Genomic DNA, 144,179 nt, shown 5'->3' on the forward strand with positions numbered 1-144,179 from the left:
CTTAATATAGAATTTATTTGCAATTCCCACCACCTCATCATTCAATATTTTGATAAATGGGAGCTTCTTCTCTTCAAATATGCTTGATGCATCCAATGTTGTGGCAATTGCCCAAGCCATCAGGGAAAATTTTAAATCAAAAAGGGCCTTTTGATTAATATTCACTATTGATAAGATTGGTACATGCACCAATAGGACACTACCATGTGTGGTCCAATGTAACATTTGACTTTTACTAATTTGGGCAATTCTCATCAATATTTAGCAAAAAGTTAAATAGAAGCTTCTAAACTTATTCTCACAAGCCAATTCTAGCCAAAACGTCTGTCATTGAGATAATGACATTTTCGGCCATTTTACTTTCAACACCATGATATGACTTTTTAAAAAGTGGGATCTTTAAAGTCGCCTCAAATTAAAAAATCCAAAATGTTTTATCTTGATTTAAGAGATAGTTAGAAAGTTTTTATAGTTTCTTTTGAGTGCATTCCTCTCATTGCTCTCATTGTTTTGGCATCTTTACTCATCCAAACTCCTTTTTGCACATTACCTCTACTTTTTAACCTCATTTCTTTTCAACATCTCGACCTTCTTCCATGGCTTATTCTACGCGACCATCTAACTTCAAAATGCTTGCATATGCTAATAGAAGAGAGGATGATATGTGGTATCCAACAACCTACAAGCTCCATGATTGAATAACAATGCTTTATTTTTGTAAAGGTCCTCATAGAATCAACAAACAAAAAAGAGAAAATGTGAGCTTTCATTGGAAAGGATGAATTTTGGGGTTTAGGTTAGGAGATTAAAAATGATACCCAAACATCCAACACGTATACTATACAAAGGATCTTCACCCAACACCTTTTATATAACAACAATTTTCACCTTATCGTAAGTCAATGAAATTTAAAAATTTCAAGGAAGTTTCACAATAAGTATGCATTATCAAATTAGTTTCTACTTTTCCATTGAGATTGTAAAATAACTTTGAGGACTTTGTGTAGATGTTTTTTCATCAACAAGTGTGGCATGGTAGCCAACAAAGTCATTCACAAGTACATTACATCATGCATACTGAATTTCACAATCTTGTCTACCTTGATTGTCCTTCATCATTTTCCATTGAAAAGAATTTATTGTTTTACTTTGTAGCTTACATTATTCCCTCAAATGCACAAGCATTTGGAAGGTTGGAAGAGCTTCCTTCACCTAATCTCAATTCATTGACAAAGGGGGATACTTTGAATACCCAAACCATCTAGGGCTTTAAGTTGAATGCCATTGAAGATATCCCAAAGTCTATGAAATTTGGGAGAATATCAAGAAGAGTCACTTTAGCCTGGTTTATTTCAAGGAATAGGTTTGTAAACAACAAAAACCATGTGGTTGCATAGAAAAATGGCATCCACCACATTGGTTAAATATTTGGATTAAATTTGAAGTCAACGGATAAAGTGCACATGGGCGATTATTTCTATGAAAATGTTCAAAGAACCTCATCACCTTGTCACATAACATTCCAAGACTGACACTACATCTAGCTTTCTAATACAAGAGATGGATGAGAACTAAGGGTGCATGGAAACTTAGACTTAAAGGAAAATGATAATCACTTTACTATGATTATCTATTTGGAGAATGAGGATCCAAAGTATCTATCAGTTATTAACAAGAAATGTATAAATGTTGAACTAATTAGCAAAAGTGCAAAAAACCTTATGCATGTGATGAGTTGCCCTAGCAAGGGGCATTGTAAGATTTGCAAAGCCTTGAACCATTGTTGTCAATTGTCATGTGCCTTACTAACAATTATTGTCAATTTTGCGAGATACATGACATTCTCATTGCATAACCTAAAATATTTAGTAAGCCTTTTGGGGAAATGAGAGGTGACTTGCCTTATAGAATAGACACAAATAAGACTCGAGACTAGCAATTCACAATAGAATGAGAGAACAAATGAAGCAATTAACAAAAATAATTGATCTTATATTGATTTTTGTCAATTACATCATGTAATGTACATATAGGGATATGTTTTACATGTTTGTTTCAAACATCCCCAAGTAGGGCCTATTTGGGTGTCATAGAAGTAGCCCTAGTCTCTACCTCCTTCATTGGTGTCCTCATCAAAAATCCTTCTAGGGGTCACCTACGGTTCTCTCTCCTATTGGGAGTTCTCCTTTGAGGCATTTTGAGGAGTCCTTTTGGGGCTTTCTTTGGTGTCATTTTTGGGCCCTTTTGTGTTGTCTTCCTTGGGCTTTGTGTTTGGATTGCCCTCATTGGAGTTTCCTACCTTTCTTCTGTCCTCCTTGGGCTCTTTGTTTGGGCTATCCTGGTTGAGTTTCATGGCCTTCTTAATTCCTTGCTTGACCCTTATCTTTTGCAACCTTTTCTTTGTCTTGTTTCTACTTCTTACAATATGTTTTTTTATTTGTACCTTCCCCATTTGTAGTAGGCCTCTCCACTTACTTTTTTTCGAGGCTTCCTTAGTTATGGCAAAAACTAGCTTCTTAGTAGTAGTAGTCTTCGTTGGCACTAGCAAGCTTCTTTGAAGTTGCTAGCTTCTTGGTTTGCATCCATCTTCTTAAATGCAATTTCCTTCTTTGCAACAAACACCGAGCAACTCAAAATGCTTGTCAAGGATAATTTTGATTACTTGTGCAATGACCCACTAGACATACTCCTCATTGTGCAATCTTTAGTAAGATACAAGAAAAAATGCATGAATGATATTAGAAATATTAAAAGGAATTCTTTTCCTATGAGAAAAATAAGTGAATTTACCATTTACAATTATTCTCTTGTTAGCAAGCATGAATTTTGCCTGGCAAAACCTCTAGTTATTGGCAATTACCCTCCAGTCTGCAAAAACCTCCAGCTATTTTGTCAATTACCCTCCATCCACAAGGGGAGGTGTCTAGCTAGTGAATAATATACATGAAGATCTCTTTATCCATTTTTTGGGATGGATACATATGCTTCAAAGCAGTAAACACTCTTTTTGGAAACTCCTTAAGGAAACTTTTAGATAAAACCACTTACATGCTTCAAAAATTTCAAAAGCTTAAAATTTTTATACTTACAATTTCACATCTCCATGAAAACCATGGAGGGAATTCATCAAGCAGATTTTCTAGAATCATAAGTTTAGGATGACAAGACTCTAGTGTGATTTGTATGCAAACATAATGTATGGTAAGTTTGGTTTTCCATTATGACAAATTATCCAAAGATCGTGGAAATATGTTATTTACCCTTCATGATAGGGATTAATAACATACTGAAGATCATCAGGGCTTATCTAATGCAAGAAAAAGTTTATGCTTTAATTATTTATCTTTGTAGACATCAAGGGATCTGCAACATGGACCTTTTTTGTCTAGCTGTCTGGTAGCAATGAAATCATAAGACATGCAAAAGATTTGACACAAGCTTTTGATTTCCATTTTATCTTTTGATCTATTCCATCCTATTAGAGGGAGCTTCCATTCTATTAGGGTGAGCTTGGTCATTATCCTTTAGGATCATAAAATTATTATTAATTTATCTTTCTCAAATAGTGATTAGAAACATCAAATACAGACCTGAATCCTATGTCATGAAAAAATGCCTTCCGACAGTAATTGTGTAACGAGTGAGACGTATGGGAATTAAGGGTTACATACCTAGTCACATTGATTGGGATATAAAAGGTGTAAGAGACCCATCTTAGGGCATCCAAGCATAATCAAGAACTGACTCTTCACCTTCCTCCTAGCTTCCTTGGCTTCCTCCCTTTCTTTCTCCCCTTTCCTATCTTTCTCTCTCCTCTCCTAGCCTTTCTCTCTCTTCTTCTTCCTCTCTTTCTCTCTCTTTTACTCATTCTTTCTTCCCTCTCAATCTCTTTCATTACAATTGGTATCAGAACATCAAGCTTTGGTCCTTTCTCCCTTTTCCCTTTCCCAATCTAGCTCTCTTTTTCAAAACAGAAAAACCTAGTTACTCAAACAATAGGAGTGGTACAACAAGGAGTACAACAGTTAGTTGTAGCTTTCTTGAATATAAGTAGGAGTTATGGCTAAATTTCTTGACATGCTTGGAGATAAAATGGTTAAATTAGCAAGTCGTCACCCTATCTTATACAAAATTTAGGAGTTCTACAACAAATTTGAAGCCCCAAGAGTTAGAGGAGCAAAACGCCAATTACTTTTTGCTTCATCCATTCTTTCTCTTTCTATGCAGCTTGTCGTGGCCACTCAAAAGAGACAACCCCATTTCTTCTCAAGAGAAGCCCTCAATGTCACTCAATGAGCTCATAGGAGCCTCCCTCTCTTCCCCAGGACCAAGCAAAGCACCATTGTTAAGTTTTGTAGACCAAGGAGTCACCCAACAGTGGATTTTGCACTAGTCTCTTTCTACTTCTTACTACTCCTCCCCCATTTGTTGAATCACAAACCTTGCTTCCTCATCCCAAATGGCACCTCCTAGACTTGCTCTGACCTCCCTACTCCCCATCCTTGGCATTCCTTCTCATGCTTTAAGAGTCCTGCTATGGATAACAAAAGAGGTAGCAATAGCCACTCATTCCAAACTCTCATACCCTCCATAATCTCTAAAATCTCGGCCTCAAGAGCTTCTGCAACAACCATTCTTTACCACATTGATCCGGATTAAAGACATGGAGCTTGTCATGCAAGATTTCTCATGAGGTAGCCATGAAAGCTCCACACAAAGCTTTCAACTCTTGAAGAACAAGCACAAGATCAAGCACAGGAGCCTTCACCATTAGAGCAAGCATCAATTACTTAAAGATTACAACCCATTGAATGTGTTTTGCTTCCTTGGGTTAAACTAATGGAGGATTTGGGGTTCATTTATTCATGAAGTCTCATTCATCTACTCCAACTATTAACAATATATGCTGACTAGATCTTAATCTCTCATTTAATCCATTTTCTAAGCTTAATCCTCTTGTTGGAGAGATTGAAGGTTGCATGTTGCCTTATACTTCGAATCCTTGATTGAATTCATGTTGTACCATTAAATGAATAACTTGTGTTCCTTCCACACTACATAAGAAATATAATTAGTCATGAAACTTTACTCATGTGGTTAATGCTTACCTTAACACTTCACTTGTGGTGTGTATACTAATTTGATCTTAAAGAGAGTAATAAGCCATTGGAAAAGGGCAAGTTGGCATCCAATGAATCACTCAACTACCAAGGTAAGCCCCTTCCACCCAAGCTCTTGTCCATTTCTTGCATTTCATGAAAAGGACCAATGTTTATTTTCCCACATGCATTTCATGATGGTTGAGTAATTAAAAATATATATGTAAACTCCATCCGAGGAAAAAACCTGATGCCAAGAGAGGTGGTAAGCCAAAAGAGAGGTGACCCTCCCTTATCGCTTAAGACCCTGAAAGGGTGTACCACCCACGACCCAAGGGGAACTTTGCCCACCTCTCGGTGATTTGTAGCCCGATACTTGTATGCAAGTGTAGGTACACTCCGTGATCACTCCATTTCTAATGGTACATACACTGACATGAGGTACATTCATTGATCGAGACACCCATGTATGGCACTTGACATGTATGTAGTCAATGTGAGATGTATGGCACCAAGGCCTCCATATGTAGTGTTGGCAAAGTAAATTGATGCTTAAATGTACTTGGGATCATGCTCAATATGCTATGTATGATGGTTAGTATGATACTTAGGCTTCTCAGCCCTTGAGCTACTCATACAATGTGAAGCTAGGCTAGGACATGCATTGTTTTAGTTGCATGAATTCAGGGATAGTCATAGAAAGATTGCTATAATAAATTTTGTACTCAATCTGGGAGGAAACCCCATATCTCATCTGGAAGAGTCATTGTCCCCTTTTGATTTAAATCAAAAATCTCCCTAATCAAAATTATAGTCTAAGAGATATGGCTATTTTTGTGCACTAGAGTCACTATGGGTAGGGTGCTAACTGCTCCATGACACTCATATAGATTCAATTGTATAATTATCTTATCAAATTTTTTCACAAAGCTTAATGGCTCACCTTAAAGAGTCTTTGTCCCCTTCAATTTGAATTAAAAAATACCCAATCTGAATTCCCTTCTAGAAGTTACGCTCATTTTACTGACAAGGGGTCGTGTGGACTGCACTTAAATGGTAGGGCAAAAAGGCAAGGTAAGCCCCATGATGAGGTCCACCCTAGGCAACTAGATCAAAAAGTGCACACACATGCATTTCGACACTTCTGGAATTCCTATGTACATGTACTTTGTTTAGGTACTAAGGGAATGCAATGTAGCCAAAGCAAGCTCAATCAACTTTATGACACATATATGTCAAGTTAGAAGGTCTTCTGCAAGCTTTAGGACATGCAAACTACTACAATGAAGGGCTATGAGAACATGCAAGATATGGTGACAAAGGGTTGTGATGAGAACATGTGAGAATGAAACAAAAAAGGATTGAAGGGCTCGAATATATATTCACCCTCCTTGCATGTGTGGAGATATGTTAACATGACACGATGTGGCACCAATTGATTCTCCTAAGTTGATGTGTCATATTCTCATTGTGCCATGTGTTCATAGACCCAATTTCCTTGCAAGATTATTTGCCATGTGGCACTCATTCTATAGATTGTGGGCACCCATTTGTCATTGATTGTTTGCCACATGGCATTTATGCTATAAAATTTGGGCACCCATTTCCACTTGGATTGATTAGACACATGTCATGTACTTGAGGTGTTATGTGTGCATGGATCCTCATGCAGATGATGTCATGAATGATCATACACCCACTTAAATACGCACATACATTGTTGTTGATTTTTTTTAAAGATCTCCAAATTTGACATTCAAGCCACAATGTAAAAGGTTTTGTTGTCTAGTAAGCAATCTTTCTCCCCAAATAGCTTGGACTTTGAATAAATGTTTACATTTGTTGTTGTTATTCTCATCCATACCCTTAGATGCAAAGGAAGCCCCTCCAACAATGTCCAATTTTGTGTTACCACATCATAGGGTTTGGGCAATGTAATGCACTTTTTTTAACTTCATATTTTCAACTCTATCATGTTTTCTAGTTTAAGAACCCTTTCCTCATCTTGGCAAACTTTCATTTGCTTATGTTGATGTAAGATCCAAGTGAAGCTCCACTTTTATATTTAGTGATTTGTTTTTAGTAGTTGGGACCAAATGGCATTAAAAGTAATGGTAATGTGGAGTACTTTACATCAACCTAATAGGGTAAATATCCTTGTTTCTAATTTGCTTCTAAGCAAACACTTATGTCAATCTTTGAGAGCTTCTCATCTCCATGTATTGTGTAAAAGTTGCAAGAAAATAAGCTAACTTATAGCCAAGGTATATGAAGCCTCCCTTCCCAACATAGTTCTAGACCTGGACCCTAAGATGTGCAAAAGGGCATTTCGATGCCTTCGAATGCCTTTAGAGTGCCATTTCACATATTGTAGGGTCGAGGTAGGTTTTGAGATTCCTGAGGGGTGTGTGTGTGTGTGTCCCTCTCTCTCAATGCAAATGGAGGGCAAACAAGAGAGCATATATGTTGATCTAGAATTTAAAGATATTGACATTGGTGAGAAGATAGAAGTTGATTCTAAAGTTCAAATTTCATGAAAGGAGGAACCCAATGTAACGATTGTAGAGAAAAAGGAGACCATAGAAGTGTTGCAAAGGAAAAGGAGAGCATGTAAATTCAAAAAATCTAGACGTTGAGGACACCTACATTAGAGAAGAAGCATTTGCAATAGACGAGTCCTGAGCTAAATTGCTTTTCACTTTTCTCTTTAAATTTGGGTATAGCTGATGCTTCGATAATGCCAAATATATTTTCAATGATCCATTCAATATAAAGGAGGTCACTTTGTCAAACATGTGATATATTGAGGATGAGCTCAATACCTTCAAAGTCCTGGTGGAGTCAAATATAGTTATTGATGATTCAAATAACTTGATCCGTTATCCTTTCCAAGGGAAGATGTACAAACAAAGGAGAATTATAAATAAAAAGTTGGAATAACTTCTTGAAGATTGCAAGAAGACATTGGATTGCCCATTCCACAAGAAAGTTGTGAGCTTTATGAATTTTACTCTAGGTTTGTTAGTTTTTTAATGTATGAAGAAGAGCTTGTAGACCCAATAAAGCTTAATCAAAATGTTTCTACCTACAAAAGAATCACAAATGTTGAGAATTCTGATATGGACATGGAGGAGGTCCGGAGGATGCAATGTAAAGGGAGCTTGACATAGAAAGCTTGAAAGTGGGTAATTGGCTAGAATAGGAGGAGAAAAAATACATCCCAATGGCTATTGAGTCCCTCACTTGGGAAAATTTCCCCTCCATCCCCATTCTAGGGAAGGAATTCCTAGTACTTATTTATATTCAGAAGTTGAGAGGGCTTAGGGAGGACTTTTGCATTGGAGTCATTGTAGGGTGTTGTCAGGGTGAGGACATAGTGGATGATACAAATGAGGAATTCTCCATCCTTGAAACCAATGCCACTAGTTTTTGTGGATGACAAGGAAGCTCCTGGACTTTGCCTATAGAAAGCTCTAGAGTACACATGGAACTTCCTATTGAAGAGGAGTTTTTGGAGACACAAAGAAGATTGGATATTGAGTTTGTAGGAAAGCAAGTGGAGAAAATGTCACTATGTAGGGACCTTAACAAGGTGATTGATCTAGGATTAAATAAAAAGTTGAAGAAGAAGAGGATCCTAGAAATTAGTTTGGTTTTTATTTGTTTTCCACTATTTCTTCAAGTGCTTAAATAGTCCAATTTAGTTGGATGTATCTTTCCTTCTCTCTCCCCCCTCTCTCACTCCCTATATCTCCTTATTATAAATCTATTTTTTTCTCTCTAACAATGTTTTTACACACAAGCTCTCTCTTTTTCTTTCTCATTACCTTTTTTAGCTTCTTTTTATAATGACCCACATGCATATTTAGCCTCTTTTTGTTATGAGACAAGTGTACTTGTACACACACACACACACACACACACACACACACAGAGTATGTGTGCACATGCATTTGCTTACACAAACACATCTCTTCACATATAAGTAAACACACTTCATTTAAACTCACAATACATGCATATCACATAATCAAACACATATGCTTGCACACACACATATCACACAAACTAACAACACACACACACACACATCATCATCATCATTGTCATCATCATCATCATCATCCATGGTGTAATAACAAGTTAGCATTTGTGATCATGGAGATGAAGATGGTATGGCTATTCTTAGTCACGACTACCCTTGCTACATCATCTTCTTTTATTTCATCGCTCCAACTTGCAATCATATTCGGAAAAGATCGAGGCCTCAATGTATATAATGATGTAAGCTCTCCTATGAATATTATTCCATCTTGCATCCATATTTAGGAAAATGGATAACTCAATGTTTGCAATGTGGCAAGCCACTTGATGAGAAGATCATGCCAAGACCATTTACCACCACCTTTCTTTATTGTTCCTGCTACCATTGGCTAGGCTTTCCACAACGGGTAATCTCTGGTACTAGTCAAGATGGACAACTTGCTAAAAGGTCCTATCTTTCACACCCATGCTGTCCACAATATGCTCTTACATTCAAGAAGATGGACTCCTCATTATTCGTTATGCTACATGCTTTCCTATGACTACTATACTAGGCCCGAATTCCTCCCTCTAACTTTGATGCTCCTACTAACATTTGCTATGCTATACATAATGGTATGAACTTTAGGTCTATCTTAATAACTCAAGCTCATTGCAATTGGTCTATCACAATAGACAACCCTTATTTCACCACCAATTCCTCCTACATGACTTCATAGTTCAAGTCTTGCTCAAATCCTTGAGCAATAGCTGGCGCCACATTTCTCACTTTTTCAACTTCCAAGTGAGTCTCTTGGGGAGTGCATCCTTTTTTGGTGAACTCCCTTATGAGACAAAACCCCAAGAGTATCTTATGCATTGAGTGGATGATTTTGAGAGTATTTCAATGAGCAAGGTTCCATTCTTTGCATAGGGTTACTTGTTCCAATGAGAACAAGAGGTAATCCTTGATTGTCTACTAGTCTTGGTTATTGTTTTAAACAAGCATTGGAGCAATTATAAAGTGATTTATATCTTGGGTATTTAGTCTTCTCATGGGCTACATGCACCTTAGATGTGAAGCATTGTGTTAGAAAATAGCAATTAAATTGTGAACTTTTTTAAGTGGGCTAACTCCTAACTTGGGCAATATTAGTTCATGGTATGGTTGTTATTTTATGCTGTTTAGACTAAGTTGTCCCTAGCTAAGTAAAACTAGCTCATTAGCATTTATTTTCCATTAGTTTAAACATGTGCTTTAATGTTATGCTTATTTCTTGTAAGTTGTATACACAATTTTTTATTAATTACTTATGTAAATTATAATATAAGTATGTGTACACAATATGTATGCATATGTCTATACATGTTCATGTGATATAAAAGCTATCAACATTTAGAGTATTATTGCATGTTCACTTATGCCTATGCATATCCTTAAGGTATAAAAGCTATCGATTAATAGCTCATTATTGCATATTTACATATGTTTTCATAATTCTTTCATATAATTTATTACTAAAAAATTATCACAAAAATGAGTAGTGTATGTATATAGTTATCAAAACAATGTAATAATAGCATTCACCTGTGATTGTATGTTTTTTATTTCTAATTGCACTTAATTTGTATATTTAATCTTGAGGGTTTAAACAATTGATTGTTCCATGGATTGTTGTATTGTTCATTTTTCTATTTATTTGTTTCTTTGTTTCATGAATTGTTTCGTGTATTGCTTGTTCATTTGTTTTGTTCTATTACGAGCATTTGTTGTAACTCGTAGCTAGTAACATTATAGATTAGTGAGATCAATGATCACTTACTTGTTATCTCCATGTGCCATGCAATATCTGAGAATATGAGGGCACCAATTCACCAACTTTCAAGGACAATCAATGCTTCTTCCCTCTAACTAACATACTACAAAATCAAGTCCTAGTTGTAAAAAGAAGTCGCTAGGGATAGAGTGGCAGTTTTGCCAAAAACATATTAGGTGGATATATGCATTGGGAGTGTAATTTTTATCATATTGTGAATTTTGGTGGTGAACCTTGCATTAGGGACCATTTCCTTGGTAGTGTGAAGAACTTCATGCGTGTGTATCAATACCTAGCACTAAACAAGCAACCAAAGCCATTCAACAACATTATGAAAGTAAGAGGGCTTTTGTTGCAAGTGTCTCATGTGCTGAACTTGATGTTTGACTCACACCGTGACATTGTCAATTAGTCAAATATCTCTTGATCTTAGACATCATGTGCTTTTAACTAGAGACTTCCAAGTATGACACAATGGGTGAAGCTGTCAATCCAATAACAAAGCAAGTGTTTGTTACACCTCTCTCCATGAGAGTTTTCATGTGACACAATAAGGAAAAGGGTAGATGGCCTTGGCTAAGGATAAATATTTTTTTTTAGGCATGTGGATAACGATCCCTGGATACATGTATGCAAGAAAACTGGGGAATTTGGTGCTAGCTTTTCCCCATTGTCTTGTCACTCAATAAGTGCCACTTAGAGGTGAAGTGGCAAGTTGAAAGGATCATTTTACAAAACTTAGACTTGGCTGAATGTACTATTGTATTGGATGGTCAATGATAGCCATTAATAAACATCCTGTCGGTTTCATCAAGGGAGAGACATTCTTAAAAACCATAAATAACACATGAAAAATTAGATCAAGAGAGCATATTTTAGAGATTTTGTGCAAACAATTGAAGAGGTAGGGTATCATCATGCGGTGCAAGTTGTTATGGATAATGTAAAGAATTGTAAAAGTGAAACTAGACTTGTAAAATAACGATATCCAAATATTACCTTTAGTGGTTGCAACACTCGCTCACTTAATTTAATATTGAAAGATTGGTATGACAAGGAGCATACAACTTGGTTTGCTAGCATTATTGATGATTACAAGAGAGTTGTCGAGTTTTCTCTTAAGAGCAATCACTCAAGTACTCAACTTTAACCAAGTTTAGATGCCATGCATGTTAAAGCTTCCTATAAAGACATGATTTTTACCCACTTTAATACTTTAGAGTCCATACTTTGAAATAAGAGTGTTTTGAAGATCGAGACATTCTCATACATGAACATGTATGATTGGGAGACTAAGCAAAGTGTGTGAGTGAGGGACAAGGACAAGTGGTGGTAATCTATGGTTAATGTGTATCATGTAATGATGCTTGTCATGTATGCCATACACAACATGGATGAAGGGGTGGCAAACATGTGAAAAGCATGGTGACATGGTGGAAAGTGCAATAGAGAGAGTTTCTTGAAGAGATTAAAAACTTCTATTGCAAAGCTCTGGCAAAAACCATTTAAGGTATCTCAGAGAAAGGTGTTGTTAATATATATTTAAAGGCTATGGGTTGCAACCCATGCACCACTGCATTGTATTGCATACAAGTCAGATCCCAAATATCGGGGCGAGATTTATGGAGTCAAGGAGGTGCCTAGATCTAAGCTAAGAAAAGGCTCATTTTGTAATCCTTTTGTGTGGGAGACACTAGACAAGCAATCGATTGGGATAATTGTCTCCATTTGAGATCTCTTGTAGTGTTTGTACCAATGCAATGCACTAGCAACTCTAACTCTAAGTGAAATTGGAGCACATACAAATATGTGCATAGCACTATTCAAAATAGAGTGTTAGTAGATAGGGCTGAGAAGTTGGTATACATGTATTACAACAATAGGATCTTACGAATTCTTAAGAGCAATGACTATGAGGATAATATATCTTTGTGGATGTACAATTGTGTGTGACATTGGGACTAAGGCATTAATTTTTTGGGATTGAGCTTAGAATTCAAGAAACTTATCAATCTTGGTATCATGATTAAGTAGGTAATGCTATTCTTTATGCCCTTAATTCCATTAGACATTTTTTCATAGCTATTAGAGTTGAAGGAAACATGATTAGCATTCATCTCTTCAACTTGATTAACATCTTGCCTTATGACCATTTACCTCTTGTACTCTTTGCCCATTAGTAGCACTCATCTCTCCTTCTTCAAGATCATGATAAAGATCTTCTTGAGTAGTGTCAAATTCATTTTTGTATGTCGTTAATTTTTTTTTGTAATGTTTCCAAGATCGGATCTTTCTTTTTATTTTTAGCCATGGTACTTGTGTTGTTTTAGTGAGCAAAAGTCACAAAATTTGCAATAACTTTTCATTGCAATGCCCAAACTAAATGATTTTTGGCTTGAAACCTTGATAGCCCGACCCTCTATCCATCTCCGGTCACTATGCCCCATTAGAATTATGTTTGCCCATTTTGAGAACCAATTTCAGTAGCTAGTCCAAAACTGTGTAGGGCCATATTTAAACCTTGTTCACACGTGTAAAGCAACCTATAAGTGATTTTTTCCTTGCCAAACCCTATGGAACAATACAATTCACTTGTAGGTAGCTTGTACCACTTATAGTAAGTCACCAAAAGTGATAAGAGTACCTACAAGTACTTGTGTCAACCTATAATGCCCTATAAACTGTTTGAAAACACCCTCTTTGACCCTATTAGGCTGAATTTAATCAGTTAGACCTGTGATAATGCTAAGGGTAAACTGAATTTAGGGATGAAAAATAGGGCATTGATCACAACAATGTTAACATCTCAACTCCTCCACAATTTAGGGCAACAATGTTAACATCTCAATGTTAGACCTGTGATAATGCTAAGGGTAAACTGAATTTAGGGATGAAAAATAGGGCATTGATCACAACAATGTTAACATCTCAACTCCTCCACAATTCTATACATGCATGAGGGATAAATGGTAGGACATGCATCTACATTGGCTCTTGAACTTGAGAGGTGTGCAAAGTTCCTCCTCAAGCCACATTGTGCACCCCTTTAGAATCTTTGATGTGAGGGATGGTCGCTTCTCTTTTGTCTCACATCTCACCTGACATCCTCTTTCCCTAGTAGGAATCACAGACATGGCAAGTACATGCTAGTCTAATCAAATAGTTATGAAGCGGATAAGAGTTTACCCTTTAGTAGTGACTCACTACTTTATAAAATTTTCCTTACCATCATAGGATTATACACAACAATCAACCCAACAATTCAAGATCAATGTTAGATATTAAATGGATAGAAATGATCCATTCAAGCACCAATAAACCCCTCTTGAATGATAAGAATGAGTGTTGATGGAGACCCGATTCAATCAATACACCATCAATAATTGATCCATACTCTTCATTGCTAGCCAAAATACTATTCCTGTGCAATGATTAATCCATGCTCTTGATTAAATCCTCAATGCTTCATGTGTGTTTGAGTGGTGCTTGCTCTAACATGTTGTACACAATGATAATACCTTCCCAATCATGGAGAGAGAGTCCAATTTCAATGCTAAGATTGCCTTTAGGCCTTAAACATAATCCTTGAATCCATGAAATGTTAAAAGCCCCTTCAAATCAATTGAGATGAAGAAGAATTTAAGCCTTGTTGTTGTCCAAGGTCTTCAAGAGAGCAAAATTCCACCCAATCTTGAAAGATTGCAACAACTATGGTCCAATAATGCTTGGACATATTAAAGATAGGCTCCTTGATGCTTTTAAATGAAAAGCTCCTTCAAATGAACACCAATACCTATGGATTCATCCAAGAAACCATGGCTACCCTATTTATCGTAGAAATAAAGAAGAATAATGCTTCAATGCTACAAGAGAGAAGTATGGCCTTAAGGGAGGCTCAAGTAAGCTTCAATTTCAAATAATAAAGCCTTAGATGCTTGAAATGGGTTCAAATTGTGAGTGACCTACTAATGTCCTATGGATTTTAGCCATGGGAGAAAGAAATCTTCATGACTAAGCTCAAATTCATGAAGGAAGTAAGAAACCTTGATAAAGCTTCATTCAATGACGCTTATGAATCACTTATAAATAGGAGATGCTAGCTAGAATAGTCTAGGCTAGCCCTATGCATTTTAGCATAGTCTACACATGTGGATATGTTGGCTATAAAGTAGGCAATGTGGTGCTCTTTGTGTTTCTTAAGATGCAAGGGATCAAGCTTTTGCACACTATGATGATGAGTGATCAAGCCACAAAGAGCATTGAGAGTGAAATTTCTATTTGGTCATATCATTCATAGGAAGCAATATGGTTTTATTAATGGGCTTAAGTTTCATGATGTAGTCTTGAATTTGATTTTTTCAATTGATCATGTCATGTCTTTGGAAAAGGATTTTGTCCTCATTAACATGGATTGGGACAAAGCCTACGATAGAGTAAACTGGAGCTTTATCTTAAGTGTCCTTGCTACTATGAGATTTGGGCCCATCTTTATTAATCTTGTTCGTTCCTTATTGAATGAGGCGACTGCTTTGATAAGCCTTAATGGCACAGTAACATCCCCCTTTGCATTGCATAGATTGGTCAGGCAGGGGTGCCCCAATGGCACCACTCTTATTTGCTCTAATAATTGGCCCACTTCTGAGGAGGGTGGATAAAGCATTGCAAGAAGGCTCAATTAGAGGGTTTCCCTTGCCCAATGGCTCTCAAGCTATTGTACAATTCTTTGTTGATGACAATGCTTCTCTAGTAGAGGCATAAAAGGAATCTGTGACTAAGCTTTTGGAGATCTACAATGAATACTTAGAGCTCATGGCATCCAAAATCAATCAAAAGAAGATGGAAATCCTTTTTCTCTCCTAGAAAGAGCCTAACCCTTGGATTTCTCAATTGGTCTTCAAGATAGTTTCACCACCCAGGCAGATTGTAAGGTATCTTGGTGTCCCCATTGGGGTGGGCATTACACTTAGTCAAATGTTTACCTAGTTTAATGAGAAGTTTCAAGAGAAAATCAATGGCAAATTGCAGCTATCACTCTCCTTGGCTGGTAAGATAATAATAATTAAAATTGTTTTATCATCGACAATTGTCTATATTGGTTCTGTCTTGCCTTTTTCATAGGCAGCTTCGTCCAAGGTGGAGAGATCTTTGAGGAAATTCCTATGGTCCAAACATGAGGGAGAAGGGTTCCATCTAATTAGTTGGGATATCCTAACAAAGTATAGGAACTTGGGAGGAGCCGGTTTGGACTCAATGGTCCTAAAAGCACAGTTTCTCTTCTTGTCCCTACCAAGAAGGATGGATGGAACACAACCTTGGATGGTCCTCATGGTCCACAGGATTGTAGATGTGAAGATTAAAGGCAAGAATTATACACTGCTCATGCCATTGCAATGGGGGTCTAGAAACTGGGCAACTTGCATCCTTACGCAAAATGAGAGTTCTTGAAGTGGACAAAGTGCAGGGTTCTTATAGAGCCTACCCCTCCAAGAGTGTTGGCTATAAAGTCATTGCCTTCAACGGAGCTAGCACCACTTATACAGTTGCCAACCTCGGCTGATGAGGGTGATGAGCACAATGAAATGCCATTAAAGAATATGAAATTGTCCCCTTCCATGCCACGTATTAGCGAGGAATGAATGCATGCTCATATGCTCCTTGAGCTCCATCTCTCGCCTTGTCTCTCCTTGGAGATTAGCCATTATAAAAAAATTTCATTTGCACATGAGTTATTGTATGCTTCTTATCTCTTTTCTTTCAATCTTTTTAATGCAATAGAATATATGAGTTTTGGGATGTCCGTTTTGCTTCTTCTAGCATTGTTCTATGCCAAATTAATCTATAAAAACCACTCGAAAACTTCCAATAGGCTATTCGTCTTTTGTGCACCACCATCATGTCTTATATGCCTAAAGTATCTAGTCCTTGCTTGGTAATGAGGCTTCTCCATTCCTTGGGTGGACCAAATTGACAAACTCCTTTACTACCTCACAAACCAAGGGCCATGGCTACTATAAACAATGTGATGTGCATTAGAAATGAGATGGAATTAGTTAAGTGCTAAGTAGTAAGTTCTAGGGAGGATCAGTACCAAAGTGAAAACAGAACCACTCTCAGAGAGGAACAACCCCATATCGCTTGGTAGTGACCACTTTTGTAGGTGCCATTGAGGCCTCATATTTGCTTTCCCTTTCTTCCGAAAGTTTTTAAATGGAGCCCATTGGTGTTGGGGTAAAAGACCCTTGGGCTTGCCTGTGTACAGCGACCGTCCATATTCTTTATTCATATATATGAGATAGTGCAATAAGGCTGTCATATCATTTCTCGACAGCACCTACATCGTGTGTGCTCTTCTCTCCCGCATCTTCCTCTTCTCCTTCTCCACTGCCATTGCATCCCCTTCAACTAGTATCAAAGCTTTGGATTAGAGCTTGGTTGTGGAGCTTGGCCTGGCATAACTTCAGCCCGGGTTGAAGACCTAGATCTTGGAGCTTCAATGCCAACCATGGCTTCTTCCCCCTGAGGTAAGATTTCATCTCCCGCCTCTCCTCGGCCCTCATAAGCTCTTTGCAGGTGTTCCTTAGCTTCATTGGGCACCTTGTATACCCCAATTTGCCCCCTTATCCTCAAGATAACCAGCAGGCCCCACAGTAGTAGCTCACGTTTTTTTTGTACCTATTTCAAAGTCTGGCTCAAAAGTCCCATTTTTTTTTCATAACTCAGGCATCCGGACCCGATTTAGGCAAGGTAAGAGTTTAACTTGGGGTTTTGGTACGCTCCGGACACAATGGCAATGTCAAATCTGCCAAATTCTAATCAAGAATGTTCTGCAACAGATCTGAGTTTGATTTACAATAAGAAAATGGCATGCTCTTAGCTTATGTGATGCTCTCAAGGCTTGGTATTTGATGCCCAAATGCTTTGGGGATGTTTACCCAATGTTTTGAGATGCTTTGGGACTTGGTTTGAGCTTCCATAGCTCAATGTATGCAGGGATTTACTGTTGTACATTGTTTGGGCAGCAAGGTTTTATCAAGGACGGCTTATGCATAATGCTCTTTGTTGACATTTAGGTGTCCTGTTGGATGTATTGATGCTTGGTCATCATGGTTTATGCCCGAATATGCTATTTGAGGGCTATTGAGCCTTGATTTGGATGCATACACTTCATTGTTAGTTGGGATTTATGCTACCTTGGTTGACATGTTATTTTTCCTCCAGTTTGGTTATGCCTATGGTCTACGGGTGCTTTTGACTACTCGAGATGATATGTAGATGTATTTGGATGATGCCACTTTGATGTTTATGCTCCCGGATGCTTCTTGAGCAAAGAGTAGAGCTCAATTCTTGGTTCACTGTCATTTTCTTTGCATCTAGTATTTCACTTGACAAGGTTTATGCCCCGTGCTGCCCATTATGGGACTGATGTCTGATGTGGATGTTTTTGGGTTTGGCTGCAGTATGGCAGATGTTTGGGCTTGAATCGACTTGCATTTGAGAATTTTGTGGAGCAGTTTGCATTTGGTTGGCTTATCACTTATGCAGCTTGGATGCTATTTGGCCCTTAATGCCTCGATTATGGATCTTGGATTTACTTGGATGCAGTTACATGTTTGAGTAGTGCTTGCTCCATTGTCTTGGCAGCAGTTGGTTATTGAGCTTTCATTGCTCATTGATGCTTGGTTCTTTGCAGGTTACTCCTTGATCAATGGACTAGTTGACAGTGCTTGGGTTTAGCAATTATAGCTTTGTTGCTTCTGTGTTGCCTAACTTCTATGCTAGTTGGGTTGCTTTTGCCCATACAGGTTAGAGAGCAGTTGCTCTTGATGCTTACTCGGCTATGCACTTTGTCTTATGTCATGTACTTTACAGAGCCACTTATTTGGATGTTGTTGTACATATACTTGGGCTTCTCCTGGAGCTTGACCATAGCAAGATCTTATGCCACTTACCAGTCTTACATTAACTTGGATGCTACTATGTGGTCTGATGTACTGCAGAGTCATGTTTGCCATTATGGTTATGGGCTAATTTCATGATTGAATACCGTATGCTCCTTTGGCAGATGTATTAGCTTTTACACTTTTGTGGTTGGTTATGTCATGCACTTAGCTAAGAGTCTATTTCATGTGGGAGCTTTTGCATCCCTGGTTGATGCTTCTATGCTTCCCTCTCTAGTGAGGATGGAAGAGTACTTGCAACATCATGCTTCTATAACTTGTGCTTCTACTGACACTTGTCTTGACGAGCAGCTTCCCTATATTGGGACAACCCTAGACTCTTTGAGTTCCTTGGATGTGGATAGCCCTATTCATGATGACTTGGATTCCTTGTCGTCTTCTACAGGTTCTTCTACTTCATATGTTGTTTGCTTCCATTGTGGGAAGCTTGGGCATGTTCAAAGAAAATGCTTTAGATGGATTAGAGAGTAGCAGAGACAGAGACAGACTCGACATGAGCAAAGAGTCGGAGATCCAACATATACAGTAGGTGTTACCACTCTTACTAGTGGTGAGGTACATGCAAATTCCCATGATGATGCAATTGAGCATATACTCCTGCCATCTTGTTTCCTTACAACTTACTCGCTCAATGATCAGGCCTATGCGTTTGATTGGATTTTGGACTCTATGGCATCTTGTCATGTTACCCCTCATAGAGCATAGTTCTCTTCTTACATAGAGGTTGACGGATGCATTGATTTGGGCCTTGAGCAGTCTTATGTTATTGTTGGTACAGGGGATATACACCTAGCTTTGCATGATGGGACTTTTCTTATGCTCAGGGATGTTACATGTTCCCATGCTCAGTAAGAGCTTGATTTTTGTCAGTTAGTTGCATAATGCAAGATATATTGTTTCTCTTCAGGATAGGTCATGGAAGATTTGTTGTGGTTGCTTGGTTTTGGCTAGAGGTTCTAGAGTTGGTTCTCATTACCCAGTGCATGTCTCTCATATGGGAGATTCTATGGTTGCGGTTATTCGGATACGACATGCATTGTTATGGCATTATCGCATAGGCCATATGCACCACAAAGAGATGGAGATCTTGTCTTGTTCAGACTTATTGATGTCTCCTTTGTCACATGCAAATCTTGATGCTTGCCCTGATTGTACTTATGGTCCTTTGCAAAACCCCTTTGGCTCATGGTGATCGTGAGAGGCATGATTCTCTAGATCTTGTCCACTATGCAATATATGGACCTATGCCTTCCCAATCACTTGGTGGAGTGTCATATTTTGTGACCTTTGTGGATCATGCTACCTATCGTGTTTAGGATTTTCCCTTGGTACAGATTGAGGATGCCGCAGTTATGCTTTACAGGTTTATGGATTGTGATGGTTGCAGGCCTAAGTGCTTGCAGATGGATTATGAGAGTCGTGCTATCTCTCCTAGCTTTTAGTCCTATTGTGAGCAGTCTGGCATTGATTTCTTATGCCCACGGTATTATGGGATTGCTCATGGCATGTGCTTGACTTTACAGGCAAAGGTTGCTTCTATGCTTACCACAGTTGGGTTATCTTATGGCTTTTGGGTTGAGGCCCTTATGATGACAGTCTACTTGCTTAATAGGATGCCACATTTGACTTTGGACGGTATTACACCACACGAGGCATGGAGTGGCATGAGACCCTCCTATGATTACTTGAGGATGTTTGGCTACCAGGCATTTGTATGTATGCCAGATATGTTTATGTCACACAGATGTATCCTCCTTGGTTATGGAGATGGTGACTTTTAGGTTTACAGGTTATGGGATTTGGATGCCCAACAGGTTATACACAGCTGTCATGCTGTCTTTTATGGGACGGAGACATCTCTCAAGCCTCTTGATCCGCGTTCACTGTGCTTTATGGTTGATGCTACAACCGTATGTCAGTCTTTCGCTTTGCTGAGGCCGCATACTATCTTGAGACCCCGTGATCCTTCTTCTATGATTGACTTTGGAGAGTCTATATGCTCTCAGCTGTCTCCTATGCGCCACATATGACCTTGCACTCATGAGTTGCGCTTGCTTCATGAGAAGAATTCTTGGATTGCTCCACTATATGGAGCTGCGGGATCTCTTGTCTCCTGGATGTCATGGACTCGAGGATGCTTGACTCTTCTTTCACAAAGGTTCTTGCTTATTGCACAGCTTGCTTTTCGATTGGGCGTTGGGTGAGATGTCATGATTCCTCACCTAGTCTCTTTTCCTTTTTTCTTTATTTTTTCACTCCTTGGCCCGTTGGCCTTTTAGTGGGAGGTTGTTGGGGTAAAAGACCCTTAGACCTGCCCGTGTACAGTGACCACCCATATTCTTTATTCATACATATGAGATAGTGCAATAAAGCTGTCGTATCATTTCTTGACAGCACCTACATTGTGTGTGCTCCCGCATCTTCCTCTTCTCCTTCTCCACTGCCATTGCATCCCCTTCAATTGGTAGGATGTATTAGCATGCCCGCATCTAACAATTAAGATCCTTGCCTCTATAGTTGTATAGGGCATAGTGCACCAATGGCAATGAGTGCTCTACAATGTGTCCTTGGAGACTAGGAGGGCTACAAAGGGCAATTCCTCCTTAGGATGGAATATATGGATTCCACTGGGCCTTTGACCCCCCATATGCCTGATTTACAAATATCCAAGACTTGTTGGATTGTTGTTCAGTAAGGGGGTTAGAAAGTGGGAAGATGTTCAGGGCCCACTTAATAACTCTTTTCTGCAAGGTACAGGTGTTACAGAGGAGATTTGGCCTTAGTGAATAGGAGAGTGATTGTCTGAGGGTAGTCATGTAATCTTGCAGGGAAGATGGGCTGACTTTTGCGATTAAAAGCGACGATGCCATGAAGGACTTAGTTAGCCTTGCTGGCAAAGTCCTAAGGCTATGTAAACATAAGAAGGAAGCCTCTCTAGTGATTGCTATGATGCTTCACCACAAATGGAGAAGAGTGTGTCCTTTGGCCAAGGTGCATTCATGGAAGAGGAGAGCCTTTAGTGTGTGGAAGGCCTTCCCCTCCTTTAGAGTAAATGTTCTCCGATGGAGACTTATGCTCAAGAAATTACCACCAAGGGTCAGACTCAATAAGTGGTTTTGAGTCTCGCCTCTATGTCCCTTTTGTGGGAAGGTAGAGGAAACTGAGAAACATGCCTTTTGGGATTATGTGAATGTCATGCCGGTGTGAGCTACAATAAAAAAATGGTTGAAGGAGGCTAATCTCTGAAAGTGACTTCGGAATGACAAACGCATTCTTTGCTGATCATGCAGGTCTAGATGATAGCACATGGGGATTGGTAAGTATGGTTTCAAGGGTGGCTTTGAAATTCATATGGAGTAAAAGAAGTAGCATGGTATCTAGAAGGAATCCTAATGAGATGCCTGACAGATGCTTAAATTAGCTTAAAATTGATGTACCATTGTTGCTGGGTTGCTGTAAAACAAAATAATGGAGTGCTAGGCTTTTTTGGAAGAAGATTAGTGTGTTGGCTTGAGCCACAAACTGCATTTTAGCGATATTGTAAGTACTTTCACCTCTTGATATAATAAAGAGCGCATTATAAAACAACCTTGAAATTTTAGGCTTGATGAGAATTTCTTATATCATGCCCTTAAGATAACAATAATAATTGGCTAGCACAAAGGTAGTAATAGAAAGGCAATACTCCAACCCGTTCGTGCAGCATCAGTGGAGAGAGCGAGCGAGAGGGAGGGGGCTCACCATGGAAGACATCGAGGATCTGGTTATGGACAACAACCGGCTACCTTCGGGACTGAAGCTGCCTTCAGTGCTTCCCACCAGCAGACGGCCTCGCAGCGGCGGGGACAGCTTTAAGGAGAATTGCCCGCCCCCTGGCAACGTGCCCGGAGTCCAGGTACGGGAATCGTCTGGCTGTTCTTCTTTGGTTCTTCCTTTTTCCGTGGTTCTCTCACCCGAGCTTCTTTTCCTGCAGACAATTTTTCTCAAAACTTTTGGTTGCGCGCACAATCAGGTGAGACTTCCTTCGTAGTAACCAGCTCCAGGTTATCTGGAAAATGTCCCCTTCACAGTGTTAAGTCATTGTGACTGCTGGCCTTTTGTTGAAACTCTTATAATTGTTCTTTGCCTGTGCCATGATTTGGTTAGGGTCGACGTTTAAAGATATTGAAAATACTGGATGATATTGGAAATATTGGAAAGCTATTACAGTGAATAAAATTTGTGCTATAATGGACTGTTAGCAGTCATGCTTTTCATGCACTCTTATCTTCTGCTTGTGAGCCTCAGTCTGAGTTAGACGGGGACATTAGGAGCATATGACATGTTTGTCATGCGCTTTGACGGAGAGGCAGCTCATTCTAGAGTTGGCACTTCTTCTTTCAGTTGGTGTTTGGCACCTGTGCACCCCAGATCACCGTTGACTGCCACATCAGCATTTATTATGCAGTCCTAGCATTTGTTATTGCCATGTCAGTAGTTGCCATCAGTTTTGATGCCACATCAGCTTTTTTTTTCAGGTCAGACAGCATTTATGGCCCTTTTTATTACTGGTCAGTCGGTTTCCAGCATTTTAGACTATTTATAGCTGTGCCCACTAGTTGGCAGATTCATTCACTCCTTTGCTTCGTAGATGCTCCATTAGGTGGCTGCAGTCTTCTCCATCTCCGGTATTGACAGCAGGCTGGATATTCTCCGTCTCTGTCACCATCACCATCATCATCTGTGTTGTTATCATCATTTTAGTCTGATCCAGTGCCCCCACTAATGCCTCGGGCAGCATGTAGGGACTGATCGGTCCTCTCCTTTGTATTCAGCATTCTTTTCAGTCAGTGCATTTTTCTTTCTTTCTTCTCCTGCTCTCTCTCTCTCTCTCTCTCTCTCTCTCTCTCCATGTTCGTGATTCTCTTCCGTTGCGCACTCTCACATGATATCATCTCCAAAGTGAGTACACAGAGTTACCCCTTCGAGAGGAGACCCCCTAGGCTGAAAAGACAAATTTTCAAGCATTTGCCCCTTGCTGAAAACACAGATTTTCTACATTCTATTGCTCTATACGACACACATGGACCATCTAGAGCCCTTCTATTGTAGAATGAAGCTGATTTCCACCATTTGGGACCATCTATAGCAAAACACAAATTTTTGTGGGTGTTTATAGATGTTGAAGATGTCTTATCACTAGTTCAATGGCTTTGATGATTCTGTTGAGATCTCTCATCATTCTTTTGAGAGGTGCATGATCATCGTGAAGATGGAGGTCCCAACCCTTTTTGAATGGGAACCCTCTCTCGACAGGTCACATAGATTAGAGCAACCATCTTCTCCTCCTCTCTCCATGTCTCCCATAGGGCCTTGTCAGAAGTGGTGCAAATGGAAGTATAGACAAGTGCTGAAATAAACTGTTGAACCCAAGACAAAAGAGAAAGAAAGATAGAACATTGCAAAGAAGAGAACTTAGAAGAATGCTCAGGAAATGAATCCATATACTGAACACAAGATGACACGTACAACAGTGAGTCTCCGGCTTCTAGGCACTAGCACTGGCTCCCTCCCTCCACGGAACCTATAGGTGGTGATGATTTGAATGAGGGAGCCAGATATATAAAGAGAAAAACAATGCCATAATAGAGGCAGGTCGGCCAGCATTTAATGTTAGTTGGTGAGCATAAAATGCCCCAAATAAGCATAAAATGACCATGATAAAATGCTCGAATAACCTAGCCATGCCCGATTTAGGTCATGTTAGCCTGCTCTCATTTAGTCTCAGTCTGTCATCTCCTGGTTGTGAGCTCCTGTCAGAGTCTGACAGGAGACAGAGGAGCTCTGTCAGTGTGTTTTCAGGCTGCTTTAGTCAGCATGTAGCCCTGGGCATTTTACAGCCCAGATCTGGGCTGTTTTTGGGGTGACTGCCCATTATTTTGGGCAGTCGGACCAGTTCTGGTCCGACTGACCAGAACTGGCCAGTCGGACCAGATCTGGCCAGTCGGACCAGATCTGGCCAGGTCGGCCAGTTTAGCTGGTCGGCCAGTTTTCTGGCTGGGGGCTATTTATAGCTGTCCCCCCAGTCAGTCCAGCATTCATCTCATTCATGCTCTGCAGGTTCAGCACTTCTCCCTCCGTCTCCGTCTCCGGCATTGGTGCTGCCTCTGCTTCCAGTCTGTCCTGGTTCCCTCACTGACGCTCCGGGCTGCGTGCAGGGACTGTTCTGTCCATTCCAGTGTATTCAGCATTCATCTCAGTCAGTGCAGATTTTCTTCCTTCATTCTCTGCTTCCTCTCTCCTCTCCTCTGTGTTCGTGTTCTTCTTTCGCTGCGCACTCTCACATGGTATCATCGCCTGATTGAGAGCACGGAGGACGCGAGAAATACCTTACTACTGCTGCCCACAGTTCCACAACAGCCAGGCGCTTCCCTCAGACAGCTGCCAACAGGTCTATTCCAGCCAGAAAACTGCATCAGAAGGCTGTACAGCCTGCGTTTGCTGTACACAGGGGCTGCCACGTCATCCAGTGACGCAGCAACCCTGCGTTTGCTGCCAGGTGACCTCTTCTGCTGCAGGGCGACCCTCCTCCAGCTTGCGTTTTGCTGTTTTGCAGGTCGCTTCTACCCCGGCTGCTCCTATCCTGCAGGCGACCTCTGTCTGGGCAAGTTTCCGGTGCTGGTGGTCTCGATTCTGGTGTTCTGCATCAGATCTATTTGCGTTTTGCAGATCTAGGTGGTTGTAGGCACTCTCTGCCTGCATCTTGGTGGTTGGTGACCACACTGTTGGTCCTATTTCGTCAGCGGCACAATTTTCTTGGTATTTTGCAGATTGGAAGATGTCTTACCAGTTCTCAGGCTTTGAAGACTCAGAGGATGAGCTTCTTTCTCATCATTCCTCTGAGCGGAGGCGGGACTATCGTGAAGTTCGTCATCGGGAAGACCCTCCTCGCACTCGTCCTTCTTCAGTCCATGTATCTCAGAAGGTTCCATCTACTGCGAAGGTTTCTTCAGTGAAGACTGCATCCACTGTGCGGATGCCTTCCTTGATCCCCTCTATACAGGTGCCGATTCTCCCTTCCTTTCCGAAGGAAGACAAGTTGGATGGTTCCAACTATTCCCTATGGTCATGCAAGGTGGCTTGCATTCTTGATACCTTTGATCTATGGGATCTTGTTTCTTCGCCCATCGACTGACCCCCCGTGGATTCGTCCGATGGCACCTCAATGGACCGTGCAGCCTTATGGGATAGGCTCAACTCACGAGCCCGTTCCTTTCTTTTTATGAGTCTCCATGATTCAGTTCTTGTACATGTTCACAGGTTAAAGACCGCGGCGGAAGTATGGACAAAGCTTGCGTCTTTGTATCAGCACAAGACATTTGCCCACAAAATTTCCCTGGAAAAGAAGTTGCGGATGCTCAGTCTTGATGGTTCTTCTTCCATGAAGGAGCACATCACGAAGATGGAGGATATGCGAGGCGAGCTAGCCTCTCTTGGTCGTCTGATATCGTCTGAGGATATGGCGATGATTCTGTTGACTCAGCTGCCATCACCCCGATATGATGTCTTCTACACCAGCCTCATCACTACGAGAACCCGCGAGACTCTCCTATGGGAGGAGCTTTCCCCGCTTGTCTTGGAGCATGACGAGCGACTCAAAGAGGTGGGAGCCAGTGGCTCCACCAAGGCATTTACGGCTGCCACAGGTGGTGGCAAGGAGAAGAAACAAAAGAAGGAGAAGTCCAAGGACAAGAAGGAGGAAGATAAGAAGGATGCGAAGGAGAAGAAGCCCAAGTGTCCCCATTGTGGGAAGGGCACTCATCCCGAGGAGAAGTGTTGGCAGAAGTATCCCCATTTGAAGCCTAAGGAGAAGGACTCGAAGGTGGCCCCAGCCACAACAGAATCTGCGTTTGTGCATCTCTTTGTTGAGGAAGACACTGCCCTAGCTTCTACCACACAGGAGAAGCCTTGGCTCGTCGACAGTGGAGCATCTTCACATATGACCTTCCGTCAGGATTGGCTTCAGGATCTTCGTTCCAGAGGGGGTACAGTCACCATTGGTGACAATTCTACAGTTCCTGTTCATGGAGTGGGGACTTTGCCTATGTTTTCTGACAGGCGGTCTTCCTCCGCCAAAGTGCTCTATGTGCCTGATTTGGGTTTTAACCTATTATCTGTGCATGGTCTTACTCAGTTAGGTACCCGAGTCATTTTTACTCAGGATGCAGTCACAGTGGAGGATGCTTCTACAGGTGATGCCCTTTGGACAGGTACACAGGAGGGTGGGCTTTATACGCTCACAGCCTTGGCTGCGCGGACCTCCCATGAGCTTGGGCTGCTCTGGCATGCTCGGTATGGTCATCTGAACCTTGATTCTCTTCGCCGGGCTTCTAGGAGGAAGATGGTGGAGGGACTTCCTGATTTCCCTCCTCTTCACACTTTGTGCCCTAGCTGCTTGAGGGGCAAGCAGCACAGGCAGCCTCACTCGCAGGTTGCTTCTCGAAGGGCTATTTCACCGCTTGAGTTGGTTCATATCGACCTTTGCGGACCTATGGGCACGGCCTCCCTTGGGAAGGCCAAGTATTTGATGCTGATTGTGGACGACTTTAGTCGTTATGTTTGGCCTTATTTCTTGGAGTACAAGAGCGAGGCGTACTCCCGTTTCTGTGAGTGGCAGGTGTTTGTGGAGACCCAAACAACTTCCAAAGTCCGTGGTGTTCGAGCTGATCACGGTGGAGAGTTCACTTCTCACCTTTTCTCTCAGTTTTGCAGGGATCATGGTATTCGGGTGGAGTATTCCCATCCGAACACACCATCAGAGAATGGTGTGGTGGAGCGTGCAAATCGGACCATGATTGAGATGGCCCGATCTATGCTGGAGCATAGGAGTCTTCCTCATTTCCTTTGGGGTGAGGCAGTGGCTACAGCGGTGCATATATGCAACCGCTCTCCGACTTCGGCATTACAGGACATGACTCCATATGAGGCTTTCTTTGGAAAGAAGCCTTCCGTGTCCCATTTTCGCATCTTTGGGTGCGATGCTTTTGTCCATGTGGACAAGAAGAAGAGGAAGACGAAGTTCGACTCTAAGTTGAGAAAGCTTATCTTCGTTGGTTATAGTACGACCACGAAGGGATATCGGCTCTACGACCCGACGACGCGGCAGGTTGAGGTGAGCAGGGATGTGATCTTTGATGAGGCTTCGGCCTCTGAGGATCCGATTGATGGTTCTATTTCCGATGTTTCTTCATCATCGACGGACCCCCCCCCACCTTCTCTCCCTTCACTTCCTTCCAGGATCACCCTTAGCACCCCCCCTATTCCTCCTCCTCCTTCGGCTTCCCTTTCCCCTTTGGTGGATGTGCCTTCGTCTTCTACGAGCTCTTCTACCGCCTCTTCGGGATCTTCACGGGATATACAGCCTTCTTCAGATGCGGAGGATTTACCTTTACTTGGTGAGGGGGAGTCCCTCTCCGAAATGGGTGCTTTACAGGTTCCGGAGACCCCCCGGTCTCCCTCACAGAAGGAGTCTCTCAGGATTCCTTTATGGTATCGCCGGCTCATGCAGGATTCAGGTGTTACTCACTTTCCTGCTTCTTCTACAGGTCCTCGTCGATCAGCCCGTTTACAGGCCCAGCGGGACAGTTCACTATGTGTGAACTATGCTCTTATGTCACAGATTCTTCAGGATTCCGAGCCTTCCACTGTGGAGGAGGCTCTTGCACAGGATATTTGGAGATAGGCTATGCAGGCCGAGCTCGACTCCATCGAGCGAAACCATACGTGGGAGCTTGTTCCGCGTCCCGCGAAACGGAAGGTGATTGGTGTGTAATGGGTCTTTAAGACCAAATATCTTGCAGATGGCTCCCTGGACAAGCATAAAGCTAGGCTTGTTGCCAAGGGTTTTGCCCAGTGTGCAGGATTGGATTACTTTGAGACTTTTGCTCCTACAGCTAGGATGTCCACCATCCGAGTGCTTTTGGCTCTTGCTGCTCATCACCGTTGGCCTGTCTATCAGATGGACGTCAAGTCTGCTTTTCTGAATGGCGTTCTTGAGGAGGAGATTTATGTTTCACAGCCTCCTGGTTTTCTTGTGCAGGGGAAGGAGGATCATGTCTACAGGCTGCGGAAGGCTCTTTATGGCCTAAAGCAGGCTCCTCGTACTTGGTACCAGCGGATTGACCGCTTCTTTCTACAGAGTGGCTTTGCGCGCTCCGCTTATGATCCCAACCTCTACTTACGGGTTGTGGATTCTCTTTCGGTGTTTCTCATCTTGTATGTGGACGATCTTATTATTACAGGGAGTGACACTCAGCAGGTGGAGCATTCTCGGTCCATTCTACAGCAGGAGTTTGACATGACGGATCTAGGGATCCTTCACTTCTTTCTAGGTCTGGAGATCTATCAGATGGCACAGGGCATTTTTATCTCGCAGCACAGGTACATCTCCGAGCTTCTTTCGGAGTTTGATATGGCTGAGTGTCGGCCTATCTCATGCCCTATGGACCCTGAGTCCAAGCTTTTGACAGCTGGAGTTCCTCTTACCGATCCCACCCGTTACAGGTGCCTTGTCGGCTCTCTTATCTGGCTGCTTCACACTCGGCCGGATATCTCCTTTGTGGTGGCTTTATTGTCTTCCTTTATGCAGACTCCTACCCAGGATCACTGGCAGGCGGCCTTGCGGGTTCTTCGCTATTTGCAGGGGACTCGATCCTTTGGGATCATGTATGGAGATGGGATTACCCTTTCTGGATGGAGTGATTCTGATTGGGCAGGTGATGTGGATTCGTGACGATCCACTACAGGTTATGCTTTCACCCTTGGATCTGGTGCTGTCTCTTGGAGCAGCAAGAAGCAGCCTACTGTGGCACTTTCTTCTACAGAGGCTGAGTATCGGGCCCTATGTTCGACCGCTATGGAGGCAGTTTGGCTCCGTCGCTTACTCGCGGAGATTGGCTTTACCCAGACCGGACCTACGGAGCTGCGCGTGGATAACCAGAGTGCTCTTGCTCTGGCCAAGAACCCGGTGTTTCATGCTCGTACGAAGCACATTGAGGTTCAGTATCACTATGTTCGAGAGCGGATCGTGGATTCGGAGCTGGTGGTGGTCTATTGTCCTACGGCGGCCAATGCAGCTGATCTCTTTACGAAGCCTTTGCCTCAGGCTTCTTTGCTTCATCACATGCGGTTCTTGGGTCTTCAGTCTCTCCCAGGAGTTGAGAGGGGGTGTTAGCCTGCTGTTATTTAGTCTCAGTCTGTCATCTCCTGGTTGTGAGCTCCTGTCAGAGTCTGACAGGAGACAGAGGAGCTCTGTCAGTGTGTTTTCAGGCTGCTTTAGTCAGCATGTAGCCCTGGGCATTTTACAGCCCAGATCTGGGCTGTTTTTGGGGTGACTGCCCATTATTTTGGGCAGTCGGACCAGTTCTGGTCAGTCGGACCAGAACTGGCCAGTCGGACCAGATCTGGCCAGGTCGGCCAGTTTAGCTGGTCGGCCAGTTTTCTGGCTGGGGGCTCTTTATAGCTGTCCCCCCAGTCAGTCCAGCATTCATCTCATTCATGCTCTGCAGGTTCAGCACTTCTCCCTCCGTCTCCGTCTCCGGCATTGGTGCTGCCTTTGCTTCCAGTCTGTCCTGGTTCCCTCACTGACGCTCCGGGCTGCGTGCAGGGACTTCTGTCCATTCCAGTGTATTCAGCATTCATCTCAGTCAGTGCAGATTTTCTTCCTTCATTCTCTGCTTCCTCTCTCCTCTCTTCTGTGTCCGTGTTCTTCTTTCGCTGCGCACTCTCACAGGTCAGACTCACATATGAGCTGTTTGGACTGTTAACACTCTCAAATCATGGGTGATTTGATACAATACAATGATATAATGATAAAGTTGAGTCATAGTCTATACAACAAAGAATTATTGGACTAGAACCATGGATACCCGTGAGGTTGCTAATTCCTTGCAGTCCTTTCGCAAATCTCTTCTTACCATACTGATAACACAGAGCAAGAACTGAGGGTGCAAACACTCTGACATATGTGCCTTGGGAAGGGTAGACTGTATGTGTTGAAGGTGGTCATGTACTTGTGTAACACAGAGCAAAAATGGCTGAATCGTATCCTTGGGCTCAAACTTCATCTGCTGAAGTTGGTTACAAAGGGTCGGTCACTGCACGCATGGTGGAAGGTGCCTTGTACAACATGTGCATCTGAAGCTTTGACCATATTTTTTGAGATGTCTTGTAGGAGATAACCACTGGTAGGACTTCTTTAGAAATACACCGAAGTAGTGCAGAATACGCATGTGCATGGTTTGAATCCCATGTAAGCACAGCTTCCTCATGGTTGTCCTCATTAAAATCGTCAGTAAGAGGAAAAGGACTCCAAGATTGAGGAATAGCTTCACTAACAATGTACCAAATCCGCTTTTGCACAAAGGAAGCTTTCATCACAGCACTCCATGTAAGATAGTTAGGTCCATGTAGCTTATCATTTGTAGAAGTGCATGGAGGAGCCATCTCGAGAGGATAAGAAGAGAAGATAGATAATAGAAGGTATATAGAGAGAGAATACAGCCAAACCAACAGCAAAGACGTCATAATATAAGAATTCACATGTACTTTAACCAAAAATCTGATTAGAAACAAAGGATAATTGTTGCAAAATGAAGAAAACCCAGTTAAAAACTGCCAAAAACAACAAAAAATGGCCAATACAAATATTCGTAGCCATGGTTAGGGGGAGAAATCCAAAAATAGGCTGTTGAGCATTTAATTTAGCAAATTTCATATCCATGTGTTGGAGGAGCCTTCGTCAGTGGTTGACCCGTCTTCAAAGAGCCTTGGCTCATTGACAATGGTGCTTTGAGTCATATGACTCCATGAGGTGATATGCGATAGGATCTTCGTCCATTTGAGGGTTTAGTCACTGTTGGTGACATTTGTTCGGTGCCTATTAGTGGTGTTGGCACTTTTGCCGTTATTGCTGTTAGACAGTCATTTCCTGGACAGTTGGCAGACAGCAGGTTCCACGTCAACAGGTTGGTGGACAGCAGGCTCCACATCAGCAGTACGGCAGTCCACGTCAGTAGTACGGCAGGGCACTGGTATAGTCATCCAGATTTGTTGGTACAGTCGGCCAGATTTAATGCAATCGGCTGCATTTAATGCAGCCGACCTACTCCAATTATTTCCTATTTCTTTGGCTATTTATAGCCTGTTTCGTGGCTCCCTCCAGCATTCATTATTCAGATTCTGATCTCGAGATCTGTTGGTTGAGACAGACTGTGCTCGGGCTGACGGAGATCGAGGTCATCAAGTCGGAGACATACGCATATATTTCCTCTGCCCCCTTGTGTATTTCTGCACTCTTATACAGCATACTACACTGCAGATTTTCTGCGTTTACACTGTCTCCTTTTCTCTCTCTCTCTCTTCTCTCTGTGTTCACTCTCTCTCAGTCTTTGTCCTACACTTCAGCATCGCTGCACTCTGACAATTGCTAGAGTGTTCCTCTAGCTTCATTTCGGAAATCCTACATGTTCTAGACTTGGGCTTTACACTTCTCTCTATTTATGGCTTGACTAGACTTGGTACCAGGGTTGTCTTCACCGAGCAGGCCATGTTTACTAAGGATTCTTCTTTAGGAGTTGTTTTAGCAACAGGTTCTACAAGCTCGATTCCCTTTCTCTTATGGAGGGTCATCCAAGGCAGTTGTCTATTGCTGCATGTGTTTCCGCTTGTGCACCATCGATTCCATCGGTTCTTTCCCATCCCCCACTCTCTTCTTCGGTGTTTCCCTTGTATCTCCCATCCCTTTGAGAGGGGGATGATCTCGGTGATGCGGTTGTGGATTCCCTAGCCCCTCGTGTTTTAGAGGGGGATCCCCAAGATTGTGAGGAGTTTCTTCATTAGCGGTCTACATTGATGGACTTCATCGGCATTGGCAGTCTTCTTGTTACCCTTGGATCCTCATCTTTATTGGCGTTCAACCACATCCATGATTTGAGAGGGGATGTTAGCAGTCATGTTTGTCATGCACTGTCATCTCTTGCCTGTGAGTCTTAGTCTGAGTTAGATGGGGACATTAGGAGCTTTGACATGTCTATCATGTGCTTTGACGCAGGAGGTAGCTCATTCTAGAGTTTGCATTTTTTATTTCAGTCGATGTTTGGCACCTGTGCACCCCCAAGTGGTTGTAGACTGCCACGTCAGCATTTATTATGGAGTCCCAACATTTATTACTCCCATGTCAGGTTGCTTGTAGTTTTGATGCCATGTTAGCATTTTTATTTAGATTGGACAGCATTTATGGCCCTATTTTTTGCTAATTGGCGAGTTTCCAGCATTTTAGGCTATTTATAGCTGTGCCCACTAGTTGGTAGATTCATTCACTTCTCTGCATCGTAGGTGCTCCATCATGTGGCTGCAGTCTTCTACATCTCCGATGTGGACAGCAAGCTAGATATTCTCCATCTCTATCACCATCATTGTCATCATTGGTGTTGCTTTCATCATTTCAGCCTGATTTGGTGCCCTTACTAACACCTCGGGTTGGTGCAGGGACTGATCAGTCCTCTCCTTTGTATTCAACATTCCTCTCACATGAACCAATATATATATGCATGGATTGTGTAGTTGAATTGCCTTGGAGAAATCGAGGTCATAGGTCTATGCGAAAAAACTTGCACTTACATAGTTTTGCAAACAACCTTTTTCACCTTAAGAGACATAAGATGATGTGCAAGTGGTGCGCATGTTCCTTTGATGACTTATCGTAAACAAGTATGTCATCAAGAAAGACAACTATCTGCTTTCCTTGGTATGGATGAAGCAAATCATTCATTGTTTGTTGCAAAGTTGCCAGCCCATCGATCCATGCAAAAGGTAGAATAAGAAATGGATATGTCCATACATTAGTGCAATTAAGGCAAAAGAATGGACTCTAGTATCAATTGTGTCCCACAAAATCAGCTTGATCTTGGGGCAAAACCTTGTCCATGGGTGTAAACCTCATTCGGCTAAGATGAGTTTCTTGAAGGCTATTAGAGGGTGAAACATAGTTAGAAGAACAACTGAAAAAGGAAGTTCTTTATGTAGTGATGCCATATCGTTGGTGAAGTGGAAGTAGACCCCCACATGCCGCGTACGTGGCGTAATGATCAGATTGCTTGTAAGGCAAAGGCACTCTGGTTGTTGTAGTAGACAACAGTGGGAGATTTGCATGGAAACTAAAGTGCCGCTAGTAAGCTTCTTAAATAGATAGTCTCCGTGGTACCATTAAAAAGAGCCCGATACTCGAGCTTGGCCGTGGAAGCCGCCATTGTCTCTTGCTTATGGCTGGCCCAAGAGATGGTTGCTGTGCCCAACATAAAGAGGTAGTCGCCATGGGAACGCCTGGTGTTAGGATCTCTTGCCCAATTAGAGTCAATGTACCCCAATTTTTATTTACCTTTTCTTGAGCTCAAAATGAAAAATATGTCCTCTTAAGGGCTTATGAACCAAAACTTGGTATGAAGAGTTTCTTCATCTTGAGCATCACCAATAACTTGTGGAAAAGAGGAAGTAAACTCAAAAGATTGAGAAGTAGTAGCATGTGTACCTAACATAGGAGTGAATGAAGGTGGAGAAGTGTGTGGAAAAGATGAAAGAGGTAAAGATGAAGATGATGGTGGTAGAGAGGAAAATGGTTTGTACTCCATGTAGTATCCACATTAGGATGGCCGGTCCATTGTGGAGCTTCCGTCCTCCCTGCAAAATCATTAGACCAGTGCATCGAATCTAAAGAGGAAAACTCAAATTTACCTTCAATCTGCTGTTGAGCTTAATACATGAGGATGAGATTGTATTCGGCTCATGAGATCTCATATGGTTTGTGGAATCCATGGTAGTTCGAAGACTCTCCGGCCATGTCGGATGGAGAAGCAAGCTGTGAAGCTCACCCCGTCTCGTGTCTCAATGTGCTAGGTTCAGGAGCATCATAATGATGCTGTGAAGATGTGTTTGAAGTCATCTTGCCCTCATGTTGTTCTTGCTTCTTGATAAAGGAATTGTTGAATGATTCTCTATTGAATTTTACATCTTGTACTCACATGTGATGTGGATGTTGCCTGAATTTTTTAGTTTAATGTGGCTGAATTAATCTTGCTGTATTGGTTGTTCCACAAAGCAATTCTATCTATTTTGTACATATACTGCTGAGTTTTGCTTCAGTTTTATTGCTTCACAATTGCTATTTGCAGAGTAAAGAGCTGAATATGTTGTAAACATGGTCATACATGTGTTGATGCAGAGTGATAGCGAATACATGGCAGGACAGCTTTTGTCATATGGATATATGCTTGCTGAGGATCCTGAGGTGGCTGATTTGTGGTTGATTAACACGTAAGCAATTATCTTACACCCATTTGTTCTTGATATGTGTTCTATAAAATTAAGCATTCTCAGGTTCATTCTTTTCTTCTGTAAAAATAAGCATTCTTGGGTTCATTCGTTTCTTTTGATCTCACGAACTGAAGTAGGTTTTGTTGGCCATCTTTAGGACAGGTGTACAGTTAAATCGCCAAGCCAATCAGCCATGGAAACTTTAATAAGGAAGGGCAAGTCTTGTAAAAAACCTGTAGTTGTAGCTGGGTGTGTGCCACAGGGTAGCAAGGACTTGAAGGATCTGGAGGGTGTGAGCATTATAGGTGTGCAACAGATTGATCGGGTGGTGGAAGTTGTAGAAGAAACGTTACGAGGACATGAAGTACGACTTCTTCGCAGAAGTTCTCTTCCTGCCCTGGACCTGCCTAAGGTACCAAATGACATTCTCTAAGTATCTCAAGGTTTTATTTGGCTTATTGTGTCTTGAAGGTTGTAGACTTTTAGGAGGTAACTGATGTGCATCCAGTAGGCTATCCTGATTGAATTAAGCACATGAAGTGGCAAAATGAAAAGACTTGACAAGCTTAACGGCATCATTTTGAGCTCTTGCACCAGTGATTATCTAATGCCTGGTTAGGTTTGACATTGTGGGTGGATACAGTATATGCAATAACTCTACTATATGGAGTGCAAAATAAGTGTCAGTCTACATGGAAACCGTGTGCTGTTGTACTAGTGAGGTGTGGCTTTTCAGCATACTCTTGGAGGCTGACACTGCTGTTCAACTGTCCAAACCTAACCCATTGCTGCATCCTTGGGCTAGGAATGTGGTTTGGAATTTGATTGTCGTCTTCTAAGTGGCCATTGCAAGGACCACCATTTGTTTGCTTTCTTGGATAGGAGGAGCCATTAGTGTAGTACATTGCATGGGTAAGTGGCCATTGCAAGGACCACCATTTGTTTGCTTTCTTGGATAGGAGGAGCCATTAGCGTAGTACATTGCATGGGTTATTCTCAGCCTGGCTGACCTGCATTTATGGCTGGCCAACTTATCATTATTTTCCTCCATTTATGCACTTGTGGTGGCATTTATGGCTGGCCAACCTGATTATTACTTTCCTCAATTTTTGCCTATTTATTGGTCACTTCTCCTCCATGTCATTATGATCTATATATGCGGACTGCATTTTGCTATAGAGAAGTAGTCTGGGAGCAGCCTGCTGGTTCCCCACAGCCCATGTGGTTGTGCACACTCTTATGCTTTGGTATATGTATTTGGTTTCTGAGTTCATATGTAGTTGTTCTCTTGTTCAGTTCTCTGTGTTTACAGCAGCTTCAACACTTTGCTTCTGTTGCAGTGCATTCCTTTGACATTTTATCAGAGCCCAATCGCCTTGGTTCTGGTGCTGTTTTCTGTTTTTGACTGCTGTTTCAGGTCTAGTCCAACCTCCTTGAGTGCTGCAACCTTGCGTTTTACTGCTGCTGTCATTCATATGGCCTGGGCACATCATATTTCAGCTTGGTGGCAATTTTCAGCTGGTGGGTTGCCCGTCTAACCTGCATTTTTTCTGCTGAATCCTGTGTTTTAATAGCTGCATGCAGTATTTCAGTCAGCCCAGCCATTGTTTTCACTCAGCTGCTCTGATTTTCTTAGTTTTGCACTCATTTTCACATTTTTTTTTGCACATATAAACTTTGATTGCCTGCATTCCCTCTTTTTTGCATTTTATTCAGCTCAAATTACACACCTAAGGGAAGGTTCACACATGTTGGTTGTTGTGAATATATTCACTACACTCATTTCACACTGGTTCCTCTCTGGTCTTTATTTTGAATTGTATCTCTTGCTTGAATGGTTGAACTTGTGCCATGTGGCTTATTAATCATAAGTGCCCAAGATATTCTCTCCAACACCCTTACCTTCTCTGCAGATCATCTATCAATGGCTCCTTCATGTTGTAATACTAATGATGAGCTTAAAGGCCCTGATTATCGAACTTGGAGTGTGGTGATGAAAGCATGGTTTATGCAGAAGCGTCTTTGTTACATTGTTTCAATTTATACATTGCATTCATGATGACCCACTCCTTGAGGTTCCATCCTATTGGGGTGAAGAGAATTGAGGAAGCAATCCTCGACCTAGACTCTAATGTTACCAATACATGCTTAGAGCTTCTTCGATGTATCTTGAATGAAACCTTATTGATGGTCACCTTCTGTGGGACATCTCCCATGGTGAGGAAGAAGCTGCAGCTTGCATATGAGGCTTTGTTAATCATGAGGGCTGTTACCCGCTATGGCTTGTCACAAAATATCTGGTTTGAGGTTGTTGATACGATTCAATCATTCATTGTTCGAGTGGTAGAGGCCCAAGATCAACTTCGCAACAAGTAGTCTGCTCTACTTGAAGCTCATTGGTAGGGGCTATTTTCTGCCTCGGGAGTTTGACCATGAGGGCTGTTAGCCTCTATGGCCAGTTGCAAAACATTTGGTTCAAGGCAATTGATATGATTCGGTCATTCATCCTTCGAGCGACATATATCTAGGACCACCTTCACAACATGCAGTCTGCTCTACCGAAGCTCATTTGTTAGGGACCACTCTCTTCAAATTGTCTCCAGAGTTTGATGGTGTGACAAATGAACATCTAATACTCTTGTCAATTTCCAACACTTGACATGGATGCTACTTGGGCACGAATTTGCCTTACAATTACATGTGAGGTTGCCATCTTGTTTTGGTGGCTCACTTAAGTGCCTTGGCTGCTTCAAGAGGGATGACAAGCAGAAGAAAGTTTAGAGCTCCTTCTATGGCAAGAAGGGGGGCATCTCTGCAAGGACTGCAAGAAGCTAGTGATGTTGCGGAAGGAGAAAGAGGAGAAGAAGAAGTGCAAGGACTCCTTTGACTCCTCATCATCCTCAGATTCCAACATAAATTCTGGTTGTGTGGCGAAGGCTGTGGTGACCACGAAATCATTCTTCTAGCCCTAGTGGTGCTTGCATCCCTCACAGCTCTCCAGCCCCTAAGAAAGAGTGGGAGCAGGTAGTGGTGGGGCATGCTAGTCTCATCCATATGCAAGTGTGGAGGACCTTGGGCATGGTTGAAATGGGGAATCCATGGCCATGTTCTGCTTTCAATGGACTTGGTTTGTGACTTGCATTGAGATTCAGCTGCTTCTACTTTTTATGGTGAGGGATTGGTATGATTTATATCAACATTAGTGTCTTCTTGAGACTTTGGTGGTGGTTTGATCACCCATTGCTTGGGTGTCCATGGTCCCATTTGATTGTCATTGTTGTGTAGTATGGTGTGTCTTTTATCATTGTATATTTTATTTTGCTTATCAGCCATGATTTGAGAGAGGGTATTAGCTTAGTACATTTCATTGGCTGTGTGGCCATTTCAATAGCCCAAAATTTGGGTGCTTTTATTTTGTATGGGCGACTTGTTTTCAGCCAGGCCAACCTGCATTTATGGCTGCCCAATGTGATCATTATTTTTCTCTGTTTGTGCCTATTTATAGGCCACCCCTTCTCCATGTCATTATGATCTGATACATGCACACTGCACTCTGCACTCTGCTGGTTGCTCCTCACTCGTGCATTGGTGAATGTATTCCATTTCCCAAGTTTATTATTTCTGAGTTCATGTTCTTACAATTGCTAGGATTAATGTTATTAATCACAAAGAAGGATCATGTTAAGGTTGGGAGGTCTTGCACTCAACACACTATTGTTTTCTCTTCAACACGGAAATATTAATTTTCTGATCAAACCAGCAAGCCTTTATCCCTCATCTATCATCCCATTAGGCATTGCACTTTGCCCCCTCTCCTTTTTCTTCTTGTGGTCTACTACTTTTAAAGATGTCAATAGAACTTTCATCTTTGGCTAAGCCCAACAATACATGCAAGATGCTTTGCACTGCATGCTTGATAAACTTCTTTGACAGCCACTGTAATTGTGAGGGTGCGCCAAGGGAGGGAAGGGAAGATGGAGAGAAGAGCAGAGTAGATGAAATGCAAAAGAAACATAGGGAAAACACTGATTTGAACATTGATACAAGGCTGCACACAATCAGCCCTTGCATTCATGGTAGAAGAGGAGAATTTGTTTGAGGGAAATGAGAGAGAATGATGGCTCCTTGGAATGATGTGATTTGGAGGCATGCAACTGAGAGCCTATATATAGGCAAAGGGCAATATACAAGCTGACCTAATGCTACGAGAAGATAGCACTAATGAAGCTACTCGTGAGAAGAGATGCTGCCCATGATGCCACATGGATAAAATGTGCAATGCACTCCACTATGTGCAGTGTGAATAGGCTAAGTGAAAAAGGGGATGAGATGATCAAGACCTAGAAACTCTATTCTTCACCTAATGTGCATGTAATAAAGGCATATAACATGCAAGACAAATTGATAGACTATGACATTAATAAAACTTCCAATGTTCTCATCGAACTCAAATTGAGGCTCACAAGTAGGAGATGTTCATGAAACAAGACATAGAGTAGCATGCTTACCAACAACAATAGCTTTAAAAGGTTGTAAACCATCCTCTTGTGGCTACGTAACAATAGATGGTGGTTATTCACTTTTTTCTATGGACAACTCTTGAGGAGAAGTTTAGTAATCCATTAAATTTTCACTTCTTGCCATGCTAAAATACTTTGCACATAACCAACATAGGCTCACCCCCTTGAGGGAATTGATGACAATCTTCACCTTTGTCTATGGATAACTCTTGAGGAGAAGTTCAGCAATCCATTAATTTTTCACTTCTTCCCATGCTGAAATACTCTGCACATAACCAACATAGGCTCACCCCCTTCAGGGAATTGGTGATGATCCCAACATTGGAACTAACCAAACCCGCCTTTAACACTAGCCTTGTGGCAAAAAAGCGGCTTTTGTGGCAATTTGGACCCTTTATAAAAAATTCCATTTCTCATCAACGAGAAAGATCAAGAAGAAACGGTTTTAGGGAAATGCAATTAACACAAGATAGTAATTGAAATAAAATAGAAAGGGTCAAAACAAGCTAGGAAGTGTATATTTTTATGTCAATCTTTTGGACCATTTTTGTAGAAAATCGAAAACTTTTTGTGTTTTTGATCTAAACCATCTCAAACATTTTTTTATTAGGCTAAAACTTTCATGAAAAATACTTTGATATGTATAGTAAGTATTTCCATTAAGAGATTTGGGATTAGATAGAAATTGTCAACTTTTTAAAGAGCTCCAAACAATGTTGCCAAGTGCTGTTTTGACCAATTTTCATGCACTTTTGAAAATCCAATTTTTGTAGAAAATGATTTTCCAATTGAAACTGGTTCCAAATCTTTTACTCTACTATCTTACAACATTGGTAAAGTTCCATCCAATTTTGGTATCATATGTATGTCAGAAGTGGAGCAGCGGTGGAAGCATAAACATGTGCTGAAATAAATTGCTGAAACACAAGACAAAAAGAGAAAAGAAAGAACACGATACAGATGAGAACTCAGATGTATGCACGGGAAATGGAATCCATATATCTGAACACGAGACAGTCGCATACAACAGTGAGTCACTGGCTGCGTGGGCACTGGCACTGGCTCCTCTCTCCACAGAGTCTGCAGATGGTGAAGATGATGTGATTGACTGAGGAGGAGCCACTGAGTATAAATAGGCTGAAAAAGTGGGGAGCAATAATGCTGGTCGGACAGCATTTAATGCTGGCCGACTGGTGCATAAAATGCCCCAATGGCATAAAATGCCACACCAGAAAAATACCTAAAATACCTAATAAAAATGCCCAGCCCAGATCAAGCTCAGACTCACACATGAGCTGACAAATACTCTGCTAACACCCTCTCTCAGATCATGGGTGATCTGATACAATACAATAGTACAATGAAAAGGGATCAGAAACTATACAACTTAGAACCACCAAGTAGAACCATGGATACCCAAGCAGTGGGTGATCAAGCCACCACCAAGATGCCTCGGAGAGAACCTGATGTCGATGTTGATCGTACCAAACACCTGAAAATAGAGAAGATCATAGCATGTCTCTGTGTCCATCACCAATGTCTCGCAGGAGCATACAAGACCATCCTGTCAAAAATGCCTTTGAACATAGGTGACCATGGATTCCCTGCCTTTGGCCAGACCGCCAAAGTGTCCCCTCATGTGAGCTCCAGACGAAAGCCTCCCGCTCTCTGTCAGATAACCAGCTCATCATGAACCTGGATGTCAATCCCAGCTCCAGGATTTGATTCCGCCAGACTGAAGTCGATGCGTCAGGGACGTCCCTCTCTGGAACCTGTGCACCTGTATAAAAGTATAGATGAGGCGCGGCTGCCCCATCTGAACACCCGCTCACACTCCCTCTCTGGCACAAGAGAGTCGTGAGGGATGACCTCATCACCACCACTAGAAAGCAGTCGAGGAAGGGGCCACCAAGCCCTTTCCGCGATCCGAAGAAGAGGATCCCTTCCGCGCCTTGGACTTCACCTTGGTCGGAGGATCGGAGTCGGAGTCTGATGAAGGAGAGGACTCATCGGTAGAGTCAGCATCCCGCTTCGTCTTCTGCTCCTTCTTCCTGGAAGCCGCTAACTTCTTGCAGTCCTTCCGCAAATGTCCCTTCTTGCCATAGTGGTAACACTGGGCCTTCGACTTCTTCTTCCCGTCACCCCTCTCTGAAGCTACATAAGCCTCACCTCCATAATGTGCCGGAAGCCACCCCTGTAATCTCAAGGATGCCTCATGGTTGTCCTCATCAAAGTCTGTAGGAAGAGGAAAAGGACGGAGAGGTCGAGCAAGAGCTCCACTGACGATGTACCATAGCCGCTTCTGCACAAACCAAGCTTTCATGACAGCACTCCATGTGAGATAATCAGGTCCATGTAACTTATCATCAGTGGAAGTGCACGGAGGAGCCATATGGAGAGGATAAGAAGAGAAGTAGAGAAGAGATGGAATTTAGAGAGGAAACACAGCCAAAACACAAGCACAGACTATAGAAAATGAGAGTTCACATGCAATAGAACCCAAAATCTGATCAATAGAAGACAAAATCTGCTGCAGAAAGTCAAAAAATCAGTCAAAAACTGCCAAAAACAGAGAAAACGGCCTGAAGTAACAGTCACCCAGCCACGAGAGATGCTGAATCAGCAAAACGCAGGCTGTAAACTGGAGAAAAACAGGTAGAAAACTGTCGCCAGCAGCTGCAGATGAAAAACGCAGGCAGCAGAGGGTGCGGAGGCAGCAGGCGATGACAAAACTGCAAAAAAAACGCAGGCTGAAAACAGCCCCAAAACAGGTCGCCTGGCTGCGACAGCAGTCGTCTGATCAGCAGGGGTACAAAACAGTCCTGAAATCAGCAAGAAAACACAGCAGAAACACGAATCCTGAAAACTGATACCATGTCAGAAGTGGAGCAGCGGTGGAAGCATAAACATGTGCTGAAATAAACTGCTGAAACACAAGACAAAAAGAGAAAAGAAAGAACACGATACAGATGAGAACTCAGATGTATGCACGGGAAATGGAATCCATATATCTGAACACGAGACAGTCGCATACAATAGTGAGTCACTGGCTGCGTGGGCACTGGCACTGGCTCCTCTCTCCACAGAGTCTGCAGATGGTGAAGATGATGTGACTGACTGAGGAGGAGCCACTGAGTATAAATAGGCTGAAAAAGTGGGGAGCAATAATGCTGGTCGGACAGCATTTAATGCTGGCCGACTGGTGCATAAAATGCCCCAATGGCATAAAATGCCACACCAGAAAAATACCTAAAATACCTAATAAAAATGCCCAGCCCAGATCAAGCTCAGACTCACACATGAGCTGACAAATACTCTGCTAACAATGTACATGTTCTTTCAAATATAGTGAAGTAGATGCTAGCACTATCGCTTTTAAAGCGATAGGTCCCAACACTAGATTGGTGCAAAGACCTTGCGCCCCTTATGGTATTTATGTGATTTATTATCAAGAGAATCAAATTCAATAGATTGTTAAGCCATTAAAATTTCCTTTCAAATTATCATATTTTTTTGGCTCTTAAAATAGCCCTAGCTACTTTTTTGCGTTTTAGATGCCACTTGATACTTTTCAATAGGACAATTGGCTGAAAATGTTCTATAAATAGAGACCCTATCTGCATTCCACTCTCAATCCCCATTCCCTCACATTGTACCAGCCCTCCATCACCTTCACCATCATCATCTACTTCATCTTTCTTCTCCACTAGTTGCTGCCTAGCTGGCTAGTGCTAGTGTTGCTGTGCGGACTGCCACTTCCTTTCTAGAGGATTGCCATGTGTCACAACCAGCTGCATCTCGTTCTTGCATGAGATGACATGCTAGACAGCTACTCAACTCCTTATCAAGTTACATTTTGATTTGCTATAGGTCTAAGCTATTGCTTTTTTTACCAGCTGCCTTCATAAAATTTTTTCATCGACATCAGTGGTTTGCTACAACAGGGATATGTTCTCAGAGGATGAAACTCTAGCACTCTCCCTTAGCCAACTTCAATGAGTTGTATCTCTTTCATTTGTCTTTTTCAAGAAGGCTTGAAATTTGAAAGATGCCTCAAGGATGTATCCAAGGTTTGAACTCGCAAACCCATGTACACACCCACATGCTCAAAGCACTTGGGCTCCAACCTTGTTGGCAATCTTTTTTCTTTAGCATTCTTGTTTGAGTTTAGTGTGTGTGTGAGTTGTGTTCGTACACTTCGTGTGTTCTCTACAAAACCTGGCATATCTTCACATAGATGACTGACTATACCTTTTGATCTCTATAGACAAGTAGTCAATGTCTGAGTAGGATGCCATGAAGAATGCCCAATAAGTCTTTCCCTTAAAAGTTAAGCTGAGAGATTCTGGGTTGCCACTTGCCACCTCAAATGATCCAAGGCTAGGGAAATTCTTTTGTAATAGCAGGATACACTTCCATGCACATGAGCAATCAATGATCCCTACACAACAACCATGGACTTGTATGCGACCCATACCTAGTAGTGTAGACGAGGACCTTGTGTATGTCCAAACAACAACATGCAACACCGGACCTCTTGCCACATGGCTACGTAGTAGCGTGCATGTAACCAATGCATAAATCATTGCAAATCTTTAGTAATTCTGTGCTTGCAACTACCTTGTAGATTGCCAGGCATACTAACACAAGGAACTGCTGTCTTGGGCCCTCGGAATGTGGAAACACTGTCCTGGATGGATTTGAAGGGGATGCCATAATTGGACAGGGGACATCCCTGGTCCCATCCCCAACAGCCGTTTTCTTTTTTTTTTTGGGGAGGGGGAGATGTGTGTTCTTTTGGGGGGTGGTTTTTTGGTGGGTTTTTTTTGTGGTTGAGTTTTTAAAACTTCTTCCAAGGACTTTCCCTTTTGTCACACTACACATACAAAATCAGCATACTCTTGTATGAAGTCATATCAAATTAGCCCACATTGCACATGCAGTTTTTCTACAATAGAAAATACATGTATGCATGCGTGCACATCCATATGTTCTTTGGTAGTATACATTCACCCACACATCCACCCACCGCATCACATGCATACATTTTAAAATGCTAGAAACCGTGATGAATGGGCAGCCAAAAGCCTTTGAAAGAGCCCAGTCAAGAAGGGGAATTGGTCTTCACATAATATGTGTATCCTATCAAACAAAATCTTGACTGAAATAGCAATTAATGGCTAATTTTTACTGCAGAGATCGGGAGGCACGAAGATCGAGACAGTCAGTGTTCATTATGCCTAGTGTGATAGAGCGAGATAGAGAGTGAGAGAGCAGAGTAGAGAGTGTGCACGATTAGTGGGTACAATGACGAGTGTATCTCTTTAGGTTTTTTTAGATAGATGTATATGTGTAAGTACAAGTGCTAAGGGTGTGTTCACACCCGAGCACATTAAAAGGCACGAGGGCCTTTATTCCCAACAACTTCCTGGATAAAGGCAATGTGTCTCAAGAGGAGAAAAGAATCAGCTAGGTCTAGGTATGTACAAAGCTGAAATACATATATCTATCCAACTCCCATCATCTGTCGGCAATGAGCAAACCGCTCTGTTGGAAGACCTTTCGTGAGAAGGTCTGTAGGATTATCATCTGTATGCACTTTGACAAGCTCAATGCTCTTACTGTCAAGTACATCTCTAATGAAGTGGTACTTCACCTGTACGTGCTTCGTCTTTGCATGAAAGACGTGATTCCATGCTAGTATGATAGCACTCTGATTGTCTCAATGGAGAACATGTAACTTTGTAATGCCAAGCTCTTCCACCAGATATGAAAGCCATAAAGCCTCCTTGCATGCCTCAGTGGCAGCCACATACTCTGCCTGTGTAGTAGACAATGCAACACACTTTTGTAGCTTGGAGATCCAAGAGACTGCTCCTCTTGTGAAAGTAAACACATACCCAGAAGTGGACTTTCTGCAATCCGCATGACCAGCATAGTCTACATCCGTAAAGCCAACAACAGATGCCTTCTGCTTTCCAAAGCAGATGCACAACTCCTTTGTGTCTTTAAGGTATCTCATAATATCTTTCATTGCTTCCCAATGCTTTTTGCCAGGGTTTGCTATGTATTTGCTAATCACTCCCATTGCAAAGGCAATGTCAGGACGTATAGCAACCATAGTATACATCAAACTGCGAGTAGCTGAAGCATATTGTATCTTGGCCATTTCAGCCTTCTCATCATCAGATGTAGGGTTGTCCTCTGCACTGAGTTTCACATATGGAGGCAATGGAATCCCAATTGTTTTCCCCCCCTCCATATTGAAACGCTGCAAAACCTTGGAGATATACTCCTGCTGAGGTAAATAGAGCAATCCTTTTGACCTATCTCTGAGTATTCACATGCCAAGAATGTGTTTTGCATCACCAAGATTCTTCATGTCAAAGCTGCCATGTTTACTTTGCTTTAGTGAGTCCAAGGCATGAGTATCCTTGCCAGCAAAATCAGCATGTCATCAAGATACAGAACCAAGATAATCAGGTTGCCATCTGCTGTCTTCTTAGTGTACAAGCAGTTATTCACTTGACTTCTATGGAAACCTTGGGATTGCATAAATGTATCAAATTTATGATACCATTCTCTTGGTGCTTGTTTCAGCCCATACAAACTCCTTTTGAGTTTACATACCATCTTTTCTGTCCCTTTTTCAACAAACCCTTCAGGCTGCTGCATATATATGTCTTCATGCAGATCACCATGTAAGAATGCAATTTTTACATCCATCTGTATGAGCTCCATATCTTCAGCTGCAACCAAGCCTAAAATGCTTCTCAAGGTAGTCATCTTGACTACAGGAGAGAAGATCTCATCAAAGTCAATTCCATGTTCTTGCTTGTACCCCTTCGCAACCAATCTTGCTTTGTACTTTGGTGAGGAACTAGAAGTGACCATCTTGTAAACCCATTTGCATGGAAGTGTTTTTTGCCCTTTAGGCAACTGTACCAAGTCCCAAGTGCCATTTTTCTCTAGAGATTCCATCTATGACAACATGGCTTTATATCACTTTTACAACCTCAAGCAATCATTGTAGATCCCTTACATATCTTCAATTTTCCATCACCAAAGGTGGTATGAAAACCATCATCATGTAGCTGCCCTGTGATAATCAAGCTCTTCTTGAGTTGAGGTACATGCCATATGCTAAAGTGTGAAGACAGAGCCATGCTGAAACTGCAACTACACATTGCCAATACCTGCAATGTCACATGCATAGCTGTCCCCAATATTGATAACACCATGTCGACCCCTTGTATAGGTAGAGAACCACTCACGATGAGGCATGGCATGAAAGGAAGCACCTGAATCGAGAATCCAGGTATGCATGTCATCATCTATATCTACAAGTAAAGCATGTGCACCAAAGCGTGAATAGACCAAAAGGACGTCATTTCTACTGTCACTGTCATGAGTGACTACATTCACCTCTTCAATTTTGACACTGCTCTTCTTGAGTTGACCCTCTTTCTTCTCTTCCTTGCTATCATCTATCTTCTTGGCCTTTCCTTTCTCTTTCTTCCATTTGTAGCAGTCATGTTTAAAGTAACCCTTCTTGCCACAATGATGGTATTCAACATCTTTGCCATGTGATTTACTGCGTCCCTTGCTATCAGATTTGCCTTTTTGTTGTGATCTGCCCCTAGTATGCAAAGCACTAGAAGACTTACTGGATGCACTATTTTGCCGATTCATTTCTTCCGTGAGTAGAGCACTCTCTACATCAACATACAAAAGAAGCGCATTAGAATTGCTCCTAGCAGTCTTGAATGTATCCCAACTCTTTGGAAGAGTGCAAAGCAAGAACGTAGCCTTAAATTCTTCATCAATCAAAAGCTTCAAGGCAACCAACTGGCTGAAAATGGAGTTAAACTCACTCGAGTGAGTAGACATTGTTGTACCCTCTTTCATACGCAAATCCATAAGCTTTTTTAGCCAATACACTTTGCTTGCAGCACTCTTCTATGCATAGAGTTCTTCCAGTTGAGTCCAAATAGCATACGTAGAATCCAAACCTTCAATGTTAAACAGCAAGGCATCAGAAATTGATAGCTCGATGGTAGAGCGTGCAAGCTCATTTAACTCATCCCAATCGTCCCGTCCTATGTCTGCAGGCTTTTCCCCTTTGGTTTTGTTGGTCTTTGCTTGCTTCTTTTGCAACAGGATATTGTAGCACGGTTTTTGCCAAACTGCAGGGTTATGTGCTCTTTCAAGCTTCTTTATGTGTATGAGATTACTGCTGTCACTGCTGCCAGCCATGATTTTCAGCCCAAATGTGACCAAAAAATTCAGCAAAATGCAGGCCTGAACTGTCACACAAGTGACCAAGGTACAAACAAGTACCAACCAACAATAAATGACCACGTAGAAGCAGAGATTTCAGATCTGTAATTAAATTTTCAGAAGCACCAAACCATGTGCTACAGCATTCCACAACTGATTACAGCTATTCCAAGGGCATATACATCACATTACATGAGAAATTCCAAATTTAAGCTGCAATTTCTGATGTACATGTACCCACGGGCATAAAATTTGACACACACGGTCAAAAGCCCCAAAATTTTTGTGCTCAAAGCATCAACCACACATCTGCATTTTCTCTATCATGCATAGAATAGGCCAATTTTGCCAAAATAGAGCAATTTCAGCAAAACCCTCGAATTTTTCCAAGTGTTGGATGCCCAAATTGCATGGAATTGAACCTACATGTACATAAAATGACCAAATGGTGCACAAATTTTGCCCAAACTGCAAAAGCCCCAAATTGCACGAGGTCCAATGTGCATCAATGTCGAGAAATTGGGTAAATTTCAGCCCTATTTTGCATGTACATGAAGAGTCCCAAATGTCAGAGACAATATGTCACAAATTCCTGCAATTTCTGAGACAAATTATCTTGTCCTGCATCATAATCGCCAAATCCGAGAAAAGCCCCAAATTTTTTGGCCAAGATTGCACAGATTTTAGTGAAATTGACTCATTCAAGAAAAAATATTACTTGTATTTGAGAATTCCCCAAAAAAAATTATGAGGCTTGTGCATTCAATGTCTACAATTTTTGGTCTAGAGAGCACTGCAATGTGTGTCAGGCACCAAATTTGGGAAAAACCCCAAATTTCAAGACACAGATTTGCACTTTGTGCTTGTAGGTGTGAATACCTTGTAAAGGGAAGGGGGCAAAGGAGTTTCAAGAAAGAAAAAATTGATTAAAAAAAATGTGTCGGGGTCTGTTGACCTACTCGACCGTGACGTGTCCGTCCTCAGCGCCGTGCAGCTCACCTCTAGTCCCGTCAGTTGTCCGTGCAGCCCGACGTCAATTGCAGTCACCGTCCGTCAGCAAAGGCTGCCTGCCCGCTGGTTGTCTGTCAGTTGTTGCACCAATCGACTGCCTCATGCTTGCAGTCGCCGTGGTCCACGTTGGACCCCTGACTAGTCGCCTGCCCCGTCACTTGTCATCACAGAGACCGTTTACTCGCCATGTGTCGCGTGCTCCTCAATAGTCCACAAGACTGTTACACGAGACTGTTATGCCTGTTGGTCTACCCTCAACAGCTTGCGTGAGCGATTGGCTCTGATACCAGTTTGTAGAGATCGGGAGGCACGAAGATCGAAACAGTCAGTATTCGTTACACATAGTGAGATAGAGAGTGAGAGAGAGTAGAGTAGAGAGTGTGCACGATTAGTGGGTACAATGACAAGTGTACCTCTTTAGGTTTTTTTAGATAGATATATATGTGTAAGTACAAGTGCTAAGGGTGTGTTCACACCCGAGCACATTAAAAGGCATGAGGGCCTTAATTCCTAACATTTTCCTGTAACCTCAGTTTGCATAAAAGTGTAATCTCAAGAACTGAATGAAGTGATTTTACAACTGGAGAGTGCAATAAATGGGCTGTCCTTTCTTAAAACCGGCTGGAATAGGTCCAAAAAAGCATAGAGATGGCTCCAAACGCATGGTAGCATTCACTAAATGGATGGAACATCAATAAAACAAGAAAGCAGACCTGAAATCAGCCTCTCAATATGTGCCTAACCGTTTCAAAACAGACAACCAGGTCCTAGACCAGCTCTAGAGCACTCAAAATAGGGCGCCCTGTCTTGGAACACATGAATGCTGCAAAAATTAGGCAAGCAGCTCCAAGAATGGTGTGAAAACTCAAAATGATCATGCCCAACCTTTCAAAAGCAGATAACCAGGTCCTAGGCCAGCTCTAGAAACCCTCCAAATAGGGCAGCCTGTCTTGGAACACATGCATGCTGCAAAAAATAGGTGACTAGATGCAAAATTGGCTTGAAAAGACCTGGAAGAGTGGTACCTATGCTGAGAAGTGTGTTGCCCAGCTGAGGAGAGCCTCCAATATATAGCAAAAGGGAGAGTGTATGAGGCAGGCAAAAACTAAGTTATTTTTGTCGTGATGAATTGATGATTCCTGTGATTAAATGCTTCTTGAGGGAGGGAGGTGCAAGGGAGCAAGGGGCAGCCTGCTTAGATACCAAATCTAGAAGGAAGCTAGAGAAGGAAGAAAGTGTGAGGGAAGTGAGTTGGATACAAGAGTGAGGGTGTTTTGAAAACCCTAAACCCTAAAAACGTAATCCAATCCTAACTAGGACACTCATACACTAACTCAACCACTAGTATGGTTTAAAACCTTTAATAAGGAGAAACAATATTCCCAACCTTATTTATGTTGGCCACTACCTTAAGACATTATCGGTTCCAACATAGGTTACTTGCGTATGCTTCATTATATAGAATTTATGTGCAAAATAAGGGAAACTTGTATAGTTTATGTGTGTTGTAACTTGTTATTAGGTCGCCATTATGTAATACAATCCTTGAAAAGCTTAAACCCGCTCATACCCACAATAAACAACCTCCTCTGCCTCTTCTTGTGATCATTTGTTTGCACCGCCATTGCATGCATATCTACATGGTCGGATGTTTGTAACTACTCAATCATCTTATTCAAGCCATTCATGGAAGAGCCTACAAAGATGATGACCAGGTGCTCTATCTAATATTCAATAGGTTTGTGCGTATTACCGCTGTAATTTTTAGTGCTATTATGGGCAACGTGTCATGCGTGATGTGCTTGTTGTAGGGTGATGCAGATGTGCTTGTTGTGCAGTGAGTATTGAACATAACATTTCTTGTATATTGTTATGATTCATTCATATTGTTTCACCCAAAACAAGAGAAAAAGGCGTGCTGTGGCTTGTGGGATAGTAATTTGTAGCTCTATTTTGGGTGGTACTATCTATTATTGTTACTATTTTTTTGGCTTAACATGGTACCTTTGTGTTAGCATCATGGCCATCTACATACTTTGTCCTTATATACCATTGGCACCTATCTAGTATCTGCTCTGTCCAGCTTGATTGCAATACCAAATCTTGTTTAAACAAATTTTATACTGATGAAGAGGCAAAATCTGAGGTTTTTGGTAAGGAACCAACCAATTCTGGTTAAAATTGTTCTCTATGGTTGGCGTTTTTAACACTCTGCTAATTTATTTCTTATGAGAAGAAAGTTTGCATCATTGTGCTTTTCATATTCAACCTAACATCTCATGTCATGTACTTTCCATTGGGGTTATTTCTTATCAGGTTAGGAAGAATAAGTTCGTGGAAATACTTCCCATAAATGTTGGCTGTTTGGGGGCCTGCACATACTGTAAAACCAAACATGCTCGTGGACACTTGGGTAGCTATCCTGTCCCTTCTTTGGTAAGCCCATTAACATTGCTCAGAGATATTTTGTTGCAAATCGATAAGTAGCTCAATAAAGACTGGTTTCTTTTTTGTACATTATATTTATAGTCCAAGTTGCTTTCATGCAGGTTGAACGGATAAGATCTGTGATTGAGGATGGAGTGAAGGAAGTATGGCTTAGTAGTGAAGATACAGGAGCTTATGGTTTGTCACCTACTTCATTTAGGATATCTTTCAATTGATAGTTATACATAAGGGTTTGAGGCAAAATGGATTTGAAATGATATGCTTGGGTCTATATGCTCATGTTGAGGGTGAGAGCTATTTTTCAGTACCAAGGGGAGATGCAAGTCATAATGCAAAATGACATGTATGAATGCAGCACTGCCACTTCAGCTGTACCTTCATAGAGGAATTCTTCATATACTCAAGTGCCCTTTTACAAGAATGATTATCCTGGAACAAATGGAAGATGATGCAAATACCTACCTACCTGGATCAAATCCTTGTAAGTACCAAGAGAAGAAACTGCTCCATCTCACTGCAGAAAGGTGGAATGAGAAGTAAGAATTTGTGAGCATGTGCAAAAGAAGAGAATCATGAACATGGAGAGAAAAGGGGAGGAGAAGAGAAAGCAGGAAGAGAAGAATGATCTGCACTGAACAAAGAAGAAAGATCAATACAATGAGGACTGGTTAGTCCTTGTACGCATCCCAAGGTGTCAGCGAGGGCATTGGATCAGGCTGAATAATGATGACAGCACTTCTGACGGTGATGAAGATGGCAAGGTGTCTGTGACAGAGATGGAGACGACTGCAGTCACTTGATGGAGCACCTGCTAGAAAGAGAGTGAAGTGTTCTGCCCAGCCAGCCTGACTGTTATAAGTAGCAGTAAAACTCAAAAACTGACCGACTGAATTAAATGCAGCCACAAATGCTGATGTGGCAAATCACAAGCAGTCTCGGGTAAATTGCAAGCAATCTGGGGCCGAATAGCATTTGGCAGGGCAGCACAGGCTGACAAACACTCGAAATGCATACTAAACTGAGAGGAAAACATAGTCACAGCTCCAAATGTCCCTATTAGACTCTGACTAGGGCTCACAACCAAAAAGTGACAAATTGACAAAAGGCAAGCTAACACCCCTCCTCAAATCCTTGGAGTGTTTGAAGACCCAACAATGCCATGTGATGAAGCATAGAAGCTTTGGGAAAAGGCTTCATGAAGAGATTTGTTGCATTGTCTGCTGTAGGATAGTAAATCATCGCTAACTTGGAATCCATGATCCGCTCCCATACATAATGATATTGAAGCTTGATGTGCTTCGTGTGAACATGAAACATGGGTTTCTTGGCCAGAGCGACGGCATTTTGGCTATACACGTGCAACTAAGTGGGAGTTGTTTTCAGAAAGCCAATTTTTGCCAACATCTAGTGGAGCCTAATTGCCTCGATAGCTATGGAACAAAGGGCATGGTACTCGGACTCTATAGAAGAAAGTGGCAAAGTAAGCTGCTTCTTATTGCTCCATGAGATAGCTTCTGATCCAACGAGGTAACATCATGTTGAACGTTTGTCTCAAAATCTCCCGAGTCCGATCAACCTCCCGTGAGTCACTTCTTGTGATAACCAAGTTATCCATATACAAGATGAGGAGCATACACCGGTCACCCATAAACTTATAATAAAGGTTGTGGTCGTGATTTGATCAATGGAAGCTACTCTATAAGAAGAATCGATTAATCCTCAGGTACCAAGCTTGAGGAACTTGCTTCAGGCCATAGAAGGCCTTCCGCAACTCTATAAGAAGATCCATATACAAGATGAGGAGCACACACTGGCCACCTGTAAACTTATAATAAAGGTTGTGGTCATGATTTGATCAATGGAAGCTATAAGAAGAATCGATCAATCCTCTGGTACCAAGCTCGAGGAGCTTGCTTTAAGCCATAGAAGGCCTTCCGCAACTTATAAACATGGTCCTCCTTTCCTTGCACAAAAAAATTAGGAGGCTATGAGACATAAGTCTTCTCCTCTAGGACACCATTTTAAAAAGGTAGACTTTATGTCCATTTGGAACATAGGCAAATGGTGATAAGCTTCAAGAGCCAAGATTAGCTCGAATAGTAGACATCTGAGTTGTAGGTGCGAAGGTCTCTGAGTAATCCAACCTTGCTCTCTAGGCAAATCCCTTGGCGACAAGCCGTGCCTTATGAAGATGAAAACGTAGAAGAAGAAGGAGCTATCAAAGGAGAAAGGGAAGCAAGTGGAGGAGGAGGAGGGGGAGGAGTCGCAAGACGGAGTGCAAATAGGTAACCTGGAAGGAAGGGAAGGGGTGGATGGTAGTGGGGAGGGGGGTTAGTTGATTATAAGAACCACTTGCATAAGAACCATTAATAGGATCATCAGAGGCTGAAGCCTCATCGAAGATTACGTTCTTGCTCACCTCAATCTTTCTTTTCTTCGGGTTGTAGACTTGATAGCCTTTTGTGGTTATGTTGTAGCCCACAAAGATAAGCTTCTTCAACTTGGGAGTCGAGTTTTCTCCCCCTCTTCTTCTTGTCCATATGGACAAAAGCATTGCATCTGAAGATGCAAAAATGGAAAATGGAAGGCTTTTTGCCAAAGAAAGCCTCATAAGGAGTCATACATTGTAACGTAGAGGTAGGAGACTAGTTGTGTAGTAGCCACCCTTGGATGGTTTGTTTGGATGGGAGCACTCCATCTTACACCTTGAAAGACATTTGCATTTCCACAAATACCTTCCAATTTAGAAGTTGGAGTACGCTGCGCTTTTGTATTCCTAAAAATAAAGCCACACATGATAATTGAAGTCATCAACGATCAACATCAAATACTTGGCCTTCTCAATGGAGGGTGTGCTTGTAGGACTGCATAGGATGAACCAACTCCAACAGTGTAGAAGCCCTGCGATGAGGCAACTTTGTGGATGGGGTTGTCTATATTCCTTGCCCCTCAAGTAGCTAGGGCAAAGAGTGTGAATGGGAGGGAAATCGAGAAGTCCCTCCACCAACTTCATTTGAGAACCCTGGTTGATAGCATCAAAGTTGATGTGCCTATATCGGGCATGCCAAAGTAGTCCTACTACATGGGAAGTGCTCATGGCAAGGGTTGTGAACGTATAAAGTCCTCCCTCCTGTGTACTTGTCCAAAGAACAACTCGCATAGAAGTATCCGCCATAGTCAATGTATCCTATGTTAACACAACACAGGTACATATTTGTGTAAGACCATGAATAGACATAAGGTTAAAACCCAAATCTGGTACATAAAGAACTTTGGCCAAAGAATGTTGCCGATTTGGCAATAGGACGAATAGACATGTAAGAATTGTTACCAATGGCAATAGATCCCCCTCTAGACTTGATGTTCAAAAGCCAATCTTGTTGATAGGTCATGTGGGAAGAAGCTCCACTGTTTATGAGCCAAGGCTTCTCTGTAGTCGAAGAAGCATGAGCGGTATCCTCCTCCTTGAATACATGTACAAAGACAGACTTGGTGGTAGCTAGGGTAGCCTTTGACTCCTTAGATCCCTCCTTGGGCTTCAAATAGGGGTACTTCTGCCAAAGCTTTTCCTCTGAATGAGGACCCTTTCCACAATGGGCGCTTGGGCTTCTTCTTAGTATCCTTCGTGTCCTCTTTTGTGTCATCCTATTTCTTTGCCTTCGGCTTTACCTTTTTCTTCCTCCTTTTGAACTTGCTGTGAAAGCCTTTGTAGAGCGATCCATTGGCCCATACCTCTTTGAGCTGCTCATTATGCTCCAAGACTAACAAGGCTAGCTCCTCCCAAAGAAGAGTTAAGATATAGTCCTCCCGAGGGATGTAAGTTGATCCCTCATGTCCTCTAGTTTGTTGATGTGATCCTTCATGGAAGGAGAGTCATCAACATTGAGCACCGGAAGTTTCTTCTCAAGAAAAATTCTGTGGGAAAATGTCTTTTGATGGTACAAATATGTAAGCATCTTCCACTCTTCTACCTTAGTCTTCAAACTGTGAACATGCACCAGGATAGAATTTTGTAAGCTCATGAAAAGGAGTGAGCTCGAGAGTTGCTGTTCAAAGGAGTGATATGAAACCTCTGAGTCATCAAAGCCTTGGAACCAAGGATCAGACATCATTGCATTTTGCTGTAGGAGAGTCCGAACAGACCGAAAATCAGCAACACGTGTAAAAGAAGAGCTGTGGATGTTCTGTCTTTGTTGAATGTCACCTATGAAACACAAAAACTTTGCATTTATAGCAGCAAATTGAAGGCTGGAATTTGACTTTTGAGCAACAGTGTGGTAGCCTGGCTGCTATAAATAGCAGTAACACTAAAAAATTGGTCGATTGCTGCTGGCTGACTGCATTTAATGCAGCCGCAAATGCTAATGTGGCAAATTGCAAGCAGGGCAGCATAGGTTGACAAACAATAGAAATGCACACTAAACTAAGAGGAACAGACAATTAGACCTCCAAATGTCCCTATTAAACTCTTACTAGGGCTCACAACCAGGAGGTGATAGACTGACAAAATAAGGCAGGCTAACAGAATTGCAGCTCAATCTATCATGTTGATGTTGAAGGAGAAAGGAGAAGCATTTGGTAAAGAAGAGTGAAGTATATTCTGGGAGGCAGGACAATATCCAACAGGGTGGCACATGCTGGGAAATGCAAAAAAAGCTCAAGAAACTCGAGAAATGCATGCTAAAATGTTAGAGCTCCCATGTCTTCGTTAGAGTCTGACAGGAGCTCACAATTGGGAGATGATAGACTGACAACTAAAAGTGACAGGCTTACACTCCCTCTCAGATTCTGGAAGTGTTTGAAGGCCCAACAATCTCATGTAATGAAACATGGAAGCCTTGGGCAAAGCCTTCATGAAGAGATCCACTACATTGTCCTCAATAGGACAGAAGGCCATTGCTAACTCGGAATCCACAATCTGCTCTTAAACATAGTGGTACTAAACCTTGATGTGGTTTGTGGGAGTATGAAACACCGGGTTCCTTTGCTAGAGCGAGGCCATTTTGATTGTCCACGTGCAACTCTATAGTTCCTATTTGTGGAAAGCCAATCTCTGCCAACAATTGACGGAGCCAAATTGCCTCCATAGCTATAGAACAGAGGGCACAATACTAAGCCGTTGTAGAGCAAAGGGCCATAATAGGTTGCTTCTTACTACTCCAAGAGACAGCTCCCGATCCAAGGGAGAATACATAACGTGTAGTGGATACTCACAAATCCACATCACCTATCCAATTGAAGTCACTTCATCCAAAAAGAGTGGCCTCCTCTCCATATATGATCTCGCAGGATTGAGTCCCCTGTAGATAGCGTAGTACCCGCAAAGTGGCACACAAGTGAGCTTTTTTTGCAAGTGAAATGTGGCTAAATATTTTACCTATAAGGCTGATTATAACAAAGTGCACATGCTCAACAGACTAGTTGGAGCTGATACAAGTCACAAATCCATAATGTATACAAGCCTCTCAAGGCGGTCTTGGGGGGATGGGGGAAAGAAGCCATGGAGGGGGGGTGTATTGCCATCTGGGACTGCCTGCTTGCATCATGAAAGCATGCCTTCTAGATGTGCCATCTTGTAAGACTTCCTATGATCTCCCATACCTTTGAGTGCTCTGCTGTGGGCTCCAATACTTGGCAGCTAGGTAAAGCCTCCAAGCCGACCATTCCGCAAGATCCAACCTCAATGATAAAAATCGTGTCTTGCATGCCGGCCTCATACAAAAGGTGACGGCTCTGGTTGACTACTTGCCAGCAAAAAGCCCCCCACGAGATACATCCAAGGATGGGTGCCACTTGGGCGGAGAATGCAAGGCTTCTCTCCACACGAGCTGTGCCGCCTCGCAAGACCAAAGGCAATGCTTTGGGTTTTCCAAGTGCTGCTGTGGGCAGTGCTTATAATCTCCATCTTGTTGTATTTGGGTCAACCAACTCCCAATAGCTAGATCCCCATGTGCCAAAAGCCAAAGGAAATACGATATCCTCCTTAGCCTCCAGCTGTCCCACATGCGGTGCCAGAAAGTCTGACGGAAGGTATCCGTGATGCTATGCTCCGCCCAGTATTTGCTATGTGAAGGCGCCCAGTTCATGTCCTTTTGCATCAGTACATGTCTACCAATCTTGGCTACGTACTCCAAGAACCTCAGTGGCTTCTTGGCGGTCGCAGTTGCCGGCCATAGCCACTCTCCAGGGTCCCACTCCAGCCCATCAAGTGGCCTGCTCTCCCATATTCAAAGGCGCCACTCTCGGAACTCCTCCTAGGGCACATATAAGGGTCTAGACACCAAGTCTTCCCCTAGAGACCAACCACATGAATCCTCCTCCAAGGAAGGACAATAGTCTCGTCATCTTGCTGCCCTCTGCCAAGGACCAAACGCCCCCCATCCTGCATGGTGAAGAAAATCTCGTAGGGGGCACCGCCCACTATACCTGCCACCTATAAGGGGATACCTGCCGGTGAGAATCTAGCAGCACACACCTCACCATGCTCCATCGTCTCTCGGATTGGGGGGTCAAGCTACTCCTGATGGATCGTTGAGTCAGTCTTCCTCCTCCTCATCTCAGCTCCTCGCTGACACCCTGATGCTCGCTGCAACACCTCTTGATCCACCATCCTGTACACCTCTCGCCATGTCTTGATAGTACGAGCAGGGCCAGCCCCCCATTCAATCCACTGGATGTGGGGGCGCTTGCCATTTGTATCCCGTCTTGATCTTTGACATGGGGGACTCCATACCATCGGCTGGTAGTCTATCTCCTCTTGAAATCCCAAGCTCTCCCTCAGACCGATGTCGGATGATGGTCACCCATGCTACCTTGGCCCGAGAATCCTTGGAACCGTCTGAGCCGGCCTAGAGGAAATTCCGCACTAGGCGGTGGAGCTAAACCACACAAGACAAGGAGAAGCATCAACAAGAGGCTATGTACCAAGGTGCCGCTAGGAGAACCTGGTGGATCACCAGGGCTCAGCCCGCTAAGGAAAGGCGAACAGTGCTTTAGTAGGTTAGGTTTTGCCTAATAGAGTCGAGAACTGGAAGAAATTGCTAGGTAGGAGTGATGTTGAGTCCCACTTGGAACTCTAGATATCGGACGGTCTGTCCCCTGCACACCCATCTGAAGCCCAAGTGGACGCCCCACTCCGTGCTAGAGTCTGGATTTGTAGGAAAACCAATCGACTTTCGCAAGTTGATTTTCGCTCCAGTTGCAGTATAAAATACCTCCAGAGCTGGTCTCACTCTCTCCAACGTCAGCTTATCATCCTCTACATAAAGGGCGGTATCATTTGCATACTCTGAGTCTAGCAGCTCCCTCTCCTCCCTCATCGGAAGTCGAAGGCCACGTAGCCCGCTCACATGTGAGTGGAGGAAGTAGGACATTGCCTCCACAAAGAGTAAGAACAGATACTGGCAAGAGGGCAGCCTTGCCGGATAGATCTCTCTAGCCGAAACTCTTCCCTCCTTCTACCACCTATGAGAACCCTGCTAGTGGCCGATCTGTAAAGTGCAGAAACCCCATAGATCCATGCTTGGAGGAAGCCCAACCTCGCCGTGGTGCCTTCTAAGAAGTCCCAGTAAAGCCTTCTCGAAATCCAGGAGGAGTATAGCCAATCCCTGACCACTGTGTTGAGCCTACTCGGTCGCCTCGAAGAAAGTGAAGACATTGTCTAGGATGCTCCTATCTTGGACAAAACCTGTTTGGGTGTCATGAATGATGTTTGGAAGCATGGGGCGGAGTTGACTATTGATCATCTTGGCCAATGCCTTATAGGCCACTGACAATAAGGTGATCGGTCTCCAAAGGGACAGCTCCAACCGGTTTCCCCCTTTGGGGAGGAGACTAACAAGACTTGCCGATAAACTCCCTGGCATCCGTCTTGAGCTGAAAATCTATTGAAAGGCGAGAAGTAAGGGGTCCTTCACCACCTCCTAGTAGGTAGTGAAGAAGGCCTTAGAAAGCCCATCTTGTGCATGGAAGGCCTCCACTAACTCCTTCTTTGTGAAGGGGTCTAGGAGGGAGCGTCCCATCTCCTTTGTGACGAGGGACGGGATGTAGTCCCAGACCTACTGTCTATAACGCTATACTCTGATTGAGATTGCCTCCCACTAAAAAAGTTGTATTTAGTAGACAGTGGCAATCTCCATTACCTCATTTGGGCTAGAGCAAATCATCCTGTACTGATCACGTAGGCTGTGAATCTGATCTCTTGAGGTGCGAGGCTGACACACCTGAAAAAACTCCCTGCACATCGTGTCCCCCTTTTGCGCCCAAAAGGTTGCTGAGGACGGAAGAAAAACTCAGAGTGCCTGTCCTCAAGACCGGCGAGGGCTGCCCGTGCGCACACCTCTTGCGTGTGGAGAGTGGGATCCCTTGGTGCCTCTTGGAGTAGTCTCTGAGTGGCTGCTAGGTCTCGCCGAAGTGCTCTCTTCTCCTCCCAACTCCATTGCTTGGCCTGTAGGGCTGCCTCTTGGCAGATCCTACTCGACCCGGCTAAGACCTCTGCAACCTCCTTTGCGATCCGGTCCCTCCTATCCCACTCTCGAGTCCAGAGCTACTCAATTTGCCTCCTCACCTCCTCCCTCTTGTAGATCGAGTCATGGATCCGATAGGATCGTGTGTCAAGGGCTGAAGTGAGAGCATCAAGTGTGAGGAGAACCGGGCAGTGATCAGATAAGGTGGTGCTAGCCAACTGCCCTACCTGGCCTTCTCGAAGGCACCCCCACTCTCCCACATAAAACTGGTCCAGCCATTCCAAAAGCGCTCCGCCCAGCCGCTTGTATCCCCAAGAGAAGTCCATTGATCTCTCTCTCTCTCTTGTGAAAAGCTGGGTCCCGCCAAGCATCACGTGCTCCTACTGCGAGAAGGAAGACTTTCCATGCCTCCTGCTCCTCCCTTGCCATACCCTGTTAGTCTTTGCCTTTGCCTTGTTGGCCTTCTAAGGCTTCCAGGTTGTTGAAGTCTCCTCCAACTATCCAATAGTCCACCTCTGGAAGTCCTATTGCAATCTCCAATCAGAACCTGCTGCATGCCCTAACCTCCGTAGGAGCATAGACATTGAGGGCTTCAAGGCATGAGTCCCCTAAATCCAGTCTGATCCATAGGACCCTTCCTGCCACAATTGTCCTGTTCTCTCCACAGGCAATAAGGCTTGGGCCAATAGAGGTGCATACTCCTCCACTCCTGCCGTGGGCATTGATGGAGTACTCCTTGTAGGTGTGTGAGCTGCTTGGAAGTACCTTCCCTACCCGATGGGCATGGGCGGGGGTGAGCTTGTGCTCCTAAAGAAGTAAGATGTTGATCCGTTCGGCAAGGGCAGCTCCCGTTGAACAATCATTTTTTTGGAACCACGTGCCCCACTGTAGTGGAGGTTATTCACATTCCAGGATGCTAGGTGTAAACTCATGGGGAAATCTGTGACTGACTGAATAGGCGCCTGTTCGGTGTGGAAGCTATTGATGAAGAAGAAGAGCTATGGGGCATGCGAATGTGCTTTGCCGCTGGCTTGGAGGGTGAACTCCATTCCCCCATGGTGGCTCTCGGGCGGACCATGGGGATAATAGATGCTCCAAGAGGTACCACTAGGGCATCTATCAGCCAGGCTGAGAGGTGTGACTCTGTGCATTGGTAGAAGTGGGCAGCCTGTGCGAGGGGCCACTTGATCACATCCATCGGTGAGCTCCACTGGGTAGGGGCTCGAAAAATCATGCTCGGATGTGGGACCTTGGCTCTAGCCCACTAGTTAATGTTCATCATACATCCTGGCCACTGCTGGGAAAATAGTGCTAGCCCTCCTTCACCCATCCACTGGGAGATGTGGTCTGCAACCTGTCCCCTCGCTTCCTCCTCTATATTTGTCATTGTCCAGTCTCGTGAATGAGAAGTTTGAAAGAAGAAAGCATAATTTGGTCCATCCAATGGTGTTAATAGATGGACCTTGCTGCTCCTTGACTTGTTGACCACAAAGATACCCATCTCCAAAGGTATTGGAAACTCTCCGCGCTTCGTAGCTCTCAAATAGGACCACGGACCAATGCGGAAAAACTCCTGTGGGAGCAATTGCGCCTGTCGAGGGAAATTGTAACGAGCGGTTGGGCCATATGAGCTAGTGGCTGTGTGGGGAAAGAGGGGGGGGGATTGGGCTGCTGGTGAGGAGAAGATATGGGTGTGTGAGGCTCGTCACCCCTCGTGGAAAGGGAGGGGAATGGGTGGGGGGGGTCACATGTACTGGGTGAGGATTAGGGGGGCTGATCGGCAAGGGAGATGGTGGGGAAGAGGAAGAGTGAGGGATAGTGGGGTGATTGGAAGTATGAGGCGGGTGTGAGGGGGGGTGAGTGGCCTCGGAAAGGGGAGGTTGTGGAATAGGGTCGAGGGGCAATCCATGAGGGGGTGGGCGTGGGGGCTAAGGGATCTTGGGTGGGGTAGCTTGAAACGCCTTAGTGGGTGGTGGGGGTGAAGGCATGTAATCCTGTTGGGTGGGACGAGTGGGGGGTGCTGCGGGGTGCTTTGACGGGGGACCCGTCGCCCGCCCTCCTGCTCTTTGCTGCCGTGGTTATGTCTAAGGGGTTGACTGAGGCCCCCCCTGCCGTCTCCCTCTCTGTCGTCGTTGGACCCGTGTAAAACCATCAGTATCCACCTGCGGGTCTGTCGGCTGAGTCGTCTTGGCTCTGAAACGCATGCAATCTGCTGCATGATGCCCAAAGTCATGGCATAGCAAGCACTGACCGGGCTGGCCTGTCACAATAACCTGTTGCCTGAAAGAGAGTGTGCTTGCCTCAATCTCAAGAAACTTAGGTATGTTCTTTGTATCTTTCACAGCCACCCGTACCTTTGGGACTCCTACGGCTGTCATTGCATTCACGAAGGAGGGAGGAAGAATTGTGCTGAAGAGCCGTCCAAAGTCCTTCACTAACTGGCGATATTCTATTGCCAGTCCGGGGAATAGGAGGGTGACCGAGTGTCTAGGAAATTTGTTGTGGAGCGCGAATTCCTCCACTGTGAAGCCACTATACCAGGGAACCATATAGATGACCCCCTTCGTGGAGGCATAAGGTGAGCTATCCACTAGCTCACGGGTTGCATCTGCGGAGGTGAGTTAAACCATGAAGATCCCTTAATCCATGAGAACTGCCTCTGTGATTTATGTTGTGCCAATGCGTAGCGTGGAGTGAAGCTAATCGCAAAGCTGGGCCTTGGATGGAGAGTGTCCTACGACTTGACCAAGGATTGATGTTTCTTTTAGTTCCAGCTCTGTGGCACAGATGGATAAGAGCTATTCCTCAGGAAGGATGATGTGCAAGGTGTTTGAGTGGGGGGGGCACTCGCAGAATGCACCAGTGTCTAACCAAAAGTTTCAATTGTGTGTCCTTGCCGAGGACCTATCGAGCTAGCTGCTGTGCTACCGGGGGGGGGGGGGGGGGGGAATGTTGCTGCAGACGGAGGGAGCAATAGGGGGATCAATTACTTTGGGCTGGCACTATTTCTAGGCGTTGGTGGCGGAGTAGGTGAGGTAGCAGACGTCGAAATGGAAGAATGGAGGCGACGTTTGTCACTAGATGTTTGTGGCGGCTCATTGGATGCTGGTGGCAGTCAACAAGAGGAAGGTTGAGGGGCAGTTTGGAGACGAGGAGAGGTCGAGTGACAGGGGAACGGTGGCGAGGAGGGAGAGGGCGTGCGGTTTCTTGGCGAGAAGGGGGGATGCAGCGCACCATGAGAGCGGGGGGAGAAATGGGGCAGCGCGGAGGCGCGACGGCGGCAACAGCAGCGACAACGGTGGAACTTGATCATGTGCATTAGTGAGCTTGAGTAGGAGTCTTTATGAAAAAGATAACAAAGCCACCATAAAAGAGATGTTGCTAAGTGTGGATCAGCTAGATCAAAGAGTCAACAAGGCATTAGTAATGGGTGGCATCACTAAGGGAATCTCCTGCTACCATAAGCTTGGACTCTAGGTCCATGGAGCATGAAATAGGCCGACACTAGGTCATATCAAACTCCGAGAGAAGCTCAGAGATGTACTTGTGTTGAGAAATAAATATGCCCTATGCCATCTGATAGATCTCCAATTGAAGGAAAAAATGTAGGATCTCAAGATTTGTCATGTTGAACTCTTGATGGTCCAATATTTGCCGAGTATGATTAACCTCTTGTGTGTCACTCCCTATGATAATGAGGTCATCAACGTACAAGATGACCAAGACGCACATGTCCTCCACAACTCTGTAATAAAGGTTGGGGTCATGATTTGAGCGATGGAAGCCACTATCTAAGAAGAATAGATCAATCCTTTGATACTAAGTCCTAGGACCTTGCTTTAGGCCATAGAGGGTCCTTCCCTTGCATAAGAAAACCAGGAGGCTGTGAGACATAAATATCCTCCTCCAAGACACTAGTTAGAAAGACCGACTTCATGTCCATCTGATAAACCGGCTAATGATGATGGGCAGCTAAAGCCAAGATAGCCTAAATAGTGGACATTTGAGCTATCAGTGTGAAAGTCTCAAAGTAATCCAAACCTGCCTGCTCAGAGAATCCCTTGGCTGCAAGCCGTGCTTTATGCGTTCAAATGGTTTGAGCCTCCAAGGGCACTCTGACTGGTGTCCAAGGTCCCATCTGCAAGATAGTCTTATAGATCCACTTCACACCGATCACCTTCCGCTTCTTTGGACGAGGAACCAACTCCAAGTTTGGTTTTGCTCGATAAAATTGAGCTCAACCTACATAGCATTGCGCCAAACATCCTGTGCAAGAGCCTCATCAACTATAGTAGGCTACATGATCTTGAAGAATTTGACATAAGGGAATAGTTCACGTAGAGTGAACTAACTTACCTAGCCTATAGTCTAGCTCACGTGCGTGGGAACCGAGTAATCCTTGAATCCTATATAAGCCGTTGACGGTACCGAGGAATGGTGAGAGGCTCATCCCGCTATAAAGGAGACCAAGAAGCCTCTAGTACTTGTAAAGGACTAGTTTGTGGAAGGGACTTCCCCTCACTAAGGGAAGGTAGATCTTCCTCACCCGATGAAGACTCCCCCTTTGACGGCTCAATCCCCCTAGAGGAAACCTATGGAGAGAGGCAAGGGGTAGTAATACTCGATGACGAAGTAGTAGATGAAGATGATGCCAAGGATGGAAGGAGAGAAGGTGAGGAAGAAGGAGGAGGGGGAGGAGTCGTAGACGAAGAAGGGGTGCCAAGGGGTATCCTGGAAGGAAGGGGAGGGGGAAGGGGAAGGGTCAGTTGCAGATGAAGAACCACTTATAACAAAAGAACCATCAATTAGGTAGTTAGAGACCCCAGCCTCATTGAAGATCACATCCTTGCTCATCTTGATCTTTCGAGTCTTCGGTTGTAGAGCCAATAGCTCTTTGTGGTCATATTGTAACCAACAAAGATAAGCTGCTTCGACTTGGGATTGAGTTTGCTCCATCTTTTCTTCTTATCCACGTGGACATATGCTTCGTATCCAAAGATGCGAAAGTGGAAAATCGAAGGCTTCTCCCCAAAGAAAGCTTGATAGGGAGTCATATCCTTCAATGCCGATGTAGGTGACTGATTGCGGATATGTACTATACTAGCCACTACCTCACCCTATAAGGAATGGGAAAGGCTCCTCTACTCCAATGTTAATTGGGCCATCTCAAGCATGGTCCAATTGGCACGCTCCAACACACCATTTCTAGATGGTGTGTTTGGATGAGAATATTTCACCTAAATACCATGTTCTTGGCAAAACTTAGAAAGTAGGTTAGAATGAAATTCGGCGCCTTGATCTACTTGGATACCTCGAACTATGAAGGAGGTTTACTTCTTTGCAAACACCTTCCACTCACAGAAGTAGAAGTATGCCTCGCTCTTGTACTCCAAGAAATAAGGCCATACATAACGACTAAAGTCAATAATTAGCATAAGGAACTTAAGCTGCCGATGTTGCTTGCCCCTCAAGCAACTAGGGCAAAGAGTGTGCATGGGAGGGAAACCCGTTCCCTCCACCATCTATCTCCTAGAAGCCTGCCATATAGTATTAAGACTCAAATGCCCATAACAAGCATACCAAAGCAGTCCAAGCTCGTGGGAAGACCGGTAGCAAGGGCAGTGAGTGTGTAGAGTCCTTCCTTCTGTATACTCGTCCAAAGAGCAAAGATGGATGGAAACACAATGGACTCTCTTTTTTTTTTTTTCAAAAGGGCTTTTGTTTTGTTTTTCAAAAGTTTTATCATTAAGTGAGGGTTTTCAAAAAAGTTTTATGTTGATCGAGTAACAGTGCCCCAAAGAAAAATAGGGATGTTCAGCTCCAAGACTAACAAAACAAACCAACCTATATCGATTCCCAACTACTTTTACTAGGTATTAATGATGACGCAAATAGGCTAAGTGTAATAGGCATCTATGATGGATATGTGGAGAGGCAAAAAGGAAGTGTGGAAAGCAAGCTAGACAAGCTAAGCAAGCAAGGGAGAATGGCTCGGAGATTGCCATGTGCAATGCCACGAATATGGTGGATCCAAAGTTGACTACTCTAAAAGACGAAAAGGGATAAATGTGCATATATGCACGTTTATAAGGACAGAATGCCAATGTAGTGGAGTTATGCAAAAGGAAATGCAAGTGTGATCATGCTCATTTAGAATGCAATGCAACGATGCTACTTGGACAATGCTCTTGCAGGGAAAATTTTCACTTGCTCAAGCATTCTTTTACAATCATGGTCATCTTGACAATGCGGATGAAGATACAAAGTACAATATTCGTAATGTCTGAATCAAAAACTGTAAATAACACCTTGTCACCATAAAGAGAAGAAAGGTGTCCCCTCTCAAATTGGAAGGAAAAGCTAGAGGAAAGTACTCTCTCCCCGTCAATGTGAAAAAGTAGGGAAGGATGTACCCAAGCCGATCCTGGGTAGCAAGTCTTGAAGTACCGGCCAATTGACCACCTTGGTCAATATGTCTACAAAATTATCTAATGAAGGCACAAACTCTAGGCAAATGGTGCCTAGCTCAAACTATTTTTTGGTGAAGTGAAAATGTACTCCAATATTTTGGGTATGAGGTGTGATGATCGGGCTACTAGCTACTGCAATTGCACTCTAGTTGTCATAGTAAAGTATAGTTGGTGCAACACATGGGAACTGCAGCGCTGCTAATAAGCTCGTCATGTAGATGGCCTCGGTGGTGCAATCAAAGAGAGCCTAATACTCAACCTCGGCTGTGGAAGCCACCACCATCTCTTGCTTACGATTTGAGAAAAGAAATGCGAGCCATGCCCAATGTAAAGAGATAGTTGCGATGCGAACGTTAGGGTATCAGGATCTCGTACCCAATTAGAATTAGTGTACCCTTGCAAACGTAAACCAGAACCATAAGTCAAAGTATAGGTACGTCTCAAATATCTCAAACCACGAAGATATGCAATCCAATGTGACATTCTAGGTATAGTGAAATACTGATTGATAAACTAATTGAGTATACTAAATCTGACTGAGTATAAATCAACCAAAGGAGTTTCCCTACTACAGATCTATAGGTGTGCTCATTAAGAGCCGACCTAGGATATCCTTAGATAAGTGGATAATTAGATTGAGAGGCATGGCCATAGTCCATGTTTGATCATGGCAATACTGATCCACCAATTGGAGAGCGTACTTTTGTTGTGACACAAAAATGCATTCCTCGGATTAAACCACCTCTATCCCCAAAAAGTAAGACAACAAACCAAGGTCTATCATCTCAAATATACCACAAAGCTTGACCTTAATTTTTGCTATAGAAGCAAAATCTTGAATAGTAGGATATAGCTGATCGACTCTGAAGTGATACGGACGTATAAGTTCGGGTGATAAGGGGTGGAATGGTATGCATGAATTCAAAGAAAGTTATCCATCCGTTGGAAAACCTCCTCCAGATAATTGTTCAAAAAGACACTGTTGACATCCATCGGATAGATCAGCCAACCGTGGTGAGTGGCTAGCACAACCAACAAATGGAATGATGCCAATTGCCGAGTACGAGCAAAGGTCTCTTCATAATGAATGCCTTACTTCTATTGAAACCCTTGCACTATAAGCCAAGCCTTGCACTTGTCTAAAGTCCCATTTGTTGAGCTAAAACCCGCTTTACAGCTGATTAGCATTTTTAAACAGCCCCAAAATATTCTTAATGCAAATTTGGTGTACAGTTCGAGAGGGTTTCAATGGTCCCCCAAAAACCTAATTTTTTTCAAGCACCCTTCAATATCTATAAATAGACGGGCTGCCCACCATTCAGCCTCATTCTTTTGTGTAGATTTCTCACTCGACTGTACAAATTTCAGCCATTAGCCACCTTCCATTTGCTATCTAGCCATCATTGATTGCAGCCCTAGGCTGCGTGTTTTCAGCCATTGCCTTGTTGTTTGGAGGTCTTCATCTGTTGCGTTATTATAGCACCTGATGAGCTTGCATTTTCAGCATCTAGTGCCAAGTGATAAGCTGTTGCTATCTCTCCCACCAAGTGACTGCTGCAGTATGTGTGTTTTTCTTGTCTAGTAGGCCGTCTACATCAGCAAACCCCTCTCCTGTTTGTTGCCTCAGTTCCCTGGTACTTTGGTGATTGGTGTTTGGTGTTTCTCGCTCTCCGACTGGTGGTCACTGCACTTGGAATCCGTGTTTGATGGACATCACTCTCTAACACTGCATTGCTTTGCCCTTAGGCATTCCATATACTCTTACATTCATTTACATCATTCATTCACTTCAGAGTTTCTTCTCTTTGTGTTTGAGTTTTGAGTTTTTACGTTTTGTGTTTTGCGTTTGGGGTTCGAGTTTGGCTTGTCTTTGTTGAGTCTTTGTGTTTCAATCTTAGTCATACATGCATTGTTTTCTCAGTGTAAACCCTATCATATCTCACATGGTATCTGAGCCGATGTTTTTCTAAAAAGTATATTGCGGTGATTGTGGAGACTAGTCTTTGTGCAAGACTCACATACGACTCGATTTTAACTCATAATGTCTTAGGCACCTTCTTTTAGGGATCCTATGATGCCCTATCATGGTTCTCCTTCATTGGAAGCTTTGAGAAGGCATTATGGTCTCAAGGAGGAAGTAGACACACTTTCACCTTTGCGATCTTCTTTTTCTTGTTTGGTCATCTTATGAATGAAGAGTTTGAGGAGTACTTGCGTATCATGTATAGTCAGGTTTACACGTCTCTAATGAGTGCTACTACTCCGTTTGGACCGATTGATGAGACTAGCCTTGGAGGGATTGCGACATTTGGCACCTTTGGCGATCCATCTCCTTTATCGCAGCGAGGCCTTGTGTCAAGTTCGTATAACCCTCCTCACTAACCTTAGACTTTCACAAATCCCCCACATGACCTTTCAGACATAGGGATATCCATGCTTTGCTTATGGACTTTCATCACACATCCCTTGGGTCACTCCTATGCAGGGATTTCCATCCTTTGGTCCCGTGTCCTTATGCCTCCACCATGGGCCCCTCTTGCAGTTACCATGTCCATATCTAGTCCACCCATGCTGATGCCCCTGTGTCCTTATGTCTCCACCATGGCCCCCTCATGAGGTAACCATGTCCATATCTAGTCCGCCCATACCGACCTTTCGGGCTATTGTGCACACTTTTCGCATGCATGGTGGATACTCTAGGATTCCTTTCCAAGTGTACTCCACTTCCCCATGGTATCCCCCTAATTCATCCTACCCCATTACACACCTTCATCTCCTAGCACTACCACGCCTCTTGCAACGGCCAAGAATGCCTTCACAGATAAGAGAATCTGAGGAATTTTGGGACCTCATCATTGGTACCATCTGACCCTTGATTAGCTCACCTTGATCACATCAATGGAGAGTCTGCAATGTCACAACCAATGTTGAGTTAATGCAGGGATTGCTTCTTGAATTTCACTCTTAGTCACAACATTTTTTCCTTGCATTTGAGCTTTGGAGTCATCTTATTGACTGCTATACGGCTCGAGATCACACTCGACGTATCAATTTCTATTTTGAACTTCAAGAGTTTTCCATTAAGCAAGGGGATGATTTGAAAGTCAAGTTCAAAGATGACGATCAACAAGGTCACGTTTTTCTGGAACAAGTTGTCCGACAAATACTTCCATTTTATCTAGCACATTATCTTACCACCAGATTATCAACCTTCTATGAGTTTGAGTGTCAATTCTTGCGTTATGCGAGACTACACGATCAAGTCCACAATAAGTCCTCCACACACATCGATTCAAAGAGGCGAGGGTTGGTTGCCTCTTCTTTGGGAGGAAAAACCAGCAGTAGCAAAAACTCGCAAGATATGAAGGCAAGCCAAAACAAGGGTGACATCACTTTCTCCTGCGGAACCAAAGAAACATGATCCCTTTGATAGCAAATTTCTAAGAAAATAGGTTTTGCGCACACTGTCAATGGTTAGGCCGTATGGACAAGGAGTGTCGTAGCGAGGCCTAGGGTCTTCCTCCTAGAAAACCACCATAGAGTGTTGCGATTGCCTCCACTCTAGTTGGCCAATCCAGTGGGACTACATCTCCTGTTGTTGCACCATCTATTCCATTTGCCCTAGCGACTATTGGACATATGGCACACGGGCAGCCTCAATAGCCTATCTCCTTACTCTTGAACGATTGGTTGATTGGTTTCCTAGTGGCTCACCTATTGCACTTCATGCATCCATTCCTAGTTCATCCACTACACCTTCCACTTTCCCACCTCGTTGTAGGTGATAGTGGGTGCACACTTAGCCTTTCCCTTTTTTGACTTTTGTTGCATAGTTACAGACTCATTACATTGCACTTAGCTTTGCTTTCTTTTATTTTTAGTTTTGTTTTTTGGAGCATCTCACTACTTATCTTGTGCTTGCAAATTTTTTCTCTTTTGCCAGTTTTTGTATTTCATTGTAAGGCTAACATGTAGGCTTGCACTAGTCCTTCGTGAGGTGGAGAGAGGAGATGCATGCCGTTTCTTTCATGGTTCCATCTACTTAGAGTTTTGCTCTTCTACCAGCATGGAGGCCTACCCTCATGAGGTGGATCGTGTAGTATCTCTCTTGATGCTATCATGGTGGTGACTTCTATCCTTGCTTTTCCAGTAGGGATGCTTTATCATTTTCATTTCAATGGTTCTCTACACCACATGAAGACCAATATCCTCAAGCTCCTCTTCCTTCTTTGACATCGATATCCAGGTTGAGAGAGGGTTTCTACCCTTCTTGGTATTATACAGGTTTCAGCACTAGTCTTTGACATCATCCTTCTCCTCTGCTGTACCTTCCCTTGTGCATTGCATGATTTCATCATCTTTATACTAGGGTGCCTAGGCAAGTGAACAATTTTTCAAGGGACACTATCCAAGCAACACTGTTGCTGCATGAGAATTCTTCAGCATGTAGCATACTATGCATTCCATTGTGCAGAGCACCACTTGATGGATCCTAAGTTGTTTCCATTGGCGAATTATACCACCATCCTACTTCACATGATACTTCATCATCTTTCCCTCATCATCGACATTCTCAAATAGTTGGGTAAGCTTGTACAGTTTTGTGATGTGTTGGGTATATCATTCCTACTCTCATCTTTGGGGTCATTGTTACTTAGTCGGCCGCCATTCCTAAAATTAACTTTCCACAAAAAAAAAAAAAAGTTCAATGTTCCATCTGGCTTTGTAGGGCTTGGTAGGCCATTGGGCAGCTGACAAGCACCCTTTGTTTGATGCCCTGTGCCCTTTGGGGTGACTACTACTCCCTTGGTAAGATAACCATCACCTCTGTGGTCTTGGTAGGCCACTGGGCAGCTGACGTGCACCCTTTGTCTGATGCCCTAGCTGCTTTGGGGTGGGACACCTTGGGATAAACATTGCAAGCCTTTCCTTTTAGGCTCAGTTTTGGGCCCGAGAGGGGTGTTGACCTAAAACACACTTTAGAGCTGATTAGCATTTAAAAACAGTTCCAAAATATGCATAATTAATGAAAAATGCAAATTGTGTGCACGATTTGAGAGAGTTTTAGTGGTCCCCCAAAACCCTAATTTTTTGGGGCTCCCTTCGATATCTATAAATAGACAGGCTGCCCACCATTCAACCTCATCCTTTTGTACATGTTTCTCACTCTACTGTGCAGATTTCAGCCATCAGCCACCTAGCACCATCGATCCAGCCATCACGATTGCATCCCATCACTATCGGTCTATTTTTAGCCATCGCCCTGCTGTTTGGAGGTCTCCATCTGTTGTGTCATTGTAGCACCTAATCAGCCAGCGTTTTCAGCATCTAGTGCCAAGTGACAAGCTGTCGCCATCTGTTCCATTAGACGATTGTTGCAATACCTGTGTTTTTGTTGTCTAGCAGGCCATCTACATCAGCTAATACCTCTCCTGTTGTCACCTTAGTTTCTTGACATTCTGGTGATTGGTGTTTGGTGTGTCTTGCACTCCACTGGTGGTCATTGCACTTGGTGTTTTCCGCACTCCAGTGGACGTCACTCTCCGACACTTCATTGCTTTGCCCTTGGGCATTCTGTACACTTTTACATTTATTTACAACATTCATTCACTTTAGAGTTTCTTCTCTTTATGTTTGAATTTTGAGTTTACGTGGCTCAAAAGGGCACTATCTTTGATGAAATAATTTGAGAAAATGGCGTAGAGTCCGGCACAACAAACTGTACAATATCCCTCTCATCAAACTCTCTCTCTTTTAATGATTATCTTGTTTGTTCGATAATCGATGGTTTTCGCTTCGAAGAAGTAACCTATAAAAATGAGGAGATTAGCTCAAGGAGTGAGCTTTTCTGTCTTATCATCAAGGGTGTGCGTGTATCCATGGCTTCCAAAAACTTCAAAGTGAAAAATGACACGCTAAGCACCAAAAAAACGCCTTACCAAAGTTCTATGAGGGACAACCACAATTGGGCACTGGCTGAGGATGTACATTGAAGTGTTAATAGCCTCGACCCAAAGTCACTCAAGGAGCTCTATTGCCAACTACAAAAAGTGCGACATATTTGTGATGGTTTGGTTCTGACGCTCTACGACTCCATTCTGAGAGGGGGGTTGGTAGAGATTAGCTGGCGAGAGAAGCCATGATCCTGTAGAAACTCAAAAAACTCGTGGGAGGTAAACTTGCCACCACTATCACTCATCATTTATTTGATACAACAACCAGTTTGGTTATGAACTAATAGCACCCAAGCAGAGTAATAGGTAAATACATTAGACTTATGCTTGAGAAAGTATACCCAAATATATCTAGAGTGATCATCCACTATAAAAGAAAAGTATAGCGCGTTGTTCAAGTCGGCAGTGGATGTTGGTCCACAAAGATCAATATGAATCAATCTAAGAGACACCTCAGCTTTGTGTGGATTGGTGAGGGTGTGAGATACATCAACTATCTTTCAATGCAACAACTCATAAAGAGAGTGGTGTCTGAGATGTCCTAAGTGAAAATGCTAGAGATGGTCAGTGTCTATAGGCTCTTGTGGAGTGGCTAATGCTTGGAAGTGGTTAAACTCAAAGTCCTCGGCTGTTGGCTTGAAAAGAAATTGGGTTGTGTGGTACAGATCACTAGGATATACTTAACGGTGAGTAATCACTAATCAATATGAGAGTCAAGGACCTCAATTGTGGTGGTTGTAAAGAAGATTGCTCGTCTCAATTGGCAAAGCTACTAAATGGATAAGAAGTTCACCCCAAGCTAGGGGACATAGTATACATCTTCCAGCATAACAAGATTCGGGCCTTGGTCAATGGCAAAACTAACGCGATTGTGAGCTTGAAACTTGACCGAGGAGTTGTTTCCAACAGGGACTATCTTGGCTGCAGGGGTTCAAGAGATGAAAATGTTTGAGATGGGGATCATGTGATGAGTAGCTCTACTGTCCACAATCCAAGGAGTAACTGAAGCATTTGGTTGTGACAAGTGCACCTCTGCAGTCACCTTGTTGGCAGGCAACTCGTAAATGTGAACGAGACTTGCATCCTCAAATGTCTGTAAGGAGACAATGTGGGCCTTTGCAAACCAATTTGACATGCCCTCTGGCTTTGAGAACGATGTAGATTGTCATGGCTAACTTTTGATAGTGTGTCTTTGGCCTTGCCACTACCCTTGAGGAGGGTTACTACCACCTTACTTGCCTTGCTAGGGGGCTGGGGTTTGAGTCTTGGATTTTGGTGTTATGCCTCTTCCCTTTGAATGTCAAAGTGGCCAGCCTTTTGATAATGTTGACAATACATGTTCTTTTTAGGTATATTTTACCATTTGAGTCTTTTGATAATGTTGACAATACTATGAAATTGATCGAACAGCCGAGCATAATGCAATAGTTGATACTCAAATTCATAGAAGGTGGGCATGGTGGGTTTTGAGATCACTTGCTGCACAAAATGGAAGTATTTCCATGGTAGTTTGTTAAGAAACAATGTGACCTGATCGTCCGAGGACTTAGGAGTCTCCATGGTAGAGAACTCGGCGAGAAGTTGCTAATACTCAATTGATTTGTCTTTCAAGTCATCCTAGTCAATGATTTTAAAGTTTTGAAGCTCATGGTTAAGATTTATGCGACGGATTCTATCTCGAGCCGCGTTGCAGTTAATCATGCTTTGACGCCAAGTCAAAATGCCAAAGTTGAGAATGAAACTTGGATAATAATCCTTGCATCTGCTTAACAATAGTAGAGGCATTTCTAGCCTTTGATGAGCAAACAACCTTGTATAGAACAAGTGTAGTTTCAGGTTGGGGTTCTAACCCTTGCACAATAACCCATAGGTTCTAGGAGTCAAGAACATATCTCATTAGATTGAAGCAAGTAGTAAAGTTAGACTCATTAAAACAAGTCTTGTCAATAAAGACATGTTTAACTAATGAGGAAGAAGAACCATGAAGTGTTTGATAGGTGGGATAAGATGACTAAGGAGGAGGTGGGGGAGGGGGATTAGTAGGAGGAGGAGGTGGGTAGGTAGACATAGGCTCGAAGTGTCCAATGGGTACCAATTGATGCGGAGGATTGAAACATGAATGTTTTCATAGGGTGCTGGTGTAGATGGAGGCATTGGGATATGTGAGCACTATCCAAATATGAGTTGGGGCATAACAAAGTGATCAGAAAGCCTACTAGATAATGCCATGGAGGCAAACTGTGGAACCAATTGATCCATACTCGGTAATGGCTAGGTAGCATTCCTAGACCATGACAAACCCAAAAGTTTATGAAAGAGAGGAGGAGTCTATATCATGGATACACCACCCAACTTAGAAAAAGATGAGGTCCTAAAGGCTATGCCTAAGGGTGAAGGACCCCTTGGTGTGATGTGTGAAGACATGTGAGATGCACTTAATGGAGATGGGAAGAAAGGTGCAATGGAAATAGGGGGTGGGATGGGTGGGAGATTAAATGAATTAGTTGATGCAATTGTTGGAAATGGTATTGATTCCTTTTGTCCATTAAATGCATTGAATGAAAATAAAGATGGTTCACCTACTTCAAAATGACCTAGAGATATAAAAATCGAAGGAAAAGAAAGGAGAGAACTTACTAGTGTTTGAATTAATATTTTGTACTCATCACCTTTTTTAGAGTTCATGAACAAAAGTATGTCTTTTTTCAGACTTACGTAATATGAATCAATATCACGAGTGCATAGTCCCTTCTTCATGAGAATCGCCTACATCTTACTAAAAGGAGGAAGTAGACTCAAAAGATGGAGAAGTGTAGTATTGCGTACCTAATATAGAAATGAATGAATGTGGAGATGTAAAAGCATAGATGAAAGAGGTAGAGATGGAGATGAAAGTAGTAAAGAAATGAAGGGTTTATACTCCATGCCAGTATCACGTCAAGATGGCAGCCCTTTGAAGAGCTTTTGTCCTTCTTGGAAAATCATTAAACCGGTGCATCAAATCTAAAGGGGAAAACTCATATTTACCTTCAAGTTGTTATTGAGCTCGATACATAAGGACGAGGTAGTACTCAGCTCTAGAAATCTTGTATGGTCTTTGGATTCCACGGTAGTCCGATGTCTCTCTGGTCATGTTGGATGTTGGAGGAGCAAGCTAAGGCCATTCTTGCTCATCTCTTGATGGATTTGGCTTGGGAGAGAATGAAGTGGTGATGTAAAGAAATACCCTAACATAGAAACACAAATACAATTGTATGACAAAGCACAAAATTGAAGAGAACATAGTTAGGGTTAGGGTGGTTGAGATATTTACAATCACACCTAGTGTGGCCTCTTTGTATGAGGCAATTCTGGGCTAAGGACATACAGGCTGCAGGAATCCCATATGCACAGAGAGGGAAACTGCTACCCATCCAACAATTATAAATCATTGTACTTGACTACCACTTTTTCATGTATGATGAATACAATATCATGATGCTTTTCCATTTGAGTTAGTGTGTTAGTCTCATACTCAAGATTGTGTTTATTAGTCTAAGCTTCCATCTTGGAACCTAATTCACTTGAGTAACAGTTGGTCTCTTCAGTCTATGTCATCATGAACATTCTCTTTGTGTTCCATCCGCCATAGCCATGCTCTAGATCTTGTGTCTTTTGACATGGTATCAAAGCCATGGTGAGCATGGCATACATCAATTCAGATCAGTAAACCCCCCTTCCAGCCTCTCTCCAACTCAGCTCTTCAACTCAAGTCCAACCAGTGAGTTCATTTTCTTACTCTATCTTCACCAACCTTCCATGGTAGCCATAGCCAAGCAGTATCAACCTTTCTTGGAGCTCTTGTATCTCCACATCGAGGCAGTATCTCCTCATGCTTCCTTCTAAGGGCTTAATCCCCACATCAGGGCGCTTCTTGCTGTCACTTGCGACCTCGACATTAGGCTGTATATGGCCCAGCATTGTGAATTTTTCGGCCTGCTCCTTAGAACTTCTCCCGCCTTGTTCATGCTCATCTCATTCTCTGTACACGCTGCGATTGAAGGCGCCATCATAGGGCATTGATAGCCCATGAAGTAAGCTTCATTTCTATAAAAAAAGTTTTGGAAATGATGCTCTATAGCTCCTGCAATATGTGAAAAACTAGGCTGCCCTACAAACTCTAACTATGTCTGCCATAGCCAAGAACTCAAAGCTCCATCTTTCCATTATTTTCTCACTCCTCTTGGTACACTGAAGTTACTGCCACTCTGATTTGAAGATTCCAACAAGGATTGCTCATCAAGGAGGGAAATTTGTGAAAACTTTGGAAGATTTGGAGACGACATCAACACTCAAGCCTCTAACCATTCAGATCTGAAGGCTTAGCAAGCCCAACTTGAAGAGAAGATTTGGATTTGGAAGGATAGAAGTACTCAAGTTCAACAAGAGTGCAAGCAACAATCATCATAGTATCTCTTGATACTACATACAAAGTGTGTCGTTACACTACTGTCTTGTGTTCTTTGACACACTCAAGATCAGTTAATTGCTGGTTACTCTTAGCCTTTTTTAAGTTGATCCTCACTAATGAGAGTACCAAGTATGAAGAATTTTAAATGGATATCTTGTTCGAAGAGTAACATTACTGTTGTTGCTCATTTCAAGCACATGGAAGATGTGCTTGTCTTATCTACAGGGAATGATGGAGTTGTGAGCATTCAAGTACTATCACTATTTGAAGAAATGCCTCCTACCTTGAAGAAAGCGCAAGAGTTTGAAGTCATTTCCGCTGCCTCAAAGATGATACCTTTGCTTGAGGGGGACATGGACATGAAGATTAATGCAACTAATGCAAGCAAAGTCAATAAAAAAGAAGACAAAGAGAATCTAGAAGAAGAAGACCAAAAGAGCAAAGTGAAGAACAAGTACAAGATCAAAAAGAGCAAGTTGGACTACATCAACAAGAAGACTTGCAATGAATTGAATAACTATGTCAAAAGAAATACTCAAAAGTGTAAGGGCCCGATGGTCCTTGCCCAAATTTTTACTAGACGTTTTTAGCCTTGTAATGCCTAGTGTCTTGGTCATTGTCAATCTCATACTCAATATTATGTTTATGAGTCCAGGCTTCCATCTCGGAACCTAATTCACTTGAGTAACAGTTGGTCTCTTCAGTCAATGTCATCATGAACATTCTCTTTGTGTTCCATCCACCATAGCCATATTCTGGATCCCGCTTCTTTTGACAAGGGTAACTCAAAGACGATGAACACAGTGAAGAGTTTGAAATGAATAAATCTGTATAATACAATGCTCATGTAGCAAATACACTATGCACTGAATGAATAATGTACCCCGAACTCTAGTGTCTCAAGGACCAAGGCAAAGCCAATGAGTTGGAGAGTATTTGTACTCCGACGGATCCCAAAATGCAGCACGGTAGCCTCTAAAGATGTCTAGCAGCAGTAAATGCAGCAATAGATGCCGTACAAGTGACAAATGGAGCAGTGAGGAGAGAGAAAACTGCAAATACAGCCTGATGAACAACAAATGCAGCCCGATAGGAGCGCCAGTTGAAGGGAAGACACCAAGTGCAATAAAACGTTGAGGACCAGTGGTGGACTAGTAAGACAATTCCTCTTGTCTCGAGAAGGGGGTGGATTGAGGGGGTCATCTAGTGGCCTTGTGACCAATTGGTCTTCAATGATCATTGTGAGAACCTCGTGGGCAATGGGAGATGTATTGGAGCATGACCTAATTTTGGCTGCCAAGGAGGTGCAACCTTACCCTCTGTTGGTGGGCTTGAGGTTCTAGGAGGAGTAGAAGGTGGGCATATGCCCTTAGCCTTTGAATGACACTTGTTTTTGAAAAAGGATGGCCTTTCTGCAATGTTGGAAAATCCTATTTTTCTTAGGTATATTCTACCTACTTGGTTTTATTTTGGTGGGAGTCACTCTGTTCCACACTAGTTTATTGGGTCTTCTTGTTATTCTTCCCACTTCCTCACTTTCCTTTTTGAGAGTTGAAAATTAGGGGACCCTTTGAAGATAGAAAAGGGAATTTCTTATGAACTTGGTCAAACAACCTTATGAACTACAATAGTTGACTCTCAAATTTATAGAAGATAGGCAACTGGGGCTATGAAATGATTTGCTGCATGAAATTAAAGTATTTGGGTGGCAGCTTATTCAAAACTAGAGTGATTTGGTAGTGATTTGACTTTTGGTGTGCCAATGGTGACGAATTCAGCAAGTAAGCATCGATACCCAGCCAACTTGAATGCCAATTCGTCCCTTTTAGTGATTTTGACCTCCTAGAGCTCACGGTCAAGGTTGATACATTGGGTATGATTGTGAGCCACACATCAGTCAATCAAATGTGTTTAACACTCAAATGCAAGGTCAAAGTGCTGAAGTTTTAAATGTTGTTCTCAAGTATTAGACTTTGCACAAGCTCAACTATGGCTGTAGCACTTTTGCTTGTCCAAGTACAGAAAAACATCACATGAGGACCAGGATGGTTAAGGTTGGTGTTCTTGGTGTTGCACAAGGTCCCAAAGGACCTGGGAAGAATTAAGTAACAAGTTAGACTACATTGTGAAGTTTGACCCATTAAAATAGGTCATTGAACACATTCTTTGGCTGGAGCAAAAGGGTGGAAGGAAGAATGAGGTGCCGAATAATTGGGTGGCATTGGGTAGGCAGGTGGTGGGCTAGGTACTACTGCAGCACGGAAGTGCTCTGGTGGTTGACCAGTTTGAGGCACATTTGTTGAAAAGTTGTAGGATAGCCGATTGACATACTAGCAAGCTGTGTGGCCACTTGAGTGATGTGAGGGGCTTGATATGCACTGGTTGGATACCCTAGCATGCAGGTCCCTATTGTGGTTTAAGCTATTGGTGTGGAAGGTTTGATCTCCTTGGCAATGGGAAGGCCTACATATTAATGTACTTGCCTCAAAGGTCATTACAATGAAGTGATGTCTGTCAAGCTTCTTTATGCTCTTCAATGTTGTAGAGCTAATTAGCTTAACATTTGTCACTTCACTGTTAGATAGTTATCATGTGGTCTGATTTAGTTTTAGTCTTATCTTGACAGATAGTTATCGTGTACCTCTAGATCTATGGTTTTTGTTAACATTTGTGAATAACGTTGATGAATGTGCCACTAAATTGCATGGCACAGTGTGGCGGGGGATTTGCATAAATCCATAGAAATGGAGATTGATTTATTAAGCCACATGTGCTATCAGTATTGCAGTGTTTCTCAGGCAGATGTGTTGTGGTATGGCATGAAGTTCAGCCAATGATTGCATATATGTGGGGCAACTTCCAGGTCAAGTTGCCTCATTGGGGCAAGTGGTATGCCCTGCTTGACCAGTAGGAAACAAAAAAATTTCATAGAAGCATGTTTTACTGCATAAATTTTACTTCTGGTCGCAGAATGTTGAATAGTATTAAATGAGTCTCCCACCCCACAAAAAAGGGAAAAAACGCCATTCACAAAAAATAATCAAACAGCTTCTCATCCTATGGGGTTGCTAGGTTGATGCAAGGGGATAAAGTCATTGAAACTCTTAAACCCACAGCATCACAAGCCAAGGAAAGGGCAAGAAAAAGTTAGAGGAACAAGTCATGGTGGCTTAGGCAAGATGCCAGCAACCCAAAATGGTGATGAAACGGGGGCAAATACCTCCACAATCCAGGAATTAGAGAGCATATTCTTCATTTGTGGGAGAGACCAATGATAACTAGTTCTATGACAAAGTTATGAGCTGATGTGGAAAAAATAAAACGATTGCATGAGATGGCAAAGGTACAGACTGGCATGCAATGGAGCAGTATGTCAGTTTCCATGGATGTATGATACATAGGATATGCACTTCCTAGAAGAATTATTAAATTCAAAAAATATTCATCTTAATATGTTTTGCAGTCTCCATGTAGTTAGTCATAACTATCTTATGCCAGAGCTGTGAGGGCCATAGGCTTTGGACATGCATTTAACACACCAGACAGGTTGATTGGGCTTCTAGAACTTATTATCTAGTTGCTTATGACTTCTGTAAATTGTGTCTGTTACTAATAGTTACTACTGTACTTTGTTTTTCTAGGTAAGCATGGTTCTTGCTAGTTTGTAAAAATTGCATTTACTACAGCGTTTTTATTTCTGAGTGGTAAAAATTTTACAATTAATCAGGTGCTGAAGCTTGCCTAGTTTTCCGCAGGTCGAGATATCCAAACCAATCTTCCCACCCTGTTACATGCACTCGTGGCAGAGCTCCCTAAGGATCAATCAGTTATGCTTCGAATAGGCATGACAAATCCACCATATATTTTAGAACATCTTGAAGAAATTGCAGAAATTCTTCGTCATCCATGTGTTTACTCTTTTCTTCATGTGCCTGTGCAATCTGGGAGTAACGCGGTTTTGAATGTAAGACAAGGTGGCTTTCTATAGGGTAACATTGCATTTATGACGGGTCACTTTTAATAGTAGAACTCAGGATTTTTCTTAACCTCTTCTTCATAACTCCATAAATGAGCTAAGGATAAGCCTTTTTAAGCTATCAATAGCCATGCATATCAAACGTTTCTGGCATGATTATCTCTGTCTTTCTTGGATGCCTTTTTTTCAATTTTATGTTACTGTTTCTCAGGCAATGAAACGAGAATACACAGTGGAAGAATTCAAGAGAGTTGTAGATACTCTTCTAAAAGCTGTCCCGGGAATGCAGATTGCGACAGATGTGATTTGTGGTTTTCCAGGTTTCTACAAGTTCTCTCTGCCACGATAGGCCACTTAACTGTTTATAACTTTTGAGCACTCTCTCAGGCATGATATGATATGCATTTTTGTGACTTAAAAGTTTAAACATGAACCATCACTACACCTTTCCAAATTAAAGCAGTTCAGCATTGTGAAAGCAAATTCACAGATTGTCTGAGAGCCAGAGATCAAGTTCACATTAAAGTAAAGAATCATGAACCTGATCGTGTTCTTTGATTATCAAAGTGTGTGGTGAAACCACTTCATATTCAAAACAAGCTGTACTTAGGCTGCTGTAGGGCTATGTGGTGAAGCCACTATTTATGTAGGATCTCTTCTACTTAATCCACTGTACATGCAATTAATCTGATAAATTTATCCTGCAGTGTGACACTATGTGCTACATAAAGCTGGCTGACTGGGTAAGTGCATATTTTGAAGGTTCTATTGACACATGAAACATTACACATCTTTTCTTTATTGCTATTTGCTTGCCTTGATATGTGGATTACCAGTCTGTCCTGTGGTCATAATTTACACAAATCAAAGGTGACTCCACAACTGGCCTCCTACAGCATCATTTGTGCTTCCTAGGGTCACCTTATTTTGCAGGTATCAAAGGAGGGCTCTCTAGAGTAGTTCATGAATTGCCTACAAAACACATTAAAGTGGGCCGTCTCGAATAGAGCCACTCGTGTGAACTAGTGGCCCATGAATCAGAGGGATTTGGTACTTGTTAGAGTTGGATAAGCAACTGCCCAAGGTTTGCAACAGGAAATTTTAAAAACATGTACATTCTTGTACAAACATTTCAGGGATAGTGAATCATTACCTAGATCACATGCAATAGTCCTTAGAATCCCTGAATCATCTCCTCAACAAGTTGGAAACTTAGCCAATAGGAAACATCATAACTTCCTAAATTAAACTATGTATAGCTTGCTAAATTAAACCATCTAATGCTAGTCCTCAAAAGTCATTAAAAGATAGAAGGCTAGCAGACTCCCCATCTCAATCTTACAAACTTATTAGCAAACACAAGATTGTGAGGCTAGTAGAATCACTAGCCTAGTGATCATTGAGATTGTTCTATCAAGGGCGAAGGTTTGAACCATTGATTGTTGAGACTCATGGTCTATCAAGAAAGAACCTCCAAACTAGAGTTTAGCTATCAAGGGCATATTGTGATGACATAAGGATCTCGCTCTAGTGTTAACGTTTTTGAGAAGTGGGTCGTCATACTAGTATGTTCCCAAAGGAAGATCAAAAAGGACATAGGATAGCTAAGTAGGGTCACAGCCAAGGTGATTGCAATGAGAGTCATTAGCGTGGTGGACAGAATTGTCACTTGGCTTGCAGAAGAAGATATACACATTTTTTTGGTTCTCTATCTTATGTAGCAATTATGTTGGGCACTACACACAGTGGTATGTTGAACTATAAATGCATCACATTCTGATTAGCTCTTTAAAACAGCCCCAAAATATGTATATTATCAAAAGTGTCACTAAACAGGGAGTGGTTCTAGAGAGTTTATGTGTCCCACTTACAAAACCCTAATTTGGGAGGATCCTTTTGCATCTATAAACAAACAAGCTGCCCACCATTCAGCCCTATCCTTGTGTGCAGGTTTCTCACTCTCACGCGCGGATTTCAGCCATCAACCCACATCAACAGGCTGTCCAACCCTTGATGATTGCAGCCCTCCACCTTCCAACACCTGGCACATCATCTTTAGTTGCCACCCTGTTGCTTGGAGCCTTCTTGCTACTGCCTTCACAGCTTTTGTGTTGTCATCAGCTGTTTCCCCACTAACTATTCTTGTTTTGTTCGTGTTTGCTGTCCCTACAGCCAGGCGATAGGTTGCTGCCCCTTCTGGCATCTACTGCAGCCTCCATTTTGCTGTCCAGCAGGTCACTCTGTATCAGCACTCTTCATTTCACTTGTCGCCTGACTGTCCTCAGCCTTGGGCAATCAGTTCTCAGCTCATTCGTGTGGTACACTGCTACATTTACCAGATTTCAGCCTCCAAATTGCTGTGTTTTGGTGACTGGCCTACTGTCCTACACTTTTCCACTCTCCTACAGCACTGACTGGTGGTTTCAGGACTTGGGATCCATCTCTGATGGACGTCATCACTCACTGCTTTGCCCTTGAGTTTGAGTTTTGCATTTCTTGTGTTACTATGTAAGTTATTATGTTTTAGTCGTGTTTGTACATTTTGTGTTTTCTCAGTTTAAACCCTAGCATATCTTCACATGGTGCACCTCAGCTATTAAGCTACATTAGAATTAGCCTAAAGTTAATAGACAAAACTTCCTAAAATTACGAAATTGGGGAATTTTTGGTAGGATAATCGGCTCAAAAAGTTCTATAAAAGGGATTCAAAGTCCAACCATCATCCCTTGCAACCTTGCATTAGCCATTGGCATCCATGGCCCCTGCCATCTCAGCTTGGGCCCTATGGCATTTTGGTTTCCAGCCTCATCAGCACCAGTCGTGCATCTTGATTGTCATCATCAGCTTTGTGGTGACCTCTTGATGTTGCTGACATCATCACCACTCGCTGGCAACACCATTTTCCTCCCTCATGGACAGCTCCTTTGAATGGTTTTTGCTGTCCTTGCACTCCTACTACTGATCACTTGCATCTTGGTGGACGATGTTCTCTTTCAGCTTGCTCCACCATTGGGGGGCTGCTGTGTTTTGCTGCAGCTATTATATTCCCCTAGCCTTAGTGACATCCACACATCTTGGAATGTTGCATTTGGCTCTCTCTATTGCCATTGTCACTACTATGACAACCTACCTCAAATTCGGCATCAACTTGTGATGGTTCGTTGCAGCCAATATCTATAAGATATGAGGCATTCCTCGAGCATACCCATAGCTTGCTCCCCAAGAGATAGTGGCTGTTGAACGGCCCTTCACTCTTCGAGCAATCCCTTGTGTCACAAGCAACCATATATTAAATTTATTCATTGAGTTCTTGTCTATTCATTTTTCTATCCTTTTTGGATTCTTTTGTCAAGTCATACCATTGTTCGTGCACACTGTGTTTCCCCTACAAACCCTAGTTATCCTCACGTGGCACAAGGGCAAGTGCTCATAACAGTTGACCCATTGTGAGCGCTAGGTTTGGTAAGAGGGTGCATAGACTAACTCTTGATGTCTAAGCTTGTTTTGTCTGAAGCGATCACCAACAAAATCACTGTCATCTTACCCTTCTTCATTAGTCTTGGCTTTGGGAGAGTGATACGGATCCTTTGTGTATTTCTTCATCCAAGGAAACATCTTACCCACTTTCCCAAACGATTGTTCATATATCTTCTGAATGTGCGTTTAGTAAATGCGACCAACTGATGAGAACTTGAAGCTCCTTGCCAAGAGGAGAATGTGCCTGTGTGGGGACTTGATGCCATTGTCATCATCTTAGCCCAAAATGGTACAAGGTTTTTTTATGTTTTCTAATATTTGTGTAATCCTTTTACCCTCTCTATTGCTCCCATTGACATGCAGGTACCAAACCTAAGTTACCATTTAGACTTAGATCTATTGTGTAAATGTGAGGAGAGGAAGTGGAAGATTGCGATTAGGCACATCCCATTATATATATTGTACTTTGATTCTCGAGGGATTTGCTTTATGATGCATATCATATTCACAACTTCCACCACTTCCACCCACACATAGCTTCTCTACACCTATTCTTCCATAATCTTATCCACCCGCTTCCACCCAAACTTTTCAATTCACTTCTTCTATGCACTCAAAAGAGACTACTATTGTTGGCATGCCCCTAATTTCTATGTGGAGTGCATCGAAAGGCATGTTGTGGGCATCCCACTGTGACTCTCAAACCACTCTCACTTTCAGTCATTCTCAGTCTCCTCTTCTTTGTGCGTTGTTCCATTCCTCCCTCCGGTTTTGGTGGGCGCAGCCCAATTGGAGCTGGTGCTGCCTCCTTTGGAGCCACTTGGAGCTACCATCCACTCAGCTGGACCTGTTACCCTTAGCTGCTGGCTACTGCCCAGCTGTTGTGCAGTCTCAATTAGCTGCCCACCTATCCATCATCTGCAGGCTATTGCTGGCTGTCAGCAGCCCTCTATATCATTATTACTACAATCAACATCATCATGCATTAGCTGCATTCATGTCTTCCGTTGTGTGTGCTACTGCAGACTGTGGCACACCTCCTATAGCAGTTGTTGGGAATAAAGGGCCATCGTGCCTTTTATATGTGCACAGGTGTGAACACACCCTTAGCACATTGTACTTTTATACATATATCTATCTAAAACCTAAAGTGGTACTCTTGTCATTGTACCGAAAAACGTGTTCACTCTCTACTCTGCTCACTCGCACTCTCTCTGTCTCTCTCACTGCACGTAAGGTCTATCTACCTCGATCTCTATGCTTAACCTTGCCCTACAAACTGGTATCAAAGCCACAATGGTTCGCTCAGGCCACAAGCATTAGTCGCCAATTACAAGACCCGACAGATGAGAAGCTGTTGACCAGAGGCTATAGTCGCAGGAAGAAGTCGCATATAAATAGCCAACGAATAGGTCGTGAAGAAGACCGGCGTGGGTGCTCACAATTGGGCGGCAAGTCCAATAGGGACCAAGTGACAGCTGCTAATGACGACTGGGGAACTGCAGCAGGCACTGACGAGTGCAATTGCAAACTAGTGACGGGTGCAACAGCTGCACGACGGGCGATGGGGGCATTTGCACGATGGGCGAAGGGGGCATCCAGTTGATGCGGCGCGAGGGACAGGCGAACAAGCGCCGTGTCTAGTGGGCGTCAAAGCGCACTGTTGACAACGTTGACCCACTGACGTTTTTTGTGCAGCATTTGGGCAAAATTTGTGCAGCATTTGGTCATTTTATGTATATGCAGGTTGAATTCTGCGCAATTTGGACATCAACACTCGGTGAAATTTGGGGGTTTTACTGAAATTGCTTTATTTTGGCAAAATTGGACAGTCCTATGCATGATAGAGGAAATGCAGATGTATGTTTGACGCTTTTGAGCACAAAATTTTGGGGCTTTTGACCGTTGTGTCAAATTTTCTGCCCGTGAGTACACGTACAACAGAAATTGCAGCTGAAATTTTGGGATTTCTCATGTAATGTGATGCACATGCCCTTTGGAACAGCTGTAATTAGTTGGATAATGCTGTAGCACTTGGTTTGGTGCTTCTGAAAACTGAATTACAGATCTGAAATCTGTACTTCTGCATGGTCATTTATTGCTGATTGGTACTTGTTTGTACCTGGGTCAATTGGGTGACAATTTGGGCTTGCATTTACTGGTTTTTTGGTCACATTTGAGCTGAAAACCATGGCTGGCAGCAATGACAGCAGTAATTTGATGCATATAAAGAAGCTTGAAAGCGCACATAATTTTGCAATGTGGCAAAAACAGTGCTATAATATCCTGTTACAAAAGAAGCAGGCAAAGCCGATCAAAACTAAAGGGGCAAAGCCTACGGACATGGATCGGGACGATTGGGATGAGTTGAATGAGCTTGCACACTCAACCATAGAGCTATCGATTTCTGATGCCTTGCTCTTCAACATTGAAGGTTTGGATTCTACATATGCTATATGGACTAGACTGGAAGAACTGTATCCACAAAAGAGCGCTGCAAGTAAAGTGTATTGGCTGAAAAAGCTTATGGATTTGCGTATGAAAGAAGGTACAGCAATGTCTACTCACTTGAGTGAGTTTAACTCCATTTTCAGCCAGCTAGTTGCCTTGAAGTTAATGATTGATGAGGAATTTAAGGCTACTTTCTTGCTTTGCACTCTACCAGAGAGTTGTGATACATTCAGAACTACTACGAGCAATTCTAATGTGATGCTTTTGTATGCTGATGTAGAGAGTGCTTTACTCATGGAAGAGATGAATCAGTAGAACAATGCATCCAGTAAGTCTTCCAGTGCTTTGCATACTAGGGGCAGATCATAGCAAAAGGGCAAATATGATGGCAAGGGACGCAGTAAATCACGTGGAAAAGATGTTGAATGCCATCATTGTGGCAAGAAGGGTCACTTGAAACGTGATTGCTACAAATAGAAGAAAGAGAAAGGAAAAGGCAAGAAGATAGATGACTGCAAGGAAGAGAAAAAGGACAGTCAGCCTAAGGAAAGCAGTGTAAAAATTGAAGAGGTGAATGTAGTCACTCATGACAGTGACAGTGAGAGTGATGTACTCTTTGTCTCTTTACATTTTGGTGCACATGCTCTACTTGCAAATACAGATGATGACATGCATACCTGGATTTTTGATTCAGGTGCTTCCTTTCATGTCACTCCTCATTGTGAGTGGTTTTCCGCATATACAGGGGGTCGACATGGTGTTGTTCATCTTGGGGACAACTATGCATGTGAGATTGTAGGTATTGGCAATGTGCAGTTACAGTTTCAGCATGGCTTTGTCTTTACACTTCAACATGTACGGCATGTACCTCAGCTCAAGAAGAGCTTGATTAGCGCAGGACAGCTAGATGATGATGGTTTTCATACCACCTTTGGTGATGGAAAATGGAAGATCTGTAAGGGATCCAGGGTTATTGCCAGAGGTTGCAAGAGTGATACGTTGTATCCACTTCATATATCTAGTATGCATGACCATGTTGTTGCCATGACGAAGCAGCCAAGTGTTTCTTTGTGGCATGGCCAATTGGGACACATGAGTAAAAAAGGAATGAAAGTGCTTTCTCGTTTGGGTTACTTGCCTTGTCTTTGTTATGCTGATTTGAGCACTGTGATCATTGTATTTATGGCAAACATGCACAGACTTCTCACAAAAAGTCTTTCTTTGAAATCTTCTCCTCTAGAGTTAGTACATTCGGATATATATCAAATGCCAGGATTATCTTTAGGGGGAAAGAAATATTTTGTCACCTTTGTCAATGATGCTACACGGAAAGTATGGATTTACCCTATTCGTAGCAAGGATGAGGTGCTTGACAAGTTTAAAAAATTCTTGGCATTGGCTGAAAATCAGACAGATAAGACACTTAATGGTGACGAGGGTGAAATGGGGTATAAATTGTGGGATCCCGAGAAAAGGAAAATAGTACGCAGCAATGACGTTATCTTCTTGGAAGATCGCATGCACAAACAGCTCGAAAAGACTGAGGAGGTCCGTAGGGTTGTATTCCGGGAAGAAATACCTTTTGGACAACGAAATGTGTCTGCTGTACAGCAGCAAATACCTGCTGTAAATGAACCTGTAAATGCAGGAAATGATGTTGGAAATGATCAGCCAGCTATTGCCCATGAAAATGAGCCATTACATGTGCAGGAACAGCCAGGACAGCAAGCTGTTAATGCTAATTTGCAGGCTGAAATGCCAGGACAGCATGCTGAAAATGGAAATTTGCAGGAACAGCCAGCAAACAATGACCATTGGGTTAGGAGTCCTGGTGCAATTAATGTGGCTGAGTATGTCATGTTGACAGACTGTGGTGAACCGTCTTTGCTTCAAGGAAGCAATGGACAGACAAGACATCAAGAAATTGTATAAAGCCATGCTGTCAGAGATAGAATCTTTTGAAAAAAATGGCACTTGGGACTTGGTGCAGTTGCCTAAAGGGCAGAAAACCCTTCCATGCAAATGGGTTTACAAAATGAAGGTCACTTCTAGTTCCTCACCAAAGTACAAAGCAAGATTGGTTGCAAAAGGGTACAAGTAGGAGCATGGAATTGACTTTGATGAGATTTTCTCTCCTGTAGTCAAGATGACTACATTGAGAATCATTTTGGGCTTGGTTGCAGTTGAGGATATGGAGCTCATACAGATGGATGTAAAGACTACATTTTGACATGGTGATCTGCATAAAGGCATATATATGCAGCAACTTGAAGAGTTTGTTGAACAAGGGAAAGAAAAAATGGTATATAAACTCAAAAGGAGTTTGTATGGGCTGAAACAAGCACCAAGAGAATGGTATCATAAGTTTGATACATTCATGCAATCCCAAGGCTTTCATAGAAGTCCAGTGGATCACTGCTTGTACACCAAGAAGGCAGCAGATGGCAGCTTGATTATTTTGGTTTTGTATGTTGATAACATGTTGATTGCTGGCAGGGATATTCATGCCTTGGATTCATTGAAGCAAAGTCTTCATGGCAGCTTTGACATGAAGGATCTTGGTGATGCAAATCACATTCTTGGCATGCAAATACTCAGAGATAGATCTAAAGGTTTACTCTATCTATCTCAGCAGGAGTATATCTCCAAAGGTTTGCAATGTTTCAATATGGAGGGGGGGAAAACAATTGGGGTTCCATTGCCTTCATATGTGAAACTCAGTGCAGAGGACAATCCTACATCTGATGATGAGAAGGCTGAAATGACCAAGATACCATATGCTTCAGCTGTTGGTAGTTTGATGTATGCTATGGTTGCTACACGTCCTGACATTGCTTTTGCAGTGGGAGTGGTTAGTAGATACGTGGTAACCCCCGGCAAGAAGCATTGGGATGTAGTGAAAGGTATTATGAGATACCTCAAAGGCACAAAGGAGTTGTGCATCTGCTTTGGAAAGCAGAAGGTATCTGTTGTTGGCTTTACGGATGCAGACTATGCTGGTCATGTGGACTGCAGGAAGTCCACTTCTGGGTATGTGTTTACTTTCACAGGAGGAGCGGTCTCTTGGATCTCTAGGCTACAAAAGTGTGTTGCATTGTCTACTACATAGGCAAAGTATATAGCTGCCACTGAGGCATGCAAGGAGGCTTTATGGCTTTCACATCTAGTGGGAGAGCTTGGCATCACAGAGTTACCTGTTCTCCATTGTGATAGTCAGAGTGCTATCATGCTAGCACGGAATCCTGTCTTTCATGCAAAGACAAAGCACATACAGGTGAAGTATCACTTCATTAGAGATGTACTTGATAGTAAGAGCATTGAGCTTGTCAAAGTGCATACAGATGATAATCCTGCAGACCTTCTCACAAAGGGTCTTCCAGCAAAGCGGTTTGCTTATTGCTGACAAATGATGGGAGTTGGATAGATATATTTATTTCAGCTTTGTACATACTTAGACTTAGTTGATTCTTTTCTCCTTTTAAGGCACATTGCCTTTAGGTGGGAAGTTGTTGGGAATAAAGGGCCATCGTGCCTTTTATATGTGCACGGGTGTGAACAACCCTTAGCACATTGTACTTTCATACATATATCTATCTAAAACCTAAAGTGGTACTCTTGTCATTGTACCGAAAAACGTGTTCACTCTCTACTCTGCTCACTCGCACTCTCTCTGTCTCTCTCACTATGCGTAAGGTTTGTCTACCTCGATCTCCGTGCCTAACCTTGCCCTACAGCAGTCGCCTTGCTTCTTGGGGGCCCTACTCATGCGCAGACATTTGCATTTTTGCTACTATAGGTTCTTCAGTCAGCAGAAAATTTTGGTTTTCTGCTACAGCTCCTTGAATTCATCTCTGTCATCACCCACAGCTACAGAGGAGTCTCTATGGGCTGAAAGGTATTTGTGAATGAATTGATGGGTTATGTTAAATGCAAGGGAAAAAATGACTGTAGGTAATAAACATGGTTTTGAGGAAGGAGCTGTACAACTTATCAAATGGGAGGATTCTCAGTAGGTGCATTCATGTTTTGCACATTTGTCTATGATTGCTTGGAATATTCTTTCTATGTCATTTTGAGGTACAGACATTGCCTCAAAATTTTCTGGGTAGTGGGACTCCAGAGCAATTTACTTTTTAGGAATGTGGCATAAAATGTGATCATAACCAAGTTGACTGTTTCTGGGTTTTTGAGTGTTGAAGCTCATATTCAAATGTAACATGTGAATTTTGTAGGCCCAAACTATTCTAAATTAAACTAGGGATGCCTGGTGAATTGTACTTCTGCAATGGCAATTTCATGGTTCCATTTAATTAGCTCTGTTTTGGACAAGTGGAATTTAATGGAAGGTAAGAGTCAAAAAAGTGTTAAAACACAATTAACCTTAGAGCACTAACAAACGAGAGAAAACTGAAACGCTGACATTGACACTCACAATAATGGAGAAGGAAAAGCCAGAACTTAGCCATGTGTATATACATGTAGGCATCTTAACACATGATATTAGTCTACTATTTGATACTTTTCTCGCACTGACACTCAACTCATGATATTGGAGGGGGAAAAGTCAGAACTGAAAACCATGTGTATATGTAAGTTATCATCTTTCTTATCTGTTCTGTTCATCCCACTTTTACAAGAACGTGTGATATTAGTGTACTATTTGAAACTTTTATTGTTAGCATTGCTGAGGTCCAGTAGCAATCATGTATTCATTCTTTAAAAGCGCATTGCTCAGTTGTACATTGTGATTTAAGAACTCAAGCTGGAGAGTATGAGTAGGGATCTAAAATTTCTTGCAAAGATCAATCATCGGTTCACGTCTTTGATGTCATCATTTTATATAGCTCAAGTCAACTTTTTGTCAACTGCCTATTCTTTTGACAGGGGAGACTGAGGAAGATTTTGAAGAAACAATCAAACTAATTCAAGAGTACAAATTCCCACAAGTACACATCTCACAATTTTATCCCAGGCCAGGTATAGGGACTCGATGTTCATGGTGGTTCTTTGATGGTGGTGAGCCACCCTATTGAAATGAAAGTACGTGTTTCTAAACATCTAAAGTCAAATTCAGGTACACCTGCAGCACGTATGAAGCGGGTACCAACAGGGGATGTAAAGAAGCGGAGTCGCCAGCTGACTACTCTTTTTGAGTCATTTTCTCCTTACAAATCCTTGGAAGGTGCAACAGTGAGGGTATGGGTGACAGATACAGCAGCAGATGGTGAAAAGTTGGTAAGTCAAGATATTTGTGGTTGTCTAGCAGAAACATCAACACACTTTTCTGTTAAAGGGCTTTATTTCCATTACAGGTGGGCCACACAAAGTCCTACACCCAAGTCCTGCTACCAGCTTCTGAAATGCTGCTAGGAACATCTGTTGATGTTAAAGTTACGTCATCTGGAAGGTGGTCTGTAATGGGTGAAGTTGTGGGATTTCACCGACAGACCAGGGTGGAGATTGAAAAGATGGCGCTGCATACAGATGCACCAGTAGCTCCTGTTAGTCCTTGTAATCAATCATCGCACTGCGGTGAGGGTTGTTGCCAACTGAGTGTTGATGAGGAAGACAGAGAAGTTCCCAGTGGAAATGTGCTGCAAAGTGAAAAGAAACATTTGAAGCCATTGGGTGTCACACTCACTGTTTGTAAGACATCATCTTTTGACAAAGGGAGTGAAGTTTATGATAAAAACCCTGCACAGACCATGACTGAAAGGTCACTGCAGGATAAAATGCTACTGGTTGAGAACCTGTCAACTGTTGGTGATGCAGGGAGTGAAAGCTTCATCAATGGTACGTTAACTAGTACACTGAGGAGGACTAGCATTTCTGCAAATCAGAACAGTGCACTTAAGATGGAGGTTCAGGTCTTTACGAACAAAAATGTCAGGGATGTCAATATGTGGATAGATCGTGTACAAGTTTTGGACCGGTTCATTCTTATTTGTGTTGCACTGAGCCTAAGCAGTTTTTTGTACTTTGCTTGGAGAATTGTAAAAACGGGGCTTTAACTTCTCATGATGGAAGTGCTATAGTTTTGGACCGGTTCATTCTCATTTGTGTTGCACTGAGTGCAAGCAGCTTTGGGTACTTCACTTGCAGAATTGTAAAAGTGGGGCTTTTAACTTCTTGCTATAGCACTCTTTGAACAGGCCTGCACAATTTAGGAATACAGAATATCGTGCTTGAAGTCTGCACCCATATAGGAACTGATGCCTCCCATTTCCACTACTTGAAGACAGCTAAGAGGTGCACGACAGGCTAATGGGAACATGAACACATTTTCATGATGGGCGGATTTTCAGCTTGACATACTTCATTGAATTGCTGGATTATGGCATTGATGTATGGATCCATGTAATGTATTGTTGTTGTAGAACCACACTTCGTTTTTTATGCCATTTGGCATACGAATTGATTATGGTTTTGCAACAATATTTTGTCATCCTAGCATTCCAGTGCAAGTGACCCTCCTTGCAGGGGTCCTTAAAGCTATCAGGTGTAATGGACATTCACTAGCACGCAGATTTGCACATTTTCTGAGTGTTCTAAGACCACCAATCAACCTCAGCAGAAAGATAGTTGATGTATCCATAAGTCTGCCCTGTTGTTCAAATAACATTGTCTGTTTCCTTTCTAGTACCAGAGACCGTTAATTCTCTCTTGCTTCTGACAAGGGACACTGCATACTTTAAATGGTACCGTTCTTCTACCTTTTGACATTGCTTTTAGTTTGTTTGTTTTTTTGGGAAGACAAGGGTTATTGATAGTATGGGAAGTGCTTTTCAAAATAAGATGCACTTTCTGCAGTACCATCTGTTGTCTAATTTGGCTCAAGGAGTCATAAACTGACTGAATTGTAGTGGTCACCCATAGTGGCATGTGTATATTTAGAATACATTACAATTTTACATCAAGTGGTACCTACATTTTCAACAATGGGGAAGAAGTATTTGGGCATAGCACAATCATTTTGTTAATGCCACACCACAAGGAGTATACTAGAATGAGGTGGTGGAGCTGAAGAGAGAGACGTAGGGGCATATCACTTCTTTGTTTCATGTGTAGTCTTGTGTGCTTATTATTCATGATGACTAGTAGGATCAAATCCTCCACAATGTCGTTTATGTCACTTTTCAGACTAGTTTTTGGTGTCTTGTTTTAACTACAATGGCATCCAATTGCGATGAAATAAACCCCTTTATTTCATGGTGTGCCTTAGTTGGGGATCTCTATATGGCCATGAGTTTGGTGCGTTCTATAATGAAAAAGCCATGGCATGACACTCGCCAAGTCTCTCAATGAAAGGGGAAGGTTTTTATGTGTGGTTTATGTGGTCATGAAGTCAAAATATTACTTGCTAGTAAGTTTTCCATTATTGATCCCAGCTTATTAATAAGCCTTTACACAAATAGGATGGACCTTAGATGGTCCATATCTTAGTAAGGTTTAACTCTTAAGATAAGCGATAGAAGGATTTAATGTGTATTTTATGCGGTTAACAACTTTAGACATCACTTGCTAATAAACACATTGATCACCAAACCCCTCTCTACTTGGTCAATAAAACTTCTAGAATAAGACAGATTGTAATATGGCTTATCTTAGATCAGAATTTTGACATCTAATGGTGGATGTTGCCAATGAATGTAAATCAAGTGGGAAATTAGCACATACTAACCAATAATAGTGTGGGCACTAGAAGTCATTATCATTATTGCAAACGGGCATTTTATACTAGAGCTTCCAACTCAAAATTTTGTTTAATCAAGTTTGTGATGGTTAGCTCTAAACCTTAGATGTGATTAATGATCTAATGTCCTACAAGTGGTTGATAAAATGCAAATGATTCTAGTTTTATTAAGCTATGTTGTTACTAGAAAATAGTCAAAAAAGCAACAAGATTGACTTGAATTTGAGGACTTTGCATAATGAATGTCACACATATCCATCCACTTTGCCTCTTGAGTAGTTAATGAGGTCAATAGAACATCATTTCCAATGTGGTAGCATTTTGGAGGGAACAAAAGGGCATTTGAAAAGTTTGAGGTTTTAAAAAATTTGGTGCTTTTTTATAGTGCATACTTTACAACGGATGTTAGAGAGGAATTAGAACACATTCTAATCTTGCAGCTAGGGAGGAAGCTGGATGGATCATGTATGAAGAGCTTGCATAGGTATTGCTCTTCTTGTACGAGAAGGTCAAAATAGCTTTGCATGTTGACAATTTGTAGATTGGTTATTTTGGTTTGGTCTATACTTCCCTTGAGCATATGGTAGATTGTCCATAAGATGTGTGCTAGTCCATCTATAGAAAACACCATGTGTACATGGGATGTCATCATTATAAATGTGACTATCCAAGATGGTAATATTGGCAAAGCATTCTTTCTCTCAGTCGAAAGCTAGAGAACTAAGTGTTTGTAATAGATCATTTGGACACATTAATTTCATCAAAGTGCATAAAACTTGTATAAAAAGGTTTGTGTGTGTGTCAGTGTGTACATTTCAACTAAGTAAGACAAAAGGCAAGTTTGCCAAGTGAAAACTTTAAAGAGAGAGAGAGAGAGAGAGAGTGTGTGTGTGTGTGTGCAACCTATGTTTGTAATGAATCATTTGGACATGTTAATTCAATCAAAGTGCATAAAACTTGTTTGATGTTGATATGATTAGTGACTAAGACACTTTATAATGCAAGCATTTGATGACATGAATAAAAAGACACGTGTGCGTGTGTGCGTGCGTGCGTGTGTGTGTGTGTGTGTGTGTGTGTGTGTGTGTGTGTTACAATGAGGAAATAGCAATGCATACCAACAATTTGTGCTACAATCGTTCTTTATATACTGAAATGAATAGTAGTACTAAAAAAGTATTATATTTTTTTCCACTAAAATACAAGGAATATACAAGAAAATCCCATTATATGAAAAACTAATACATAAAGCAATAGTGAGCAAGTGAATCTAATATGCAAGGAGATGTCAAGAGGTTACACCTGGTACCTACAAAACTAGCTAAGTAGATGATTAGCAAAAACCAACACATACTATCATGTGTTGCAAGTGTCAAAGGAGCAACTCGGTTGCCATCCTTGTCACCATATTTGATCAAATACCAAATACCTTGAGCATATTAGTCGAATGCCAAACATAGGCTTCTCAATCATTTATTCCATTTCTACCACATTAGTGAGAGCTTGCAGGTGTGTATGCCAAGCCATCCATAAGAGTTTCACATGCAAACATGAACCCAAAACAAAGTCTTGGTGCATTTCATGGGTGCTGAATAAAAATACAACAATGTTAAAATGAGTGATAGAGTAATATTATGCTCTGCATCTATGGTTGGAGTAAGAGCATCCCCTTATATTAAAGAGAAAAGGAAAAGATTGTATGCTTTGACTGGGACAAACATCAAACCATGTAAAGATATGTCACCTTAGTCATTTTTACTCAACTGGAAGCAAGAGCAATTAGCTTTGTTTGTGATAGCCCAAGCAGTGGTAGTGCACCTAATGCCAATGGGACATAGCATTTCAACAAAATGAGACAAAAAGCCCAAAGGGGGTGCGCGCGCGCGCTCGCGCGTGTGTGTGTGTGTTTCAACAAAGTAAGACAGAAAGCAAGTTTTCCACGTGCAAACCTTTGAAGTGTGTGTGCATGCTTATGTGGCACGATAGCCAATAAAATAAATGGATGTTACTAGTGTACCATAATTGTGATTGTCGGACCTTGTTAGTGACCATTAAATATTTTCGTATGCTCAATGGAACTTGATTGGATATGATATAGATGGGTGTAGGCAATTTCCTAGGATATATGCCTTGAAATTGTGTAACCACTAGCTAAATAGGGCGTATTGTTACAAGCAAATTGAAGGACAAGTAGATGTTGATCCCAACTACCAATATGGCCAGTATTGTAAGACCTAAGAAGATCAAGTATAGTGTTATTGGTCGCTTTAGTTTGGCCATTACTCCCATGATAAAAAGCAAAAGTAAAATTCATTGAACACCTAAAAATTTTAAGAGAGCAACCCAAAATTAATTATAGAAACAACCATCTCAATCAGTAATGATAATCTTAGGAAAACCATGATGAGAAAAGATGATTTGAATAAATAATTTAGTAGCTTGAGATACGGATAGGGTCTTTTTATAGGGTATAAAATATGTTTGTTTTCTAAACAAATCCACAATATTCCAAATCATGTCATTATGGGAAGATGTAGCGTGCAAACTAGTTATAAAATCCATAGTGATATGTTCCCATGGTGCATTAGGTATAAGTAAATGCAAGGCAAACCATAAGGTTTTCCACGATGGCATTTGATGCATTGACAAGCAATGCACTTAGCAACATCATGCTTTAAATCTAGCCAATTAAAAATGTTATTTACATGCAACTAATATAGATTGAATTTCATCAATAGAAATGGCCCTATGTGGTGTAGTCATGAATAATTTTCTTTGGTAATACAAATTGGTAACAACAATTGATGCATTCTAAAATTGTTGCCATATAGTGCAAGAATCCTTGTTGGGTGGATAAGTAGAAATCATAGAGTTAAAAGTTTGGATTTCTACAGAAGAAATGTAGTTTTAATAGAAGTTTTTAATATTATCAAAAGCAAGTGTGTGTTGTGATGGAGCATGGTCATGGGGTTGACGAAGTGCATTGGCAACAACATTAATATGCCCAGCTTGATATTGATCATAGGATGGAAGTTTTGTATAAATAAAGATGCCTCCTTTGACCCCATAAGATAGTGCTTCTAGATATCTAATGCACGAACTATAGCCAATAGTTATTTATCATGGACATTGCAATTTTGTTCTAAAGGCTTTCACTTACAACTCTCGTATGTAATAGGGTGGTCATTTTGCAAAAGGATTGCACCTATGTTAAATCCAATAGCATCTCTCACCACTAGAAAGAAAGGCTAGTTATAAAATTGAGTAGTTGAAGTATAGGACCATGGGTCAAGAAGTGCTGTGTTGAAACATTATGGTTGGCTAGCCCTCCAGCAAAAAACAACGTTTTTTTGTAACAAAGAGCTAGCAATAGAACTATTAATTTTTTCATATAAATTTTCTATATAAGCTAGTGAAATTAAGAAAAAAATGAGTTTCATGAGCATCCCTAGGTGTTGGCTACTCAATTAATAGTACTTATGCTCTTTGGATTAACTTGTATACCCTTGGGAGAGACGACTTGACCCAAATATTCAATTTGGGTGTGAAAGAAACTACTCTCAGAAGGGTTTGGTTATGATGCAATGAATCAAAAAAAATTCATATATGTTCTGTGTGTTCATTTACTAAATAATTCTTAGATGTTCTTTGTGTTTATTTTTTGATTTACTAAACACCAAGACCATTGAAAAACACAATAACAAAATACTAATACTTAGTAAAAACTTTATTCATTAGTCAAGCAAAAGTTGCAATTGCATTCGTTAAACTAAAATACATTACAATAAACTATAATGATCGAACAATGCATAAACATTTGATTTAATTATATAAGTTATATCCTTTCTAATATGATGATATCCAAATTTTAAAACAAACATTACTAAAAAATTTAGCTCATTTTAATTTGTTGAGCAAATTGTCAATATATGGAATGGGGTATCTTTTTTTTACCACAACTTTTTAAGTGCCCCATAGTCAATACACATTCTACATGTTTTATTTTTGTTCTCTACCAAAAGTACAAGTGATCCAAAGGTGAAGAGTTGGGTCTAATGAGACCTTTGTCTAACAATTCAATTACTTCTCACAAGATTTCCTTTTGGTGTAGTGAGCTATGTCTACATGGTGTCTTGTATGGAGGAGACATTCCAAAAAAAAATCCATCTAATGGTCTAGATCACCTCAATAAGGTGGCAATTGTGATGGATAATCATAGGCACAACAATGTTTATAAGTATCAAGGAAATATTGTCGTGTGGGACTAAGAGTAGAAGATTTAGTTTCCTCAATCATAGTGACATAAATCGTACAAGCTTTACTATGTTTCCTAAGTGTGGGTTTAGCTTGTGTATGGGTAATTAAAGGAAACATCTCAAGCTCTGAATCACTTTGCAAAGTTATAAGTTGCCCCTAAAATTCAAAAGAATTTTTATGAGTATGATAATCAATATCTGAGTTATATTGGTGATGGAAGGGAATGTCTAAAACTAGATCATAATATTATAGAGGAGCAATCAAGAAATCATACTTTTCTTTATAAAATCTTATGGTTAATTCTAACCTTTTTATTTCTTTTCTACCATTATATCTAATTCCTTAGAAAGTAGATTTAACCTTTTGCAAAGATTGTAGGGTTTCTAAATGTAATTTTTTAACCAATTTCTCAAAAATAAAATTGTACAAGCTACCATCATCATGTAAAATATTAATTTTAGAAACATGATGTATTGAAATAGAATTACATAATGACGGATCTTTTTCATTGCTACCTCTTGTGAATAAATCGTCCAATTGGGTTTGTAATCTGGAATATCTTCTATGTGGTGAAGCTCTAGGATGGTGTTCTTCTTTGGAGGCATCTTGACAGAGCAATTAGCATGAACATAGCTAAGCTTTTCACCTTGGTAACAAATAATGCAATATTTTTTGCATTGAGCATTTAAATTAGTACTTTGGGGCTTATCTTCGGCTTCAAAAGATTTATTACAGTCTTAAGTGGATCATTAGGTGCATGTGGAGTGGTATCTATGCCATTACAAAAATAGTGATAAGGCCTTTTTGACAAAGTGGATTATGACTTACAAATTAATGCTTCTTTCCTTGGTTGTTGGCAAACAATGAGAGCTATCTAATGGCTTTTAAATGAAATAAAAATGTTGGTCTAAAGTTCTCTCTTTATGCCATGAGCATAAGAGACAGTTTCATAAAGTGAAAAAGGTTGAAGTGTGTTTAGCGTTGTTTGAATGCTTGGCTACAAACCATTTTCATACTTTTGTTGTAGGGTAGTTTTTGCAACAACTTCTAACATATAAAAGGAGGAGATGTTGCCAAAATCTCTCATTGTATGTGGCTATAATGTCTGTGTCTTGCCAAAACCACAAGATATTGACCCAATTGCATCTAGCTTGGAGATGAAATTGTGGAAGCAAGAAGGATTCTTTGCCATGGATTGAAAGTTACCCCATGCAATGGGCTTGTTGGCACTATGGTGGAGCACATACCACCAAAGGGAAGCCTTATCAAACAAGCAATTAGTGGCATATTTAATTTTGTCATTTTCAGTGAAAGATTCTTCAACAAAATAGTCTTCATCAAGCTAATTAAGCCAAGATAGAATAACTTTACCATCCTTGTGACCATCATATTTTGAAAGCTGGAAGGACTTGTAGCTAATTCTTTTTCTCCTTTTATGCTTGCTACCATGAAGGATGTGTCTAATATGGTCATGTTCATCTTAGGCTGCTTGGGCTCATTGTTGTTTTTGCACTCTTGTAACATGTGTGTGGCCTCCATTCTGTTGTGTTGAAGAAGATCCACTAGTTGTTGAAGGGTGGATCTTGAGCAAGGGTGAGTTGTGAGTGTTAAACATGAATTTATGTGACTGCAACAATGTACTTTGCATGCAACTAGACTTTTGACTATGCTTGTACACGAGCAATAAGGCACGACTGGAAACAAATGCTTTGGTATATGTGGGAGGCAATAATATGGGAAGATAAAAGCTTTGAAGAATGATCAAGAGATGTATAACAAGACCTTTAGATAATGGAGAGTTATTTGGGGGGGGGGGGGGGGGGGGAGGTAAAACCCTTAAGGTAGGAATGCTATAATTTTTTAAACAAATACTGGAGAGAAGACTCCACATGAATACAAGAGGAAAGGTATGATGAATACTGGAGAGAAAAGTCCACATAATACAAGAGGAGAGGTATGATAAAAAAGGGAAAACAATTTTTAATATCCTTATCTCCCCCCCCCCCTTAAGCACAAATGATAAATACCCATTTTCCCTCCCCTTTTCAAGTATAGTGAATAAGGATGAGTTATAATAGTCTTTCTTCCCTGCCCCATAATCTATGTTATGCATATGGTTATGTAACACATTTTTTGGAGTGTCAGGAAGGGCACAAAAATTGCAGGGATGGAGATTGTAGCTTTTGCCATATTTTTTGGGCTGGGACTGGAAGGATTCATGAAAAAGAAAAAATGATAGCAACAAGAGAAGGACAAGGACTTGCCAACTTGTCTCTCTCCTTCTTGAAATAATGCTCATGATTGGTATACTATTTCCTTTCTCTCTTTCTACTACAACACAACTCCTTTGGGGAGTAAAGGAATTTAAAATAGTATACACTAAGCCTTTGGAATTGAGACTTGTCATGGAGGGGACTAGAGAGGAGAGAGGAGTGCAAAGGAGAGAAAAATACTAGAATGAGAGAAAGAACGAGAGAGAAGCCACAAACATGGAAGAAGATAGAGAGATAAAGAGACTGATTATTCTTGAGTGATGAAAAAAAATGCAACTCTCTTATCTTTTATATCCAGTCTATATGACTTGGCATTTTTATTATCCCAAAAATTTAATCTTCCTAATCTATTACATTCCATCCTTGTCCAAATGTTTTTTCCCTCAAAAACAAGCAAACAAGGGACTTATTATAGTAGTTGAAATGTTAGACATGATAGAGTACTACTCTATTTTCAATCATTACAAAAGATACAAAAATGTTTGGGAAATTTCAAGACTTTAGCTAGAAGAGAGACTAAAGGAGAAGCCTCAATAATATGCATCATCTTGATATCTTCAAAAGAAACTTTTAGCCATAAAATCTTTAAGAGAAGTTGTATGCATCCAATAGACAACTTGCTACATAAATAGACCCTACTGGACAAAATTTGAGATAACTTTCCGTAGGCTGATCTAAATGAGGCATGCCACATATCAGAACAAAGCTCTTTGAGAGTATTTTCAACTATGTAGGTTGCTCTTCTTTGAAAATTGGACAGAATAAAATTTGCTAAAAAACAAAGTCTTGTATGGACAATGTTTGCAGCATAGTAGAGCCGATTGTGGAATCTTAGCCAAAAGTGCATCTTAGAGATAAGGAAAAACTTTTCCAAATTGGATATGAGCATGTAATAAGCCTCCTCATGTGGTAGACCTTTCCATTTGATTAGGTACTCAATAATAGATCTAGAGCAAAGCTTATTTTCTTGTTGTGCTATGACCTCCTCATGGATATACTATATAATATATTCTTCATCAATAGGCGGCAATTCCTCTTCATAATCCACCACAGTGCCAAGGAAAGGCTTAAGCTGCTGATGTGGAAGACATTATGAACCCTCGTAGAATAGGGGAGTTCCAATCTGTAAGCCAAGTCTCTTATGTGCTTAAGGATCCACTATGGCCCATAGAGCATGTGAGCAAGCTTGTTGCTTGAGCCATCCTTCAAAGTGGAATATCGAGAATTAGGCACTTTGAGCAATACTACTTCTCCTTCTTGAAACTCCATAGGGCATCTCTTCTCATCAGCATACAACTTCATCTACCCTTGGGCTATCTTGAGATTCAATTTGCATTGCTAAAGAAGGTTTTGCATTCACACTAACTCTTCTTTCCTGTGAGGATTAATATTCTTACAGAAGAGAACTGTAGGAAGGGGCACTTTATAACTGTACAAGGCCTCGAAAGGAAGAAACTCCAATACTAGAATGGGTAGAGTTATTATAGGCAAACTTAGCCAAGTGTAACCATGAGTCTCATGCATGTGTACATCATGACAAAAATGTCGATTGATTTCTAGCCACTTGTTAACTCTTTCTATTTAGCCATCAATTTGTGGTGCCAAGCTATAGATGGAGCTAGCTTGGTGCCCATAGAGTTGAAAACCACTTGCCAAAAATTACTCATGAACTTAGAGAGTCCATGTCATGAACAATAACCTATGTAATCCATGTAGTGTGAAAATATGCTCCATGAACTAATTAGCCCTTGTGATGCAGTCTTTATGTGAATAAAATGAGCAACCTTGGTGAGTCTTTCCACCACCACATAGATACTATTCTATCCCTTCTTGTTGTAGACAAGCCAGTAATAAAATCCATGGTTATATGCATCCACTTTCCTTCAAGAATGAGTAAGGGCTACAACAAATCACCTAGCTTATGAGTGTTGTCCTTATTCTATTGGCATGGAATGCACTTAGAGACATAATCCTTCACATCCTTTTATAATCATTTCCAGTGAAAACTGCTAACATATTGTCATAGGTTTTGAAAACACGTAAGTGTCTAGATGTGGGCAGAGAATGCATCTCTTCCATGATTTTCTACTTAAAATAAGAAGTATAAGGGATGATAATATTGTCATTAGACCATATGAGGGCATTTCTAAACTGAAAATGAGAGTCTTCCTCCATAATCCCTTACATTTCTAAAATACATGGTTGAGTTCCTCGTCCAAAAGATAAACTTCTTGCAATTCTTCAATCCAATCACTACAAAGCTCAATAGTGGCTGAAACTTTACATGCTCGTATTCAAGAAAGATAATCAACCATTATATTGTTCTTGCCCCTCATATGGGTAATACCAAAATCATAAGTCTATAGTGTAGCCACCCACCTACTCTACTTAGGAGTAATATTTGACTGAGAGAAATAGTTAAGGACCCTGTGATCACTCTTATTGTGAATTGGCTACCATACAAATAATGGTTCCATTTCTTTATTGCATGGTGGATCGACAACATTTCTTTATTGCATGGTAGATGTGACTAAATCCTTTAATTGATCAAAGCTTCTATCTATAATAATATCCCAAAAGAAAGCTTTCTTCTTGAACCTATCAATCAAGGGGGCTACAATAGTCACATAATGCTTAATAAATTTGAGGTAGAATGATGACAAACCAAGAAATCCTCAAAAGAAAGTAGTATTTGCAAGTGTTAGCTAATCTCTAACACATTGCGCCTTTATAGGATTAGCCTTCATTCCCTCCATATTAGGAAGATTAATATTTTGGGAAAATAAAAATACCAAGTGCCTTATCTCTTATACCTAGTCAGTGTGACTTGTGACTTGTATTTTTATTTTTCCAAAATATTAATCTTCATAATCTCTTACAAGACCTTGGGCTAACCTTTTGTGGAACAAACTCTCTCTCTCTCTCTCTCTCTCTCTCTCTCTCTCTCTCTCTCTCTCTCTCTCTCTCTCTCTCTCTCTCTCTCTCTCTCTCTCTCTCTCTCTCTCTCTCTCTCTCTCTCTCTCTCTCTCTCTCTCTGTGTGTGTGTGTGTGTGTGTGTGTGTGTGTGTGTGTGTGTGTGTGTGTGTGTGAGATTAAAAAGAAAGCTTGTGACTTGTGCAAAATGAAAAAAGAGAATCTTTAGAACATGCTTCAAACAAATAGGAAAAAGTAGGCATGGTTTTAACCAATTGATAAATATAAATTGCATAGCAAATAACAAGATGAAACCTTGAAAATGGGGATAAAGGTGATGGTAGAAGGCATCATGCACATGAGAGGACAATGTTGGATGTTAACGAATCCTCCGATATTATCCATAAATCACCTTGTTTATAGATTCATGAACTAAATGAAATTGGAATAGAACATAAGAAGAATATGACACAAATTGGGTGAAATCATCCCCTAATGCATTGAGAGGGCTCTCCCAAAGCATAGATTTATAGGATTTCATTACTTGTACTTGAAACAAAGTATTTTATCCATACTTTTCTTTCTTTTTGTGAACGACTCCCTTCTTCTTAATATCTAGCCAATATCCAAAAAGTTTATATAATATTTTGAATATCTTGGGCTCAAAATAATAATATTGCTCGACCTTACAAGAATACAATAAAAATTCAAAAAGCTAAGAAGTATACAATAAAATATCTAGCACTTCAAGTGCATGAATAACAACATTAATTATTAGTGCTCCATCTAGCACTTCATGCCTTTCTTTAAGTCTTTGATCTAAATATTTGTCACCAACACAAAACACATTAATCATCATAACATCCACCTTTCACAATCCAATCGGTGCTACACATTCTCACCTGCAACAAGTCATAGTTATGAGACAAATTGCCAAAAAATGAAAATTCTATATAAAATATAAAAAATTCTAATCACTTTAAATCAATAACAAATTAAATAAATGAATATTTATAATGCAATATTTCACTTTCCTTGTGCAATTCATTTAGAACCACCGTTCTTTAAGTCACATACTAACATATAACATGACACAAATAGATTTGCATGCACAAAATGTTGCATATATGTATCACTATGTTGATTTTGGAAGCTACACTATCTCCAACTTAGCATTCTACCAGACTTGTCCATTTGTGAGTGGATCTTTCATGATAATTGATGCACTAGGTACAATGCCATCAATGTGAGAGCCAAAGAACCATGATGCAATATCATAAAGATACATAAAGTGTCTTAGGGCTCTTGGAAGTTGTGTGTTTTTCTTCTTTTAGGATTTTTAGGAGTGGGTTATTGGGAGTAAAAGTTATGTACATGAATATGGAAATATGGTATTTTGATAATCGGGGAAGGGTTGGGAGCTTAGGTTTTCCTAGATCCAAAACCGTAGTTGTTTGATTATGGGGGGGGGGGGGGGGGGGGGGGGGGGGGGGGGCGGGGAGGTTTGGGTTTCAAGCTGGGGAGTTAAGATTTGAGGGGCAAGGTGTTAGAGTATTTAAGGGAGCTGACATTAGGTTTTCATGGGGTTGAGGTTTTGGGGGCTTATAGTTTGTTAGGATGGGGGGACTAAGGGGTCTTGGGGAGGTGTAACATGCTCACTGTCAGTTGTCCAGGCACGTTTTTAGTGGTCCATCGAGAGACAAATCTAAGCGATGTTGCACGGCACTCCATGGAATGTTACAGGGTTTGTCGCCTAGGGTTTCTCGAGTCCGCCTCACAACTGAATGTTCGCGGCTAACCCACTGGGATATCGACCTGAAATTCGGGTGCCTAGTTGTCAAGGTCTCCTGACAGCATTCTAGCGTTGGGTGTCTTGGACATCCTACTTTACACAGAGATACTCAATCTGAAGCAGATCCATGCTACACTTGGTCCAAAGAGAATGGGAAACGAGAGGGATGCACTATTCAACCTCTCTACCCATAGGGCATAGTCCCATTCTGATCCCCTAAAACTGCATGAATCGGGGTTCTAACCTAACAATTCCTAGGGGTCAGCGGACATTGGTAAAACCTTGTGAGAATCCTCCCAGTTCTTTGGGACCACCTTGCCGTAGGATAGACCCATCGGGGGTTCCGCCCACCCGCTTCCCTCAATAGGTGTTCTTTAGTTATTTAATTAGGTCCTACCACATTTATGTGTGACATTTAAAATCAGCTTCCTTAATCAAGCCTTTTAGGAAACAGGGTTCGTTCGCATAACTTAAAGCACCGACATGAAAATAGAGCAAGTAGTCCTTTTGACAAATAAGTTTCTTAACTTATCTCCAAGTTAATCTTTACCTCCTGCCCATACAGGAGAAATTATATGTCCCTTCTGCCTTGCAGAAGTAACTAGTCCAAATCACATGGCACCACAACGTCCATCCTTTATCTAGAATAGGATCTTCCATCGCCATAGACATTGGGACCACGGAGGTCTTCAACTCCGTTCCAGACTTGGCAAGGGGTGTCCAGAGCTCCATGTGACCCGCAAGCTGCCTAGGAGTAGAACGTTCTTCTCATGGTTGGCCTTTTCACCACTTGACCTTTGGTCCATGAATCGAGCAGTGCCCTTTTCGAGTTGATCCGCGATGCAATCTTGGAGGTGATCCTCCCGTGCAAAGAACCTTTCCTTAATCAAATCATTTAAGAATCAAGCACAATTAAGGCAATCAGCCCTAATATCATCTTCCAAGAAAACATTCATTTATCCCCACGGGCAATTTGTCATCATAGACCCCTACCATGAATTACCATCAATCACAAGCACTTGGAATAATCATCCAAATGACAATCCAACAATCAGTTGAATGTAAAAGCACTTAGGATGTTGTTTGATCAACCAACAAAACAATGGTATTCTTTTCTAAACATTGCAAGGGTAGATGCGATAACATTTCCACACCCTCTTGGGAGGGGAAAAGAGGGAACCTTCTAGAAGGTTCTCTCTCTCTCTCTCTCTCTCTCTCTCTCTCTCTCTCTCTCTCTCTATGCCCGTGCAGCGTTGAGGCGCCTTTTCCTCTTCTTTGAGGGGGGGGGGGGGGGGGGGGGATTATAGTGGGAGAGGTGGGGAGGAAGTGCAATGGTGGTGATGCCACCACCTACCACCTCCATCGACTTCTTCCTCCCCCCACCACTTGTTCGGTGACGAGACAGGGGGGAGGGTTATTTAGGGGGGGTTCCTATGGCCCATGGGGAGGGTTATTACAGGAGGAAGGCAAGGGATTTATGGGATATCATGGTGAGAGTTATGATTTTGGGGGTTAAGGTTAGAGTTTCTAGGGATGGAGAGAGAAGGGGTTTCTTGGTGGAAGGGTTAAAATTTGGGGTGTAGGATAATTGTATTTGGGGTTGCATGGCGTCAAGGTCTTGGGGTAGAGGAGAGAGATAGGCTTGTTGGGAGTTAAAGGCTACATGTGTCTAGTTGCCCATATATACATGTACTTACTACTTGTATACCTATACATTGTAGGTGGAGACATCATATCAACTATCACTTTATTATTTATTCTTTCTATGATAATAGAATAAGGGAAGGTAGGTCACACATTGTGAGTATTGAAGTTCCCACACATTGTCTTGTGCTCTCTTACTTAAACCTCCAAAGCTCTTGCTTTTGTCTTACTTCACCTTCTGCTTCTACTCTTACTCCACCTTTCAATTGGTAGTATCAGAGTGGGCATTCAAGGAGCTTCATCAACATTCAACTCAATCTAGCGAGAAGAGAGACTCATTCGTAGCTTCCATGGTGACTACTCAATGAGATATACATCAATCCCACTGCTTCCTTGCCCACTCTTTCCAACATTGACTAGGATCCTCTAGCGATTGCTTTGAGCCCCAAAAAGTGACTAGCAAGCTAAACCATAGCCTACGCGAGCCCAATAGCAACAATCAATGTGATTTGTGCTAATTTGGACTGCTCTTGTCTCTAACCTCTTGCATCTTCTCTAGATATTGCTAAGCTCCGACATCGTTGTTCACCTACTTGGCATCCTCCCTGCACTTGTTTTTTTATCTTGAGCATTTCTCACAGTTTTGAGGTTAGCCATTGACCTAGACTTTTAGATAGGTGTGTTGTTCATTGTTTGGAGGTGGCAAGAATTTACTTATTTTATGCTCTATAGATACTTATGTGGCTCGTTTGTTGTGCTCCAATTATGTATTGATGTTTGAGAAAGGATCTTGGATTTCTTAGAGCTTGTTTAGCTTAATCCTTGAAGGGTTATTTATTGTCATAACTTGTGGATAGCAAGCATTCACAGTGAATGTTTGTCTTTTATACCTACATATGCTTTGAGGATGTTATATGTATGTAGTGATGCTTAGCATTGATTCTTATGCATAGATATGCTTGTATTGAGCTCTACATCTTGGATTTGAGCTTGATTAGTTGCATTTGGGCAATGACTACTTGCATTGAAGTTTATTGGTTACAGGCTTGAAGGCTTATTGCCAGTACATGCTCCTAGATGTATTGCATCATGTCAATCAGCACTTAGATGTTATGATGTTTATGTATTAAACTTTTCTTGGCTCTTGGACATTCTAAATTCGCTTTCATTATTGAGACAAAAGGTGGTGCCTCAAAGGTGCACTTATAAGAAATCATGTATATAATACGCATTCAAAGGGTATTAAGAAATGCCTTTTCTCTACATGCTATAAGGCCATAAAATGAACCATTTTATTTTATTAAACTTATGGATTTTTAAAATTATAATTAAAAACCCCTTTTGTAAATATAATCTTGTAAATTTTACTTAATAAAATACCCTTTCTTTTGAACTCACATGGTACCTTACACTCAATTATATTGGTTAAAACTTGTGGAACTTTGTATGGAGGGCACTCCTATGTCCACTCATTTGAATAAATTTCACTCCATTATCAATCAACTTATCACAAGGGCATTAAGTGTAAGGATAACATAAAGTCTCTATTCTTCCTTATCACACTACTTGAGTCTTGGGATATACTCCATGCTACTATGAGTGCTAATCCTCTTAAAGATGGATTTACATGCTCCTATGTAAAGGGAGCTTTTCTTAGAGAAGAAATGAATAGGAAGAACATTGATGTAGCTCATACTTCTTATGCAGTGATAGCTAGAGACAGATAGGATGGAAAAGGGAATAATGACCATGATAGAGACTCACAACCCACTAATAAACACAAGTCTAAGTCTCAAGGGCAATCATGTAATAAGTCTTGTGATCCTAAGTCTTGTCTTACATGTCAATATTGTGGGTGGCAAGTTCACATAAGACTATAGTGCTATAAGATGCGCAATGGAAGGTGTGAAAAAGGCTAAGGAAAAGTCCAAGATAATGCTAAGTCTTCCAATGATTGCACCATTGGTTCTAAGTCCAATATTAAGATAGAAGAGATAAATGCCTTAGAGTATAGCTCAAATGAGTACATACTTGTTGCTTCTTCATTTGACGCTACTCAAGTCCTTGATGTTCAATCCACTTACTCTCAGTGTTGGCTTCTTGATTCGAGGGTTTCCTTCCATGCTAGCCCGTACCATTATTGGTCTCATATCTATCACATTATTACAAGTTTAGTAGAACTAGGTGATGATGTGTGTGTGTGTGACATTGTTGATATATGCAATGTGAAACTGTAATTTGGTATTAGTACTCCACTTGTGCTTCATAATGTATGTCATATTGCAACTTGGACTAAAAGCCTTATCTTTTGGTAATTCTCCATGGAAGATCACACATGGCAACCTCATTTTTACTAGAGGTACCAAGGCTAGCAACCTATATCCCTTGCTTGTATCTAGATCTATTGATTGTATTTTGGCCATGACTAGTCTTCCATATGTATCTCTTTGGCATCACAATATTGGGCATATGTTCCTTAAAGAAATGAAAGTACTCACATGTTTGTAGTATTTGTTGTCTCTTGACTAATGTTCATAGTTTACATGGCAGACAAACCTATAACTCACATAAAAAGTCAAGCTCTACATGCATGGGTGAGCCGTTGGCTCTTGTGCACTCAGATATTTGTGGTCCTATATCCTATTAATCATTAGGTGGTGTGTGATGATTATTTGCATAAGGTTTGGACCTATCCTATTAAGCAAATGTCATAGATGTTACCCACTTTTCAATACTTTCTTGCTATGGTTGAGAACCAATGAGAGCATAGACTAAAATGCCCATAATTTGACAATGGGGGTGAATATATCTCTAAGGCACATGAGTAGTTTGGTGATGAGAGGGGTATCATTCATTAGTTGACTACCATTTACACCCCATCCCAAAATGGTGTTGCAGAGTGTATGAATAAGACTATTTAAGAAAGAGTATGTTGTATGCTTAATTAGGCAGGTTTATTATAGTACTTTTGGGCTAAGATAGTTACTAATGTAGTTCATCCAATTAATCGATCCCCATGCACTACTCTTGGTGGTAGAGTTATAGAGAAGGTATGGCTTCGTAAACCTCCCTCATATGCACACTTGCCAGTCTTTGAATGTGAGGCATTCTACAATATTCCCAAAGACAAACACAATAAGCTAAATCCAAAGTTTGTCAAATGCGTCTTTCTTGGATATGGTGATGCATGTGAGAGGGGATATTGCCTTTGGGATCTGCAGACTTGGAAGGTTATTCACAACCATGATGTTGTGTTTCATGAGGAAAAGATGCATATGAGACAAAAGGAGGTAGTTGAGGTATGTAGGTTGATTTTAGGAGGAGTCTCCTATTACAATATAGCTTGCCCAAGTTAGACAGCCTGCTACAGTTGCTAATGATAATGCAAATGTTTACGATTTTCTTGTTATGCAAGATCATGATGCTAGAGATAGAGAGGACATGTTATAGAGGCTCCATAACTAGTTTTGAGAGCTGTGCTAGAGCCTCATGTCCTATTGATCATTTTGACCCTCTATGGGTTATGTCATGGTGATTGACATTGGTGAGCCGCTTACTTATGAGGAGACTATGTGTAGAGGTCATGGTCACTCTTAAGAGAGGGCCATGCAATTTGGGTTTGACTTATTGTAGAAAAATCATACATGGGATTTAGTTTCCTTGCCAGATGGTAAACATGCATTGCACAAGTGGTTGTATAGGTTGAAGAGCACCCTTGGTTGCCCTAAGCTGGTGCATATAAGGCACATTTGGTTGCTAAGGGGTTTAAATAGGAAAAGGGAGTTGATTTTGATAATATATTCTCCCCTATCCCCAAGATGACTACCCTTTGCTTGGTATTGGCCTTGGTTGCACAAATGGATGTGGACTTGTACCTATTGGATGCTAAGATGACTTTCTTACACAGGGATCTAAATGAGAATGTCTATGTGAAGTAGCCTAATGACTCTGAGGAAAAGGATAGGGAAACCTTGTGTGCAAGTTGAGGAAGAGTCTTCTTTGCATGATGATGACAAGTACCTCAATTGTCTGAGTTGCTTGAAATCTCTTGAAAAAAATTATAGGTCCTTGGCCAAAGATTGTGGAAACTTGAATAGCTATGTGGAGCCCACATTTAATGTGTGGCCCTTTAAAGTTGGACAGGAGGTAAAGAGATTGTGGGCCACAATAGTAGAAACCAATCAGTTTGCACATATCGTCTTTGATGATATGTGGAAGCTCCTCTAGGGAGAGGACTCTCCTCATACATATGTGTGTGTGTGTGTGTGTGTGTGTGCGTGCGTGAGTGTGTGTTTTGATTGTTTCAACATCTATGTGTAAGATATCAATTTTTTAATATTTTTTTTAACATATTTATTTATGACACATCATTGTTATTGTTATAGTTGTTATTATACATCTTACTTATGAAACACACCCTTTTGTGTTCATTGCATATGTTGCTCCTTCTTTATCATTTTGTAAACAATGTGTCGAATTGTGAGGAACTTGCTAAGAAATAATGCATTAGGGATTCATAGAAAACCTGTGGAAAGTACATGAGAAAGGGTAGGCTTCAAGCAAGAGTAAGAACATATTTCAAAATATGTGAAGGGGAGTTTTGAGTCACGGCCTTTTGGAAAAGTGCTCCCTTTTGTGCTCTTTTGGAAACATTGCTCCCTTTTGCGTCCTTTTGGAAACATTGCACCCTTTCATGCTTTTGGTGTGTATAATTTTATGTTACCCTTATCTTATCACTATCAACAAATCTATTTCGATAATTTTGCCTCATTCAATGCTTTGCATGGTGATATGGATGTGTCGTGAACTAGACAATTGCTGCAACAATTTTTCATGGCAAATGATAGTGTGTCACATGATGATGTGATTACTAATGTGCATCACAATATCTTAGGAAATATAGGAACCCAAAATGATGTGCTTGTAGAATGTCTAACATACAACAATTTTAGAAGTGCTCCTCCAATTTGTGGGACCAATGAAGCGCATAGTGAATGTGTCAAAGTGACATCCCTTTATGGGCTACATCAACAACAACCCGAGGGAGACCATTGCCATGTTGTGATAGAAGAATGGAAAATACAGGATGAGAGGTGCTCATTGCTTAACCAAAATGATATTCAGGAAGATCAAGTGATTGGAGAAAACTAGATAGTTGCTCCAAATGAGATATTGTAGCATGAACCCTCATTTTTGTCTATAAATGGTGGTTTTCGCTCCATTTTGCATGACTTGCCTGAGTTGGATAGCCATCCCTTGATGTATCCATGCAAAGATCTCGAAGTGCTTTCCATTGGAGGCCTCAATAAATTATGCACACATTTCTTTGCAATGTTGAGGTGTATGGAGACAAGGAGTGTGCATTTTCAAACATTCAACAAACATTATTGCAAATATGGTGACTATTGTCTTTGCAAGAACCACCTCAACTTTTGTAAGGTCTCCTTGATGTTATCATAAATATGTTTGTGAGTTTAAAAATACAATTCGAGGGCATAATAGTGCCCTTTACTTTGTTTCAATGGGGACACATGTGGAGGAGTTTATGGGTACTACTAGAAATGGGTATACCTTTTGTGTGCATGGTTTTGGTGTATCATCACATTGGTTTGATGTTGTCTAGTGTGAAGCGTGAATCAAGACCTCAATTCATGCAACTGTACGTGTATGATACAGAGCATGAATTAATAAATTGATTGCAAGTAATGCCTAGTTTGATCTCCGAATCGTTGCAAGAGCTTCAAGAGATGATGCATGGTCACAATATCTATGCTCAAGCTTTTCATTATGTTGGGGCTCTTTGTCAACAAAGTGATGCTGTGGAGTTGAGGATGATGATAACAAAAATTTGTTCTATGTCGAGGCAATATGCAATGCCTTTTGGAAGTGAGGTTGCTACACTCACGCTTTGGAATGGTGATGAGGATGAGCTAAGCCACCATGATATCCATGTCTACACCTGGGAGGGTTGGTGTGTGTGAATGTCAATTTTGCATCAAGTGTATATGCCAAAGTTGTATGTCTTGCTTTTCCGAAGTGGAGAAGATGGATAGCATATGAGGATACCATATAGTGATGTGTCGAATGATGTGCATTTGCACTGGTTGACAAACAAGGTTTGTGTCATGCAAATGCAGTTTTATGCTTATCGTATTCAAGTGTGTGATGACTTATATGTGCTCTTTTCTCCTTTGTAACGGGCCCATCTAATTTGTTGGATCATTCTCCTCTTCCATTTTTAATATACCTTGTTAATCTAAAAGAAGAATCAACTTGACTTTTTTATTAATTAGAGTTTCTCAAATTAGTAAGTACTTATGTTGGCCTTTTTATTTTTAAAGCTATAATATGAGTTTCTTGATTCAATGAATATTTATGTTGGCTTGGGTTTCCTAGAATGTTGCCACATAAGATTGGGTCCTAGGTGGCTCAACTTTAGGAGATTCGAAAATAAGAGGCAGAATAGATAATGACTATTTGTGCGTGCGTGCTAAAAAGGCTTGGGATGAGATTGACAGGATCTTTGGAAGTCAAGCCAAAAACTCTAGGGTCAAGTTGTTAATGCAATTCTATAAGCTTGACATAAAAAACAACACTTCAATGACTATGCATATTAACAAATTCAAAAGTACCAGGCCATGCCATCATGTTGGGGGGGGGGGGGGGGGGGGCAAAAGCCAGTAAGTGTAGGAACTCATCATTTGAGGGGGGGTGTTGAGAATAGCAAATGATGCTTGATGTGTATGCCCATGGAGGCTGGATGTGTGCCCAAAAGAGGCTGGAAGATAAACATATGATGTATGCTCTAAGAAGAGATGACAGCATCCCATAAGCATAGTAAGGTATAGTGGTACTATCCAAAAAGCTATAAAGGCATGTACTTGACACTCATTTTGAAGTAATGGAACTATCAGTTTGAGTCATTGTCTGTGTCATTGTCCATCTTACACAAGAATGTGTTTATGAGTCCAAGCTTCCATCTTGGAACCTAATTCACTTGTGTAAAAGTTAGTCTGTCTAAGTCTATGTCATCATGAGTTGTGTATTCATCTTCCATCCTCCATAGCTCCTGCCATGCTCTAGATCCATGCTTTTCACACAAAAGTGTCTTACCTTTGATGTTGCAAACACTTATATGTTTAGGTGGCATCAACTCCTTCTTCTAAATGGATTGGATGTCAAGATGCCACTCATTAGGGAGAGTAATGTTCGACCAATTTATACATTTATGCAAGAAACATTGAATAGTATCATCTACTTTCATTATCATGGCTTTGACCAAAAGCCTACTCTCTACTCGATAGTTGGATGATGCAAGATACCATGTATTTCTTGGTGATTCTGTGTGGAACTAGAAGTACGTATATGCAAGAGAAGGTGATCTGGAAGGTAGGGAACTTCTACAGAGATCACATAATCAAGATGAAGTTCAAAAAAGATTGGACCATTTGACAATGGAGACATAGCAACTCTGAGTATCATGTCTATCAACTGTTGGTGGTGTATATCTAAGATAGCAGCCATACAACTACCATTTAAACCACGATGGAAAAGGGGAATGATGCCTATAACAATATAACCTAAGTGCAAATAGGGATATTTTTGTTTTTTTTTGTTTTTTTTTTTGCTTTTGTACTTTATGCATGACTAAAAAAAGGAGATTGACATGTTGGTCCTGGGCTACAGTTGGTGCTGTGAGAATACCTTGATCTTCGGCATATAATGTATATATATAGGCAATATTAGTGCTAACATATTTTGCATTGTTATTACTTTTTATTTTTTGATTAATATTAGGGTTATTACATTGCCTTGAACTGGAAACAAGAAATAAGTATCTGTAGCTTCGCTCAGCTTCGTCTCTTTGGCGGGGCGGTGCATCCAATTAGGTACAGACACAGACAGAGAGATCTGGAGAGAGGTGCCACAATGAACGTAGGCCATTTCCTTCGTGCGAGTGGCCGTTCCTCGTCTCGCCATCTCTCAGCAGCACTCAGGCGACCGTCTGCACAGGTATGGTGGCTTCTTGTGAAAAAACATGTTCCATTAACAAATGTCATAATTACGCAGATAGATATGGTCTCCGAAAGCAATAGTTGAGAGAGAGAGAGAGAGAGAGAGAGAGAGAGAGAGAGAGAGAGAGAGAGAGAGAGAGAGAGGGAGGGAGGGAGGGAGGGAGGGGTGGTTCGCTTGATTTTTTTCTCTCCTATCACGTTTGCTGCAATCCTCTCTCTCGATAGGGTAATGTACACTCTGGAGTGATCCGATTTTCCTGAACAATCAACCGCCGGTAGAGTCACCTTTAGTGACCTTGGTATGCGTTTCATTATTTAATGCATGGTTTTTTGCAGCTTCGTCCGGAACTGACACCATTTGTTATTCACCCTTCAGCAGTGAGGTGAAACTGAAAATTGTATTTTGGTTGGAAACACTGTGTAACAGTCCCAATGTGTTTGATAAAAGGGAATTTAAGATTGAACTGAAGTATCTCATCCAAACCTGCTAAGTCTCTCAATGCTCAAGGAAATGACCAATAACTACTGTATAGTCTAAGCTGTTATTCAGGAAGTGTGGTTTGTGCTCATGAATGTTCAGTTAACGTGAGCCATTGTCAGGGATGTGAGGCTTTTGGTCATGTTTTTACAGATGTCACTTCCATTATATGGGTTCAGGGTCACTTCACTAAATATTCAGAATCTGTAAAATTTGTATAATAAGAACTGTAGGTTTTATCAAGGGTAAAACATTGGCTTTTATGCCATCCTCAAATTCTGAACTTGTAGAAAGTTATAGAACTTTGAAAACAGCTTTGTCGGAGGATGCTGGCTTTCTCCTATATTGTTAGGCTTTAAAAGTCCATTTTTGTGTTGCATCACAGGCTTGTAGACATGAAGGAGCTCTACATGTTGTCCATAGGCAACATGTTCGCTACATGGGTATTTTTCAGGAGTTCAGAAAGCGTCTACAAGGAGAAGTTCAAAGGTAAGAATTTTGGCTAGCTGTAAATGTGCTTATGTTCATCTTGTAGGAAATTCTGTTTGTAGCTAGGTTCATAGTTTTTGGTTTTAATATATGTGGCTGCTGGCAGCAATCCAGAATTGCAGAGGTCAATCAAAGAGCTCAAGGAGAAGGCGGGTGATTTGAGGCACAGGTAAACTCCTGTAGTAGGATGTGCCAGTAGCATTGTCCTTCTGTTGTGTTTGTTATAGGCTCAGATAATCTGTGCTTGACAAGCACGCAGATGTTCTCTCAATGAGAGTTAGCACAGAACGGAGAGCCTGATGTTGGAAGCGCTGGCACCATGCCGCATGCAGAACAAAGGAGACTACACAGCAGATTTACAAACGTGTTGGAGCGGCTCGAGTAGAAGCTGAATCAAAGGCTAGTCAGGTGCCTTGGTTTTTGGGCTTCCAGCGCAATTCATGCTTATTGTTAGTCACTCTTTGTAACATAGATCTTACAGTCCCATGGGCCATTGATTTCGGAACCTGCAGGTTTCAGCATTGGTAAAAGAGAAAGTCCACGAAGCAAAAGAGAAAGTTTCAGAAGCCACAACACAGGTAACTTAATTTTAGAGAACTGTTCTAGTGGCAAGTCACATTCAAAAGCTTTCAAAAATTTTCTCATATTCAATCCTTTCTTGAAACTCGCTCATTTCAATTTCATTCAACAATCGGCTTTAGGTTTGCATTATGGATACATAATATTGTTGTGTTACTGTAAAGTTGTAATCTTTCTTTCAAATGCTTGTTTCAGGTGAAAGAAACTGTTAGCAGCTTCAAAAGTCCTGAAGATTCACAACAGGCAGGAAAAGCTTCGGAAGGTTTGGATGGAAAGCCTTTGGAAGGTGAAACTTCTCCAAATAATGAAGCAAAGAAAGAAAGAGTTGGTGAAAGTCAGGAGCAGGGTAATAAAACAGGTCCAATCTACAGAAAGTTTTCCCATGGGTTCCGTGTGCTTTTAAACCCTGCCCTCTCTTTTTACGAGAGGGTAAGGAGAACAAGGCTAGCTGATTTGGCAAAGAGTGGATATAATATTTTCTTAGAAGAGCTTACCACCACTTCTTCGAAAAGGGCCAAGGCAAAAATGGCAACTCGAAGTACTGCCCCAAGAAGCAGCAGCACTGCAATTGTTCCAGTAATAAAGAAGAAATCTGTGTGGGAAAAACGATGGGATAGTGTGAAAGAGAAGGTCGTGTTTAACTCTCAGCTTATTTGTAAGTCATTTTTAATGTACAAATCTTAAAGTTGAATGTTTTGACAGTTCCAAGCACATCCAGTGTACAAACGGTTCAGAGGTGTGAAGGAGCACCCAGTTGTAGTAAAAAGCCAAGAGGTATGTCATATCTTGTCTTTGATGGTTTAATGAAGGTGTTGCCTCAAAGTTTACATTCTTTTGATGGTTGACGAATGTGATGCTTTGGAATATCACAGATTGCTGAGGATCTTCGGGAGAGATGGGAAACAAGTGACAGTCCAGTGGTACACAAGATTCAGGAGTAAGGGTGCCTTCGCACTACCATTTGTCTTTTTAAATGCGATATCAGGAAACTGATGCATCTCTTGTTTAATTTGATCATAACACTGACTAGCCGATCTTTAGCACTGATATCTTAATTTCTTGTAGTTTGAATGATTCCTTATTCGGTGAAACAGCAACTGCATTAGCACTGAAAGAGATTCGTCAGAGGGACCCGTAAGTGTTGGAAGGTGCAGTAGAAGAAACATGTGGAATATGGTCTCATTTCTGGAATACATGCCATACTTAATCCATTCATTGTCTTGCAGAACTTTCACTTTTCCTGATTTCCTGGCTGAGGTTCAGGAGAGCTTACGACCTGTGCTTCAGGCCTACATGAAGGTGCTCTGAGGAAAAAGGAATTTCTGATGTGACTTTTGGCATGTAAAAGCATAGCTTAGGAGAGCACAACTGCCCATAATTTTCTCCTGTATCAATGGAAATTGCTCTTTTGGCAGGGGGACCTTGTAGAGCTTCAGAAAAGGTGCAGTCGAGAGGTGGTGGATAGATGTAGAGCAGAGCGGAAAGCATACGAATCTCAAGGGATTTTCTTTGATAATAAGGTAACTGGAACAGGGTTACGTAAGGATTGGCAAGTGTGACAGTGATCTACAAAACCATGGATAGCCACAAAGCCCTTGAACATTTAAGGCCATTCTTCTGGTGATGTTGAGTTTGGAGTTTGAATGCTGCTCCTTGTAGAGCTTGGTTGAGGGTGGATAGTATAGGAAGGAGAGCTCTTTGTAGACCTCAATAACCTATAGGTTTTGTTGTGTTCCCATTAACATTTTTAATCTTCTGGAAGTCTGGGGTACAAGGTGCATAGTGTTGATGCGGCAAGGAATTGTAAATAGGTTTCAATTGTCGGTGAATGCTTACATAGTGTGTAAATGTGGCATGGAATTGTAAATAGGTTTCAATGGCTGGTGAATGCTTATATCTTTTACTTGCAGATCCTACATATTTCAGATGTGGAGCTGAAGGAGACTAAATTGCTGGGCAATGTTCCAATTATAATAGTTGCTGTAATGATTTTCTTTTTTTCTTTCTTTGTGGGCATTAGTTCTGCTGAGGTTCCATTTTTCTAACTGGCTATGTTCCAATTATAATAGTTGCTGTAATGATTTTCTTTTTTTCTTTCTTTGTGGGCATTAGTTCTGCTGAGGTTCCATTTTTCTAACTGGCTAGTCCTCTTTGTTGTCATCTTAGTTTCAAACACAGCAGATCTATTGTGTGCGAGACAAGAATGGGAAGATTACCCAAGGTGCAAAGGTAAGATTGAGTCTTTACAAACTTATTTTGACTTTAAGTAACTCATGACCAAATAACATCTTGTACTTCTTGATGGTGGTTTCAGGATGACATTCACACAGTTTACTATGCATGGGCAATGCAACAAGTGATTAATGAGGATCTGGAAGAAGGTGAAATCTTTCCTCGATGGCAGCTTAGGGAAATGCAACAACTTGGAATTCAGGCGATCATTTAGGCTCTGAAGTCCAGACCATGGGGGTACCTGAAGACTTCTAGATCGGGAAACAAACCCCTCTTATATAAAAGGTCTGACAGCCTGTCAGTCTCTTCCATTGGCATTGGGCTGGATAATTTTGATCTGAACAATACAAAGTCGGACATAGACATGACTGTTTACTGAAGTCTTATCAGCCCATGATGCTGTGTTCTGGGTTATTATTGTCAAGGGTTCACCACCGGTCACATCTCCTGCCTTTGTATATTGCAGAGTTGTACAATACAGAGATTTTGAAACTACTGGCTTTTGCAGGTGCTTAGAAGTTTACGAATTTTATGGTGATAAAAGAGGATACTTTTGGACACATTGCAACCCTCATTAATTAATATTCACAGAATGGTAATAGTGCAAGTTCCCTTCCCTTCTTGTTCAAGGTTGAACCATTTGGGATTAAAACCTTAATTGCAGCATACATTAAGTACCTTGCATTACTCCCACCACTACTTACATTTTTGTTTTAACAAAATGATAGTGCACCGGTTCTTATCAAATACCAGGTTGGAGATCTAGGCACTAAATCTTATCTTCATTCCTATGGTCTTGTGCTTTGATGGATCCATGCACAAGGTTGAAGCACATAGGTTGAAAATCTCAATTGTAGTATACCAAAGACACCTTGGCATGGTCCCCACCATGCTCATTTTGGTAAAAGACATAATGAGCATGCAAAGATGTTGCATGTACACTCTTGAATTACCAACTTGCAGAATGAACTATTGATGGGGGTAAAGCCTAATTGTTGAGAGATTCATAGGTTAATTTGTGTGCGTTTACAATTGTAAATGAGAACTATTTTATATTTGCACTGAACTTTGATTGACTATGAGATGTCTCGCATAGGTGTAGTATGGCAGTTTTAAACAAAACAAATATTTCCCAAACTAGAAAGTGAATCAAATAGTTATCCATAAATGAAACTCATGTGGAATTTGATGTTTTTAATACTTGGTCACTTAGGTGCCTTGCTATCCAAAACTCCTGAGGATTGAGAGCAAGAGACTATTGTATATGCAAGATAATGTTGAAGTGTTAAAGCGATTGTTATGCTGCTAGGAGACCAAAATATGGATTATGGATGAGCTTCCACCAACTCGGCCTAAAACATGACTAGATGAAATCTTGCCATAAAAATATTCAAATCTTGAGTGGTAGCATGAGGGATGATTTCTTGTTGGGGCATTGTATCAGCTTACCCTCAATGTTTAGCGCTCAAATTCTTCATAGTCTGTACTTTCAAAATCCTCCCTACTCCCTATCTCTTGACCTTTTTTGTACTTAGAGATTGTGTTTATCCTTTCCAGCAATTTTGAGTGATGGTGTCAACAAGGCAGTCTCTTGCCTATTGCGCCTCACACTTGAAAGTTGATACATTTACTTGCAACTACGTCCCAAGAGTGTGGAAGTGTTGGATAACCTGTTCTCATAGAAAGATTAATAACAACTTTTACATTGTAGTATATTATGAGCTTATAATATGCAATTTGAGTGCTATCTTCTTGCTCTAGTACTAGCAAGCTTTCTTTCATCCACTTGTGTGGTGTTCCACACTTCAGATGAATTTGGGGGGAAATGTAATGCAGGCCACCTATCATTCTCTAATAGCAAAAGAGATTGTTTTTATGGAGCTCTCTAATGAAGTAGCTTTTGAAATCACTTGTCTTACATAGAAACAAAGGAGTGCATAACTTGCTTTTGGCCGATGTATGGTTTGAGATTGTGTTAAAAATCATTCTTTGTTTTGGTTATAAGTGGAATTCAATCTCCCTCATTGGTAGAATACCACCTATCTAATCTAGCTAAGTAACTTGGGTCGCTTAGCGAATTAAAAGTGATAGGAAAGTCATTGATTTGTAGATACTCTTTCATATCCCCCCAAGCAAGTTCACATGTTTTCGACTCAAGCTATAGACCTCTTTGCATTCTTGCCTTGTACTTATAAACATATATTAGATGAAGTGATTCACTTTCTTACTTGACTATAACCACCACCAACATTCCATTTTTTGAGTTAATCTTGAGTTCTCTCTCCATGCTTTGAGAAGTGTTAGATAGTTAGAGTCATGACCTTTCCCCTTCTACAATGCACATGTAATCTGTGTACTTGAAGTCAAATCTACTCCTACCATACATTTTATGCTCCTCCACTAAAATTGCATGTCTAAATGAAATATCCATTTCTAGAACAAGCTCCTCTTTCAATCCTTGACATTAAAAGTCGCTACTTTATAAAATATTTGTTTGATCTTCTACCATTGATATTTTGTTATTTGAAAGTTTTCATTCTTTCAAATCCTTTGTCTATTCTCAAGTGCTCTTTGTTTGATCTTCTACCATTGATATTTTGTTATTTGAAAATTTTCATTCTTTCAAATCCTGTCTATTCTCAAGTGCTCTTTGTTCATTTAACCAAGCATTGACTAACATACTTCCTTGCTTTCCTAGCTCATCAACATTGTTCTAGGTTGCAGATCATCTATAGTTCTTGACTTCAAATTGATTAACTCCTTCAAAGTCAGTGGCCATTTGGATTTTTACATGCATCTTTGGATATTTCATGTCATGTTGATCTAACATCACTTTACTGAAACCCCCTCCACACACAAGTCAAAGTCTCTCATCCACATAAGTGATGGACTTGTAATGACAATGCATATTGTCATTAACAGGGAGAAAGAAGTGGTGCTAACAAGAGGGGACACACACACACACACACACACACACACACACACACACACACACACACACACACACATTAACATCCTTTTAAACACCTCAATGTGTATATATGACAAATAGATATATATCAAGAATTTAGTTACAACCTACTTCAATACCATTGGACAAAAAGAAACCCACCTTATGATGCCATGGGGATAAAAAGAAAACCAACTCCTAGAGTTATAAAAGTTGTTGAATACATCATCATCCAAAATAACTTAGTGCTTAGGCTTTTTGAACTCCTTTGTGATGGCTTTGCCACCTCAATAAATTGCCCATTTTCCCTCTTTCTAGCTACCTTCATCTTGGTGTCATCATGGGGGTCACTGTGATGGGTGAAAAACTTGAGAGAAGATTGATAGATAGGAAATGTGATAGTGAAAGCAATGAAACTCTAAAACACTTATTTAGAGATGTGTGCAATTGTTGTGAGAGCATGGCATAAAGTTCTCCCTCATCTTGGCTTTCAAGGAAATGATTAGGAGAAAGCTAGATTTTGTAAATTTTGAGGCTTCAATACACAAAACAAGCACAAAGAGCTAGTGAAAGGTAAGAAGGATCGAAGCTTGCACTCGAGAGCTATGGCGGGAGAGCAAGAGTAAGAAAGAGAGAGACAAGAAATGGAAACTCCAATAGTCACAATGTGTGACTGGGCCTTCCTTTATTCAAATTGTCACTAAAAGAATAAAGTGACGGCGACGGGCGCCCATCACTTGTAGTGTGTAGTGGCGGTGACTGTTAGTGTAATAATACACTGGCGGCTAGGCGGAGGCGCCTTTACTCCAACAACCTCCCACTTAAAGGTGAATCTGCCCTAGTGAGGAGTGAAAAGAAAAAGAAAAGAGACAATACAACATGTACACATGTACAATAGGATGAGGAAATATGTCATCTCATCCCACACCCATCAACCTCCTGAGGAAGGCAAAGCGCTTTGTAGAGAGGCTTTTCGTGAGCAGATCTGCAGGATTCTGGTCTGTCGAGATCTTGACAAGATCAACAGACTTGTCCTCAACGACCCTATGTATAAAGTGATACCTTACCTCAATGTGTTTCATCTTCGCATAGAAGATCGGATTCTTGGCTAACTGAATAGCACTCATAGAATCCGAATGCAAGGTAGGGGTAGCATCAATACCAAGGTCAGCAACCAAACGACCCAACCAAATGGTCTCCTTGCAAGCCTTAGTGGCTGCAAAATACTCGGCCTCTGTAGTAGAAAGGGCTGTGCATTTTTGTACCTTGGACATCCAAGAAACAACACCTCCAGCATAGGTGAATACATAGTCGGAAGTGGACTTCCTACTATCTGCATGTCCTATATAATCAGAGTCACTGTATCCCACAACTCCTGTATCTTAGCTGCCATAGCATATGCGCATATCTGCAGTGTCCTTCAGATACCTCATGATACCCTTCACCGCATCCCAATGCTTCTTGCCAGGTGTAGCCATATAGCGTGCCACAACACCAACTGCAAAGGCAATATCTGGACGAGTGGCGATCATGGCATACATAAGACTGCCCACTGCGGATGCATAGGGAATCTTGGCCATCTCGGCCCTCTGCTCATTTGTCTACGGACAATCAGCCTGATACCTTCACATAAGAAGCAATGGACAACCAATAGGCTTTATGTCCTGCATGCGGAAGCGCTCAAGGACTTTATGAATGTACTCTCTCTGTGACAAGTAGAGGAGTCCCTGATGCCTGTCGCGTCTAATGCGCATACCAAGTATGTGAGTGGCCTGTCCTAGATCTTTCATCTCAAAGCTCTTCTTGAGCTGAGCCTTAAGAGCATCTAGCTCATCATGAGCTTTCCCTGCTATTAGCATATCATCCACATAGAGTACCAAAATCAATAAAGAACCATCATGGGCTTTCTTCGTGTAAAGACATGGATCCATAGCACTCCTGCTGTAGCCCTGTGACTGCATAAAGGCATCAAACTTATGATACCACTCCCTAGGTGCTTGCTTCAAGCCAATTTGCACACTAGGTACTTCCTGCCAAGTTCTGCAAAGCCCTTAGGATGCTCCATATAAACTCATCATGCAAGTCCCCATGTAAGAAAGCTGTCTTGACATCCATCTGGTATAAATCCAAGTCAAGCTAAGCAACCAAATCCAAGACTAAGCGCAGGGTGGTCATCTTAACCACAGGAGAAAAGACCTCATCAAGTCCACACTGTGCTCCTGCTTAAAACCCTTTGCTACCAATCTAGCCTTGTATGCCAGCTTGGGGTGTCCAAGGGTACTTTTCAGCTTGTACATCCACTTGCATGGCAAAGCCTTCTTACCCGTAGGCAAGGAAACCAAATCCCAAGTGTCATTCTTATGCAAGGAGCCTATCTCAGATTGCATAGCCCTCTCCTAGGAGTGACTGTCACCCCTGCGCATAGCCTCATCATAAGTAAAAGGCTCTCCTGCATCTGTAACCAAGACATAATGCATCGAGGGTTGAAATCTATTAGGTGGACGTCTGTCTCTAGTACAGGCTCTGTTACCTACCCAGCTGCCTGTCCAACACCCTGACCACGAGCACATGCTGTAGCTGTAGGTTGTCCAACTGGCTGTGCGGGAGCTCTCGGCTCCTCTTGAAATATGGCCCTGCAGATCTCAACAACTCTCTCAGGCTGCCGGTGCATCTTGTCTTCGTGGAACACTACATCATGACTGCGGATGACTTTTCGCGCCTACGGATCCCAGAGACGGTAACCCACCTTGCCTGCATCCCCATAACCAAGGAAAATGCATTTGACACTCTTAGGATCTAGCTTACTTCTCTTGTCCCTGGGCACATGGAAAAATGCCTCACATCCAAAGACACGGAGATGCACATAAGAGGGAGGTTTTCCCAATCCATACCTCTTCGGCAACCTGGAAATCCAAACCACTAGAAGGTGATCTGTTTATGATATGCACAACTGTACTAACTGCCTCAGCCCAAAAGCTCTGTGGTAGGCCTGCGTGGCTAAGCATACTACGTATACGCTCTTGGATGGTTCTATTCATCCGCTTAGCCAAACCATTCTGGGGGGGGCGGTGTAGGGGGCGGTCAACTGACGCTTAATACCCCTCTCATCACATAACTGCTCAAAAGCACGTGAGACATACTCACCCCCATTATCTGTCCTTAGGCATTTTAGCCTATACCCAAATTGGTTCTCAACCAATGCAAGCCATCTCTGAAACACAGCCAAGACATCGGATTTGAGCTTAATGGGATAAGCCCAAACTTTGTGTGAAAAATCATCTATGAAAGTAACGAAATACTTGGCACTACCCATAGACTGACAAGGCATGGGCCCACAGACATCCGAATGTACCAATGCCAAGGGCTCACTCATGCGTGGCCTATTAGACTTCTTATGCGTAGACCTAGTCTGCCAGCCATAAAGACAATGCTCACATGAATCAAAACATGCATAATCAAGGGGCGGTAAGTACTGCAAACCAGAAAGAATTTTCATTCCCTTCAAAGACATATGGCCCAAACGGGCATGCCAAAGAGATACATATGGGATAGAACCCACAGACAAAACATGATCAAGGGAAAAAGCAGATACAATCAAGGGATAGAGGCTGCCAGCCTTGGCACCTCTCGCAATCACAAGTCTGCCCACGAGTGATCTTCCATGCAGAGTCTCCAAAAGATACATGATAACCTGCGTCATCAAGCTATCCAGCTGACATGAGACTGTGTGTCAAAGCATGTACATGACGTACATCCTGCATAACAAAACTGCTGCCAGAAGGAAACTGCAGCCTAACATCACCAATGCCCACAATATCAAGAGAGTTGTCATCACCCAAGCGCACAGAACCCGAAACAGTACGGTATGAATGAAACCACTCTCGGCAAGGTGTCACATGAAAGGACGCACCTGAGTCCAAGAGCCAACACTGTGCATACATAGAGTGAATCTCTGTTATATGCGAAGCACTAGAAGAAGCTACAAGGATATAATCATCATCAACATCCTCAAGCTGCATAACATTGATCTCTTCAATTTTAACACTGGACTTTGCAGGCACTATGCTACGATTAGAAGACTTATCCTGCACTTTGTCTTTCCCCTTATCTTTGCACCTTTCATTGCGCAGTTCATGGCATTGTGGCTTAATATGGCCATTTTTCCCACAATGGTGACAAGTAATATCTACATTCCTGCCACGGGATTTGCTACGTGACTTCCCATGAGACTTGGACCGAGATTTTTGAGAATCCCGTCTACCACGGTCACTGCCACTGCCATGCTTTCCATATCCATCATTCTTGCCTCTAACTGTCATAGCATGCGACATACAAGAGGCATCCAAATTCTTACGGTTAACCTCTTCCTGCAGAAGAGCACTCTCAACATCAGATAATTTCAAGGTAGCAGTAGAGGCACATAATGCAGTGCGGAATACATCCCATGACTCATTAAGAGTACCAAGCAAGAAAAGAGGAGTGACATCCTCTGCAAAAGTGATATCCTGTGAAGTGAAGTTCATGAGTATAGCATGGAACTGGCTCAAGTGAGCAGACATAGTCACATTCTCCTTCATGTGTAGATCCATAGGCTGCTTCAGCCAATACATCTGACTCGCTGGACTTTTCTTGTCATAGAGATTCTTGATTTTATCCCACAACTACCACGCACTCTGTTCTTCCTCAAATACATTGTAATGAACCTATTATGTGAGAGATAATACAATAGTGGACTTGCATAAGTCATCAAGCTCAAGCCATTCCTCATCTGGCATAGTTGCAGGCGGATGCCCGCTCAACCTTAATGATTTGATCTGCGATTTTTGCACTAATACCTGCCAAATCTGGCTCTTCCAATAAGAGTAATTCGTACCATCAAGCTTAGTGATATTGAAAATAGCATGATTAGTGGACAAACTTGCCATAATGCAGGCTGGAAGACTGTAGACAGTTCAAAACTGCTTGCTGTTTACTGCAGAAAATGACCAAAGAATCACCAAAATCGAGAGAAAATGGCGAGAAAAGTGTAACCAAAGTTGCTGCCCACCAAGTACTAGTGAAAGTACATCATTTCAAAATATTTTAGCATGAAAAATCCATGTCAGTCCGGAGTTATATGCTTGCTGTAATAAATGATAGCAGGGTACTGTGAGAGGCAATTGCGGACCAAATCATTACACCAAGTCAAGAAATGATAGCCAAAACATGACTAGCCATAAACTAGCATAAATCAGTACCAAACAGTCATCAAGACCCTGAGTAAACACCCAAACATGTCACCAAAGCATGTGTCAGTGAGAGTAGGCATACCCCTTGGACAATAGGGCAAAGTATACATAACACTGGCAAGACTTGACACCAATAGGTGTATGCTCATAAGAGTTCAAAGCCCAAGCTCAAGCCAAAAGCAACTCCAAGATATCGGTACATGAACCATGTAACATTTAAGTGTAAGAGATCCCAAAGTCTCAAGTATCTGCAAAATGCTCAAAATAGCATAAACCTCCTACTCAATGTCAGTCAAGCATACAAGATGCTCCCACTGGCACAAAAGGCGGATGAACGAGCTCAACAGCTCAAGCAAACCAAGTCAAAGCACCAAAGACATGTAATCAAGTCAATGCCTCAATAGCATCCAAGGTCGTAATGGAAAAAGCCAAGTCGTAACGAAAAAATCCAAGTCAATGTCCAATTACTCAAGGGAATACTCAAGTGAATGTCGAGACGAGCTCAAACAACTGCCATCCACAGCCAATGCATAAAGCATTCACCAAGACATCATAACCCGTACTGAGTAGCCTAGGCATAAACCATGTCATAGATGAAATGCCAGCTGCAAAGAAGTGACAGTCAAACCCAAATCGAGCTCTAATCTAAGCAAAAGCATTCTGGAGCATAAACAAGATATGTGGCATAGTCCAAATACATCATGACATCATACCGAGTAGACGAGAGCACCCCGTGGCCAATAGGCATAACCCAATTGTAGCATAAATAGCTCCAGCCCTGAAGTTTCCAGCAGCATATAACCTTTGTAAAATGAGCAAATCAGTGCTCAATCCAAGCTCAAATCCGTAGGCAAACCATAGGCATACATTCTCGTATGTATAGGCACCAACCGGGCATAATCGGGCATTAAATGCCAAGACCTGTAAGCATAAAATTGAAGTAACAGGTGGCTGCCCTGTTTTGGACAGATCTGGGATTGTTCAAAACAGTCAATGGTTGAGCTAAATCAGCTCCAAATACGTCTCACATAAGAGGCATAACATCCACAAGTGATCCGGTATCAATAGACATCAGTAGAAGCATCACATAAGCCATAGGCATACAAATACATACTGTCTCAGACCTGAAATCTGTTGCAGAATATTCTGTCATCAGAATTTGGCAAATTCGACATCAGCATCGCATCTGGAGCATGCCAAAACCCCAACTTAGACTCTTACCTTGCCTGAATCAGGTTCAAATGCCCGAGATATGACAAAAAGAGTGATTTTTTGGGCCAAATTTTGAAACACGCACAAAAAAACATGAGTTGGTTGGGGGGGGGTCTACTGTCCCATGTGTCAACAATGGGGCCCAAAGGGGGCACAAATGGGGGCCAAAGAAGGCCTACACCAAGCCCCTCAGCAAGCCTTGATAGGTTGGAAGCAAGATCCAGGTGAAGGAAGCTCCAAGAGGTGTGAGCTATGGCTGCCCACAACTTGTGAAAACCCTGTTTACCTAGACCTGTGGACTGAAGTAAAACTCTGAAATAATGAAGCAATACCTCAATGTTAGTGCCCTGATGGTGCCTCAATAGTTCGGGAAGAAGCTTGGGAAGCCGGGGAGTGACAAGAGCTCAAGAGAATGAGCTATGGGTGTCGGGAAGGAGACCCAATGCGAGTGGGGAGTCAATGGAAAGCTGAGAATGCCACGAGCCAAGCTCAAGAGTCGGGAAGCCGTGCTCTGATACCAATTGAAAGGTGAGAAGGATCGAAGCTTGCACTTGAGAGCTATGGCGGGAGAGCAAGAGCAAGAAAGAGAGACAAGAAATGGGAACTCCAACAGTCACAATGTGTGACTGGGCCTTCCTTTATTCAAATTGGCACTAAAAGAATAAATAATAAAGTGACGGTGATGCGGGCTCGCCACCTGCAGTGTGCAGTGGCGGTGACTGTCAGTGTAATAATACACCTAGGGAAAAGATTTAGCTAAGGCTCTAAAAAAGATAACCTAGCCTTATCTAACATTTTTTATACAAGTATTTATTAATAAAATATTAGCTTTTTCCATCTACATGTATAATCTTAGAGCTAATTGTTATTATGGGGGTGAAAACATGCTATGGTGTATATAGTATTGGCAAAATTCTTTAGTACTAAGTGTGGCTTCCTTTTAAAAGCTTAAGAATGAGAATGTTTAGTATAAATAAAGATTTCTCTTGCACAGATGGAGATTATGAAAACTATGTATGCATGGTTCAGTCATGTAACAAAAACATGAGTTGTGATTGGATGGTTGTAATGGATTATGAATCCCCTACATGTATCTATATGATTTTGTAACTCTTTACTAGAGTTTCATGCCCATTTAGCTTTCACTATTCGCATTTTAATCCTCTTTTCATATAGTTTTAGTACTCTCTGTATTTATAATATTAATTTAGTAATATTCATTGCAACTCTTTTGGTACAATTTCTTACACTACTTTTAACTACTCTTTTAGTATAAACCTTTTAGTTTGCAAATATGATCACTCATGCAATCTTGTTAGCACTCTTTTAGTACTTCTTAGTTTTGGGTTAGGCCTTGTTTCATTACCAATGTCTTAGGACTCATTAGTACTAGTGTGCTAGTAGTATTTGCTTTGAGTAATGGAGGTTAGTAGGAAAATGGTTTTTGGGGCGTTCCTTGTAAATTAGGAAAGCTTAGGGAAAAAGATTTTGCTAAGGCTCTAAGAAAGATAACCTAGCCTTATCTAACCTTTTTTATACAAGCATTTATTAATGAAATATTATCTTTTTCCATCTAAATGTGTAGTTTTAGAGCTAATTGTTATTATGGGGGTGAAAACATGCTATGGTGTATATAGTATTGGCAAAATTCTTTAGTACTAAGTGTGCCTTCCTTTTAAAAGCTTAAGAATGTGAGTGTTTAGTATTAAATAGAGATTTCTCTTGTACGGATGGAGATTATGAAAATTGTGTATACATGGTTCAATTATGTAACAAAAACATGAGCTATGATTATGGTTGCAACGGGTATGAACCCCCTACAGGTATGTATTTGATTTTGTAACTCTTTACTAGAGTTTCATGCCCTTTTAGCTTTCACTATTCGCATTTTAATCCTCTTTTCATATAGTTTTAGTACTCTTTGTATTTATAATATTAATTTAGCAATACTCATTGCAACTCTTTTGGTATAGTTTCTTACACTGCTTTCAACTACTCTTTTAGTACAAACCTTTTAGTTTGCAAATATGACCACTCATCCAATCTTGTTAGCACCCTTTTAGTACTTCTTAGTTCTGGGTTAGGCCTTGTTTCATTACCAATGTCTTAGGACTCATTAGTACTAGTGTGCTAGTAGTATTTGCTTTGAGTAATGGAGGTTAGTAATACATGAAAATTTCATCTTTTTTCCCTTCCGTTAGATTCACACCCAAATGCCCACAAAAGGGGGGCACCTCCCCTCCAAATATTAGCCTCTTTAGTACTATGATCACTATGTTCTAAGCAATAAATAGTTCTATTTTGTAGTATCTAGTTGTTAGTTCTAAGTAGTACTCAGAAAGAAGGCACTTTAGCCTTGCCATTAGGGATTTAACAATAGTTAGTACTATTTAGAACCTATGATCATTGTGTTGGTAATATTTGAGACTACTTAGAACTATGCTCTCATTGCCTTATCCATGTTTAGTACCATCATGTATGGTACTATGGTATTATGACATCACTACATTGGTAGTTAGCACTATTGGTACTATTTTGTTGATACCAAATAGTTTTCCTAAAGAAAACAATGTATTAATTCTATTCTGAAGCAAGTAGTTTTTCTTTATGAATTTGTTAGTACTATGATGCCATTGTGCTAGCTATGGTTAGTGCTTGTTAGTACTATGATGCCATTGTGCTAGCTATGGTTAGTGCTTGTTAGTACTATGATGCCATTGTGCTAGCTATGGTTAGCACTTTGTTAATTCAATGTTTTCTAGCTTTTTTTGATAGAGCTAGTTTAGTAATAACATATTGTTGGGTTTATGATGCTTGCATATGTAGTTTACAAGCATTTTTTATCCTGCTGAATATGTAATGCTTGAAAGCATTTGCACTTTGCATTATGAGGGAGAAGCAACTTAGGTATTTATGGGTCTATGCAAGGCTTGTCTATAAAGCTTAAGGAGTTGACAACTACCCTTGCATAGGTCAAACTCGATAGTAAGGAATCAGGAGAGAAAGAGATGAAAAAAGCCTTGATTTGGATAGCGAAGAGGATAGTAAGACTCTACGATGAAAAGAAGTGTAAGAAGAAAGCCATGAGTAGTCAAATAGAGCTTTTAAGCTTTGATCATAGTAATAGAAGTTTCCCAATTGATTTTCCTATGTCACATTTTTGTATGATTAAATTCTAATGGGCTTTGTCACTCCATAATCTAAATGATAATATAGAATTTGAATTGGTTATCCCATACATTGGAACATGAGCCCACTATCCATAAAGAGGCCCAGGAGCTTGAGGAGGCCAGGAGCAAGAGGTTGTTATTGCATTCCTTAAGAACTACTTTCTTGGAGCATAAAGAGGCCATTATGGAGGGGATACGTGAAGAGGGAAGTGTTGTGGAGTGTGAGGATGTCACTTTTGAGAAGAGCACGATGATCTGCATTCCTTCGTTTCCAAGCTCGTAGAAGATCTGCATTCAGAGGAATCATCACACTGGGATTTGATGGGTCAGGGGTAGGCTGTGGTTCTGCGTCAGTCCCCAGCACAGTCTCCAGAAGCTCATAAGAATCAAGGATAGTTGTAATTTTGAACTTCCACAAGGTATAGTTTGTACCATCTAACTTGCCTTCGCTGAAGGTTGGTGGACGAATCCTCAGTGTTTGAATAGCCAGTACAGCAACACCACCTCCTGCACCGCTTCCTGATGCGCCCAAACCGCTTCCGAAAGTCGACATAGTTTCTCCTTGTTGTTGAAGCCTTTGCCTCTTGCACACTCTTCGATCTCTAGAGACCCCTAGGCTCTGATACCATGTAAAATATTACACGGTGCAGCGAACAGAATCTGAGAAAGAGATAGAGAGTACACAATAGATAAGAGGAGAATCAGTAAATTCTTTAACTCCAAACAACTGATACAAAGATGGCTCTGTCCACCCGTGCGCTTCCACTGTGTGAAGCTTAGATGGCGATCTAGACAAAAGATAGGTGAAGAGCTTAAGGCTAGCTGGAACAACAACTCTGACTGGGTGAAAGATGAGTGATCGATGGCTCTGAAGGGGTTTAGCTTTTATAGCCTGCGAAGGCCGTGAGGTTGGCCTGACCGACCTACCATATAAGCCTCCACTAGTTGGCAAGGGAATATTCCAGGGAATATTCCCTTTACCATCAGGCCACTCTGTCTAACCCAAAGATTAGACCCACAACGGTCACCTTTTTGCCATCCGGTCACATAGACCTCATTTGATATACAAGTCAGGACTTAACCAATGTCCGGGCTCACATTTGGCTTCTCCTCATAATGGGGGCCTTACAACTTTGAGCACCATGGATCATTGGTAGCACCTAATGAGGGTGGGGCATTGATCATATCTAACACCTTGGTAATTAAAGTTCTCTTTAACTCCTTTTATTAGCCTTTTTTCTTGTAAATCTTTTGTTATGATTCAAGTTAGTACTAATTTAATATTTTAGGTCTATTCAATTTTGGATTTTTTCATACTATTATCTTACTACCGTTTTAGTACTATTCAAGTTGATATGCTAATATAGAACTTCATGATATCTATTTAAATTTTCTTTTACGATTCAAGTTAGTACTATTTTATCATAAGTTAGTAGTATTATTGTACAAATTAACACTATATACTAGTAGATGGAAATTTTCAAGGCACCACCCTACGACCCTTCCTTGCCTGGCCACTTGAGCAACTCTATTGTGACCTCCTATGTTCAACATTTACAGTCCCCTTGAGCACATGTACTTCTTTGTAAAATTATTTTGGTTAAAAATTAGTGACATTTGTAGGGGCTCCTCGGTAAATAAAGCGTCCTTTAACTCCTTTTATTAGCACTTTCATTTCATCTAAAGACTAGTAATCTTGGATTTTTCGTAACTTTAGGTTATCTTTGTAAATCTTTTGTTATGATTCGAGTTAGTACCAATTTAATATTTTAGGACAATTCAATTTTGAACTTTTTAATATTATTAAGCTTCCTATCATTTTAGTGCTATTCAAGTTGGTACTATTTTGGAACTTTATGATATCTATTTTAATCCTCTTTTACAATTCGAGTTAGTACTATTTTAGTATAAGTAAGTACTATTTAGTACTATTCAAGCTGGTAATTCATGCAAGCAAACAATTGATAATAATGAAAAAATTTTGTCCACATAAGATTGAATTTGATATTCTTTTATGATTTCCCTTTTTTTTTGCAAAGTGCACAAATCTAACCTATTCTGCTTTATGCTCTTGGTTCCCAAAATCGATTGCCTTTCAATTTGGCCTCCTGTCTAGTTGTATGTGTTTCAGAGTATGAAAATCACATGACTAGGAGAGTGGTTCCTCACCCTTTTATCCATCTCAAGCACCTCAATTCCTCTTACTTTGCCACATGCTAAGAGTGTGAGCAACCTTGAGAGAGTCGAATTCACCTATGTCTCTATAATGAGACCAAAATGTTGGGGGTCTACATACAATAATGGGACATAAACAAAGTTATTGGTCTTTCAAGAGTGCACCCCATAGTTTAAGGTGCCTCTCACTCTAGCTTCAAGCTACTATTCTTCATCCACTCATTACTTATGAAAAAAAATAAAGCTAAACCAATCATGAGAGTAATTGTAGACTTCCTACACTCACCTCTTTATGTCTTTAGTCTAAATGGAGAAGAGTGTTTTTGCTGGCCTCACAATCCAAGTCATGTGCTTCTCAAGCCACTTCCTTCCTCTTCAATACACAAGCCACTAACCCTCCATCACTACAAGAATGGAATCAAACCCCTTGGAGGAAGGTGGATTGGTGAGGAAGTCCATTAACACAAATGATCAAGATAATTAAGAGTAGGCAATGGGGTGGAGCAACCCATTAGGTTGATGGGGAGGGAGTTTAGCTTTGTTGCATGCATCATGTGTGTGTGTGTACGACTTTTTTAACTAATTTTGACATTTGAGTCCACCAATAGTCTCAAGACATAAGCACTATTGTTTTATTAATCCCATAATGTCTTGCAATTGAAAGGCTGTGCCTTGTTTGGAATATATGTAACTGAAGAGATCCATGTGAGGAAGCCTATAACATTTGAATACCCTTCTTGAATTTCTTCCTTGATATTTTGGGCAAAGTAATCCTTGGAAGTTCTTTCTTAACTTGTAGAAGGAAGGTTGGATCTTTTAGAGATTTGCTTATTATTGTGCAAAATTTAAATTGTCCTAGTTTTGAGAGAACAAAATCTTTTGGTGATGAACTGCTTCTCCTTTTTTAGATGCAAGATAGAAGTGTTGAGATAATGTATCAAGTTTCCCTTGTTGGTTAACAAGTCAATATGTTGTGAAAAAATCAAATCTAGAAAGAAAGATACTCCATCTTGCTTTGCTGTTAATTCAAGACCCAATAACTCATGAAGGAATGTAAATTTTTATGATCTATAAAGCCATTGTAATTTTGTGGGGTGTCCCCTCTAGAAGATGCCTCCATGTTTTAAATTAGTCAATAATAGTCAAAAGTTCATTATCATGAATTTGATAACTTATTTTAGTTATTGATAATTTTCTAGAATGAAAAGCCACTACTACATGTACTTAGCTATCATCGCCAACTTGGGAAAGGATAGTACCAAGAGTAAGATCTACTACATCAGTCTCCAAGAAGAAAGGCTTGGATGAATCTACATGTATCAATATGGGGGCCACAATGAAGGCTTGCTTAAGTGTTTGAAAAGTCTTATTTGCATATGAGTTTCACATAAATTTATCATTTTTTATTAATTGCATGCATGGCACAATGACCTTGGAATAATCCTTTATGAAGATTTCATAATTTTTTGTGAATCCTAAGAAGCACTGCATATCTCGAATTGGTCTTGGTGTTTCCCATTCTAGAATAGTCTTCATCTTCTTCTCATCGAGTGAGATCCCATTTTATGAGGCAACATATCCAAGGAATTCCAATTATGGTTGATGAAAGGAGCACTTTTCCAATTTAGTATGCAAGCCCTTTTAATGTAACTTATGGAGAACTAATCCCACATGACACTTAAGCTAATTTTTATTCTTGAAAAACATTAGAATATCACCTAAATATATTTTCATATAGTCATTTAGGTACTCATAAAAGACGCCATTCATTAGATGTTGGAAGACTGCTAGAGCATTTGTGAGACCAAAGAGCATGACAAGATATTCAAAGTTGTCATATCTTGTGTGAAAAGTTGTCTTCCATTCATCATCTTCCCTTATTCTAACAAGATTATAAGCCTTATAAAAATTGGGAATATTTTTTCTCTTTTAAGTTGCTCCAAGAGTTCTAGGATCAAGATAAGTGGACAATGATTCTTAATGGTTATCTTATTGAATCCTCTGAAGTCAACACACATATAGAGAGAGTCATTCCTCTTCTCAACAAATAATATTGGAGTTCTTGCTTGTGACTTTGAGTATCATATGAAACCCTTGACTAGATTCTCAAAAATATATTTCCATAGTGCTATAGATTTATCATGCAATAGCGTATAGATTGGGCCAAAGGGCAAGTGAGCTCCTATTGCAACTCAATGCCACAATCATAAGGTCAATGCTCATGGAGCATATTTGCTTTCTTCTTTTCAAGCACATCTTGATAATCATGATATTAGAGTGGGAGAGCTTGCATACCTTTGTCAAAGCCAAATTGGGATTTTTCTTGGTTGCTCTCATGAATGCCTTTGTTGCAATGGAAGACAATCTTTCATTCTCTCTTTTTGTAACTTGTACTAGACTTGGTTCAAATTTTTGAGTTCTCCTATTAAAGTTGGGATTGTCTAGTTTGAGCCAAGGTAAAAAAAATGATGATTGGATTTCTTGGGCAACATATGGTATCGAATGCTATGTTTATTACAAAGTCTCTCGATGTTACTTTTATAAAATGTGTTTCGTATCTAATACCACCTAAAGCACGATGACATTCATTTATGACTTTTGTAAGAAGTAGGCTCTCCTTGATTGTGTTACCATGCCGCCTAGAAAGCTTCTCATCCATAAAACATGGAAAGGCTCCAAATTCCAAAAGTGCTTTAACATCTAGTTGTCGATGTGATGCATAAACTCTTAATGACAACATAAAACTTAAAGTAGCCTTAGTAGACAAGGAGGGATGTTCTAAGAGTTCTCGATTTTCATCCAACCATATGGCCCCTTTGTACCTACCATAAACCTTAAGTTTTGCAATGAAGAATTTGAAAAAAAGGCATTGGTAGGTCTCGGCCATAGTCATCGTCCTCTGACTAAATTCATGTACACATGGATCAAAAATCACTGGGAAACTCTAGGGTGCAAGATATTGTTAAAATAAACTATATACTCAACAAATTCTTCTTCTTTCTTTAAAAGACCGAGTAGCTACTTTTTCATTTTCTAAGTATTGGGTAGTGGATGATAAAAAATTCAAGACTAACCCTCTTTAAATGGACACTAGATTTCAATCCAAGTACTACCAAACCCTTCAAAGTTCTAGTTTGGGTAGAGCTAACAAAGCTTCCTAGGAACTTATTTCCCTTTGTTTGCACCTTGATAGCACCCCTTGGCAAACTCTTAGGAAAAAGACCAACCAATATGATTAATCCAAGATGGTTTCCTTGGGTTCTAATAGAAATGGATGTAAGCAACATGCTACAACTTGAAAGGTGCTATAATAGGCAAACAGACACTCACTTGTAGAAATCTACCAAATGCATGTTTCAAGTGTATGAAAGTTGGCCATGTCATTAGAGATTGCCTAGAATTGAAGCTCGAGGAGACTAGTAACAATTTGAATGATTAGAAGTCTAGATGATGGCTTCAAAACCATTCAAAAGAAAGGAACAAAAGAAACAACAGTTCAAGTAATAATAGTCAAGGAACCAAAAAGAAGGATAGCAACAATAGGTACTCCCCTTTACTCTCATAAGTCCTTAATGACACAACTTGTCCCAAAGTAGAAGGGAATTTCAAAGAGGGCGATTGCTTCTTTGACTTAGAAAATAAAAAAGTTTTAGTGGATAACTCCCAAAAAAGAGGGGAATATTCTAGACCTCAATGAATAGTGTGATGTTTTGATTGAAGATGTGGAGGAAGATACTGAAGAACAATTATAGAACTTGAAAATCTCAGTTATCCCCCAAAACATGAACATTGATCAGGAAAATAACTATTAGAAGATACTCCAAAGTAGGTGAGAGCAAGAGCAATCCATTCACCCCATGAACAAAGAGTACTCTTGGAAAGGAAAAACTAAAACATGAATTTAATGATCAATCTATTAAAATCATGTCACCTAACTACAAGGGACTAATTGACCCTGATGGAGTAAGAATAATCAAAGGCTAGATGAAGGATCACTAGAGAGCCCCAAATGTATTGTGCTCACAAGAAGTCAATGTTATAGGAGATGGCCTTGGTAAAAATCTAAAATTAATCAACGATGACCGCTTTTGTTCAACACCGTCCATAGCCATAGAAGTGGGGGAACTGTAATGGAAATTCACATTAAATTCAAGGGTTACATGGTCAACTTAACCATGTATCACAATAACAAATGGTTGGTTGTTCATTTTAATGAGCATATGAATTGCAAACCTGCCATGGGCTAGTAGATGTCAATTCAAAGTTTTAGTTCACATGGACCAACAATAAAAAATGTCAAGCTACAAGAAAGGCAAGATTACATAGAATATACATCTTAGCAGGTCTACTGTCTTCCTTTGCCAATGTTAGTTTTAAGTTATATAAATATCATGTTCTATCTAATCATTATCCAATAGTTACTCACTTTTCAAGTGGTATTAATCATGTGCAGGTTGGTTGGTTTCCACACATTGACCCCTCACTCTTTAAGGATAGAGAAGCTAGGAATACATTAGAGAATATATGGACTTCAACCTTTCAAGAATTTAAATAGCTAGCACTAACCTGGAGTAAGGCGATCGACATTACTCACAAGATTTACTAAAGCAAGCTAAAAAGACAATATTCATGGTAGGAAAGAAAGGAGACATCTAAAATACTTTAAAGTAGTGGAACTAGAAGCTGAAATTAACATGAGAACTTCACTCTCTACAAGAGGATTAGTTGCATATAAAAAAGGAACTTGGGCTTCTTTAGGAAGAGAAAACAAATAACATCAAATTATAAACAAGGGAATGGGAGTGGGAAATATTGATAGGCTAACAATAGAAATGCTTAATACAATAAAGAAGAAGAAAGAAAGGGAAATCATCTCAATGCTTATTAAAAAAGATGGCATTGTCACTCAATCAAATGAATAGAATTAGTAAATATCATGCAATTCTATGCTAACATCTTCTTCCCCCTCAACCCCAAAACCATGAGACTATGTTAGTAAGAGTCAGAATAGCCAAGATCAAACCTAAAGTGGTACCATAGTCCCTAGCTCAAATAATGGATAGTGACCTAGATATAGAGGATATCATAAATAGCCTAGCAAATGGAAAGCGCCCTAGTCTCGATGGGTAGCCTAACTAATTCCATTAGGAATTTAGAGGTTTTTCATTTGCCCCCCTCATAGGACTGAATTAGGGGGTAATAAAAGTGATACACAAATGTGACAACAAATATAATCTATCTCATTAGAGACTAAATGGCCCAGGTTGAATGCTACTTGATTTTGTGTAGCAAACCTTGCCATTGCTTGCTATTGGGCGAGTTCATCATGTTCAAGAAGGCAAGAAGTGTTACTTCTCCAATAGCACATAGGAGGCTACCATGCTGGCAATATTCTATTGTAAGAATCTCCCATTAATCATTGGTTTGTTTCAACATCTATCATCTACCATTTGTAGTAGGGCTTCTACCCAGTGGAGGTATTTATTTATTCCCCCTTCCTCCTCAATCGCAGAGATAGAATTGTGCCAATGTGACTGGATTACATGCTACAGGTAAGCCTACCTCTTACCCCTCACATCTTTACTCTCTTTTGCACAAAAAGCATCCACCCTCTTTCCAAATTCCATATACTTGTTTCTTATTTCTTATTTCTATCTTTTGCTTTGCATGTTGTAGCTAATAATTGCATTTTCCTCTTACTTGGGAATGCATGCATGTACCTTTCTCATTTTGACCTCTGGCAAGTGTACTATTGCTCCACAAACTAAGAGACAATCATAAATTTGATCAGATATATCTGTATTTTCTCAACAAAATAAAATGCATTTGCTCTAAGAATTAGCATAGCATTGGCTGTCAATTACTTCATTGGATTCTTCAGAGGTCTATGACCTTACTGGCTTGAAGCTTTCATTGGGTCTTATGCTCCTAGCTATGTACTTGATGTATCTTGGATGCTTGGATGCCACTACCATGAGGATTTAAGCTTTTCTGCTCATTTGGCATGTGACTTTTGCTCCAAAAGAAGCCACCTACTTAACACTTGGATGTTACATTGAGGTTTGGATTTTATTTGCAGTGAGTTGGAGTATGTTGTACCTCATTTTCAACATGCTGTAATTGTAGACTGTTGTATTATTCATGAGAGCAATCTCCTCCATTTGATGCTATTTTGGTCATAGTTTGTGGACAGCTCATTATTTGGTCCATACCTCTTGTTTTCAACTTATTTTGGCAATGGTTTTGGGGCTGTTTGCAGGTATTACAATAGCCTGTTGTTTGGTCTATACTGCGCCTCTTTTTCTGCAGTATGGTTGGTCATTCAAATGATAGTGCCATCTTCAACACTGAAAAGTTGGATGGCAATTATGGCTATTGGAAGACCCAAATTTGCCAAGTTTTGGTGCAGAAATCTTAGATTAGGGCAATCAAATGTACAAGCATTAAGCCTAAAGGTCATGATTAGGATGTATGGGATGACTTAGATGAGCTTTGCAAGTCCACAATTATCATGTCCTTCAACAACCATGTTTATTATAATGTTGTCACAGACAAGCAGTCTGCATGGGATCTTTTGGAGAAAATCCATAATGTCTATGATAAGCAAAGCCTTGTTTCTCAGATGTATTGGCTAAAGCAGCTTATGGACCTTCGTATGAAGGAAGGTACTTGTGTTTCTCACCATTTGAGGGAGTTTCATGCTATCATTGGCTAGATGTCATCACATGGTATTGACTTTAAGGACAATCTTCCACCTTTGTTCTTGTTGGTTACACTGCCTAGAGTCTTATGACACATTTCGTACTGCCATGTGTGCAAATATGCTCGAGAATGGGCTAAAATTGTCTGATGTAGAGGGTGCACTCCTGAGGCAAGGAAGATCAATAGGAAGAATGTGAATGCTTCTCGTACTTCTCATGCTTTGACTATTCGGGGTCACCATGTGATGGTGAGAGTGGGAATGGCCACCATGGTAGAGACTCGTAGAAGTCTCATTCAAAGTCTCATGGACAATCTTGCAGTAAGTCCCATGGTGGACGTAAGTTCAATTTGGCATGCCATTATCATGGGAAAATAGGACATATCAGGCCATAGTACCATAAAATGCATAATGACAAGCACAAGGAAAAAAGCAAAGGGAAAGCACATGGCAAGTCTGATGATCTCAATATTGTCCCTGCTAAGTCTAGTGTTAATATCAAAGAGATCAATGTAGTGTAGCAACTTGACCTGATGATGATTACATACTTGCAGCTTCTTCTTTGGATGAGTCAGAGCTGTCTGATGCCTTGCCTAGTTTTACTCAGTGTTGGTTGATGATTACTCAGTGTTTTACTTTGCATACTTTTTGACATGTACCAGCTCTCATGAAGAGTCGTATCTCTGCTAGCACACTGGATGATGAGGATTACTTTGTTTCCTTTGGGGATTCTTCTTGGAAGGTCACCTGTGGGAACCTTGTTTTGGCACATACTGGTTGTATCTAGATTCGTAGATTATGTTTTATCTATGGCTGCAGCTTCACATGTATCTCTTTGGCATCGTCATCTTGGGTGCATGTCCTTAAAGGAGGGAATGAAAATGCTTACTCATTTGCAGTATCTTTCGCCCCTTGACTATAAGTGTTTTGAGTCATATGATCATTGTTTGTATGGCAGGTAGACACGTAGTATGCATAAAGGTCTGGCACTCTGCAGATGGGTGATCTATGCCCTGTCAATCGTTAGGAGGTGTGAAGTGCTTTGTCACATTTATTGATGATTACTCACATAAGGTTTGGGAATATTCCATAAAGCTGAAATATGATGTTTTGGCTACCTTTCAATGTTGGCTTGCATTGGTTGAGAATCAGCTTGGTATATGTTGAAATACCTATGGTTAGATAATGGGGGTGAGTATGTCTCTAAAGCCTTTGAGAAATTTTGTGATGACAAGAATATTAAGTGTCAGTTGACCGCCCCATACACCCCACCCCAGAATGGTATGGCTCAGCACATGAATAGGACAATACAAGAAGTAGTGGGCTTAGCTAGGTAGGCTTGCCACAACATTTTTGGGCTAAGGCAGTGACTATTGCCATACACGATCAATCGATCTCCTTGCAGTTCTATTAACTTTTAGGTTGTAGAGGATGTGTGGTCTGGAAAACCTCCCTCTTCTCATTTGATCATTTGCTTGTCTTTGGTTGTGAGGCTTTTTGCCATATACCCAAGGACAAGAGCACAAAGCTGACTCCTAAGTTCGTGAAATGCATCTTTCTTGGTTATGGGGATGCAAGTAAAGATGGGCTGTCACCTATGGGATCCACAGACTCAAAATTTCATCTGCAGCCATGATGTAGTTTTCCATGAGGAAAAGTTGCATAAGTAGACTAAGTGGATAGTCGAGATACGTAGGATTATCTTTCAAGAGGAGCCCCCTGCTCATGTACAACCAACTAGATAGCTTGCAGTAGCAACTGATGCTCCAGTAGTCCATGGCCATGATGTTAGACAAAATGTGCAGGCTCCTTAGACTGCCTTAAGACACTATGCTAGAGCTAGACATGAGAGAGAGAGAGAGAGAGAGAAGAATATGTAAGTGTAAGTGTATTTGGTTTTGCTCATGTGTGCACAATTGAAGTACTAATAGATCGTAATGTAATTGTAACATATATGCTAATAATTGAGAGAGAGGAGATATGAATGTATACATGAGTGTGATATCGTTTGTGTATGTGTAATTCAACCACTAATATTGTGATACTATTATAAAAAATAATCACATAAGATTAATGGACTGATGTATAGAAGCTAAGAAGAGTTAACTACTAATGTGTTGTTAGAGAGAGAGAGAGAGAGAGAGAGAGAGAGAGAGAGAGAGAGAGAGAGAGAGAGAGAGAGAGAGAGAGAGAGAGAGAGAGAGAGAGAGAGAGAGAGAGATGTTATTGAGGGGAGTGAGATATCAGTGGTTGGCCCCCAATATAAGAGAGAGAGTGTGTGAGTGAGTGAGTGAGTGAGTGAGTGTGTGTGAAGTTGGATGTGGTTCTGAATAGGAGAGGGAGAGTAAGATGTGGTGGTGGTAATGGCAGTGCTAGTGGTGGTAATGTTATTGAGGGGAGTGAGATGTCAGTGGTGTTGGTCCCCAACAAAGGGTGATAGCATAAAACTTCTCATAATCATTGTGAAAGGTTGCCATTCAAATTTGGAGTTATAGTATAACACACCCCATGTCAGCTACTGCTGTGCTTGCCTCAATACAATGTCCATGTGCATGTTTATCTTGTAACATAATGTTTACCTTGCATGTGTGAGTTAATGCATATTTGCATTTCAACATTAGCGTTAGTTAGTATACTTGCCTTGTTAGTTAGTGTGTTATCTTGCTATATTAGTGTAAATATATTGTTATTTTCTTGCTACATTGGTCTATGTATATACCCATATTAATATGAGCATCCCACCAATGGATGCACATTCAGTTCAAGTGATTTGATGATATATTAATGTGCATGTTTATCTTGTGATGTAGTGTCCTTGCACATGTTCATATTGTGATCCAATGTCTGTGCACATGTTTACATTGTAATCCATATTTCAATGTTAGTGTTAGTTGATATGCTTGCATTGATGCAATGTCCATTTGCGTTTTTTTACCTTGCGATGTAATGTTTACATTGTAATGCAATGTTTGTGTGCTATGTAAATATGTTAATGCAATGTCAGGGTACTCAGCTTGGACCCTAGATTTCTTCAATGAAGAACTTTATAAATATAACACTTGTAGATTCAATGCAAACCATCCAACATAACCCTTTCAACTTCTAAATGTAGAGAGAAACCCCTTGAAAACCAAAACCAACCAAGGATCGTATTCCTCACCCCGTTCCTAGGAGAGGAGGTGTCTGCCCTCAAACAATTTTAGTGCATGTGGACAATGATAAGGGTGTCAATGAAGCAGGGGGAACATGGGAATACTCGGAGTATGAAGATTATGTGTCTGCATCCAAACTAAATATGGATGGTTTTTTATCTTTCATTGAAATGATGGGAGGGAGGAGCCTTAATGACTCTCAAGAAAATGTAATTGTGCATGAGACATCTACACCATAATACACTAGCTCAAGTAGGAAAAAGGATCACTTAGAGACACCTACTAGTTGTAACACTTCCCAAGTGGAAAAGCATGCATGAGTTGAATGGAAGGAGCATAGTACTCATGTATCAATTAATTGCTATGAGGATATGTGTACCCATGTAAAATAGGGATGTTTTGGATTGAAGAACAAATCTCACATTTGAACTAAATAGGGAGATTCAAGGGAGTTATAATGTGAATCAAATGTGTAACAAAC

General features: G+C 41.2%; 2 protein-coding genes across 5 annotated transcripts; both read left to right on the plus strand.

The window, feature by feature from the left end:
• Positions 1 to 22,560: 22,560 nt before the first annotated feature.
• On the plus strand, positions 22,561 to 93,415 carry LOC148037560 (Methylthiotransferase). Of its 2 annotated transcripts, XM_087676507.1 has the most exons (11): positions 22,561 to 22,792; positions 22,871 to 22,909; positions 35,153 to 35,244; positions 35,407 to 35,656; positions 51,372 to 51,491; positions 51,605 to 51,680; positions 80,598 to 80,806; positions 81,030 to 81,138; positions 91,631 to 91,723; positions 91,821 to 91,981; positions 92,059 to 93,415. In XM_087676507.1, exons 1-11 carry the CDS (start codon positions 22,640 to 22,642, stop codon positions 92,755 to 92,757), a joined length of 2,001 nt encoding a protein of 666 aa, XP_087532633.1. In that variant the 5' UTR covers positions 22,561 to 22,639; the 3' UTR covers positions 92,758 to 93,415. The 2 variants fall into 2 exon arrangements, with proteins under 2 accessions (XP_087532633.1, XP_087532634.1); XM_087676508.1 differs by lacking the exon at positions 22,561 to 22,792 and having other exon boundaries at positions 35,402 to 35,656.
• Positions 93,416 to 115,148: 21,733 nt separating this feature from the next.
• LOC148037561 (mitochondrial import inner membrane translocase subunit TIM44-2-like) lies at positions 115,149 to 119,727 on the plus strand. 3 transcript variants are annotated; one of them, XR_015690660.1, is made up of 14 exons: positions 115,149 to 115,331; positions 116,197 to 116,300; positions 116,407 to 116,469; positions 116,633 to 116,708; positions 116,813 to 116,878; positions 117,075 to 117,509; positions 117,582 to 117,653; positions 117,752 to 117,816; positions 117,945 to 118,013; positions 118,106 to 118,178; positions 118,295 to 118,399; positions 118,790 to 118,909; positions 119,002 to 119,108; positions 119,194 to 119,279. XR_015690660.1 is itself a non-coding variant. In XM_087676509.1 (14 exons), the coding sequence occupies exons 1-14, from the start codon at positions 115,248 to 115,250 to the stop codon at positions 119,323 to 119,325; spliced, it is 1,479 nt and encodes a 492-aa protein (XP_087532635.1). In that variant the 5' UTR covers positions 115,152 to 115,247; the 3' UTR covers positions 119,326 to 119,727. The 3 variants fall into 3 exon arrangements, 1 of the variants encoding a protein (XP_087532635.1); XR_015690661.1 differs by having other exon boundaries at positions 118,790 to 118,953; positions 119,046 to 119,108; positions 119,194 to 119,269; XM_087676509.1 differs by having other exon boundaries at positions 115,152 to 115,331; positions 118,790 to 118,861; positions 119,046 to 119,108; positions 119,194 to 119,727.
• Positions 119,728 to 144,179: the final 24,452 nt, after the last annotated feature.

The sequence above is a fragment of the Lygodium microphyllum genome, chromosome 4 (genome assembly GCF_053477565.2).
Source record: "Lygodium microphyllum isolate KBCC chromosome 4, Lygodium_microphyllum_v1.1.10, whole genome shotgun sequence".
Classification (NCBI taxonomy): Eukaryota; Viridiplantae; Streptophyta; class Polypodiopsida; order Schizaeales; family Lygodiaceae; genus Lygodium; species Lygodium microphyllum.

Coding starts and splice junctions, on each gene's coding strand:
- LOC148037560 (XM_087676507.1), top strand. CDS start 22,640: ATGGAAGACATCGAGGATCTGGTTATGGACAACAACCGGCTACCTTCG. Junction 22,793..22,870: donor GCAACGTGCCCGGAGTCCAG/GTACGGGAATCG, acceptor CTTTTCCTGCAG/ACAATTTTTCTCAAAACTTT. Junction 51,492..51,604: donor GCTATCCTGTCCCTTCTTTG/GTAAGCCCATTA, acceptor GCTTTCATGCAG/GTTGAACGGATAAGATCTGT.
- LOC148037561 (XM_087676509.1), top strand. CDS start 115,248: ATGAACGTAGGCCATTTCCTTCGTGCGAGTGGCCGTTCCTCGTCTCGC. Junction 116,301..116,406: donor CTACAAGGAGAAGTTCAAAG/GTAAGAATTTTG, acceptor GGCTGCTGGCAG/CAATCCAGAATTGCAGAGGT. Junction 117,510..117,581: donor GGGATAGTGTGAAAGAGAAG/GTCGTGTTTAAC, acceptor ATGTTTTGACAG/TTCCAAGCACATCCAGTGTA.